Here is a 144,179-nt window from a genome sequence, read left to right on the forward strand (position 1 = left end):
AGTACAAATACCCCCAAATAACCCCTTTTTGGAAAGTAGACATCCTAAGCTATCTGCTGAGAGCCATATTGAGTCCATGGAAGATTTATTTTTTTCCACAAGTTTTTGGAAAATGACAAAAACATTTTTTTTTTTACACAAAGTTGTCATTTAAATGATATATTTCTCACACAAGCCATGGGTATATGTGGAATTACACCCAAAAATACATTCTGCTACTTCTACCGAGTATGGGGATACCACATGTGTGAGACTGTTTGGGAGCCTAGCCACATACAGGAGCCTCAAATCCAATGACCACTTTGAAAGCCTGACGGTGCGTAACTTTCTCTGTTCACTTCCTCAGTACCTATCACAGTTTTGGAGGTCCTGAAATGCCAGGATAGCACCAAACCTCCCCAAATGACTCCCTTTTGGAAAGTAGACACCCCAAGGAATTTTAAAAAGAGGCATGGTGAGTATTTAGCAGATCTAATTTTTCCTCACATTGTTTTGAAATATAAAAAAAGAAAAGAAAAATATGTTTTTTGTTTTTTTTTTTCTTCATTTTCCAAAAACCTGTGGCAACAAATGAGATCAGCAAAATACTCACCATGCTTCTTATCAAATTCCTTGTGGTGTTTACTTTCCAAAAAGGGGTCATTTGGGGGGGGTTTGGTGCTATCCTGGCATTTTAGGGCCTCCAAAACTGTGATAGTGTCAGGGCAGGGGCCGAGGAACGGACAGGCAGGCCTAACAATGTAACGCACTGGCTGACGACAACCACTACCCACAGACCGAAGTCCCTCAGGGCGCGGAGTCTAAGTCCCAGGCTGCCCTTCACCAGGGCCCCTGATGGTGGGGATGGACTTGACGCAGCCAGGAACCAGGTCGCGGCCCCCGAGACACCTCAGCTGCGGTAATGGCCGCCGCCAATAGCGTGTAGCTGGTGGAAGAGACAAAAGAGTAGTCAGACAAGCCGGGTCAACAACAACAGGACAAAACAGTACAGGACAGCAGACGAGAATCACAGGTCACGAGCCGGGTTCAGCAACAGAGGGTCAGATCAAGGGAGAATACAAAGAATAGTCAAGTCACAAGCCGAATCAGATACCAGGAGAGTCCCGAGAGTCAGAACAGAGTAATAGCAACACAAAGACACAAGGCACAAGTGCAAAGAGCATGTGCGGGCCACAGGCTTATATGTCATCAGCCACACCCCTCTGGGGGATGGACCACAGAGACCTGAAGGCATAAAAGGATTCCCATCATGCACAGCAGAATCCAAGATGGATGCCAGCACATGGAGTAACATAACCTCAGGGAAAAGGTAGGACCTTGACAGATAGGTAGCCAGGAAGTGTAATGAAGAAATAAAGCCCTTTAAAAGCCTGAAGGTGCTTTTTGGATTTTGGGGTCCTGTAGTTGGCTAGGCTGCCAAAAAGTCTCTCACATGTGGTACCCCCATACTCGGGAGAAGTAGCAAAATCTATTTTGGGGAGTAATTCCACATATACCCATGGCATGTGTGAGCAATAAATCATTTAAGTGACAATTTTGTGTAAAAGAAAAAAAAAAAAAATTTTTTTTTGTCATTTTCCAAAAACTTGTCATAAAAAAAATAAATTCTTCTATTGACTCAACATGCCTCTCAGCAAATAGTTTGGGGGTGTCTACTTTCCAAAAAGGGGTCGTTTTGGGGGGTTTGGGGCATACACCACTCTCTCTTCTAACCACCTGAAGACCAAGCCTTTTCTGACACTTTTTGTTCAAATGAAAAAAATCTGTATTTTTTGCTAGGAAATTACTTTGAACCCGCAAACATTATATGTATATTTAAATTGGACACCCTAGTGCAGTGATGGCGAACCCGTGGCACGCGTGCCACAGCCGGCACGCCGAGCCTTATCTGTGGGCACGCCAGGAGAATCCAGCGGCGCGCAGTCTTCCCGGCTGTAGTGTGCGTGACAGTCGGGTCCCAAGTGCGCATGCACAAGAAGCAGTGCTCTTTGTGAATGGTAAGGCGGTACCTGGGACACATGACAGATCCCAGAAGCCGCCGGACCAATCACAAAGCGCAGCGCTTCTCGCGCATGTGCACTGGGCATCCGGCTGTCCGACGAGCGCCCACACTACAGAAGCCGGGAAGACAGCGCGCGGCTGGATAAAGGAACAGGTAAGATAAAAAAAAAACTCTGCGGAAGTAAGAGCGGGTACCTGTCAAATTCAGGTACCCGCTCCCCCTCCCTCCCCAAAGGTCAGCAGTCATCTCTGTGCTGTCCGCAGTCTCTGGTCATCCCTGTGCTGTCCGCAGTCTCTGGTCATCCCTGTGCTGTCCGCAGTCTCTGGTCATCCCTGTGCTGTCTGCAGTCTCTGGTCATCCCCTGTACTGTCCGCAGTCTCTGGTCATATCCTGTACTGTCCGCAGTCTCTGGTCATCCCTGTGCTGTCCGCAGTCTCTGGTCATCCCTGTACTGTGTCCGCAGTCTCTGGTCATCCCTGTGCTGTCCGCAGTCTCTGGTCATCTCCTGTACTGTGTCCGCAGTCTCTGGTCATCCCTGTACTGTGTCCGCAGTCTCTGGTCATCCCTGTACTGTCCGCAGTCTCTGGTCATCTCCTGTACTGTCCGCAGTCTCTGGTCATCTCCTGTACTGTTCGCAGTCTCTGGTCATCTCCTGTACTGTGTCCGCAGTCTCTGGTCATCTCCTGTACTGTGTCCGCAGTCTCTGGTCATCTCCTGTACTGTCCGCAGTCTCTGGTCATCTCCTGTACTGTCCGCAGTCTCTGGTCATCTCTGTACTGTGTCCGCAGTCTCTGGTCATCCCTGTACTGTCCGCAGTCTCTGGTCATCCCTGTACTGTGTCTGCAGTCTCTGGTCATCCCTGTACTGTGTCTGCAGTCTCTGGTCATCCCTGTACTGTGTCTGCAGTCTCTGGTCATCCCTGTACTGTGTCTGCAGTCTCTGGTCATCCCTGTACTGTGTCTGCAGTCTCTGGTCATCCCTGTACTGTGTCCGCAGTCTCTGGTCATCCCTGTACTGTCCGCAGTCTCTGGTCATCTCCTGTACTGTTCGCAGTCTCTGGTCATCTCCTGTACTGTGTCCGCAGTCTCTGGTCATCTCCTGTACTGTGTCCGCAGTCTCTGGTCATCTCCTGTACTGTGTCTGCAGTCTCTGGTCATCCCTGTACTGTGTCCGCAGTCTCTGGTCATCCCTTTACTGTCCGCAGTCTCTGGTCATCCCTGTACTGTCCGCAGTCTCTGGTCATTTCCTGTACTGTGTCCGCAGTCTCTGGTCATCCCTGTACTGTGTCCGCAGTCTCTGGTCATCCCTGTACTGTGTCCGCAGTCTCTGGTCATCCCTGTACTGTGTCCGCAGTCTCTGGTCATCCCTGTACTGTCCGCAGTCTCTGGTCATCCCTGTACTGTCCGCAGTCTCTGGTCATCCCTGTACTGTGTCCGCAGTCTCTGGTCATCCCTGTACTGTGTCCGCAGTCTCTGGTCATCCCTGTACTGTGTCCGCAGTCTCTGGTCATCCCTGTACTGTTAATTAGTTTGCACTACTGTACGAGTTGTTTTTTCTAAACCAAAAGCTCGATATTCAGGTTTCATTGCAGTGTTGGCACTTTGAAAGAAATAAGTTGGTTTTGGGTTGCAGTTTGGGCACTCGGGCTCAAAAAGGTTCGCCATCACTGCCCTAGTGAATAAATTGGTGGATGCTGAAATTTTTTATGTCACATAGCAGTCGCTGAGTGATTTTTCAAACACAATTTTTTTTTTAAAATACACTTTTTTTACTTTCAATTCATAAAAACACAATATATTGACCACTTACATATAAAAGATGATGGTATGCCGAGTAAATAGATACCAAATATGACATGCTTTAAAACTGTGCATGCCCCGTGCAATGGTGACAAAATGCATACATTTTTAATGTGCATAGGCAACGCTTTAAAAGCCTTTACAAGCTACCATTTTAGATTTACAGAGGAGGTCTAGTACTAGAATTACTGTCCTTCATCTGACGTTTGCGACGATACCTCACATGCATGGTGCAACCGCTGTTCACATACTGGCACAGGGCCAATGCTCGTGCATGGGGGGGCAGGGGGGGCTTTTTTATTTATTTATTTTTTTCAAGTTATTTATTTATTTTTTTTAATTATTTTTACACTGTCCCTTTCATTTTTTTTTTTGGATCCCTGTTAACACAGGGAATGCAAATATTCCCTAACTTCAATGGGCATTGTCATATATTCTTTTTTGAGAAATCTGGGGTCTATCAGACTCTAGATATATCCTCTGCCCTTACATTATCTAACCTCACCAAGATCAGTGTGATCAGATGCTTTCCCAATTTACAAATGGTGCTGTTTGTATTCTGCGAAACTGAAGTGATTAAATTCTCATAGCTTCCGATTTCTTAGACTATAGAGATGATTGACACCATTCCGGTTTCCAATCAGCTCTATGGTCAGCTGGCAGAAACACCGGCTGCATTCTCAGGTTCCCCCGATGGCACAGAACTACCCGAGAAGGCCATGGAAGGCAGTGGGGGAGGGGGGCATTGTCTCCTGCTGCTTGTAAAAGCAATCCTGCAGCTAATTAGCCACTAGGATTGCTTTTACATGAAAGCCGATTTCCAGCTGAATAAAATGATACCAGGATGATGCCCCTGCAGCTCTAGGCATCATCCTGGTATAACTATTCAATGTCCAGTAATGTACCAGTACATCGCTGGTCCTTGTTGGGTATATATGCTAATGCTGGGCTACTGCTTTTGCTGGAGGAGAAGGGGGGGGTTAAGCGTTAGGGGCTAAACGCAGGTGCCGGGGCTGAGCCATCCCAATCAGTATGCCCAAACTGACAGGTAGGAGGGCTGCATTGTAAACAATGCAGCCCTCCTCCCTGTCGATGATCGCCGGTAATCACCAGGTGCTGGTCGGTAATCACCAGGTGCCGGCGGGTAATCACCGGCCGGGACCCGGTAATTGACACCCAGGGAAGCGATCGGCGGCGCAGATAGGGCGGTCGCACCTCGCGAGCGCCCCCTGCCCAGAAATGCAGGATCACGTGTATATATACGTGATCCTTCAAACAGGGGCCGCCCTGCAGCAGTAAATGTACTGTGGGCGGTCCCTAAGCGGTTAATATCACTTTCACCTTTTGAAAATGCAGAGCATTGCAATTTCTGATCTCAGGCTCCTGCAGACTCTCAGCAAAGCTGTCTGACCTAACGTCAAATGGGCAGGCAGTCACCTGAGAGCAGGAAGATAAGTGGACTACAAGAGTGCTCACTAGCCCCCTCATAGTTCATTGAGAACTAGAAGCCATTAGCCACAGAGATCGATGGTACTTGCAGACATTTATTCACAGGAAACTGAATGACTGATGCAGCCATGTGGTCAGAGCCCTGCACAGCTGCACTGTTTTCAAATAATGACAGTGGGTGTGGGGAGAAGATCCCCCACCTGCTGTCACAGGGAGGGGGATTCGGGGGGAGAGGCTGCAGATGTTGGAACATGTTACGCTAGAAAGAGGTGAAATATGTATATTCCAAAGGTGAACTTATCCTTTAAGATTTGATCCCATTGTCACAAATTCAGTGCCGGATGGAATTTTCTTGAGTAAATATTGCGTTTTTATGGATGGCTTGTCTATAACTGTACTGGCCTTTTGTTTGGTTTATTTCACTCATTTTCTGGGCTGTGTTCCAGGAACCAGCAGGTTTAAACTATTTCCAGGTCAGCAGTGTATGCAGCTTATGTCAAAAAACCCAACGTTTGTGTTCCACAAATTCCCTACATGCTGATTGCTAAGTTGGTATCAGGGGCATAACTAGAAATTACAGGGCCACATAGCAAAAGTTTTAATGGGCCTCCAACAGGAAAAACGCCATTGTACAACACCCTGATTACCATGACAGGTGAAAAGGATGTGGCTGTGATATTGAGTTAAGCATAGATCTGTGAAGAAGGGAGTGTGGGTCTTATTTAGCCAGAGGACTAGAGAAAAAGGGTATGTGCACATTCTACATATTAAAAGTAGAACTTTAATGACACTAATACATTAAAGAGACAGTGCAGATTAGGGTACAGCATGGCATATGGAATGAGGCAGTGCAGAATAGGGAATGTACAACATGGCATAAATAATGAGCCAGTGTGTAATAAACGGTGAATGTACAGAATGATGGAGAGTACTATATGATGTTGTGGGAGTTTTTGCTCAGTAGTACTGCTTCTCCGTAAGTTCCGTCTGTGATGATCGCGGCGTCAGACCCCAGCCATTCTCACCAAACTCGTGACTGAAGGACTAGCCAATCTAAAACCACGCTGTCACGTGTGTAACAATGCCACTCCCAGCTACACCCTGCACAAAGATTTTCCAGCTAATGGACCACAATCTGTATACTTTCAGCCAGCCCTTCACACTGCCACCACCTCCTTTTTGTACAGAGAAAGAGGAAACTCGGCAATATCAGCAATAATATTATGATATTTGCATAAGCGTCAGTATACCACTGTCCCCGCAGGCAGAGATATACCGAAGTTTAGAACACACACACAGTAGCGCTCTTCAGAGGCAGGGGTTCTTAGTTTGCATTAAAGAGCTCTAGAAACAGTTCAACACTTTCAGAAAGTAAGATTTATCACTAAAAGGTCAAAAGGGTGCAATAAAAATACAGAAAAAGATGTAGCCTATATATATATATATATATATATACAGAGAGCAACAACACAGCAAAGAGATAACAGAAAGTTAGATAGGTAAAGTACTTGCCAAAAGCCATCGTTTAAGCAGCTTTCAAGTTTCAGAGCCAAAAGGGTGCCTTATGTCCCAGAGTTAGTTCCGATGTTAAAAGGGAGAAACTTCAACTCAGCTTAGCTTAGCTTTCTGCTCCAAGCATAACAGCTTTTCTAGCAACTCAGCAGGGTGTCTCTTTGAAGCAGAGAACCAGTCCCCTCATTTGGGGAGGGAGGGGTAGGTGGAGACCCCAGATAGAACTAAAATCCCTCCTAGCTTATATCATGGCCCATAACTTACCCTTGATGCATTTAGCAGCCTTGCCACTAGGAGATTGATATGCAGACGCATCTGCTGAACGTCTAGGTATGAAATATGACATACCTGTTGTGATGGTTAAGGAGATATCATTTTCTGCTTTCCTGGAGCTGTCAGCTAGGGGGTGTAATATATCAGGCGATTTGTATTAGTGAGCCATCTGAATATGTGCTCCATGTTTGTGCAATTATTTCCTATTTGGAGATATAAAATTACATGGAATACTGGATTTTTAAATGTAAGTCTGTTTCACAGCTAGCTGGAATGTCTTTGAACTCAGTGAAGGACTTGGTTTATGGCTTTACGATCCTTCTCCGACAAGAGTCTCACAGACATAGGGGGGGCCAGGCTAATTGGGGTTTATAACCATGATGCCCTCCCAATGAGTTTGCTGCCTTTGATCTCTACATAAAACAGACCACAGGTCACTCAACAGAGAGGGAGGGGGGATGAGGGAAGCTGATTTGTGAGTATAAAATGATCGAAGATGGAGGTCTTTGCCAAAATGGATGTTTGCATCCATCTCTGTGTGCACGATTGCTACACCATCCACTCCAGGAATGCGGTTTAAGGGCTTGCTGGCCCACTTTTATTAACAAAACAGAAAAAGTTCAGGCAGAAAATCAGATGCCTTCACAGGGGTTTCCATCACTAACATGAGCTTAAATGAGGTTCAGCCTCTTGACTTCCTCTCGCAGTGCTGCTGCTCAGGCCTTTTGCCTTGGTCCTCCAGGCCATCTAACTCAGCACCTCAATGCTCCTGCACAAACTCTGTATTTCAGCTTTTTTCCAGCTCCTTGCTGCTCTGTCACCAACTGTATCTGCTCTGTGCAGAAATACACACTCTGGCTTCCCCGTGCAGCCTCTCTGACTCCTGGTGAAGGATTGGAGTCCTTCTGACCCCTATGCAGAGACCACCTGTCTTTCCAGTGAATTCCTTAACTACAGTCAGGTCCTACATTAAAAGGGCTGTGAAAACCTGCCTAGTCAGCCCACTGTTTTCTGGCAAAATTCGGGCACTGGGTTGGAAACTCCTTCAGTCCCAAATCGCTTTATAATCTCCAAGCTACAAACCCTGATCCAGAAATTACAAAACTTGTAGAAAGATGAAAAACCACCTTTATCCACTCAGAACTGACATTCTGGAGCCCCTTGAGAACCCTGTGTTATTTTCTATGTTTTCACAGTGACAGGGCCTTGCACTGTCACAACTAACAGAGTGTTTTTGGTACGTTAATGGCCCATTCATACCATTGCATTGTGGTAACATGCATTGGTATGATGAGGTGCCTTGTATCCTGAATGGCACCCCAACACACCTTGCCTACGAACGTACTTTTCAGTGTATGACAATGCATTGTACCACAGTACTGCGCATTGTAGTACACTGCATTACAGAAAAAGGCATATGCCTCTTGTGGAGCATTAGGCATCTCATTCAATTTAATGGGCTGCTCGACTGCAGCGCACATTAACGGGCAGCATAATGTGCATTAACAACCTTGCACTAACGCAGCACAACAGTGTGAATGGACCCTAATAGAAATAACTTGAAGCTGCTTAGGATCATGTTTACCCTGTTCTGACTACCTTTTCAAATGAATGAGATGCAACAACATCCAGTGGGTACCTCTGTGCCCAATTTGGATCTTTGTCTACCTGGTCCTGCAGATGCGTGACAGTTCAGCTGATTGCTTTCATCACTTGTAAACAAAGAGATGACAGAGCAAGGATTCCACTACTCACTTCCTCTGACATCATCTAATGCAGAGCCCAGCAGAGGAAGCCTTCCACTGCAGGCTGTGTTGCAATTGGCTGGGCTGTCACTGCATCTCTGGGTTCAAACTGATGGATATTTTAATGAGGAATTACTTAACTGCAGAGGTGCCCTCCAATCCTCATCTTTGGGGGTCCCAATCTCAACTCCCCAGGTCTGTGGCCCATAGCAACTGAGTGGGCTGCTATGGCCGTAGTTGAGTTAATGGTTGGTTTTAGCATTTGAAGATACACATAATTTAGGCCTTTTGCTCTCTAGCCAAACTTATTTTGTTTTTTTGATAAAGTGGAGAAGGGGTAGAACCTCTGTAAGTATTTATTGCTGTGCTCTGGAGTTTGTGTGATGTTATCGAGCAGTCAGTCTGTGTGCTGTCACTGTGTACTGTTTGTGCAGTGTCATTAAGGACCTTTCACATGGGCTTACCGATCAGGTCTCCCTGTCAGTTTATCAGGCGGGTCTGATTGTAAGCTCCATGCAGCTCTATGGGCAGGCTGATTGAAATGCCCATTTACACCCTCCTACCTCTGTCCAGGTCCAGGTCCGGAACAAAATACAGAAAAAGACTGTTATTTTCCATTTTTCCAGATCTAAATGAGATGGATCAGAGATAGTCTGATGTAAATGGGCACAGGTCCATTTACATCGAGCCACCAATAGAACTATCACGGGTCTGTCTGCTGAACACAATCTGAATTGGAACAGATGTAAAAAAAAAACTGGTACATGGCCTGTTCAGCTCATGGATCCCCTGCTGAATGATGTGGAGCAACTGCATGTGAAAGAGCCCTAAGTGTAGAGATGGGAAGGCCTGGAAAAATTGGCAAAAACATTTTTTTTTCCAGAAAAATTAAAAATATAAAAAGGTGTGGACTATGTTCTTTAACCATGTTAAATAATGTATCTATGACATGGTATTCAAACTATATAGCATGAAGACCTTTAAAGAGAAGTATGGCTTTAAAAAAAAACTATCGTACTCACCTAGATGGCGGCAGCACCGATTCCTGCTGCAGCTGTCCCCATTGATCACTCAGTTTTTGATCTTCAGCCTCCACAGAGCCGGTGACTGACAGTCAGAGCTGTCAGTCCAGAGCACTGGGCTGTGGAGGGGTGGGAACGGCTGGCTCAGGCTCACAGTGGCTCACCAAGAAGACTGAGCTAGCTTTTGGTTCAGGCATTTGGGTGGATCCAAATTTTAAAGTTGGGATCTTTCCTGAGCCTGGACCAGCTGAGTGATTTCAGCCAACAGTGGGCTTCAGCCCGCTGTCTACTGAAAATGGGTTGCAGGAGTGTAGAATGAACTTGCTCTCCTGTGATCCATAGGAGAAGCAAAGCCAGAATAGCTTTCACTGTACTTCTCCTTTAATGAAAGATTTCTGAGACTTTATGAAAAGTCTTAATTTATTGCAAGTTCTCTCAGCTGAAGACAAGCAAATCCTGGAATACAATTCAAGTAACACTGTACTTCTTAATGCAGTTCTCAAACAAGAGAAATGTGCATTTCGTCCACTTGCAGGCACTGCAGGGGAGAGGCTCCAGTTTAGTTTGCTTGTTGACTCCCTCTTGTACCTCCTACAGCTGCATGATAGTTTCTGTCTTCCTCTCTTTAATTGACAAGTAAGAGGGTACATTTTTCTGACAAATTAGTTTATCTTAATAACCTTTAAATGATTCCTATTAAAATTATCCACTATCATAACATAATGTTTACCTATAGTCTGGTCAGTAAATTGTTTTTTCTTTCCCTCCTCTCAGCAAAATGGTAAGACCATCCTCTAGGGTTTGGAAACATTTCCACAGTGCAATTTCTGCTGAGAGCAAAGCTGCAATTTGCAAATATTGTGAGAAGAAATAATCTTTTCTAGGTGCTACGGGGATGACAAAACATATCCCTGCATGCCAGAGGTGCCCTACAGACATTAAAAAATAATTTTTGGAATTAAACGATGAGAACCATAATGAAAGTGCAAGTAGCTTTTCCCTTCATTTTCTGCTACTTCTGGATCATCACACATTTTAAAAAACTAGATTAGTTTATTTACTGAATAAGCTGTACTTTTCTTTCAAGCATAATACTTTATATACACTGCATTTTATGTTCCCAGTGTAACAAAATTACTTTCAATTTCTAAAACTACTCCAAACTGAATTTTTCCATTTTTTTTTTTTAAATGTCCATTTTTTCCGAAAGGAAAAAAATGTTTTTTCCCATGGCTTCAAATTTTTTCGGAAATTTTACATCTCTACCTAAGTGTGCAATCTTTCGGAGTGCAGTGATTATGTGTACAGCCTGGCTGCATTTTGTGATTGTGTACAGCCTGCCTGCAAGTGTGTTCTATGTATTGGACTGAATGTGCAGTCTGTCTGCATTCAGCTCTTTTTCTGCAGTCAGAATTTTGGTTTAATACCATGTTAAGTCGAAGGAGGTATATGCTACCACATAGACTTTTGTATTTTGTTTACTATTTGCATTTTTACTGAGCACAAGCAGTAAAGCTATTGCTATACTACCAGAGCTCCCATGCTGGAGCTTTGGGTTTCTGATACAGCAGCTGCAGGATTGTTTGCAGCTGCTCTGGCTGACCCTCTTCTCCTCTCGCCCAGTCACAGATGGCATTGCATCATGTGAACCTATTCTGTGGGTGGGCAGTAGGGAGGGGTGAGCAGAGCAGTTGCTGTGTAGTAGAGGGCATCTCTTCTGTTACAGCATCGGGAGTATAGTAATAGTAGTACTTATGGCACTCATTAAAGGTGTAAATCATAAATAAAAGCTTTAAGTCCACAAGATGGCATATACCTCATTGGACCTAAACCCTTATAAACCAGAAAAAGTTCCAAAATTCTTGGAAATCATCTTCAATGGGTGTTTAAGTAAAAATGCCATGTTTTGTTTGTTTAAAAAAATAACCAAATCCCTCCCTAATTCCAGAGGATATATTTTGTGGTTTAAAATGCCAGAACAGCTGGTAGTTTAAAGCATGCAGCAGCAGTTAAGTAATTAATCTACCTCTTTGAAATGCTGAACCACCAAAATAAAGCATCCATCACTGTGTGATTTTATGGAATAAAAAATAACCCTTCATATGCTTATTAATTCCTTTTCAACCTTACTATGTTTGTAGAGGGTTTTGGAAGTAAGGGTAGAGTTGTACCACCATACGCACTATGTTTGATTATGAGTTTTGTATACAACCATAGATTCACTTTGCAGACTATGCTGGGGATGGCAATTAAATGTGGTCCATTTGTTCACCATTGAGTACTTGTAAAAAATATATTGAACTATTCACAAGTTCTAGTAATGATCAAAAAAGCAGTTGTGATATACCATACCTTGACAGAGTTTGCAAAATCCCATGAGTAGTTACATTCATATTGTTAACAGAATCAATTTCTTTGTGGCTGAGACCAGTCTTCAAGGGCCGAGTGTGGTTACTTGGGGGGGGGGGGGGGGGTGCCTAGTAATATGGAAATACTGACTTATAGAAAGACGGTATGTACTTGGGCTTTTCTAAGTGTTGCAAGGGCAGTAACAGAGTGGTGCCCTTAAACAAGAATTCACATGGTGGGTGCTAGCAAGCTGTACTGTTAGCTTATTAACTGTATTGGCAATACAGTTGCTTTAATAAGATACACATTACAAAGTAGCCAATTTGTTTTGATTTATAAAAAACATAGTATGACATGGAATATGTTTTCAAAGGTATTCTTCTTATTAGAGCAACCTGTTTTAATTACATTTCCCAGTCTTTTAATCTGATGAATTGACCATTATGTATAACTGTAACAGAATCCACTTAGAAAATAGTATTCGGTTACTGCACTTAGTTTGCTGCAGTTTTATGTTATGAAGTATCTAAAGAGACTTGTGTTATTTCCATTGTCTTGGTTTGTCAAATTCATTCCTTATAGTTAATTTCTGGATTGAACCTCTGTTTTACACAGCTTTGAGTTTTTCTTTCAGTGTAATATACTGTAAATAAGCTGTACACATACATATGTGAATTCTTTGGGTGAGCAAGATGTGTTTTGCATTCACAATGTTCCTTTCGTTACAGCCACACAGGCATTGGATATTTCCTGCATGATATTACCTAAGCAATTTATTTTTCTATGTGCCTCACTAAAATCATTCAATGTCATCCACAGCACCTCCTTATTCATCAAAGCTGTATTTCCAGGAAATGCAAATAATTATGCTTGTGCCTTGAAAATTTCTCACCTGCATCTGCCAGAGGAAATGGCAAAACCATAAATGAGATACAGCCTTCATTTCCCATGTATGGCTTCTGAATGTATTTATTTATTATTATTTTTCTATGTGTCTCACTAAAATCATTCAATGCCATCCAGAGCACCGCCTTATTCATCAAAGCTGTATTTCCAGGAAATACAAATAAATGTGCTCGTGCCTTGCAAATTTCTCACCTGCATCTGCCAGAGGGAAAAGGCAAAAACCATAAATGAGATACAGCCTTCATTTCCCTTGTATGGCTTCTGAATGTATAAGAAGTATACTAAAATAGGAGGTTTATGGACAGGAGTGAAGCTCTGTGTGCAGGGGTTTATTCTGGGCTGTACTTAAAAATCAGTGATTTTTTTTATTTCTATACGTACCCTGGCAGTCAGGTATTTGGTTAGCTCATGTGTTAGAAGCAAAGCCAAAACTAGCAAGTTTACTGTAAATGTAATAGACACCATTGTCTCTATTACTAAAATACATTATGAACAAACAATTGTTTGGATCCAATAGTATGTCCTCTGACACTTAGTCACTGAGAATTACAATTACTATAATTGTTAGTTATTATATATATTCTTGACACAAACTAACTGGGAGCGGGCCCACTTAGGTTGCCATCCAAGCGCACCGTCTTCCATTCTGCAACCTTTTTACATCTCTTGTACATGTGTGTGGCAATAATAATTTTTTTAAAATGGAAGGGGCCAGCAAGACAAGGTGAAATAATGAACGATGACATTGTGCAAGATAACATGACCAGAGTGAAGCCATCATTATAGAAACATGGCAACTGTGTTTGAGTTGTTGACCTAAAACAAGCATGCAGATGGGCATTTGTGAGTTCACTGGCTGCATGCATTTCCAGAACTGTGAAGGAAGTCAGTTCTGGTGCATTCCCCATCATTATATCACAGAAAAATTAAAGTGTTACTAAACCCACAACAGTAAAATCAGTCTGTGTATGCAGTAAAGCATGCTTGTTATACTCACTGTGGAACCTAAGGGGTTAATCCTCCGCATTGTGTAAAAAGGCTGTTTGATCCTTTCTTCTCTGTTCCTCCCCTTTTTCAAGCGACCACCACTCTCCTGACTGAACCATAGGCATGCACATGTTCAGGTTGGTGTATATTGCTAGAGAGGTTTTTTTTTCTTGGGAGAGTGCATGTGATCAGCACACAGCCAATCATCACTGTCCAGACAGGGGTTCTGCATCCTCCTAGAGCAGAAAGAAAACTCCTCTTACAAGCTTTAGCTAGTGCTGGGCTGGATTCAGATAGAAGCCACAAGACTGCTCTAACTGCTAATGAGAAAAGGTATTTAGCAGTTTATATTTACTAAAATAATTGCACTTCCATGTTGTGTGTACTGTGGGAGACCAGATATAGTGGATGCAGGGTCCTGGGTTTAGTAACACTTTAACAAAAAAAATAGGCAAATATCTGACAGGGGAAAATGTGGGTACATGAACAAAATGCTGGCAATTCGTTTATATGTTTAATTCTGTCTTTGTTTAATCAGTTGTGAATTTATTGGCTTAATTGTTATTTGATGATCTACTACTAATTCTAATCAATATGCCTTATACCACAGATTAGTGTAGTCGCACAATCTCCAGCCATTAGCTTGTCGTTGATCCTAGTTCTAATGATAACCGTATTATTACTGAAAACCTAACTTTATAACTCTTTCTCATCTTCTTATTTGTAATTTTATTATGAGCTGAAGAATATCCAAAGCCCTAACGTTTATTGCCCTCTATGTCCCAATGACTTCCTGTCCCAGAGACACGAAAGAAAGTTAGAGGAAATATTTCCAAATAGATGAAAATCTGCAGTTCACTTTGAAAGGTATTCCTTCTATTCCTGTTCTGGCAATGACTCAAATATCAGGATTTGAAAAGAAAAGTAAGGAATTTAATTTTTTCCCAAATCATACTTACCTAGGTGGATTCAGCATTGGTACAATGCTGCATCTGTCTCCCGCCTGCTCTAAGTGTGAGAACAGCGATCACATGACTGCTGATTACTGGAGCACTGGGCTGTGGAGGAGGAGGTAGCAGCTGGCTCAGGTTCTCAAGTGGCTTTCTGAGGTGCTGAGCCAGGTGCCGCTTCAGACTTTGGGGTGGATCCTGACTTCAAAGTTGAGATCTTTCCCCAGCCTGGACCGACTGTATTTCAATGTTTTTATTAATTTATAAATAGTTTAAGAAAGTAGCAACAAAACATGCCCACGCAGGGGCTATCAATTGCACATAAAAAAAAATAAACAAACAGAGCAAAAGGTGCGCCCATGTAGGGGCTATCAATGGCACATAAATTACAAAAACATTAGTATAACACCGACAGTAACTCAAACTAAAGGCAGCTATCCACTGCCACACCAAAAACAAACAGAAAAAGAAAAGGAAAGGGGAGTACAAAAGGAAAAAGATAACTAGACCAAGAGCAGGGGTCCGAGAACGCCAATACCAAGCAACATCACATCCCCTGAAGAGGGACAAACTTGCTCTTCCAGGCCTGAGCAATTGTTCTAGTGCCCAACAAAAACAAATACTTCTGCTGGTGAGCCAAGAGGCCGGGTATGGGACAATGAAGCAAAGCATACCCAGCATCCCGGCTAGAGATGAGCGAATCGAACATGACGAAGTGGAATTTGTTTCGAAGATTAGGAAATATTCGATTCGCGCCGAATCCGAAAATTAGCAAACTTCGGATGCACGAATCGAATTTTCCCAAAAATGGCGGCGACATGTGTGGCGACGGATCTCTAGGAAGGCGCGCAGACAAGGCGCGCTGACCCATAATGCATTCATTCATGACATGTGATCGCATTAGCCAATCAGCAGCCATCCAGCCAGCACTGTGTAATGGTGGAGCTATAAATCGCGGCCATCTTAGAATTCTCCATTAGCCTCCGGTCATTCAAGAGAGACAGACCTCTGTGTATTAGGGACAGAGTTAGGGCCAGAGAGAATTTAGGGCCACAGAATCGTTACTTAGGGACACAGAATCGTTACTCAGGGACACAGAATCGTTACTCAGGGACACAGAATCGTTACTCAGGGACACAGAATTGTTACTCAGGGACACAGAATTGTTACTCAGGGACACAGAATCGTTACTGAGGGACACAGAATCGTTACTCAGGGACACAGAATTGTTACTCAGGGACAGACACAGAATTGTTACTCAGGAACACAGAATTGTTACTCAGGGACACAGAATCGTTACTGAGGGACACAGAATCGTTACTCAGGGACACAGAATCGTTACTCAGGGACACAGAATCGTTACTCAGGGACACAGAATCGTTACTGAGGGACACAGAATCGTTACTGAGGGACACAGAATCGTTACTCAGGGACACAGAATCGTTACTCAGGGACACAGAATCGTTACTCAGGGACACAGAATTGTTACTGAGGGACACAGAATCGTTACTCAGGGACACAGAATCGTTACTCAGGGACACAGAATCGTTACTCAGGGACACAGAATCGTTACTGAGGGACACAGAATCGTTACTGAGGGACACAGAATCGTTACTGAGTGACACAGAATTGTTACTGAGGGACACAGAATTGTTACTGAGGGACACAGAATTGTTACTGAGGGACACAGAATCGTTACTCAGGGACACAGAATCGTTGAATTAAAGAGTATGTCAGACAACACGCAGAGGAGTGGCAGAGGAGGCAATGTTTCAGGAGCGAGCAGAAGTGGCAGCAGAGGAAGGGGTCGAGGCAGCACTAGTCGCAGCCAGAGGCCAGTGCTCCCGGTGTCATCCAGTGGTCGTGTCTCCACCGACAACCCTGCCGTCATCGATTGGTTGGCTCGGTCGTCTTCCTCTTCCCAGGTCACCTCTGACACCTACAGCCAACGGTCGGTGGGTACGTCAGACACAACCGTTAGTTGGCATGGCCCGGGAGCAAGCCCACTGAAATCACGTGTCCTCTACCTGCCCCTGTCCTTTGGTGTTCCCTCACCAAGCGAAGTATCGCATGCTGTGGGCTCAGCCCCACTGTACAGTGAGGAAGAGCTAACAGAGGGCGGTCATGAACGGGGGGAGACATCCGCCTCTTCAGCAGCCAGGCAAAGAAGTACTGGCGAGGAGAGTGGCTCGGTAGCCGGTCTAGAGACAGGTCTGTCTCCTGACCCACACGCAGCCGAGGGGGCTAGTAGTGAGGCGGAGACCCTAATTGATGATGATGAGGCTGATCGCACTTGGCAGCCTCGTCGTCATCAGGCTATTGCTTCCGCATCATCAGGAGAAGAGGGTGCCAGCTTGGCAGCGAGCAAAACAGTCGGTGGGTTGCCCAGGAGGCAGCAGGGTCGCAGCAGTGTCAGTGGAGGCAAACGGCCACGGAGTAGAGCACCAGCTCCACTGCAGCCTACCACCACGGCCAGTAGTGGTGCCGGTGTGCACGGAGGAAGTAGCAGTCAGCCAGTGAGGAGTAGCGGGGGCAAAGTTTCCTACTCGGCGGTGTGGCAATTTTTCGTCAAGCCGCCCGAGGAAGTAAACGTAGCCGTATGTCGACTATGTGGCCAGAAAGTCAAGCGTGGCCAGGGGGCCCATGTTGGGACTACAGCGTTGCGTCAGCATATGCAGCGTCGCCATTCGGTGGCCTGGGAAAACCGTGATAAAGATACGGCGGTTCTGCCTGCCCCAGCCCCCGCTCCATCACCCGCTCCGTTACTTGCTCCGTCACCCGACGTCAATCGCCCTCTATCAGCCAGTCAAGGCTCCAACACCTCTGCTGAGGGGAGTTGTCGCTCGTTGGCATCTTCTGCTCGTTCAGATGCTCCTTCTCCTGCTACTCCCCTTCACGGATTCCGTCAGCAGTCTTTCTTGGAATCCGACCGGCATATCACATGTGCAGGGCGCAACGGTGTCACGCTGTGCTGCACCTGGTATGCCTTGGCGAACGTAGTCACACAGGGGAGGAACTTCTGAGTGTAATGAACAGAGAAATCGACAGATGGCTGTCTCCGCGCAAACTGAAAATCGGAACCATGTTGACCGACAACGGAAAGAACATGGTGTCTGCTCTGCGTCAAGGAAGGTTGTGCCATGCGCTCACGTGTTCAATCTGGTTGTCAAGCGGTTCCTAAAATCCACCATCCCACTGCAAGACATCCTTAAAATGTCACGTAAACTTTGCATGCATTTCAGCCATTCCTACACCGCAAAGCACACCCTCCTTGAGCTGCAGCGGCACAACGGAATTGCACAGCATCGCCTGATCTGCGACGTTGCAACAAGGTGGAATTCAACCCTACATACAGTCATGGCCGAAATTGTTGGCACCCTTGATATTTTTCCTGAAAATCAAGTATTTCACACAAAAAAGGTATTGCATTAACACATGTTTTGCTATACACATGTTTATTCCCTTTGTATGTATTGGAACAAATATAAAACAGAGGCAGAAAAGCAAATATGACATAATGTCACACAAAACCCCAAAAATGGGCTGGACAAAAGTATTGGCACCCTTAACTTAATATTTGGTTGCACACCCTTTGGAAAACATAACTGAAATCAGTCGCTTCCTATAACCATCAATAAGCTTCTGACACCTCTCACCCGGAATTTTGGACCACTCTTCCTTTGCAAACAGCTCCAGGTCTCTCTTATTGGAAGGACACCTTTTCCCAACAGCAATTTTAAGATCTCTCCACAGGTGTTCAATGGGATTTAGATCTGGGCTCATTGCTGGCCACTTCAGAACTCTCCAGCGCTTCTTTGCCATCCATTTCTGAGTGCTTTTTGACGTATGTTTGGGGTCATTGTCCTGCTGGAAGACCCAGGATCTTGGACGCAAACCCAGCTTTCTGACACTGGGCCCTACAGTGCGACCCAAAATCCTTTGGTAATCCTCAGATTTCATGATGCCTTGCACACAGTCAAGGCACCCAGTGCCAGAGGCAGCAAAACAACCCCAAAACATCATTGAACCTCCACCATATTTTACCGTAGGTACTGTGTTTTGTTCTTTGTAGGCCTCATTCCGTTTTCGGTAAACAGTAGAATGATGTGCTTTACCGAAAAGCTCTATCTTGGTCTCATCTGTCCACAAGACGTTTTCCCAGAAGGCTTTTGGCTTACTCAAGTACATTTTGGCAAACTGTAGTCTTGCTTTTTTATGTCTCTGTGTCAGCAGTGGGGTCCTCCTGGGTCTCCTGCCATAGCGTTTCATTTCATTTAAATGTCGACGGATAGTTCGCGCTGACACTGATGCTCCCTGAGCCTGCAGGACAGCTTGAATGTCTTTGGAACATGTTTGGGGCTGCTTATCCACCATCCGGACTATTCTGCGTTGCAATCTTTCATCAATTTTCCTCATCCGTCCACGACCAGGGAGATTAGCTACAGTGCCATGGGTTGCAAACTTCTTGATAATGTTGCGCACTGTGGACAAAGGCAAATCTAGTTCTCTGGAGATGGACTTGTAACCTTGAGATTGTTGATATTTTGCCACAATTTTGGTTCTCAGGTCCTCAGACAGTTCTCGTCTCCTCTTTCTGTTGTCCATGCTTAGTGTGGCACAGACAGACACACAATGCAAAGGTTAAGTGAACGTCTCTCCTTTTTATCTGCTTTCAGGTGTGATTTCTATATTGCCCACACCTGTTACTTGCCCCAGGTGAGTTTACAGGAGCATCACATGCTTGTAACATTCTTATTTATCCGCAGTTGTGAAAGGGTGCCAATACTTTTGTCCAGCCCATTTTTGGAGGTTTGTGTGACATTATGTCGAATTTGCTTTCTTTCCTCCCTTTTTTTGTTTTGTCCCAATACACACAAAGGGAATAAACATGTGTATAGCAAAACATGTGTTAATGCAATACGTTTCGTGAGAAATACATGATTTCCTGGAGAAATATCAAGGGTGCCAACAATTTCGGCCATGACTGTATGTTAGACCGCCTTTACGAACAGTGAAAGGCCATCACCGATTTCCTGATGTTACAAGCGGATAAAGGTACTCCCCTGTGTAACTTAGATGTCAGCCATTGGCAGCTCATGCGTGACACCTGCCGCTTGCTCAGGCCCTTTGAGGAGGCCACGCTATTCGTGAGTCGGCAGGACTATGGGATGAACGACGTCATTCCTCTGTTGCACGTCCTGGAACAAATGCTGTTAACAATGGCTGGTCAGGGTGCGGTAGATGTGGCGCACAGATCTCAACGCCACATGACCCCTGTGGGGGCAGGACAGGAAGAAGAGGAGGAGGTAGAGGAGGACATTGGTGCTCAGGAATTATTGAGTGAAATGGGTGGTTTTTCCACTCAGCGGACAGGAGTGGAGGAGCAGGAGCATCTGGTAGAGGAGGAGGAGACAGAGGACCCAGACGCACCGTGGCAGTATGCTGTGGAGATGGAGGCAGGGAGTCCCTCGCATTCCTTGGCACAAATGGCCCATAGCATGCTCGGTTGCTTGCGTAGCGACAGCCGAATAATAACCATCAGACAGAGGGATGACTTTTGGCTGTCCACCTTGTTGGACCCTCGCTACCGTTCAAAAATGGTGGCCTTTTTCACACCTGCTGAGAGGGAGTCCAAAATAACGTACTATAAAAACCACCTATGTAGTCAGTTGGTCTCTGCCTTTCTGCGCCAACGTCCATCCTCAGACACTGTGGGCCCTGTGCGCTCGCGTTCCGCTGCCATGGCAGCAGGGGAGGGGTGGGGTGGTAGGAGCAGTGGCAGCTCCACCAGCAGCGGCTGCCTCAGTCTGCAGTCGATGATGAGTAGCTTTCTTCACCAGCGCAGTGAGGAAACTACTAACCAGCCGCAGCAGCATCAGGTGGACCTGGAGCAGGACCTCAAACAACAGGCTTGGGCCTACTTGGACAGCACCCTGCCAACCGAGGTAGACAATCCCCTTGACTACTGGGCAACGAAACTTGACCTTTGGCCCCAACTAGCTGAATTTGCCCTTGAAAGGCTGTCATGCCCGGCCAGTAGCGTGGCATCGGAGCGCGTGTTTAGTGCGGCAGGAGGTATTGTAACTCCGCGGAGGACACGACTGTCCACCCAAAGTGTGGAGAGACTCACGTTTGTGAAAATGAATCAGGCGTGGATTAGTCTGGATTTCAAACCACCAGTTCCTGACACAACTGACTAAATCCGCCATGAATCATGCCCCAAACATGTTATTATTTTTAACATAGGCCTCTGTATGGCCTTCAATTTAAGCTGCTTACGCTTCGCCACTCTGCCATGGGCCCCTGTACCGCCTCCTCTTGCTGCTGCCAGGTCCAGAGTGTGTCATGGGTCCCTGTACGGCCTCCCATTGCTGCTGTCTCCATCGCCACACTCTGCCATGTGCCACTTTCAGGTCTCCTCACACTGCTGGTGGGTTCCATTTTGTCATAGGGTGCTGGCAGATTACGGGCCTCCCATTGCTGCTGCCAGGCCCGTAATCTGCCATGGGCCCCCGTACCGACTCCTCATGCTGCTGCCAGGCCCGTAATCTGTCATGGGCCCCTGTACCGCCTCCTCATGCTGCTGCCAGGTCCAGAGTGTGTCATGGGTCCCTGTACGGCCTCCCATTGCTGCTGTCTCCATCGCCACACTCTGCCATGTGCCACTTTCAGGTCTCCTCACACTGCTGGTGGGTTCCATTTTGTCATAGGGTGCTGGCAGATTAGCTGGGCTCTGAGTAGCGCCTCCTGGCGAAAGAAGGTGTAAAGATTCCAGGAGAGAGTGGGCCTCCTCTGGTGTGGCAACAGAGTGGCTTTGGCCCTGGTGGTTGAAGGTGAGGTGAAATGGAAAGCCCCAGGCTTATTTAATTCTGCAGTTCACCAGGATCGAAGTGAAGGGCTTCAACTGGCGGTGCTTCTGAAGAGTGGTCTGTGAGAGGTCCATGAAGAGCTGGTAGCGATGCCCCTGGAGTCTGAGGTCTGGGTTGTTTCTGGCTGCCAAGAGGATAGTTTCCTTAGTGCGATAGTAAGTGAACTTGATGATCATGTCCCTCGGGGGCCCATCTGGTCGTCTAGGGACCAATGCATGGTGTATGCGTTCAAATTCGAGCCGGTCAATGGGAATGGCAGAAGTCAGCTCCTGAAACAGAGCGGTAGCAGTTAAGGAGAGATCTGTGACAGTTTCTGGGATACCCCTTAATCGCAAATTGCCACGGCGGGAATGATTTTCGAAACCCTCAAGCCGGAGCAGCATGTCCGGCAATACTTTCTTGAGGTCACACAGATCCTGTTCGTGACTTTCAATGACTGACCATTTTATCTTCAAGATCTATGTAAATATGAAATACGGTATCTCCTAAATCTAACTCAACAGTTAACTAAAATAGAAAAAACTTTCACCCTTGAAAGTGCCAATAGTCATATAACAATTCCATTATGAATCAAGATTACCTTCAATCATGATTATCTTCAAGATCGTTCGTCCGATCGCCCAACTCCCGAATTTCTCGCAAAAGACGGTCGGCCAGCTTGGAAGTAGCGGAGGATAATTCTGACTGCAGCATGGACTTGAAGCGGCGCAGGAGCTCAGCATCCCTCAGAGCTGGAGTGGGGGACTGCAGGGATGCCTCTGATGCCTGGTCATCATCACCGCTGGGATCTGGCCCACCCATGGGTAGCGGCGGTGGCGGACCCGAAATTGAGGCCGGGGCTTCAGTTGCAGCCTCCGGCGGGAGACCCGAACTCGAGGCCGGGGCTTCAGATGCCTCCTCCTCCAGACCCGAAATTGAGGCCACGGCTTCAGATGTGGCCTCCGGTGGGTAGGCCGCAAATTACGGCGCGGCCTTCCGGGCGCTGGAGGCGCGGGCGGTCGCTGATTTCTTGCCCATCTGGGTAGCAGGGGACAGGTGGCTAGGAGGGGCTGGAGGGAAGACCAGTAACCTCCCCTGAGGGCTGAAAAATCGTCCGATGTGTCTGGTGGCCGAGGAGCAGGCCTACAATGCGGCCATTCAATCTGCTGCTCATGAGCGCCCCCGTACTTCTCCTTTAATTAAGTTTCAGTCCCAGTGACAGTGGTCAACAGGAGAAATAGGCAGAGCGAATCTCCCCAGTCAGGACACAGACAGCTATTAAAAAACCTACAGTAGTACTAAACCCCTGGCTATTAAGAAATAGTGGTGCTGTGCCCTAGTGTCCATTCAATGGTTTACTTGTCAGCTTCTCATCCATACAGGGGTCTTTAAGGTAATCTTTGAAGGAATCTCTGAAGACAAGAAATGACAGAAACGCAAACCCACTAGCCGTTGTCTAGAATGGTCCCTATTAGATGTAGAAGTCAACAAAGGAAAGCCAACCCATTTGGAGGGCTACAAAAGTACAAAAAGAGTTCTATTCTTCGTAAAAGCCAGAAATTGACTGCTATTTCTAATAAAGACCATTGTAGACACTGACTAGTGGTTTGGTGCTTCCATCATTTCTTATGTTTGACTTGCCAGGCGACTTGCAAATCCTATGCCAAGTCGCACCCTATTGTCTGCTATTAGAGCGGTCATATCGCTGCGGTTCCGTCTTGATCGGAGCTGCACTGATTTCTAAAGTAGTGCATGCACTACTTTTGTTGCGATTTGCATAGACATCTGTGTCAGATGTCTTGCAAATCGCAAGGAAATCGTCAGGTCACCCAATTTTGAAATCATGCGACTTCACTGTAAGTTGTACGATTTCAAAATCGGGTTTGATGTGACTGGGGTATAAGACCTGACAATGCCTAACCTTTCTCAACTCTATCCTAAACTAAAAAAGAAAATGTGTACATTGTACACTTTATCTGTAAACCATAGAAAGCAAATATGGTGATAATGATCACTGTGTCCCAGCACCAGCGGTGGTAGGTTCTTGATGCATTTAGATGATATATGCATTTGTTTCTGTACTTGCTCAAGGATCCATCATCTTTTTATATTACCGTACAATTTGTTTATTGAAAATTTACAGTGAGCAGGTGGAGAAAAATAGGAAAGAATTTGCAGATTGGTACTAATTGACAGTGCAATGCTGACAGGGATCAGAGCTTCACCATATCTGTAAAATTTGTATTTCTGTATACAGTATCAAGCATCACAAAATATTTGAAATTAGTGAGATAAAGAAGTAAAGGCATAAAACTAAAAGGTACACATATTACATGTCAACATAAGTATTATGCATTGTTTGGTTCTGCATCTTTTTATAGATGATTCTTTTATACATGTGTGAAGATGTATTGCTTTCTGTACTTGTTCAAAGAGTCTGTATATTTTTATGCATAATTGATTTATACATGTTCAATAAAAAATTTTGAATTGTTCTTTCCTCGCTACAGATTTCCCTCTGTGTAACTTGACATTCAGCTAAACCCTTCTATTCTGTAATAAACCAGACTGAATGTAATCTTGAAGCTTTTTTAACAAAAAAAAGGTTGAGTGAAAAATTAGGAAAACAGATGAGAAATACATACAATTAATGTATGAAACATAAAATACACATTGAAAAAATAAGGCTGCAAATAGCAATAACTCCAATATCCAAATATTCAATTTTACACCTAATGTCAAGGTCCTACCTTTCCTCAGACCTTGTGATGCTCCATGTACTGGCATCCATCTTAGGTGTCTGCAAAGCATTGTGGGATCCTTTATGCTTTCAGCCCTCTGCGGCTCCTCCCCCAGGAGGTGGCGGCTTATCACATATAAGTCTGCTGTTTGTGGCTGTCCATTGCATTCGTGTCCTGTCTGTTGCACAACAGCAAGCTCCTGTTTAGCTACTCATTGCTTTCCTGGATACCGACTCGGCTTTGGCTAAGACTCCTCCTGGCTTCTGACCCCAGCTCTGGCGACCATTCTTCCTGGCTCCTGATCCCGGCTCTGGCGACGATTCTTCCTGGCTCTTGACCCCGGCTTTGGCTACGATTTCTGCTGTTGGACTTGCATAGACTCTTGTCTTATTTTTATATTAATAAACCTACCTTTAATTGCACCTCCTTGTGTGTCTGGCTCCAGGCTCCCTGACACCTAAAAAGTCCTGTATAAATTCATTTGTTTATAAGTAAATCTTGTTTAGCATTATCTAGACTTAAAAGGTATTGACTTTGTAATACAACTCTGCAGCAGCAGAACATATAACAGTTGTGTTGTTTGCATACCTTATATTTATTTTCCTCCCAAACCCATTTATATTGTGTACTTGTCTTTCTCCAAAGCTTTGAGTGTCATTTCTCTCTGCTGCTGAGTCTTCTGTTATCAGCATGACTCACTTCCCAAAAGCAGGAGAAAAAAGGCAAGGGGGAAGAGAGCTCCAGTACACAGCCTGTGATTGATAGTGTGAGGAGGGTACTTTGATTTTTTTTTTTGTAATTAAAATCTAAGTACCTTTTCATAATCGATATACAGCTGTCATGTTACCCAGATCTTTCCCAGACCATCTGCAGGGAAACATCAGCAGCAGGAGCTTCTAGTCCCCAGAAACTAGTCACGTGTTAAAAAAAATAATCAGCCTTTGGAAAAATACATAATATCAAATAAACATTTTAAATCATCATACAAATATGTATTTGTACAATTTTTATTATTTTTGTACAAAAACATGTTGTGGGCTATCTAAGGGAAAGTTATTTCAATGACAACCTGTTTCATGCTCCTCTAGCCTGTGTCTACTGTTTGTATATGCTTAGAATTAAAGGGAGATGAAGTCTCCATAAATCAACATGTAATATCCCACCCCCATTTTGTTTAGCTGTTTAATGGGCATGGAAGAGGAAGGAGGGAGTGGGCTGTTATTTACCACTGTGTAAACTCCCACATGTGTGACTCATGTCATGTGTACTGCACAGCTAAGAAACGGGAGGAAATGAGCAGCTTAGAAGGAAACTGAAACTGGAGCATGCTCAGTAGATGTGGCAGTGGCTGGTCTACACAATCTAAGGCTGCAGTGGGGGCACAAAAAAGGAGGGAGGGATAGAGAACAGCAGGATCATCTGGGTTGTTTGCAGAATATAGAAAATGAATCCCATTGTGACTGAGTGAGCATGAATAGCATGTAACACAGCATGAACTGACAGTTTGTAATGATGTAGGTTTAATGTCATCTTATGCCTCACCAAACAAGGAAGTGGAAAAAACATTAATTGTAAGTAAAAGCAAAAAATTTTTGTTGAACCAATGAATGTAAGATGATTTCATATCAGCATGCAGAACTGCATACTAATGTAATTTTTCTTGTTGGTTAAAGTTTACATTATTTTGCATGTAAAAGCATATTCTGTTTGCAATTTCAAATGTAGAGAAATATGTTACTAAATCTGTATATATCTGTAAAACATCATGACTACTCTGGGAATGTGGTTTTTCAGAGATCATATTTATGTACACTGCATGGCTTAATTATTAGGGAAAATATTATAAGTCCTTGTCTACACTTACAATTAAGGGGTGGTAAAACCCCATGATTGAGCTGCACTTTTACTGCCCAACCACTACCCATGTTGCTACTGAGCCAACAGCCAGGGGTGTACATATGCCGTGGCTGCAGCGGGATATATACTCCCTGTTGTGCTCACAATCAAGTGAATGAAGGCACGCTGTAACCACACACCACAGCTATGCACAACAGGCACGGCTGCGCGCAGAGCAGTCTGGTAATTAGGGGGTTAAAACAAGTGGTGAGGAGGTGATACAGTGCCTCCTCATCGCCTGTCTATTGCTGCCTGAAGCTCGATCCAAAATAGGATTGTGCTTCAGATAGCAAAGAAGTCTAAATGAGGCCTTAACCAGAGCAACCAGTGAGCAGTTAGCCTTATTAGACTGGGATATCTTAGCTGGTGGAAGGTGAACTTTGATTGGTGGGTACAAGTTACTGTACAGCTCATATAATCACTCTTTGCACTTTTAAATAAGCCTGACTGGCTTGCATGTAATGAAAGTATCGACATTCTTAAGTTCATTCATTGTGAATCTGTCTAATTCCTTCCATGGCATGTGATTTCAAAATACAGCTGATCAATGGCTCCCTGAGGTGCTGTTTCTCAAGGCAGATGCTTTTCTTCTCCTTCCCTTTGGTTGAGAATGGCAGCTTTCCTAAAATGACTCTGCTTAAAATGATGCATTATTTAATATGTATGGCGTGTATCCCGCACTGCAGTTCATGGAATCTTGTTACTTGTAAACGTCTTGTGCTGTAAAACTGCACTGCACGCAAAAAGAAGAGTTGATTCTCCTTCTTTTATGTTCTGACACAAAGAAGATTAGTGCACACTGAGTATGAGCCCAAGCAAAGACAAGATTTTTAAAATAGTGTGTATATTTACTGCAGATCTTTATTTGAAATGCTGTAAAGCAAAATCACAGTGTATTGACATTATTACATTGTCTACATCAAATTATTTTCTGTGTGCTTTTCACATTTACACGTTTTCTGTTCCATATTTTTGATATTGTATTAAAATATAGAATTTTAGATTGGCCACCAGAGGGAGCTCTTAGTAGTCCAGTGCATTTACACTGACCTTCCTCTTTAACCCTTTGACTGTCAATGATGTGTCCAACCGGCATTGTATTTAACTAGTTGCCGACCGCAGATAGCTGAATGATGGCTGCACTGTGGCTGGCCAGTTCTGGGAGGGTGTCATATGACATCCTCCCAGAACGTTCTCTCCTGCACGCCCTCGGAGGTGCACACCCGGCGATCTCTGTGATTGCTGTGTCCTACAGACACAGCTGATCAAGTGATGTGGTAAAAGGCCAATCACAGCGGCCTTTTACTACGTGATCAGCCCTGTCCAATGACACAATGATCAGCGGGAAATGCAATTGTCGGTTCTCGGCTGCACTTTCCTCACGCTGTCAGAGCGTGAGGAAAGTACTGCCGAGAACCGGCAGTTGTCAGAGCAGGGATTGGCACAGATCATCAGGGCACTGATGATCAGTGCTCTGATGATCGGTGTCCAGCAGTGTCACCCACCAGTTCCGCTCACAAGTACCCAGCAGTTGCACCAGTCAGTGCCCAGCAGTTCTGCCAGTCAGTGCCGCCTATCAGTGCCGCCTATCTGTGCCACCTCAGTGCTGCCTATCAGTGCCACTTATCAGTGCCCATCACTGCTGCCTATCAGTACAGCCTCATCATTGCACATCAGTGAAGGAGAAAAATTACCTGTTTGCAAAATTTTATTATAGAAACAAAGAAATTTTTTTTTTTCAAATGTTTTGCTTTTTTTTTTTGCAAAAGTAAAACACCCAGCGGCAAGTAAATACCACCAAAAGAAAGCTCTATTTGTAAGAAAAAAATTATAAAAATGTAATATGGGTATAATGTTGCATGACCGCGCAATTCTCATTCAAAGTGCGACAGCGCGGAAAGCTGAACATTGGCCTGGTAAGGAAGGGGTTTAAGTGCCCGGTAGGCAAGTGGTTAAAGAGCTGACACAGGCTCATGGCTGTCACCCTGTTTTGGTTTATTTTGTAGGCTTTGGGTTTTCTAGTAACAGTGATTTGAGCAGCTGTGTAGCTGCATGAACACTTTTGTTTGGCTTGGTTGGCTTTGTTTGGCTTTTGTTTGGCTTGGCTAGGATGTGCCCCATCCTTTTGTCTCCACATGGTTCCAGGACTCTGCTGCTCCTTCCAAGACAACAGACGTTTTTTGCTCTTGGCTTGATTGGAGAGAAGGCATTAATGCCTCCATAAATAGCGCCTGTCACTTCATATATGCTATCAAATAGGGGCCTTAATAACCCCCTTTAATAGCAATATATAGAAAATGTTTTAAAAACTTGAAATGCAATAATATAAACTTGCAATTCCACCCGCATACACACATACAAGTGCAAACTTGCACGTAGGGCTTGTACGCATCACATAAGCCAATTCATTTGAATGAGCTTTGGCTGTACTTCTCCTTTAAGGAGCTAATTACTGTTACATTGTAGTGTTCGGGTCCCAGATTTCATTTATAATATGATCATTGCCCTATGTTTCTGTGTTTGGTTTCCCAGAGACATAAGATATGTGTCTAAAGAAATCAATTTTTGAAGCTGTAATTTTCAGATTACCATACCTTTCCATCTTAAAAAAAGGTGGTGGGCAAGATCAAGATTCCACCTGCTAAGGAAGTATACATAATTACTATTAGAATTGGTTCTGGCTCACACAGGTGGCATAGGGGTAGTAAAAATAGACAGTTGATCTGAGTGGGTATTTTGTTGCAGGGAGTCTATTGTTGCTAGCTGCAGGGCATCTCGTTTACTGTTTTTCTTGCTATCATTAACAAATTCCATACAAATTACTTAGTACCACAAAATGATACTTTGTTCTGTATTTTTTTAAAAGAGGTGGTACTGGGAGGTGGATAGGGGTTGGTACAAAGGGACATGCTCAGAGGTGGTAGGGGGTGTAGACAAGGGTCACTCAGAAGGGCGGAGTACCTGCACCTATTTTCTGAGAAAAAAAGCCCTGGTAATAGTATTGTTGTCACTGTGTCCATCAGGGATACTGAGATTTTAACTTGTAACGGAAATCTGCCTGAATGAGATACTGAGAGCAATAAAAACATTACAGAAGTTTTGTCTGTCCACACACCCAGCATGGAACTTAATCCTTCGCCTGCAGAGCAGGCAATGGAGATCACCCGAACTCCAGTATATAGAAAAACAGAAAAAAGTCCAATCTGCAGCAACTTGTAAATTTATTAAGAGAGTTAAAAATTAATAAATATCAAAATAACGACGTATCGGACCTGTTAAGATCTTTCATCAGGCATAACAATTTTGAAAATCACATAGCATTCATTATATAGTATAGAATAGTATACTGCAGATTGGACTTTTTTCTGTTTGTGTGTGTGTGTATATATATATATATATATCTATAAATATATATATAGTTGTTTTCAAAATTATAGCAGTGTGTTGAAAAAATTGAATAAAGCTAAAAATCCTTCTAATAGCTTTTATTTCCATACACACAAATGCATTGGGAACACTACACATTCTATTCCAAATCAAAACATGAAGAAAAATATATCAAGTTTGTGTTGTTCCTCTAAAAAAATTTAAGAAAAGTGAATATTAGACTATAGCAGACTATATTTAGACTATATTTAGACTACTAAATAAATAGCAGTGTTTGTATTCTTGTTTACAAACTCAAACATTCACTATATAAACTGAAAAATGTTTGAAGATTTTGCTTTCCTTTGAATCACTTAATTAATATTTAGTTGTATAAGCACTGTTTCTGAGAACTGCTGTACATCTGTGTTGCATGGAGTCAACCAACTTCTGGCACCTGTGAACAGGTATTCCAGCCCAGGATGATTGGACTACATTCCACAGTTCTGCTCTATTTCTTGGTTTTTCCTCAGAAACTGCATTTTTGATGTCACCCCACAAGTTTTCTATTGGATTAAGATCCGGGGATTGGGCTGGCCACTCCATAACATCAATCTTGTTGGTCTGGAACCAAGATGTTGCACGTTTACTGGTGTGTTTGGGGTTGTTGTCTTGTTGGAACACCCATTTCAAGGGCATTTCCTCTTCAGCATAAGACAGCATGACCTCTTCAAGTATTCTGATGTATTCAAACTGATCCATGATCCCTGGTATGCGATAAATAGGCCCAACACCGTAGTATGAGAAACATCCCCATATCATATCAACATCCCCATATCAACCATGCTTCACTGTCTTCACAGCGTACTGTGGCTTGAATTCAGTGTTTGGGGGTCGTCTGACAAACTGTCTCCGGCCACTAGACCCAAAAAGAACAATCTTACTTTCATCAGTCCACAAAATGTTGCGCCATTTCTCTTTAGGCCAGTCAATGTGCTCTTTGGCAAATTGTAACCTCTTCAGCACGTCTTTTTTTCAACAGTGGGACTTTGCGGGGGCTTCTTGCAGATAGCTTGGCTTCACATAGGTGTCTTCTAATTGTAACAGTACTCACAGGGAACTTTAGACCTTCTTTGATCTTCCTGGAGCTGATTGTTGGCTGAGTCCTTGCCATTTTGGCTATTCTTCTATCCATTCGAATGGTAGTTTTTAGCTTTCTTCCATGTCTTTCAGGTTTTGGTTGCCATTTTAAAGCATTTGCGATCATTTTAGCTGAGCAGCCTATCATTTTCTGCACTTCTTTATATGTTTTCCCTTCTCCAATCAACTTTTTATTCAAGGTACACTGTTCTTCAGAACAATGTCTAGAATGACCCATTTTCCTCAGAATTTCATAGAGAAATGCACTGTAACCAGCATGTACAACATTTGCTGCCTTCCTTCCTTAAATAAGGGCAATAATTGCCACCTGTTTTTCAAAGAATGGATGACCTCACTAATAGAACTCCACACTGCTATTATTTTGAACATGCCCCTTTCAATTAGTGATTCAATTACACAGAATCAGCAGCATGCATGTTATGACTGTTGGATATCTATTACTCTACTACACCTGCTAGTAAATTATTTGCCATGTAGAAATATCATTTCTACCAAAAACAGTGATTGATCAGGTTAGTGATGTCTGACTGCTATTATTTTGAACACAACTGTGTATATATATATATATATATATATATGTATATTTATTTATGTACACTCACAAGCCACTTTATTAGGTACACCTTGCTAGTACCGGGTTGGATCCCATTTTGCCTTCAAAACTGCCTTCTTCGTGGCATAGATTCAACAAGGTGTCAACAAGGTGTTGAAAACATTCCTCAGAGATTTTGGTCCATACTGACATGATAGAATCATGCAGTTGCTGCAGATTTGTTGCGTGCACATCCATGATGTGAATCTCCTGTTCCACCACATCCCAAAGGTGCTCTATTGGATTGAGATCTGGTGACTGTAGAGGCCATTGGAGTACAGTGAACTCATTGTTATGTTCAAGATACAAGTTTGAGACGACTTGAGCTTATTGACATGATGCATTATCCTGCTGTAAGTAGCCATCAGAAGATGGGTACACTGGCACCCGGTGTGGTCTTCTGCTGCTGTAGCCCATCTGCTTCAAGGTTTGACGTGTTATGCATTCAGAGATGGTATTCTGCATACCTTGGTTGTAACTAGTGGTTATTTGAGTTACTGTTGCCTTTCTGTCATCTTGAACCAGTCTGCTCATTCTTCTCTGACATCAACAAGGCATTTTCTTCCACACAACTGCCGCTCACTGGATATATTCTCTTTTTCTCTGTAAACCTTAGAGATGGTTGTGCGTGAAAATCCTAGTAGATCAGCAGTTTTTTAAATACTCAGACCAGCCCATCTGGCACCAACAATCATGCCACATTCAAAGTCACTTAAATCCTTTTTCTTCCCCATTCTGATACTCAGTTTGAACTTCAGCGAAGTTGTCCTCACCATGTCTAGATGCCTAAATGCATTGAGTTGCTGCCATGTGATTGGCTAATTAGCAATTTCTGTTACCAGGCAATTGAACAAGTGTTCCTAATAAAGTGGCATGTCAGTGTGTGTATATGCGTAGAAATATATATATAACAACTTGAATCCTTCTTTAAAGCCTCTGGGTGTGGTAAAAACTCACCCCCACCACCCACCAAAAGGAGAACATTCAGCCACTCAGGGCTGTGCACATGTCATGACCATGATCCTTTGCTTCACAGTCGTGTCACAAATTATTTACCTGCTCATGTTCAGTGGGCAGTACCTCTGCCAAACGTAACCCATTCAAGTGAATGGGTCACTGCTGCAACTGCTCTGCAATCGTGTGCGGCACAATGAGTCAAGCTTTTCAGGGCTTAGTTAGGCAGTGAGCAGGCAACATATTCCCTCCGAGCTGCCTGTCATCTACCCTCTGAAAGGTAATTCAGTGTGGATTTCTTTTCAGAGGAATGGCAAGGGCTGCTGTCCATGTGAGCGAGCCATTAATACAGGAATTCAATTACCGGTAATACATTTTTTAGACTTTTTTTTTCATTTGCTTTATGGTAAGCTTCAATGAACCTGCCTGCCTGCCAGACAGTCTGTAAATTTCTGGATGGTTGGTAACCTCAAACCCATTCAAATATTGTGCAGCACAGTGAATAAATCGTTAGCACTTCCACCTGGCAGTACTAGGGTCGTTGGTTTAAATCCCAACCATGGCACCACTTGCCTGGAATTTGCATGTTCTCCCTGTGCCTGCGTGGGTTTCCTCCTGGTACTCCGATTTCCTCCCACACTCCAAAGGCATGCTGGTAGGTTAATTGGATCCTGTCTAAATTGGCTCTAGTGTGTGTATGCATGAATGTAAGTTAGGGACCTTAGATTGTACGCTCCTTGAGTGTTAGGAACTGATGTGAATGCATGATATATACATGTAAAAGTGCTACGTAAATTGACAGCACTATATAAGTACCTGAAATAAATAAATGAATATTTGTGTTTATACCAGAGCCAGTTGTCATAGTTGTCTGAGGATTGTGCCTGCACAATTGACATTTTTCCTATGTCTATAGGCACCTTTAGGCTAATGATTGTTTTATTGTAGCTTGTAATTGTTTATAATTGGTTTTATGGAAATAAAACCTGCATATTTTGTGCATTTTTTAAACCATAGGTACCCCTGTCTATGCTGTACAGGTCTTTAATGTCCACCTGATTCTAATTGTTTAAGAAATTCAAATAAATCAGTCTAAGTACAGTGACAGCCTTTGTAAGGAGGTTAAGTGTTTGATTGATTCCCAGCATCACAAATTACATTGCGGCTAATTGAATCTTGTGTTTTGTACTCGCCTCTGTTCATTAAAGATGCGTGACTGCCTTGTCCTGGTGTTTGACCCTTGCTCGTAAAGCTGAGATTTGCAGGGGCAAACTGATTGATTTACTGTGTCTGCTGGTCCACTTCTGTGTGCTGACATTGAACTGCTGATGATAGTTAATGCTGAGGAGGGCTTTCTGTCTACATTGTCTAATTTTAGATTTGTGTAGAACAAAGCCCAACTTTTACTACAGTTTTCTTAGCTCTAGTTTCAATAAATCGGTCCTGATATGACCACATCTTAGTCTCGCTAGCACCCCCAGCAACATGAAGCATTAGACCCCGACCGCTACAACCCTGGCAGACTGACCATACCAAAAATCTCAAACAACGCAGTCGTGTGCTGGGGCGACTATGGCGCAAAATCAGATCCCAACAAGTGTTCACCCGATATAAATCTGCCTTCCTAACCTACACTTCCTCCATTCATACTGTGAAGCAAGCCTACTTTGTTACCCTCATTAATACCTTCTCCTCCAGTCCTCGCCGGCTCTTCTCTACTTTTAACTCTTTACTCTCTCCGCCCTCACCTCCACCCAGTACCTCACTCGCCGCCCACGAGATTTCCAACCACTTCAAAAACAAGATCGACGCAATTCGTAGGTACTTCGCCACTGCTCAGACTTCCACCCCACCTAGCATCCCTCACACTAAAACCCCCTCAACACTCCACTCCTTCGACCTCGCCCCTGCTCAGACTTCCAGCCCACCTAGCATTCCTCACACTAAAACCCCCTCAACACTTTACTTCTTCGACCTCGCTACTACTGAAGAGGTCACTAAGGTCTTCTCAGAAGCCCGCCTCATCACCTGCCCCCTTGACCCTGTCCCCTCACAACTCCTACGATCACCCTCTTCCTCCATCCTACGCTCCCTCACTCACCTCACATCTTTAATCTTTCCCTCTCTACTGGCACATTCCCCTCCCCTCTAAAGCATGCGCACATCACTCCCATACTTAAAAAACCCTTCCTGGATCCCACCGACCTAAACAACCTTAGACCCATCTCCCTGCTGCCATTTACATCCAAACTCCTAAATCGCTTAGTCTATAATCGCCTGAGTTCCCACCTCACCGACAACAACCTCCTTGATCCCCTACATTCTAGCTTCTGCCCCCTACACTCCACCGAAACTGCCCTACTCAAACTCACCAACGACCTGCTAACCGACAAAACTAATGGCCACTATTCAGTGCTCCTACTCTTCGACCTCTCTGCGGCTTTTGACACAGTTGAACACCCCCTCCTCAAAAAAAAACTACACTCTCTTGGCCTCAGAGACTCCGCTCTCTCCTGGCTCTCTTTCTATCTATCACAGCGCTCCTTCAGTGTTACCTATAACGCTGCCGCCTCCTCTTCACTCCCCGTCTCTGTCGGGGTCCCTCAAGGTTCTGTCCTCGGGCCCCTTCTCTTCTCCATCTACACCTCCTCCCTTGGCCAATTGATACATTCTGATGGCTTCAACTACCATCTCTATGCCGATGACACGCAAATCTATCTCTCTACCTCTCACCTCACCCCTTCAGTCTCCGCCCGTATCACAAGCCTACTGAGCGACCTATCGGATTGGATGTCACTCCACTTCCTCAAACTTAATCTTTCCAAAACTGAACTCCTAGTTCCCCCCCCCCCCCCCCCCGCACCCCCCCCCCCCCGACTTCTCCATCAAGACCAACAACACCACCATCAGTCCCACCCCTCAAGTCAGAGTACTAGGTGTCCTCCTAGACTCCAATCTGTCCTTCCAGCCCCAGGTCCAATTTCTGACAAACTCATGTAGACCTCCGCAACATCTCCAAAATATGTCCGTTCCTAACCCCGGAAACCACTAAGCAGGTAATCCACTCCCTTATTATATCACGACTTGACTACTGTAACTCCCTCCTCATCGGCTTATCTCACCACAGACTATCCCTGCTTCAGTCTTGAATGCTGCAGCCAGACCCATCCACCTTACTAACCGCTCCGTATCTGCCACCCCCCTCTGCCAATCCCTCCACTGGCTTCCGATTGCCCAACGGATAAAATTCTAAATGCTAACATTGATGTATAAAGCTGTTTATAATACTGCCAAAAACTACATCACCGATATGGTATCCAAATACTACCCAAAACGTACTCTCCACTCCTCACAAGACCTCCTGCTCTCTAGTTCCCTGCTCTCCTCCTCCCATGCCTGTCTCCAGGACTTCTCCAGGGCTTCCCCCATCCTCTGGAACTCCCTACCCCAATCCATCAGACTTTCACCTACTCTGCTCACCTTTAGGCGCACTCTGAAAACCTATCTCTTCAGGGAAGCCTACCCCGCCCTCAGCTAATTACTAGCTAATTACTGAACTCCTCCACTCTTCCTACCACTCCATCCCCCACAGTTATTTCCTCCTGTACCACTATCCCCTCCCTCCTAGATTGTAAGCTTCAAGGAGCAGGGCCCTCGAACCCCTTGTGTATTGAATTGTATTGTTACTGTACTGTCTCATGTACTGTCTCCCATTATAATGTACAGCGCTGAGCAAACTGTTGGCGCTATATAAATCCTGTATAATAATAATCTTAATTGTTGCATGCTACCTGATTTAAAGTAGCTTGGTTCAATTTTTATTTCTCCTGTGTGCATTGGGAATATTCCCTTTTTACTTTTTTTGTCACTGGCTCAGAAAGTGAGGGGAATTTCTCCCACTGAGTCACAGACATGAATATAAACCCTTTTTTGTAGATGGGGGTTAGAAGAACCCCTGCTGGAATTTTAGATCAGTCGTTTTTATTAATTTAGGCAGAAGAAAACCCTGTCAGATTTTTATGGTTTGTACCTCTGTTGATATTTCCTCACTTCCTGCTGTGTTACCAGAACAAGAAGCATTTGGATATCTCCCCAGTGGTGACAAATTGGGGTTACCTTGGATCTCAGAGAATCTGGTGTGATCTCTAAAGGCATTTGAAATTTTAATAATGAAAGAAAACCTTTAGATGGCACCTCAGGCAAAAGTATGCATTGTGGAAAAAAAAGAGTGCCATGCTAACTCTTTGTGTCTTTTTATATAGAATTTATATAAGTTTTGCTGGACACTTCTCTGTCTGTATTTTACTGAATGAGCCCATCATTTCCAATCCATCCAACAATAAGCAAGATATGTTCATTCGACCATCATATCTAAAATGGAGGGCACATCATTTTCAAAGTTTGATCTTATGTTTAATGCGGCTGTTGATGGGAAAATCTTGATTTTGAATTTCTTTATTATGTAGTGTGCAGTTAAAAGAAGTTTGGGGTTTTAAAAAAACAAACAAGCATGCTGACCTAGATGGCTGCATCACCGATCCCAGCTGCAGCTGTCTCCCACCACCTATAAGACCAAGAACCAAACGAGCAAAGACCGCTGATCGTTCAGTTCTCGGTCTTCACTGAGCAGAGAGATGGCAACTGTCAGTCACCGCCTCTCTGCTCTACCCCTCTAGGGCTCACTGGAGCGCCGGGCTGTAGAGGGGGGTGAAAGCAGCTGGCTCAGGATCTTAATTGACTTGCTGAGAGCTCAGCTAGCTGCTAGTCCAGGCATCTGGGTGGATCCTGCATTTAAAGTTTGGATCTCTCCAAAGCCTAGACTGATCCTATGAAATCAGCGAATTGTAGGCTTTAGCCTGCTGTCAGCTGAAAATGGGCCACAGGAGTGCAGAATGCAGTGCACTCCTGTGACCTACAGGAGAAGTAGGGCCAATAGAGCTTTGGCCCTGCTAATTCTTTCAATTATATTAATTGTGATGGTTGAATATCAATGGGACAGCCCATGGCATGCAGAATGTTTTTGCAAAAAGAAATAAGCTAATTATATAAAGTAAATATGGGTTGGATAGTTCTGTTCTTTTTTTTTTTGGTTTTTTTTAGACTTTAATGTTGGTTAAAGTGCAACATAGATTTTACTCATTGATACCTGAGTTGTAAATTAGTTGGTACACCCCTGCAGTATACATGTACATTGCAAGATATGCTGTATAAATACACAGTATTTTACAGGGTTTAGCTGTTTTCTGTAACAATTATAAGGCCTTATGCTTATCATAGTCCCTTTGCACACAGGTATTACAATATAGCAAACAGCAAGCATTCCTGGTACCATTGCTAAGGCCACCATTGTACCCAGAATAAAGGGTAAAGTAAGCTTAAAGAGACCCTGTCACCAGACCATTCATTTCAAAACAACTCTACTTATAGGATTGCATGTGCATTTAACTTATCTTATATATGTGATTTACAGTAAAAGCCTCCTATGTGTAGACAGTCAAAAGCCCAAAGGCTGCTTTTGAGCAGCACGAATTTGGATGTGATGTCAGCAACCCCAACAGACCTGAATCTGTCACCTCATAGTATTAGCCTTCCCGTCTCTCCTAACAGTCGCACTAAAGGCTATATATGGAGTTAATGGAAAGTATTTAACATTTTTTAATTTTCTTTGCTTTTTTACATGCAGTTTTTTTAAGTTGGTGACAAGGTCTCATTAATGGCTAACTAAACACAAACAATTGGCTGCCTTATTTTGCCCTGCAATGTTACAATGCATGCAAATTGCAGCATCTAGCCATTGTTGATTCCACAATCCTAGTGAACTCCAAGATTTTAGAATGGAAGCTAGGTGTGCTGCTTTGTGTCCAGGACCCTGTAATGGTAACAATAGGAGCTGATTTGAGAAGAAAGACTGAGCACTGCATGAATAGTCAGGATTTTCACTGTTTGATTCAGAAGATGTTAACTGACATGGCTTTATCTTTCTAGCCCCTATTTGCCTCTGATGCAGCCGGCGTTATGACAAAATCGGTCAGGCGGCTAACTGTTGACCCGGTTTTCCTTTGTTGCCTTGCACTATTCCATATATTGCCTTCTATGTGGTACATGATGGACTGATATGTATATTCATTACTACCTGTGACATTGCGAGCAGAATGGATGGCTGGATTAAGCTATGCAATGTTATTCATTTGAAGCTGCAACATACTGTTTCACACCTTTTGACAGTCATTACTGTGTCTGGAACAGTTTTTTTTCACAGCTGGAATGTGGATTGCTGACAACCTTGCTGCACTATAAATTACAACAGAGTGACTGTGTTGGCTGAAATTGTGATGTATACATTTGTTATGATAGTGCCTTTCTTTGAAATCCTATACACAGCATAGCAGTTGGTCATCGCACCCATGGTGATTATATAAGAGCTTTGCAAGTCACATTACATGTAGAATAGTGGAATTTTCCATGTATTGACCACAGGAGAGGAGGTGGATGCACATGACATACACTAATCCATTGAAGAAAGGTGGTCATATGATCCACATATGTTGACTGGTTACTGCATGCGGTAGTCATTTTTTGTCACCTGTGAGGGTGACCTGGAACTGGTATATACTATTACTATCTGTCATCATTTGCAACAAATTGGAGTGCATTACATAATATGCACCTCTATTATTAGTATCCTGTGGAAATATAATCCACACTGATGGATGTTGAAGGATTTATTTATTCTTTTGTGGTTATGGAAATAGGCATTCATTGTTTGAAGGAGGGTGCTGGTCTAGATACCTACTTACAGATAGCTAAAAAGATCAATGTGTCAGTGGAAACTTATCTGAGAGGCAGACGTTGCTCATTGCTCAAGAAACCCCTAACAACCTCTGGAGGAAATCTAGGGTTCCATGGAACCCTGGTTGAGAAACCCTAGATTATGGGATGTCTTTCTATAATGTTATTGCTGAAAAACTTGGATGGGGTGTAGGGTGATATGGGATACTCCAGATTTACTGAATATTTAAGGAGGACACTCCACTCCGCTAAGCCTCCATGAAACAGTCTGTATGCAGGAGCAAGTTTGGATGGCAAAACTGATAACCTTGATAACAGCTATCCCAGACAGATCTGCCAATGGCTCTTCCACCCGAAGGAAAACAGCACACAGTCACTAAAACTCTGATCTCAGTTCAGTATTTACAATGTCACAGGATCTTCGGATGCCTCCTACCATCTTCCACCAAACACTCTTCAGTGAGCTCTCCAAACCCAGTCCTTAGATGAATTCCCTTGAATAGCAACAGGAAGGATTTTATAAATAGGCCCCCCAGCCCTGCCACAGCTGAGATCTTGATAAATATGCAGCAACTCCAGTAGTCTGCCCAGAGAGGCAGAACCCCTTGGGCGGGGGAATCCTCCTATTTATGTGCTCTTCAGCCACCTAGTGAGCATGCCTCCCCAGGATTGGCCGAAGTCCCATAAATATTCAGACAGCTTATTTGAGTTTTCTGCCCTCTATGGTCCTAGAATCCTCTAGAATACAGGGGAAAACAATCAAACCTGCAGCCTGTGAAACACAGAACAGCCCAAAGCCATCAACAATTGTCCCACTGATTACAGAGGAGCCAAAAATTACTAAATTTTACCTATCATCCTAGCCACTTAACTAGGTGGGTGCTACATGATGATTGATTGGATGATTATAAAGGCTATACACAAGAACACTGCCTGGAGTATTTTAATAGACTTTCCAACTCATCAGCAGCAGTGGTAACGTGGTACCAGCTGTATCCATCTAATGGTTTCAGTCTGTCTCCTGTGACTTGCTTAAAATTTCTGCTTACTTAATTGTCAAATTATTGTAAGAAAGAAAATTGGGGTACGCAAGTGGCAATGTTTTATTTCAAAACAGTGCATGGAGACCATTCTGATTGATGGTTTATTAGGCTTGTTCCTTTTTTACATTACTGTCCAATTCTGAGCACACAACAAACTATATGACTTATTAAAATATATAGCATTTATGCATTCACAAATCGAAATGGTCCAGCACTTGTTATGCACAGTTGTCTTGCAGAGAAATTTATAGTAGCTGGGTAGGTCACATCCCTTCTCCTGCTGCTTTGTACAGTTCTTAAATCACTGTGCGTCTTGTGGGATTATAAATTTTAAACAAATCTGAAATGAAACACAGGATCTATGAAGTGAAGATAAGGAAACCATAGAACAAATTATAAAAAAATAGTTTAAAGTTGCTAAAGCAGTCCAATGTGTTTTTGACAAAAATCTACACAAGTCCTGCTATGATGCTGATGATAAGAAGTTTTTCCGTTCCTGTGAAATGTTGACTGTGCTATCTGATGAGGGATCCAATTTGCATATTCTCAATTTAGACCAAAGTAGGTGCTAATTGATTACTGTTGAATGACTGCACGCTCTGATTATCTGCTTAGGATGCTCAGGGGGAAGCGAGGGAAAAACCTGAGCGGCATGAGGATGTGCTTTTATTCATAGAGAGGAAATTAAAAATAAATGACTGGGGCTGAGGGGCGCTGGAGTGATTACTAGCATAAATCTGATCAGGAAGAATAAATGCAGGTTTCGTCTCATTTTTCTTCTGTACCAGTTAGATGTAAAAGAAAAGAAGGCTTGCATAAAGGGTGGTTCACGTTAAGCGATGGGAGAATGAAGCACATTTATAAAGGGAAATAACAAAAAGTATATAAATGTTATGCCTTCTATTGTAAGCCATGCGAAAAGGGCATTTTATCTTTGTCTCTAAAGGGGCTTTGATCTCTAAAATGCCTGTAATTTTATTGTTTTTAATTAGGTAGAAATGACATTCTTAGAGGATATTAATATTTTGTATACTTTATTTTGTTGGCTGTGTGTCGTTTACAGAACTTTTGGAAATAAATCCAGACAATTATGTATAATTACAGGATGAAGAACAACATAGATGAACTATGAGGAAAACGTATCTTTTTCTTAGAGAAATGTCTGTGCTCTTTACAAGGTGGCAAGCATTTTTAGGAGGTAGGGAGTGTAAACAGCTCATAAATAGTAAAGGATCTAAAAATGTTGGAAACCAGGTCTAGTTATTTAGTTACAAAAAACTGGTCACCGACCCAGGTCTATAACTGGCTTTTTCAACAGTGAACATGGACGGGCATCGCATATGAAATATAAATAGGGCTACCCTGTTCAACTTACCAGCCAACCCGTCTAATAATGGCTTTTTTCAGCAAGGAACATGGATAGGTATCGCTTATCAAAAAGGGGGATAAGTAAGCCAGTTCAATCTGCCAGCCAGTTAGCCAACTATCAAAAACCAAATTAACCTGTCTAAGAACATGCGTTTTTTTAAAAACAGGGGTTTCGTTTGCACACATTTGCAAATACATACGTAAGCCACAGAGCCGCATCACGGCACCCTGAGTATCTGTGGTCATAACTCTATAAATCTTGAGTGTCCTCATAGTTGTTGCATTCTCAATTCAGCTTTGATGCAAAGGTAAAAATATAAACTCATATATGTGGAACATTTACCGTATATGACACTCACCTAATCAGATAACAAAATCATCCACCAGCTTCTTATAACATTTGGGGTTGTCAATGGAAAGATCTTCACTTGTGATACTGGTTTTTCTGTCTCTGTTAGACAGAGCCTTCTTGTTAGGGCTCATTCACACTTGGCTGTTTTACCAACGCTTGCCAAACGCCCCTATAGTGTTTGGCAAGCGTTGGTCCGGCGTTTGCGGAGCATTTTTAACGCTCGGCAAACTCCGCATGTGCGGTTTAGCGGCGGTTGCTAGGTGTTTGCCGAGCATTAAAAACACCTATAATGAAGTTTGAATGGTGTTACTGCTCCGCAAACGCCCCGCAACCGCGGAGCGGCACCATAGGCTAGAATAGGAGGCTTCAACGCCTCCTGACTTGACCAGAGGCGTCCGTTTTCCCGCGCCGCGCCGCTCCCGTTAGAACAGCACCATATGCTGCAATGTGCAGAATTGGTAGAGGCATTTGAGAAGCGGTAAAAACACTTCCCAAACGCCTCTCTGCCGCCTGCACACAACGCTAATGGGATCGTAGCCCTACAGTGTCAAAACCTTCCATTAGCATTCTCTATCATGTATTATCATCATGTGGCTCCATTATTTCAATTAACATTGCTTGCATGGCCTCGCTAAGCAATAGTAAGGTAGAGAATATTTGATTTGCATAACAGACCTGCCCAGGTTTTGGGCCTGTCTGGCACACATCTATCCCTTTTAGGAAAAATGATCCTTGATGTCTAGGGGCACGATGATGGGACACGTTCACATCTCCACGTTTTCACCCTATGCGTTTTCTGGAAAGGGTCAGGGACTTTTTGAACGCAATGTAATAATAATAATAATGACAAAGATCGGGATGGAAAATTAAAACTAATATATGTAATGGCTTTAAAAAACAAAACAAAAACATTTTGCAAACACAAAAAACAAAACAACAAACAAAGCAAAAAGTTGAAGAACAAAACTAATATTTAAAAATCAACGGTTTATTACTACTTTAAAAAATGCACAAAGATCCCCTTTTTTTATTGTGTAAGTTACTAGTGCCATTATTACACCATGTATTTTAAATGAACAAAGGTGGGTAAATTTAAAGTCCAGCCTGTATAAAAACCATGGCTGCCCCCATAGATACAGTGGAGAAACAAATCATAGACATGAAGGGACAAGAAGTGTTTTTACGCAGGATTTCCAGGTTAAAAAAAAGGTAAAGAAGAGCCTGAAAAAAGAAAACTAATGCAACTAGTACAATTAGTGACTGGTAAGCTGCAGTATATGAAATATATGGTTTAAGACCTCGGTCACACTGTATGCCAATTGGCATGCAATTTGCATGCCATACGCCGTGCAAATCACAACCTATTGTCCGCAATTAGAGCGGTCATATTGGTGCACCGATTTCTAAAGTAGTACAGGCACTACTTTTGGTGCAATTTGCATAGACATCTGTATCAGATGTCTTGAAAATCGCACCTGAAATCAGCATGTCATCCAACTTTAAAATTGTGCGACTTCCCTGAAGGTTGCACGATTTCAAAGTAGGGTTTGATGTGACTGGGGTGTAAGTTTAGATATACATTGAAGTATTTACATATAACAAGCAGGAAAAATAGCTTTACCCTAGGTTCACACCTAAGTGTTTTCTGCAGCATTTTGTGTTTTGCAAAAACGCAGTACATTCCATTTAACGTGATTTCCTACAGGACATGTTCACACCTGTGCGTTTTTACTCTGTGCATTTTTTGGAAAGGGTCAGGAACTTTTTTGAACGCAAAAAGTTGCTTTTTTTGTTCTATAGACTTAAATGGAAATGCTGCAGAAAAATATTTATTGTATTTTTGCCACGTTTTTGATGCGTTTTGTGTTTTAAATCTGCCTAGCAATAAGAAAAATAAATGGAAAAAAAACCTTGCAAAACGTATCAAAAACACAAGTGCAAAAATGCAACACAAAACGTAATGCAGAAATGGCTCAAATACAACCTGCATAGGTGTGAACCTAGACTTAAAGTAGAACTATGGGCTTCCAATTTAAAAATATATATATACTGCAGCACTTACTATAAGTTACAGTTTTCTCTCAGTTCCCCTGCAAAGTCCCACCAAAACCAGCTGATCCTGCCAGTAAAGTCCACCTAATGCAGCTGTTTTTGATGGTGTGGCCAGCGCTCCTAAATTCAGACCAAGAATTGCCACTCTCATGTAAGCTGTGCTTGCTTGCGCTATGGGATGAAGAAAATGTTGTAGGAAGTGTAGCTATGAAAGCTACGGTCTAAAGCTTGTCTTTCAGCGCCTGTCCATACTTATTGTTCCCCACTGCTCTCTGGATTGATAGCACTGCCTCTCTTACTGAATCCCTGTCACTATGAGCTGCAGTGTCTGGGAGGAGAAGCATGTAAAACATAAATGAAGGAGGATTTAATCCCTGTCACTATGAGCTGCAGTGTCTGGGAGGAGAAGCATGTAAAACATAAATGAAGGAGGATTTGACTCATTAAACATCACATAGTATTTGTTTGGACGTTCAGGCATGAGCCCTTAGATGTAGTGTAAAGCAAGCCATCCCTGACCTCTCTAGCTGCATGTACTGTAAAGTATTTAATCTATAAAGATCTTCGATTCTCACAGCAAAAACTGGAAAGTGGGTGGTTTTCTGCTTTGATAGAAAGAAGTTTATATTTCAGTGCCTCTGTTCTGAATTTTGAAGATTAATTTTCTTCACAGTGTGTATAGCTAATTAGATAAATAAGGGATTCTTTTAAAGTGCTTTACTGCATATTCAGTATATGTAATTTGCCTGCTTAAAGCATATTTAAACCAGCATAAATGGTATGCAGGTCACCAGACAATGGATATAGTGGTTTCACTAGTTTTCTTTTTTCCTTTATTTTAACCTAGTGACGCTGCCAATAACATACTGTCAGGGAATGCCTGAACGATTAATTTAGTCAGCTAAATTGATCGAATCACAGTGCCTCCAATAGCCATTATAACTTATAAAATAATTTAACTTAATTATTTTGAGTTCATTTTGCCAAGCAAAATTCTTTGGAACACAAACAAGTTCAGTGTAAGTCCAGACTGCAGATTATCAAAAATAAATGAATATGTATTACAATAAGTCAATTACAAACACCAATAATAGTTTAATTACTATGCAAACACAGACACTACAGTTTTGCAACGAGGTTTGAACATTAACTGTTTACCATAAAATAATACTGATGAGACAACAATGATTTTCCCCTTCTGTAGGTATCCTAACCAACTGGATAAAATTTGGCAGATAACCTGCATTGGACAAACTTGACCCATGATCTCACTGCAGTCGAATCACCGGGTGAAGTTTGTCTATCGTTATGTCAAATAAGGTAATTAAAATTATCAAATTTTCGGGTGTTATGATATTGGGTGGGATAGTAGATCAACTAGCATAAATACTTGCATACAAACAAAATCAAAAATAAAATGTGAAAAATACAGTTACTCTTTCAACCACTTGACTACTGGTCACTTTTATCCCCTTCATGCCCAGGCCAATTTTTAGCTTTCAGCTCTCCCACACTTTGAATGACAATTGCACGGTCATGCAACATTATACCCATATGAAATTTTTATAATTTTTTTCACACAAATAGAGCTTTCTTTTGGTGATATTTAATCGCCACGTGGTGTTTTATTTTTTGCACTATAAACAAAAAAAGAGCAAAAAATTTAAAAAGAAAGTTTTTCTTTGCTTCTATTATAAAATTTTGCAAACAGGTAATTTTTCTCTTTCACTGATGTGCGTTGATGAGACTGCACTAATAGGTAGCACTGATGGGCACTGATAGGGTGAACTGATGAGGTGGCACTGGTGGGCATTGATGATGAGGCACTGATATGCAGCAATGATGGGCACTGATAGTTGGCACTGATGGGCAACGCTGACTGGAGGCACTGACTGATATCACTGACTAGTGGCACTACTGGACACTGGTGGGTGGCACTGCTAGGCACTGGCGGGCGCAACTACTGGGCGGCACTGATGAGTGCCACTGATGGGCACTGGTGGGTGGCACTGTTGGGCAGCACTGCTGGGCACTGATCATCAGGGCAGTGATCATCAGTGCCAATCTTCTCTGTGACAATTGCCGGTTATCAGCAGTACTTTCCTCATGCTGTCACAGCGTGAGGAAAGTGCTGCCAATAACCGGCAACTGTATTTACTCAGTGATCTGCTCTATCATTGGACACAGCTGATCATGTGGTAAAAGGTCTCTGTGATTGGCCTTTTACCTCATCACGTGATCAGCTCTGTCCGTAGGACACAGCGATCATGGAGATTGGCAGGTGCGCGCTGCTGGAGGCGCGCAGGAGGGCGCGTTCTGGGAGGACGTCATATGACGCCCTCCCAGAAGTGAACAACCACGCTGTAGCCATCATTTGGGTATAGCACAGTTGGCAAGTAGTTAAAATGGCTATTTTCTTTAAAATGGTCGGTGCCAGACTCTCCTAAGATGGCTGCAGATTACTGATTGTATATTGCCTTCCCAAAATAGCATCTAGCTATGTTGGAGCTGTGGGCCCGATGATGTGATAACGTGTCAGATCTAGATGAGGTTATCCTTCAGATGTTGTGTGTGTCATCCAGATGAGGTGATTCAGATGATGTGTTGATGATCCCTTAAGTGTACCTGACTTCTATTTTTGTATTGTAACAGCAGTATAGTAATAAAACATGTCAGGGGGTGGCCCAGAAGGTGTAACCTTATTCCTAGTGGTGGATTTATCTATCAAACCCATGTTTACTCAAGCATTATCTTCCTTGGCCACTGGGTGGCATCCTCAGATAAGAAAGGACTATTCTGTGTTTAATTGGAAACTCCATGATATAAAAAATTTGTACACAGCTATAATTATGTTAGTTTCTCTGAAATATGTGGAATGCCTGGGAGAGTCTGGGCAGCAGCAATTAAATGGGAAATTTGAAGATAGAATTTCATATGTAGCAAATAAAATAATAGTTATACACATACAGAGCAATGAAGAAAGGACATAATTTGTATACTGAACTACTTATTGATTATACATGCTACTTATTGATTATAGATAGATACTAGAAAAGCTACAATTTCTGTGGAAATTGTGTGTAGTGTTCTTGCCTCCACTAGTAGTCTACAACTGGAGTGGGCGGAGTAACTGGGTGGAGTGGCTTGAGTAACTGTTGTGTGGATGGAGTGGCTGGCGTAACTGTGAAAAGGTCAATAGGCAGTGTGAGTTGCAAACAAATGGTCATATTGTGAAAACTATCAGGACTATGGCTTAGCCGTGGACATTTTTAGTGGCAGCAGGGATAGCTGAACGTTTTGATATAAGATTTGTGTAGGTGGGCTTGAAAATGAGGGAGTGGTGGCAGCTTAGAAATCATGTCCTGATTTTTCAGCTCATACTCTAGCTTTTGTCACTCTGCTGCCTGCTCACACACCTGGGTTCCTATGGCAACTCACTCTACAGCAAGGGCAGAGGAGTGGTTAAAAACAAACTGCTCCAACTTGCTCACTTCACTGGCGGTTGCCATCTTCAAACGGTGGTAGTTTAAAAATTATAAATCCTACACTGAAGAGCTTTATATTGTGAGAATCACAAGACCCAGAACTACATTTTGATGCATAGTATGTCTCTAAAATATTAAAAATGAAGGCACAGTAGCAGTTTAGAAATTGCCCTTCAAATTTGAGGTGGCTAGAGTGCAGTTTCAATGAATGTCAATGGGCGGCGTGAGTTGCAAACAAATGGTTATATTGTGAAAACTATCAGGACTATGGCTTAGCCATGGACATTTTTACATTTTGATATAATATTTGTGTAGGTGGGCTTGAAAATGAGGGAGTGATGGCAGTTTAGAAATCATGTCCTGATTTTTCAGCTACCACTCTAGCTTTTGTCAGCTCCCACTCTAGTTTTGAACATTCCGCCATTCATTCCTATGGGACCAATTTCACCACAAAAACGCTGATATTTCGTGAACCATTCTGCGAAACGTTCCACAAAGTAATAGCACACCAATCGGGAACAATCCGCACATTTCGGTATATTACTGTCTATGTAGTGTAAAAACTGTGGGAGGAGTTATGGTGGTAAATTTGGCTATAATAATAAGAATATATATGTGAGATAACAGTAAGTGGTCTTGCCATGCAAGAACACTTAATAATACACATACACTATATTGCCAAAAGTATTGGGACACCTGCCTTTACATGCACATGAACTTTAATGACATCCCAGTCTTAGTCTGTAGGGTTCAATATTGAGTTGACCCACCCTTTGTAGCTATAACAGCTTCTACTCTTCTGGGAAGGTTGTCCACAAAGTTTAGGAATGTGTCTGTGGGAATGTTTGACCATTCTTCCAGAAGTGCATTTGTGCGGTCAGGCACTGATCTTGGGCGAGAAGGCCTGGCTCGCAGTCTCTGCTCTAATTCAAACCAAAGGTGTTCTACCGGGTTGAGGTCAGGACTCAGTCAAGTTTCTCCACTCCAAACTCACTCATCCATGTCTTTATGGACCTTGCTTTGTGCACTGGTGCGCAGTTGTGTTGGAACAGGAAGGGGCCATCCCCAAACTATTCCCACAAAGTTGGGAGCATGAAATTGTCCAAAAGGTCTTGGTATGATGACGCCTTAAGAGTTCCCTTCACTGGAACTAAGGGGCCAAAAAACAACCCCACACCATAATCCCCCACCACCAAACTTTACACTTGGCACAATGCAGTCAGTCAAGTATCCTTCTCCTGGCAACCACCTAACCCAGACACGCCCATCAGATTGCCAGACAGAGAAGCATGATTCGTCACTCCAGAGAACACATCTCCACTGCTCTAGAGTCCAATGTGCTTGACACCACTGTATCTGAAACATTGCATTGCACTTGGTGATGTAAGGTTTGGATGCAGCTGCTAAGCCATTGAAACCCATTCCATGAAGCTCTCTACGCACTGTTGTGCTAATCTGAAGGCCACACAAAGTTTGGAGGTCTTTAGCTATTAACTCTGCAGACAGTTGGTGAATTCTGTGCACTGTACGCTTCAGCATGAGCTGACCCCGCTCTGTCATTTTACATGGCCTACCACTTTGTGGCTGAATTGCTGTTGTTCCTAGTTGCTTCCACTTTATTATAATACCACTAACAGTTGACCGTAGAGTATTTTGTAGTAAGGACATTTCATGGATGGACTTATTGCACAGGTGGCAACCTATCACGATACCACGTTTGAATTCACTGAGCTGAGAGCGACCCATTCTTTCACAAATGTTTTTAGAAGCAGTCTGTATGCATAGGTGCTTGATTTTATACATCTGTGGCCATGGAGGTTTTTGGAACACCTGAATCCAATGATTTGGAGGGGTGTCCCAATACTTTTGGCAATAGAGTGTATGCTTCTAACAATGGGGTTTACACGTGAACAACCCATTTTAAAGTGGTAGTAAAGCCATTTTGTAAATTTTTACCTACAGGTAAGCTTATAATAAAGCTTACCTGTAGGTAAAATTAATATCTCCTAAATGTGCACCATATAGGAAATATTCGGCATGCACTCTGAAGAAACTGCATACCTTTACCGTTCCTTCAGAGCACTGTGCAGTGTCCCGAGACTCCTGTGTGCATGCGCAGGAGTAACATCATCGCAGGTCAGCCAGTCAGATGGCCGGAGCTCGCAAACCCAGATGGAAGACCAGGTGAAGGTAGAACGTGACAACGTGCCGCTGGAGGGCATCGTTTTATGGTAAGTTTTACAGAATGTGCTACAATGTGATGCATACTAGCACATTATGCCTTTACCTTGCAGGGGATTTTTTTTTTTTGTATACAGTTTACTACTGCTTTAATATTCAGAAATCCTTTTTCCGGCAATGGGATATTGTGTCAGGATAAAATCTTTTTATGTCCAATCAACATGGATACCTTGCAACATTGTGTTATTTAAAACATGTACATATATTCAGTGTGTATGTATATATATATACTACACAGTGTCATAAAGGCTTTACCTTATGACTTGCAATGTAGATTCAATGAACTGACTTGCATTATATAAATGCTTTGAGCTACTGAGATGGTTACAAACAGTTCATTTCTGTGAGAGGTGTCTTGTCCTGTGTTTGTCTTTCTCAAAGCTGAGACAGTGGTGAGTCACTGAATAACCAGTCTGTTAATTGGCTGTGTTCTCAAATCTACCTGGTCACACATTTGAGGTGTTTTCACATTTCACATTTATGGAACCTGGAAATCCTTGTAAATATTGGTCAGTTTGTCTTTGGTTCCAGATGTTGTTGTGGGTATACCAGAAACCAGTTGTTCATTGTCCTTTGACTTGTTTGTAATCTGGTTAACTGTTAATAGTACAATGTGTTTGGCCTGGTAAGTAAACTAGTCCAAAAATTAGAAATGATAAAATATGTATATTTCTTTCCATAACAATAATGAAAAGACTTCCTGTCCTAGAGTGACACTCACCCTATTTTATCTACTGGGTGGTGGAGTAGCACTGTTACAGTATAACAGGAAGTGTTTTAGAACTGCAAAACAACCCCAATCTCTCTTCTTCTCCATATTATTGAGGGAGGCTTTCTGTAGTTCACAGCGAGTCCTGGGTACAATATAACTGATTAGAATGCAGCACATACAGAGAGTATATGAACCTATAAGCTCACAAGATTTCTGGCAGAATCAACAAGTTTAAAGTTTGTGTGTATTAGATCTGAATTATATGAGCACATTCAAAAGATGACAAAAAATAAGAATTCACTAATATAAAATTAAAATGTTATGTTTATGTTGGGTGAACAGAAAATGCAACAGCCAGCATGTTGATGAAGTAACTAGCATTCAGCAGAGGGTATAAACTTTTTCATTGCAGAGCTATAGGTCTGATTCAACAGAGGGCATATTGTACCTCTGTAGAAAAGCCACTGCTTACATGTAGGGAGCATGGGTCCTTCTGCAAAGCCCTAGGATTTTGCACACCTTTTCCTTTAATGCATCTGAATGTCAGATTGAAAAATTATTTAGGTATGACTGTAGAATGTTTTAAAAAAAAAATAATGCTTTTCAGGGAAAAGTTTGTGACAGCAAAATTCAAAACACCTTCAGATAAATGTTGTCAACATTTATGCCAAGTTGTTTTTGCTCCATTGTTTTAAGCATATAATTGGTACTACAGTACCTCACAGAAGCCACTTTTGCTTTGTAAAAATTAATCTTGAAAATTGAAATTGAGAATGAGAAATTAAAGTTTGTTTGGGGCTCTTGACAAAAATAAATATTTGTCATGATAAAGTAAACAATATAGCAAAAGTCATCCATAAAGAGGACGTTTAAACTTTAATATGTAGTCCCTATAGCAATGAATAAAGTGCAAAGCAGATATGCAGCAACAAGTTAAAGTGCACAATTCTCCATAAAAAATGCAACAATATGAGTCACCAAACAGGCTGTTTTTTTGGCATGGAGTTCAGCCTGTGGAACACTCGCCAGCTCAGGTAGTAACAGCGGCGGAGCTTGATGGTTCACATCTATGCTATGCGGTTATTCCCGTACCTGAAGCAGAACTTTTAAGTGTGAGTGTATTTCCACTTGTATCCTTTGCACTTTTAATAAAATATACTGCACCATGGGAGAAATCTCTTTTTTATGAGTGTGTGTATTGTCATACTACATGGTCCAAAAAAAAGAAGACCCTGGTGATGTCCACCTCCTTAATTTTTTTTGTTTACATGATATGTATGCTGTTACACAGTTAATATTTATGTTAATGTACATGAGAATTCATATAATTTATTCTTTGTACCATTTCCTATGGATGTTTCTATAGTTAGTTATATGCTGCCATCCAGTGGCCTTATTTGTTTTTCATGTTGCCTCCCTGTGATCTATGACACAGTTCCTTTGTATATGAAGCTCCTCCCTTCTTCTTGAGTTCAGCACTTCCTGTGTCAAGGAGGCAGCTAACAGACCACATGTAACAGGGACACATGTATTCTGCATAGTACGCTACAGAAAGTATCATCTTTTGACCGCATAATACTGGAAACCATTCATTCTGCTGTATCCTGTTTCACATGTACAGAATAAAGCAACTTCTGGATGAACACAGTATTGGTGAGTTCAAGCTATCTGATAAGGATTGTCCACAGTGATTATATCTGCTTATACAGGCTAGGCAGAGAGGTCTCACAAGGGATAAATCGCTATCACAACAATCTGAGTCAGAATAATATGCATGAATAGATGGAAATGGTAAGCCTTTAATCTTACCGCATGTGGTGGTGAATTGGCATCGTGTGATTTTTACATAGGTGTTGGGTACACAGCTGAGTGTAGGTCCACGGTAAACTATTAAATGGACTATAACTGTTTGAACACTATGAAATATATGATTTATGTTGATTTAATTTTTAAAGGCAATCAATATGCTGTATGTTTATACACATACATTTTATTTGAATTGTATTGAGCACTATTATTTTAACACAAGTGGGAACAGCTCCTTTTTTATTTGAGGGATCCTTGTTTTGCATACCTACATTCACTTGTTCCAATGTTGGCTGCATGTCATTGCTCTGGACCATCTTCTGGATTAAGAAAGCCTACGTAATTGTGTCAACACAGCTGCATGTATTCTCAAGCAGGAATGCATATAGCAGGTTGACAGCACAATTGGGAGACAGTTGTCACCTCATTATAGGAAGTGCCAGAACAAGTGCCTTCATGGGAAGATCACCAGTTATTCTTTTAAAGAAAGCTGCAGATTTAAAACAAACGTGAGCAACTTTTGAAGTGAAATTAGCATATTATTATTAACAAGTGTATATAAAATTGTAGTAATTGCAATTAGATCTACTTTGTCTTTTTTCGCATTTGTGTTATTTCATCTTCATGTAAATTTGCCTTTTTCAGAATAGATGAATGTGATCTATCACCCTACACCTTCCCCACCCCCTGATGTGTACTTACCTCTGTGGGTGATCTGCTGTCAGTGCCCATGCAGCTGAAGTCCCTACTCTTTGCCCACATACTTCTGCAGGGCTTCTGGTACAGATCAGAGCGATTCTCATTGGTCAGCTCTGGTACACCTTTATTTCCCTGTTTTACTTTAACCACTTCCAGTGCAGCTTACATATATACACCCAGTTCCAAATTATTATGCAAATTCTATTTAAGTGTCACAAAGATTAAATAGTTTGTTTTTCAGTTTAACTCATGGATGGCATTGTGTCTCAGGGCTCTTTTGATCACTGAAAACAATCTCGGACACCTGTGATAATTAGGCAGGTGAGCCCAATTTAAGGAAAAACTACTAAAGGAGGGTGTTCCACATTATTAAGCAGAGCACCATTTTCAAGCAATATGGGGAAGAAAAAGGATCTCTCTGCTGCTGAAAAGAGTGAAATAGTTCAATGCCTTGGACGAGGTATGAAAAAATTAGATATTTCACAAAAACTTAAGTGTGATCATTGCACTATTAAGAGATTTGTGGCTGATTCAGAGCACAGACGGGTTCGTGCGGATAAAGGCACATCAAGGAAGATTTCTGCCAGATCCATGCATCGGATCAAGAGAGAAGCTGCTAAAATACCATTACATAGCAGCAAACAGATATTTGAAGCTGCTGGTGCCTCTGGAGTCCACGAACATCAAGGTGTAGAGTCCTCCAGAGTCTTGCAACTGTGCATAAACCTTCTATTCGGCCACCACTAACTAATGCTCACAAGCAGAAATGGCTGCATTGGGCAGAAAAATACATGAAGAAGACTAATTTTCAAACAGTCCTGTTCACTGATGAGTGCCGTGCAACCCTGGATGGTCCAGATGGATGGAATAGTGGAGGTTGGTGGATGGCCACCCTGTTCCAACAAGGCTGCGACGGAGTCATGTTTTGGGCCGGAATCATGGGAACAGAGCTGGTCGGCCCCTTTAGGGTCCCCGAAGGTGTAATGATGACCTCTGCAAAGTATGTAGAGTTTATGACTGACCACTTTCTTCCCTGGTACAGAAGGACGAACTGTGCATTTCGTAATAAAATCATCTTCATGCATGACAATGCACCATCTCATGCTGCAAAAAATACCTCTGCATCAATGGCTGCTATGGGGATAAAAGGAGAGAAAGTCATGGTGTGGCCTCCATCCTCCCCTGACCTCAATCATATTGAGAACCTTTGGAGCATCCTCAAGCAAAAGATCTATGAGGGTGGGAGGCAGTTTACATCCAAACAGCAGCTCTGGGAGGCTATTCTGACATCTTGCAAACAAATTCAAGCAGAAACTGTCCAAAAACTCACAAGTTCAATGGATGCAAGACTTGTGAAGCTGCTATCAAATAAGGGGTCCTATGTTAAAATGTAACGTGACCTGTTAAAATGTTTAAAAAGTTAAAATGTTGTTAAAAGTTTGATTGAAATGGCTTTTGATTTCAGTAAATATGCTGCAAACACAACAAATGACAATTTTCAGTTCTTTACAACCAATAAAGTGTTTTGAAACTTACTGTGCGTAATAATTTGGAACAGTGCATTGTAAGTTTATGTTTAAAAAAAATACTGTTATCATTAGGAGGTTTGTTCAATAAAATTTGAATTGTACTCTTAATAGTTGATAACATGAGAATTATGCTGACTGTTATTTACATCAATTATTTAGGTAAATGAGAAAAATATCATTTGCATAATAATTTGGAACAGGGTGTAAACATCCTGGATGTGAACCAGCTTTTAGGTAAAAGTGATCTGAGCATCTCTACAGCCACCCAATCACTTTTACATGGCTCTGAAGGGGTACCACTTTCCCACCGCCACCCGCCCGCTGCTGTTCCCCAGCTCTTCTGTTCCACCAGAGAGTTCAGGACAGCTGAAAGTGGTTGGGCCACCTGTCCACAGAGAAGATGGAGGTTAATCTGTTCCCCGTGACAAATGAAACCAGAAATGATGAAGATTTTGTCATTGCCAGTTTCAATTCTCTATGTCCCTGCCAGGGAAGCAGTTGATCAAGCCGATCTGTGTTTGACTGGCTGCCTTGGAGGGCAGAGGCGGGATTGGAAGTCTAATAAACCCAGATCTATCCATAAAGAGGTCCTTTCACTTCCCAAGCTATAACAAGGTATATTGTTCATCCCTTGTGATAGCAATAAGGTTGAATTAAAAGAAAAGCACAAATACAAACATGCATAAAGGTCCCATAAGTATTTGTAAACAGTGATTACTTCCATTAGCTTCTATTGATTTTAACTCTAAACTGGTAACCCATGAAGGCTTTTAAAGAATCTCCTATAGATAATATTAGGTGCCAGGTGCTATAGTTTGTCACCATTTCACAGACACGTGCAATTTTAAATGTTTTTTTTAATTTACTTGTCACAACATCATCTTTTACCAAAAATTGTGTATTATATTTGTGTGCTCTAAAATGCATTTTTGTGTATTGTTTCCCCAACAACCAACATTTTATTCTCTAGGGTCTCTGTTTTCAGGAAAAAAAAAATTATATAGATATATAGATAGATAGATAGATAGTGTTTAGGGGTTCTAAGCAATTTTCTAGCAAAAAAATGCTGATTTTAACATGTATGTGAAAAAAAGTCAAAATTGTCTCGGGCGGCAAGTGGTTAAAGGGCTGCTTTAACCTCTTGCCGACCGCGCATAGCCGAATGACGGCTTCACCGCGGCCGGCCAGTTCTGAGTGGACGTCATATGACGTCCTCCCAGAACGCGCTCTCCTGCGCGCCCCAGGGGGCGCGCACCCGGCGATCTCCGTGATCGCTCTGTCCTACGGACACAGCTGATCACGTGATGTGGTGAAAGGTCGATCCCACCGGCCTTTTACCACGTGATCAGCGGTGTCCAATGACACGCTGATCACAGGGAAATGCAAGTGCCGGTTCTCAGCTGCACTTTCCTCACTCTGTCAGATCGTGAGGAAAGTACTGCCGAGAACCGGCAGTTGTCAGAGCGGGGATCGGCACCGATCATCAGGGCACTGATGATCAGTGCCCTGATGATCGGTGCCCAGCAGTGACACCCGCAAGTTCCGCCCAGCAGTGCGCCCACTAGCCCCGCCCACCCATTCCCAGCAGTGCCCCCACCTGTGCCCAGCAGTGCCCCCACCTGTGCCCAGCAGTGCACCCACCTGTGCCACTCTGCAGTGCCACCTACCTGTGCCCAGAAGTGCCACCTACATGTGCCCAGCAGTGCCACCCACCTGTGCCCACCCACCTGTGCCCACCAGTGCCACCCACCTGTGCCCACCAGTGCCACCCACCTGTGCCCACCCACCAGTGCTGCCCACCAGTGCCACCCACCAGTGCAGCCCAGCAGTGCTGCCAGTCAGTGCCACCAGTCAGTGCCCAGGGGTTGTGCCAGTCAGTGCCGCCAGTCAGTGCCCAGAAGTGATGCCAGTCAGTGCCGTTTATCAGTACCCATCATCAGTGTCACCTATCAGTGCCGCCTATCAGTGCTGCATATCAGTGCCGCCTATCCGTGACCCCTAATTAGTGCTATCTATCAGTGCCGCCTATCTGTGCCCATCAGTGCCGCCTATCAGTGCCCATCAGTGCCGCCTCATCAACGCAAATCAGTGAAGGAGAAAAAATACCTGTTTGAAAAATTTTATAAAAGAAACAAATAAACTTTTTTTTTTTTCAAATTTTTTGCACTTTTTTTAATTTATAGCGCAAAAAGTAAAGCGCCCAGTGGCGATTAAATACCACCAAAAGAAAGCTCTATTTGTGAGAAAAAAATGATCAAAATTTCATATGGGTACAATGTTGCATGACCGCGCAATTGTCAATCAAAGTGCGGCAGCGCTGAAAGCTGAAAATTGGCCTGGTAAGGAAGGGGGTATAAGTGCCTGGTAGGTACAGTAAGTGGTTAACAGTTAGTTTTAGATGTTAGATTCATTTATTCTAGTTTTTATTTTAGTGTGTGTGATAAATGTGCAACAAACTAACAAATGTACTGTGTCCATTCAAAAACATATTGATGAAGATGTCCAAGTTATTGATGATGAACTCCTCTACCAAAAACTTCTGTCTGCCAGCTTTAAAAAGATGGAAACAAAGTACTGGCTTTTAATTCCATTTAGAAGTTCATATAACTAAGCAGATTTGACAGTACAGTACATGCGATAAACAAGTTGCTTGTTTATTTATGTATTTATACAGTACCTCCTTGAGGCTGAGGCTGAACATTTTTCGATCCTTGCATACTTTGGATAATGTGTAGAACAGAACTTGAAACAAAGCAGCCAGGGCAAAAATGTAAAAATGTTGCTGTCTTATCCTGAGAGTATCTAGAACAAGCTACAGGAGAGCAGGCACCCAGCACAGCATTCAGACAGCCTGGGGTAGCACAAACTCGTTATTCAGTGATCAATCTCAGTCATCCAGGCAATAACAGTTTGTGTAAACATTGGGAATGCAGTGCCAGGAGCTTAGGATGTTGTTGACAGAGAGAAGGTGCTTTAGGTGATAACTGCGTTCTTTCCTAAGTGATAAGCGGAGGAAGAAGTGTTCATAAAAATAAAAGGCCTTTACAGAATATAAATGATAATCATTACTCATTGTGTGCTCAAGACACTAAACACCACAATCTGTCAGTTTTTTTTTTATCCCAGCTCTATCTATTTTTTTTAAAGAATAATTCTGCTCTAATGCAAAAATCAGGATATCATTTTCAAATGAGGAGCTACCGAATTAATCCAACACATTTTATATGCAGGACCTGTCACCTTGAAAACTTTAAGACCACCACACACTAGGAAATTTTCTATTGCTTCATGGGAGTTGAGAGGTTTTTTTTCGGACTCAGCTCAGTATGCATGTTGTGGCACAGTTTTTAACTTTTATACATAATCTACATGTACCTGATTTACCCTAAAACCTCGAATTGCATTGGGAACATACGGTGACTATATTAAATGCAACTGGGCAGAATGAAAAAAAAAAAACTAGTGTGTGCTCGGCATTAGAATCCATGCACATAGTTGTACACAACCATAACCACAAAGCGTGCAGAACTTGTGCAGTCACTTTCCTGGGACCCAAAGGCTGATAACACTGTTCAACAGGTAAAAAGTTTTGGGCATAAAATTAGCTAATCTTACATAATTTTGGGGTGCTGAAAACGAAAATGACCCTAAAAAATGTTGATTGGCTCTAGTTTCCATGATATATTCACCCATCTAATGACGTAAGCCATTCAAAATTATGATGCAACTTCAGCTGCATATTGTGCAATTGATACTGGTGACCAATAGAAAATTGCATGTATACTGAGATGATGCAATATTAGCCTTTAATTGCATCACTTCACTGCATAAAAGCTGCAGTATCTGTAGCTGATTGTAGTTCGACAGCGTCTTTACATTTCGTTTTATGCTTATATAGGCTACTCAGTAATGCCTCGAACTTGTGTGAATAAAGCAGATAATTTCTGCTATATCTGCGGTGAAATAACTTTTATCTCACATAAAAGGAGGATAACAGGAATGATTAAGAAAGCCTACAACTTGTATTTTGGCTGCAAGATAGGAGACCAGGACAAGAGCTGGGCACCACATATATGCTGCAATTCTTGTGGGACGGCACTGGAGCAATGGTTGAATGGAAAAAAGGCATCTATGCCTTTCGCTGTGCCAATGATTTGGAGAGAGCCAACAGATCATGTTAGTAATTGTTACTTTTGTATGGTGCCTCCAATTGTAAAAGGGCTAAATAAGAAGAAAAAGTTATCTGTGCACTATCCAAATATTCCATCGGCAATACGTCCAGTTGCTCATGGAGAGGGGCTACCAATTCCTAAAGCACCAGAATCCTTTGTGGTTGAGTCAAGTGAGGAAGAACCTGAAGCGTGTAGTCACGTGCAGTTGTAAGAGATAGCCCTTTCCTCGAATACAAGAGAAAAGCCAAGAGAAGCAAAACCGACACAAACTGAAGACAAAACTAGTGAGAATCCTAAGTATTAAAATGATTCAACTTAGCTTATGGCTATAATTTTTCTTGGTAATCCTATGCAATATATTATGCCATTTAGGCTTTGTTATGTAGTCAATATCACTTGCTTTATATTTGTGGAAAGACATCTATCTATATAATTATTGTGCAGTATGTAGTCATTACGCCTATAGTAGAAAACTTTCCGTTTACAGAAAAACTAGAGCCAATTGACAAATTCCATTGTTATATTTGAACTCAGAATGTGAAATTCATTAAGAAATGGATCCTTTTGTTTCCAAAACTGGCAAAAAATAAAAATTTGTTGAACAGTGATAATTACAGATGCGCATTGATATGAATTGGAGGAGATGTGGCTGTATGTATTATGTGCCAGCGGTTGTGTAAAGCACCTGCACGCACACAGACTTACTCTCCCAATGCAGATAGTTTGTGTTTGTACATATTTTCTGTATTAATGTCATGACTAAAAAAAGTACATGAATATAAAAAACTATTTCCCCCTTTTTTTTTATAGTAGAATAATATGTAATATTGCATATTAAAGCTGAACTCTGGAAAAAAGCAGATTTTGTCTAATTTCAAAAGGCATCTTACCAAAGATTTTTGTGTTTATGTATTTTTCCAAGATCTGTGCATTAATCCAATATGAATCTTTGCCTCTGTGCAGGAGCTTCTGTAATAAAGACTGTAGCACTCTCTCCTTGTGCAGAGTGACTGGCCTTGTATCTGCCCCTTCCTGTATTTTTCTACAGGCAGTCTGTAGTGGATGGGCCTGTCTGCCTTCCATAGCTCTGTTCTCTGTCTATGTGCAGCACTGTGATGATGTCACTATTTTTCACACAGTGAAAACTAGGTTTGAAAAGGCATTTGGTGCAAAGAAAGTGGATTTATAGCCTTGTGGCTTTTAAATACAATATCTAAATTACGTTTTTGTATTCAGCCAGCAGAATAGGCTTCAGTCTTGTTTCACCTATTCAACTTCTTTAGCTTTTATCTTAGTTGAATGAAGATGGTTATTTACAGAACTTATGCACTTTGATTGGACAAATGAAACTGCACAGAAAACGTTTTGTTTTGATTTTTATTTAGCTAGCTTATAGTGCTTTGGGAATCCATTGTAATGTTTTAAATGTTAATTTGCTCAACAAAAATTCTATATGTAATGACATAGATATAAATGATTTGTTTTAAGACCTTTAAAATAGATAAAAACTAAAAGGAAGCTGACGTCAAACAATTTTAAATTACACTCAAAGAGTGATGGGCACGAAAGCATTTTCAACATTTTTATTTTATTTGAAGGGTTTTTTCATTTACCACCTATTATGTAGTTTTAACATTTCATTGATTATATAATTTTTTTATTGTGTAAAGTTAGATATTCTATTGGATATGAATCTATAGACAGTGCAACATCTAGTTTTGTGAAAAGTAAGGGCTTGCGTTTTTGTATTATTGCTTCCAACACATTGAGCAGTTTGGAAAGATTTGGAATGTAGACTACTGACTTGAAGCTTTGTTCTCTTTTGTTTAATTCTACATTTGCTTTGTGTTGCTTTACTTTTTGGTGCAGTGCAGTGTCTCCTATTCTTTAAACTACTCATCCCCATACAAGGCAGTCTGAATGCAAGCAAGTCAGAGGCAACTCAGACACAAGCTTGTTTTCCACAAAGCATCTAAAAGCCTGCTGCAATGACTTGTAGTAGTGCCTGATGTCTGAACACAGTCACAGTCACTAGTTCGAGTAGCTTTTTGGTAACACCAGCAAATTTTAGAAATTCTATTGATCCTTTAGGAGTATTACAAAGGGAAAAGTTGACACTATTGGACTGATTTATAAAGGAATAATATTTATCCTAGTCTACATTTACTTCATTTGCTCCCTTTTGTGCCAGTTAATTTTATTGCCCTCAGTATGATTGGGATTTGCAGTGAACACTAATTTAGACTCCATTCACACTTGTGTGATTTCAAAATCGTGCAATTTTCATTGTGACTTTACAGCGCGACTTGATGCGACTTTGGATGAGTATGACTTTGGTGTGACTTTGTCTTTGAGGATGATTGTTTGTGTTACAAAGTCGCACACAAGTTGCAAGTATATCATTCAGGTGTGACTCTTATAAGACTTTGAAGGGTTTACATTGACATGTATGGCCCTCAAGTCGCATGAAAGTAGTGCAGGAACTATTTTTAAGTCACTGGGAAATATGGGGTGTGACTTGTCATGCAACTTTGGACCCCATGACAAGTTGCACAAGTGTGAATGGAGCCTTAATGTACAGGCTTTTCAAATTGGGATATTTGTAAGAATTGTAATCCAGCAAAATATATATTTCTTGTTATTTTAGGGTAAACCTTCCATGCACTAACAGAGCTCCATCAAGACCCTGTTCACACCTTTGCATTTCATTGCGTGCATATTTCAATGGTATTCAATGAGACAGATCTCTGTAATGCGTTGCATTATGGGTATGTCTGTTTTTCTGTAAATTTTCATGCAGTGTGATACCTAATTGAATGATTAAAGTGCATGTAAACGCTCTACAATGCAGGTTAAAAATGCACTAAAACACAGATAAAAGTAGACATGGATAGATGTGAACCTTGCCTTTTTTGTTGCCATGGACAATAGTAGAGACAACTCATTAAGAATAACTGTTAGTAAGACATCTGATCATTGTCATCATCTTGAAGCCAGCAGTACTTGCCGTGATCCTTTTTCCAGCTCGGCCAGATGGTGAGTGCAGTGCATAGGTGGTTAAATAGGCTTTTCTTTTTCTTTGAGATGTTAAAACATGTCTTTATGGGATGGCATGTCTTGGGAAAACTTGCTTTCTCTTAGAGAATGCCTACAAAGCTTGATGATCGCCGGATTATTACAAGCCATGCCCAAATCAGGTACCTTGCTCAGACAGACTTGGCCTTGTATAACACAGGCAAGGACTGAGGAGAATAGGTTTAATTACTGGTAATTACTCCCAAAGTCAGAGGTCCTTGACATACGGCTAATGTCAGCCATCACTAAGCACTTAATTATCCTTGGACAGGTTTATTAAATGATAATTTGTTAACAGCTTTAACCCACAGAAATCTGTGTATCATAATATGGCATTGCAGGTCAGTAGGCAGTTAGTGTACTTTTGTTTTATATTTGGAGTGTCATGGATAGTACTGGCTTGTATTTTTCCTACAGTGTTTTCCCTTTTTCATGCGAAGTAGAGATAATAACACGCAGCTGATATTTTTATGCAAGTTATGATAGAAATAATGATGCAAAGCATACAGCAAGCAACAATTAAAGTGGTTATAAACCTTTACATATACCCAGTAAAGTGACTAGTCTCAGGTGATACACAGAGATTAAACAAATGCTCCTACATAAGTTTTACCTGTTTATCTACAGCCATCTTCCCCTACATCCATTTAAAGTGCAGAATTTACACAGGATATCTCAGTTTTGAAAAGCAGGGGCTAGGGAGCTGAAATTACATCAATGAGGAGAGAACAGAGCTGAGACTGTCTATCACAGGCTGTGCCCTCTCCGTCACCATTTTTCTCTTGGTGTCAGGGAAACTCGGCAGAAGTGACTTATAGCAGAGAAATGAGGCAGCAGACAGAAAAAACACTTAGTACTCTGTATTGAGACAAGTACACACTATAGAGGGTTATGCCTTGTTCATATTTCATGTCTAAGGTTTACAACCACTTTAAGCTTTGAAAATACAACACTATAAAGATCAGTGATAAACTGAGGCAACATTCTAATGGCAGTTTAAATAAAAAAAAAGAAAAGTCAACTAGGGCTGACTGTGAACCCACCTATGAAACAAGGGTAGCGTTTCTCATCTCTGTTATATTATGTACACTTTTTATAATTGCAAATATTTAACAGATATTTGCTGGTGCGTATCTGTTTATCTTAGCTCTCCTATAAAATGTATACATTTATTGCCAGAGACTAAACTGTTTTCTAAAGTAGGCCCCTGGCAGTGATCAATATTGCAGGCTTACACCACTTTTGGCAAACCAGATTTTGATATTTATATCACAAAGCAACATAGTGAGGTAGTATAACTTATTCAGGAAGCATCACAACTCTGTGGGGACTCATAAAATGTTAACACCGGTTTAAGCTCGCAAGCAGGACTGGATTGGTAGTGTTGAATGCTATGTTAAATGTGTTTTTTTTTAAATTCTACAAATGATACTTCAGATTATGCAGTGTACTGTATAACTACAAAACAGGCAAAGCTCCTCTTTCTTGATTTTGAGTCAATTTTAACTTTGTCTTTCTTTTAAGTTAATGTTTTTACATCTAAAAGTTTTAATTGGACAAAGGTAACTGCAGCGTATATGTGTGTGTTCCTCTGCAAGCATTTGAGGGTATGTACGACACAGTAAGTGAATATGTATACTGTATTAATCCTTAAAAAATGGTACCCTTGCTTTTTTGCTTTAGATTGGGAGAGGTGTTTGGCTTGATACCTTGATTAAGAGTTTTTTTACCTTTACTGCTGAGTAGCTTTGAATCTGCTAGGACTAGTCAGTACACTTTACCTTCAGGCATTGCATCGTGGGTTCTCAACCTGTGGCCCTCCAGCTGTTGTGGAACTATAAGCCACATCACGCCTCTGCCTTTGGGAGTCATGCTTGCAACTCTCAGCTTTGCAGTGCCTCATAGGACTTTTAGTTCTGCAACAACTGTAGGGCCACAGGTTTAGTACTCATGCGTAACATCATACTTTTCCTGAACCCAATGGTTTCTAAGCAAAGCCATGTCACTCCAGTATGGTCTTGCAAATTAATTGAAAAGCAATGTATTTCTGAAGTTAGCTAAAGAGAACTGAGCAGCACTGAGCTGCTGCTGCCGATGGGCAGGAAATCTTTCCAGGTGCCCGTGTTGATCAATAGCAGGGGACAAGTATGATGGTTTCATTTTTTTCTCTGTAAGTGGATAACCTTTAAGTTATGTGACTCACTGGTCACATCTGCACATACACATTTCTAGGTCAGAAAAAGTAAAACCTTTTTTTCTAAAGCTCTGTGTAGGTGCAGCAGTGTTATGTTTTTGTGCGAGTTCATGTGTCACGTTTCAGACAGTCTAGTCATTTCAATGCCCTACAAGCGAAAAAAAAATCTCACAAAAGTGCAGAACACTTTTTTTTTGTAATTGCGCTGCACCAAAACACATGGTACTTTTGTTACTATGCATTTAGGCACATGAGAAAACACACTTGTTAACCAGGTGCGATGAAGTGCCATTAAGAATTGATAGCACCGCCCTTACCTGCAAAAGGGGAGGCTCATTTTGTGCATTGCAGGAATGCATGTGATTTTTCATGCATTCCTGCAACACACAAATGTAAACCTAGGCTAAAGGAAATATTTCTAGCAATGCTTCATGTAATTTATAATTAACACAACAGAAACATGATTGAATCCTATTTCTAAAATGGCACACAGGGGCCGACTGACAACTTATGGGGCCCTCGGGCAGTAGGGGATCATGGGGCCCTTGTGTCCTTGCCCACACTCAAAGCACACCCAAAAAAGCCTATAAAAGGTACCAGGGGCATTTCATGCGCCCCCCTACTGACCCCGGGCCCTCGGGTAGTGCCTGAGTGCTCGAATGGTCAGTCCACCCCTGATGGTACAAAAGTATTTCTAGCTAGCAAAAATCTAAATAAAGCTAAATTCTCATATCAAGTATGTATTTGTAATTCCTTACTAGCAACAAGGTATTCTGTGTTTACATAATTTTTCCCAGTACAAACCACATTTTGTGCTTTTTGGCCTACTAAATCCTTTCTTACTTGGAATGTCACAGATTTGTATTAACACGTTGCTGTTATTATTATTATTGCAAAATCAATTTTCAATACCTTAACCACTTGCTGTCCGCCTACTGTTTTTAAACGGCAGGACGGTGTCACTCTAGGGGCGGGTTGCCGTTCATAAACGGCACCCGCATTTTCTAGTTGTGCGCGCTCCCTCGGAGTGCTCAGCACCGTGATCCAGTGCCCGCTGTGTCCTCCGGACACAGTGGAACACCGATCGTCGAATGGGACTTCTGTGTGAGTTCCCGATCATGTGATCACTGATTGGCCAATCAGTGATCATATGCAGAGTAGTAAGCAAGATGTCACAAGCGATCAGCGGCGGGCATTCTGACACTGGGGGGAAATGACTTGGTGTCACTGACATCCCCAGTGACACCATAACAGTGATCAGTGCTAATAAAAAGCACTGACACTGCACTAATGGCACTGGGCAGGAAGGGGTTAACATGTGAGGCGATCAAAAGGTTAACTGTGGGCTGTTTCACATTATGTTCTGTGTGTGCTTTCAAATGTAAGCACACTGCTTTGTATAGCTCTGCTATGCAGAGCCATACAAATTAGTGTGCAGGAGCTGACAGGGGAGAGAACTGTATTGTTTACATACAGTTCCCTCCCCCATCGGTAATACTCGGCGATCACCGGCCGGGACCCGGTGATTGACAGCCGAGGCCTCGAATGGCGCTGCACACCCATGGAGTGTATTTATAAAAAGAAATGCATAGCAGTTTACCCAGTGAAAGTGCAGGCACATTAACCACATGCCCACCGCCCTATAGCAGATATACTGCTACAGGGCGGCAGGGGTGCGCAAAATCACGTATTATTATGTGATTTTGCATTTCCAGGTAGGGGGTGCCCTACCCGCGCCACCATTCGCGGCCACGGCTGTCAATCACCAGGTCCCGGAAGGTGATTACCTGCCGGCGCCCAGTGCTTACTGAGGATCTCCCAACAGGGTGTAGGGCTACTTTGTTTAGTAACAGTCCTCCTCCCTGTTGGCTCCAGTAAAGCCCACACACACCGCCCCCAGTAAAACACTCCCAGCGCACAGTTAACCCTTTGATTGTTCTTCATGTTAACCCCTTTCTGCCTAGTACCATTAGTACAGTATCAGTGCTTTTTTTTTTTTTTTTTTAGCACTGATCACTGTATTGACGTCACTGGGGATATCAGTGACACCAAGTCAGTTCTACCCAGTGTCAGAATTCCCGCCGCAGTCCCACTGTAAGTCGCTGATAACCGCCATTATTAGTAAAAAAAAAATTCCAGTATCTATACCGCCATTTGTAATGCTATAACATTCATGTAAACCAATTAATTTACACTTACTGGGATTTTTTTCTAGCAAAGACATGTAGCAGAATATATTTTGGCCTAAATTTATGACAAAATTAGATTTTTAACATTTTTTTATTGGACATGTTTAATTGCAAAAACTCAAAAATATAAAAAAAATTTCAAAATTGTCGTTTTTTTTTGTTTTTATTTTTTAAAATTAAAAAAGCGCAGGCGATCAAATACCATTAAAAGAAAGCTCAATTTGTGGGGGAAAAAAGTACGTAAATTTCATTTGGGTGCAGCGTTGCATGACCACGCAATTGTCAGTTAAAATAACACAGCGCCCTAACACAAAAAAGGGCCTGGTAAAGAAGGGGGGGGGGGTAAATCCTCAAGAGAGCAAGTGGTTAATTCTGTGCAAATGGGACAAAACATTTTTTTTGTTCATTTAAAATGGTAAAATAGAATTTGGCCTCAAGAAAACTCCATGTAACATAGTAAAGTATATTGGGTCTGCCCCAGGAGAAAGAGGAAGTGTACTTAATATACTGGTAGGTATAGCTGTGTGGACTATCTGTGGCAGTACACCATTTAGTTTTAGGGAACATACCTTGTCACAGGGAAGCTAGTCTGCAGTCTGTGCAATATTAATATTTTAAATGGTTCAATGAGCATATAGGTCAGATATATTTTGTAGAAGATACATATTATATATTAGCTCTTACACACTCATCAAAATGTGTGTCTTCTTGCATGGTGTAATGTCTGTTCATTTTGGAGGACACTTTTGCTTCGTGCCTGGGATGTTGAGGATATGCCCAAGGAGCATCTGATTTGCTCTTGAAAGGGAGACTTTCCTTTGGTCTCCCTGTCTGCTTTGGCAATGTCATTCCTAATCTCTCAGAACACAGACTGTGGATATTGAGCTGCTAATTCAGTAGTACCTCGAGGATGACCACAGTCTACCTCTCACAGTTTTTCATCTGCTCAGCTCTCTGCATGAGGATACACTCCCACTATGGCAATTGGGGCGCTGTTTGTTCATCCTGCTGCATCTCTTAGTGATATACTGTAGTGCAGTTTGGATGCTTCAGTGTTCACTTTAAAGGTTATGTTCACCTTTTATCAAAAAATAAATGCACATTTTTTTGCAGGTAAAAAAATGTGTTTATTATTTTTATTTCTGGAGCCTCTAAAGCAGGGGTGTTAAACTCCATTTCATCGTGGACCGTATCAACATTATGGTTGCCCTCAAAGGGCTGGTTGTATCTGTACAACAGAGCACTCCACACCCCTTTACATCAGATGTCAAGAATTCCACACCCTCCTTAACATCACGGTGCACCCCCTTTGGGGAACGAGCCTGAAAGCAGAAAGTGCAGGGTCTGGAGGAGAACCAGAGGAGGAGTGGAGTCAGTTACCAGGATTTGGCAGAGGAGTTCTATTCTTTCTGCTGCCGACTGCTGAGACAAGGTGGGGGTGGAGACTAGGGGGTACTTGCAGAAGAGGTGCAGGGGCCACATGAAATGGCCTGGAGGACCGGATTTGGCCAGCAGGCCTTGTGTTTGACACCTGTGCTCTAAAGCAATGCACCAGCATTCAGCAGATCGCTGATGCCATGCAGGTCTCCTGCAGACCTGTCAGTGAATCTGTGTACCCATACATCCTGTACAGGCAAGCAGATACTTCCTGACAAGAAGACTCAATGAACTACAACGGCACTCCACAGCACCGTGGTAGTTAATTGAGAACTACAAGCCACCAGCCACAAAGGCTGGCGGAACTTGGAGTGTTTTCATTCACAGAATACTGTGAATGAGTGCCGTGGCCGAGCACTCCATGATGTTTTTTTAAAAATTGTGACAGCTAGCGGGGTGGTGGGAGAAGATCCCCAGCTAGCTGTCCAAACGGGGATGGGGGGGGGGGGCGCTCTGTTAGTAACATGTTACACCCTAAATATGGATGTAACATGTTACAAATGGTAAACTTATCCTTTATGCTTTCAACTCTTAAAACAGTTTTATTTTTTAGCTGCCCTCCAGGTATTACCTTTTTATTTACTTTATTATCTTTTATGGTGTGTTTTGGATTCCCTGTACAATGAAATATCTAATTCCTATTCTGGTAAGAATTTATCATTGGGAATGGTATCCCATTTGAGTCCACACTTCGGAGTCCATTTTTGTATCGTGGTTGGTTTGACCACTTGCAGTGTTTGACTCTCTTCAACCCTCTCCCTCTCTAAGGGATTTTATTACTTACAAGATCAACAGGGATCAGTTTCTACCACTCATATACCTTGTCAGACCCCGACTCTTCTGTGTACTCCGGTAGTTTTGGACCCTGCCCATGGCACTGATTCTTATGTCGACCCTAGTGCCTTTTCCTAGCATCCCCATTGTGGAATGATCAGAAGACTTTCAAAACGTATCTGTGTCCTAGATCCTTGCAGCTTGTGTTAAACTGAGAAGCCAATTTTCTACACTCCCTAAGTATGGAAGGTATTTTCCGTTCACCTCTTAAGGGCTTGTGGGATTGTTTGGTATCTCCTTTTGTCATTTTTCCCCCTTCTCATGCTGTTCTTCAGTCTTTTATCTTAATTCTCTTTTTGGGCAATGCACCTTGTATGTACTCCAGATCAAGAGGTCCCACTAAGTATTTGATTCATTTTCTCCTTTTGAGATAGCTTGTTGCTCGTTCTGTTTTTTGTTTTTGTTATGGTGGATGATTGCTAATGAGGCCCATCATTCTACAGATGGCAGATATCTACCAGTCCAGGTCTGGAACTCTAGGTTGACCACCTACCCTTTGGTTGTGACAGCTACATTTTTGCTTTGTTCTTCATGCAGGTACTGATCCTTACAAAGGCTGGTTTACTGTTTTATGTTTTTTTTTTGTTTGCTTTTTTTTTGCTAGTACCCCAACCTCCAGAAGGCAGCAGTATAACCCAAATTTTAAAAAAGACAGCTAATGTCCCTCAAAAGACATCAAGAAAAAGATTTTATGGTTAGTACAAAAATTGTATTTTATTCCTTAAGAATATTTTATTTTATAGGGCTGAAAATCAGCATTGATTTACATTGGCACAAGGATTTGTTTGACAGAGGAAATATTTATTTGTCACTATGGTGATGATGACGACAACATCAGTGATAACATGTGTTTTGTTTTGTATAGCCGTGGCCTAAAGTTTTGAGAATGACAAAAATATTAAATTTCACTTATGCTCAGTTTTTATGATGGCAATTTTCATATACTCCAGAATGTTATGAAGAATGATAAGATGAATTGCAATTACCATGAAAATTAACTTGATCTCAAAAAAAATTTCCACTGCATTTCAGCCCTGCCACAAAAGGACCAACTGACATCATGTCAGTGATTCTTTCGTTAACACAGGTGTCCGGGTTGACAAGAGCAAGGCTGGAAATCACTCCATCATGCTGATTGAGTTAGAATAACAGACTGGAAGCTTTAAACAGAGAGTGGTACTTGAAATCTTTCTTCTTCCTATGTTAGCCATGTTTACCTGCAAGGAATCACGTGCAGTCATCATAGCTTTGGACAAAAAGGGATTCACGGACAAGGATATTGCTGCTACTAAGATTGGACCTAAATCAACCATTTATCAGATCATCAAGAACTTAAAGAAGCTAGGTTCAATTGTTGTGAAGAAGGCTTTAGGGTGGCCAAGAAAATCCAGCAAGTGCCAGGACCGGCTCCTAAAGTTGATTCAGTTGTGGGATCAGGGCACCAAAAGTGCAGGGCTTGCTCAGCAATAGCAGTAGGTAGGTGTGAGTGCATCTGCATGCACAGCAAGGCGAAGACTTTTGGAGCATGGCCTTGTGTTAAGAAGGGCCGTAAAGAAGCCTCTTCTCTCCACGAAAAACATCAGGGACAGACTGATATCCTGCAAAAGGTACAGGGATTGGACTGCTGAGGACTGGGGTAAAGTAATTTTCGCTAATGTATCCCCTTTCAATTGTATGGGGCATCTGGAAAAACCTTGTCCAGAGAAGAAAAGGTGAGCACCACCATCATTCCTCTGTTTTGCCAGCAGTAAAGCATGAGACCATTCATGTGTTGGGTTGCTTCTCAGCCAAGGCAGTGGGCTCACTCACAATTTTGCCTAAGAACACGGCCATGAATAAAGAATGGTACAAAAACATCCTCCGAGAGCAAATTCTCCCAACCATCCAAGAACAGTTTGGTGACAAACAATGCCTTTTCCAGCATGATGGAGCACCTTCCCATGAGGTAAGAGTGATAACTAAGTGGCTTGGGGAACAAAGCATTGAAATTTTGGGTCCATGGCCAGGAAACTTTCCAGACATTAATCCCATTGAAAACTTTTGGTCAGTCCTCTAGAGGCGGATGAACAAAAAACCCCCTACAAGTTCTGACAAACTCCAATCAATAAAGATGTGGCCCAGAAGTTGATTGACAGCATGCCAGGGCAAATTGCAGAGGTCTTGAAAAGAAGGGTCAACACTGCAAATATTGACTCTTTGCATAAACTTAATGTAATTGTCATAAAAACCTTTCACACTTATGAAATGCTTGTAATTATACTTCAGTATACCATAGTAAAATCTGACAAAATGCCAAAAAATGCTGAGCTACTGTATGATGGACAAATGAAGTTCAGTAAAAGCTGTTGAAAAATCGCTCCTAGATTGTAAGCTCGAAAGAGCAGGGCCCTTGACCCCCTCGTGTTTTGTTTTGTTACTGTATTGTCTCATGTTCTGTCCCCCACTATAATGTACAGCGCTGAGCAAACCTTTTAGCGCTATATAAATACTGTATAATAATAATATTTTTAACCAAATCTGGCAGCTCTTACAAATGCAAGTGTTGTGTTTGAAAGTGTGCAGCTTTCCTGTCTAGACTGTAGGAAATATACCTTCATCTTGGAAGGAAAGGTGTCGTGCTGTATATTGTTCTTATCTTGGTAAAATAATTGTGCTTTCTACTTTTAAATATCATATATTAAATAGTTCTTTAGAACAGCTCCTACATAATAAATAATAAATCATGTTCTTGAGAATATTTAAAGAGAAACAATCAGGACAGAAGAATGACTTGTTTTTTAGGGTGCAGTTGCAGGGGTTGTCAACCTCATCCTGCACAGTTTTCAAGTCACTTATCAACTAGTGAGGCAAAGGAAAGGTTGACAGCCCCAGAGCATGCTCCGCTGAAACAAATCAGTAATAGCAGCTCCTCTATTTCTATCTTGACAGGTACCAAAGATAAAAAGGTCAGTGCGAATTCTAGACCAGTAAAACTCATTGTTTTGCAAGAATGAAGATTCCCATTCATTTTTGGCAGTCAAACAAATGGTCACTAAGACAGCCAACAGAGATCCTTTTTTTTCATTCAGCTTGTGAGTTGAAGGAAAAAAAACTAACCCGATTTCCTCATTAATACATTCTAGGTGGATGAGGGAATCCTCCCTGCTGCAGTATTGTATTCTGACAGTGGGGAGACTTCCCTGCCATCAGGATACATTGATTGAAGGCTATAGCCTGCAGTGCTGATCGAGCAGGGAAAATCCTACTGGTTGGTGTATAGAAGTCAATTGGTAGATCAACTTCTGTACAACCTTAGTTCCCATATTCAATGCATGTATAGTTGACTTTCGGCTTGGAGGACAAAGGAGATTTGATACAGTAAAGTACCGGATATATTGCTTTATTAATATTAAGAAACTATCCAGGATTCTAAATTATGTACAACACAAATGTCTTAAAAATAGATGCCCTGGTTAGAATATGCCAGACAATAAATGTATGAAACTTATCAAAATATTGAAGTGGTTCTTCAGTAAGTTCTGCAAAATGTAAAAGTCAGCATCTACAAAAACTGTAGCTGCTGACATTCAATAAATAAACACATTTCCAAGGATCCAGTGCAGTCCTCATCCAGGCCAGTTTCTCTAACGGTCTGAAGTTCCTCGGTGCTGGCATGTTAACTGTGGGCAGCTAGCTGTTAACTCCTTGCTGTTTCACTGCCAGATGCCCATTCTGCAGTCACAAGCTGTGCTGCGTTTTGTGAATGGTCCTGCAGTCTTCTTGGACTTGTGACATATCACAGAAGGTTGCAGGCGGAGGGCGGGAGGTGAACTTCCGCTCAATTGATCTAAGCGATTTGAGTGGAAGTGCGAGCAGGCACCTTCCAAACTTTGGTACCCGCTCCACCCCTCCAAATGTTTCAAATTTGGCAGAGGAGTGGGGGGGGGGGGAGAAGGAAGAGCAGAACTTCCCCTTTTGGGTGAAGCTTTGCTTTAATTTGTCAATTAACCAGTCTGCACCATTAAAACCCAAATACTTTACTACAGCTCTTTATTTCTAACTCTGTTATACCATAAACTGTATTTTGACCATGTTGCCTGATTTATTTTCTCACTTGCCTTGATTCTAGGGGGTGGACATGCAGCCTTGGCATAATTTTATTCCACATCATTTGTACTTTTTTCAACAAACCTTTCTTGTACAAATATCTTACATTTCAATCTTTAGTGGACATGATTAAAGTGGAAAATGTGCAGTCCAATACCAGCAGGATCTGTTTTCTTAAAGTGTATGTAAACCCAAAATCTATTTTTCAGTATGTTTACCATTATTTTCCCTGTATACAGTTAAGCAAATAATTTTCAAGCAAATCTTTTTTTTTTTTTTTTTGTGAATCTGTTTTCTTATTTAGAAATCCTGCCAGTAAAAGGATTTCTCATTTCAGTCACTGCCTCACAATTACCAGCAACTTTGTCAGCCTGCCTTGTGTGGTCCTTCAGTTCAAGATTGGGCTGCCTATCAGGTCTATCAGGTAGGCACCCCAACCTCCAAGTGAAGGCATGGACATGACAGGATGTCTATTTTGCTTTCAATTGCAAGGCAAAGGCTAAGTTTTGTCAGCCAGAAGCAGGAAGTGCTGTTACTGACAACTTTGCAACTAATTCACAAAAATTGATTTGCTAAAGAAAACTGTATACAGCATTCCCATAAACAACCTCTACATTGATCAGGAAGCCACAGCCCTGATAAAAAAAAAAAATAGAAATAAAGACTGGCTGCATAGTCTCACCATGTATACCTGTATGCAAAACATATAGTATAATGGAAATAGCAGAGCTAGAGGAGGATGAAAGAGGTTTCAAGATTGGTGGAAAAAACATCAAGATCCTTAAAAGAAAGTTAAAGAACAGAGTGAAAAGATGGGACTGTTAAATATCTCAAAAACTAAGGTCAGAACAACAGTAAAGATAACTTACCTGCAACCAAATATTTGGATCAATTATTCCCAACAAAGTATCCAGCAGTCAAGAAATACGAAACAGAATGTCCTGCCCTTGGAAGACCAAGGATAAAAGACCTGTAAAGGGTTCTTAAAGTGTTACATTTACAGAAAATCCAAAAAAATGTAAGGTGAGCTAACACTGGACTCCCTACCTTTCCCACCTGGTCCCGTTGTACTGCAGTCCTGGGACTCTGCTGCTTCACTGGTTCCAGGATTTGAAATCCCTTTTGGGTTTCTCTCCTTTCTTTAAAGCACTGGCAGGACAGGCTAGACGGATTCTGATTTGTCAGCGTCATTTATGGGATGGTGCTGACCAATTAAAATCCCTCTGGTCCACTGGTCCATACAGGCCAAGTACTCCAGTATAGTGGGACCGAGGGGGGGGATAGAGAGGGGGGTTCAGTGTTAGATCACATTACAGACACTTTAAATGTGTCTATGAGTACAAAGATCAGAATTTTCCAGGTTATGATATTTTGTTCCACTCTACATGGATGTAAAAGCTGGACAATGAAGAAGCAACACAGGAAAAGTATTGTTGCTTTTAAAGTTTGGTGTTAGCAAAGAGTTCTAAGAATATCATAGACAGTATGAATAGCAAAAAAACTAGCCAAACGTTTTACTGAAAGCCAAGATGACTAGGCTGAAGCCCATTTTTCGCATATTATGAAAAGAACCAGCTCACTAAAAAAAAAACAACTGATTGAAAAAGAGAATGACTAGCATTAAAGTGTAAGTCACAGAAATTCTGAACATGCTGTTGAAAAGACTAAAGGGGAACAACATTTTGAAATACTAATCCTGCAGCAATGTCATATCTGTGGGCTCCCTGGCCAGCATTCACATCTTTTGCCTTGCCTTCTTCCAAGATTGGCATCTTTGGCCATCTTGATTGGCAGGCCTGAAATTATGTAACTTCAGCAAAGTGCATGGGAGTTACCGTAATTCATACCAACACTGAGGCATGGTGAGTTTATGCAGAGACATTTTATTGCAGAAGTGACATAGTAAAGTTAAAGACCTTCCTGCATGCAATTTTTTCATACGTTTAAGTTCCGCTTAAACCAAATCATTTTGGGAAAACATTATCCATGTGGTTGTCAGCAGCCAACACCACCTTAATGGAGCTTAATAGTAATACAGTAAGAAGTTATTCCAAATATATTGGATAACAGGCACTCTGCCAGAGTTACCACTCTAGGCTTGCTTATTATACAGGAACCAGCTTTCAAAGGAATTGTCCCACATCCAAGAACAGCAAGAAAATGTTGAACAAAAACTAAGCTTCACTATTGCTAAATTCCAAAGATTTATAGAACGAATAGGTTTATCTCCTGATAAATGTGGGCTGTGCTGTAACATATTTTTCCCTTAACAGGGCTTAATCATAGAGATACTTTGTGGTGTATATTAACATCTTCCCCATATACAGTGGGTATAGAAATTAAACCCCCCCCCCCCACACACACCGTTAAAATAATCACATTTCTTGTTTTTCAGCCTAAAATGAACACAGACACAGTTTTTGTTTTATCCAGCTGTATTTACCAATTACAGCTGTATTTACTTATTGTGCAACGTAAACCTTTCAATTGAAAGATATAACACCAACATGTCATAAATTTTTTTTTAAAATTTAAAAACAGAATTACTGAGAATCACCCCTTTGTGTCAGTATTTTGTTGAACTACCTTTTCCTTTAATTACAGCCTTTATTCTGTTGAGATATGTCTCTGCTAACTTTGCACATCTAGACTTTGCAGTATTTGCCCACTCTTCTTTGCAGAACTGCTCAAGTTCAGTTCAATTTGATGGCGACCATTTGTGGACTGCAGTCTTCATCATTCCACAGATTTTCAATGGGGTTTAAGTCTGGGCTCTTACTTGGCTGAAAAAGGGCATTCACCTTTCTCTCCTCCAACCACTGTGTGGTCATTTTTGCTTTGTGCTTTGGGTCATTGCCATGTTGGAAGGTAAACCTGCTTCCCATTGACCTCTTTCTGGCAAAGGGCAACAGATTTTCCTCAGGAATTTGACGGTATTTTGCCCCATCCATTTTTCCTTCTGTCCTGACAAGTGTTCCTGTCCCTGCTGCAGAGAAACACCCCCATAACAGGATATTACCATCTCCATGTTTTACTCTAGCAATGGTGTTATTTGGATGGTGAGCTGTATTGGATTTCTGTCACACATATCGTTTAGTGTTGAGGCCAAATCAATCAGTTTTAGTCTCATCTGACCATAACACTTATTTCCATGTAGCCTCAGAATCTTCAAGGTGTATTTTGGCAAAGTTCAGTTCAGTTACTGCATGTGGCCTTTCTTGAGGAGTGGCTTTTTTTGCAACCCTCCCGTACAAGCCACGTATGTGGAGAATTTGTGATATTGATGTCACATGCACACAATGACCACTCTGTAATAAATTCCTGCAACTGCTTTAGAGTTTCTTTAGGCCTCTTGGTAGCCTCTCTGACCAGTTTCCTCCTGTCTCTTTCAAGCAGTTTGGAGCAACTTCCTGAACCAGGGAGGGCCTGTGTTGTACCAAATACCTTCCACTTCTTAATAATAGACTTCTAGGCATTGATAAAGCCTTTGAAATATGTTTGTATCCATCGTCTGACTTGTGCTTGTCCACAATTTTATCCCGGAAATCTTTTGACAGTGCCTTGACACCCATAGTTGATTGTTTGCTTCAGTTGCACTATCAGGGACTGAAAGTCAAATGGCTTTATGTGCCAATGAGAAGGTGATTAGCTACACCTGATTGAGTTCATGTAATTTTTAGGAGGGGGGGTGATCCCCTTTCCAACTTTAAATCTGTTTTTGATTTTTTTTTCTGACATATTGGTGTTATATCTTTCATTTGGATGTTATAAGTTGCACTGAATAAATACAGCTGGAGAAAACAAAAACTGTGTCTGTCTTCATTTCAGGCTGCAAAGCAACAACATGTGCTATTTTAAAGGTGGGGGAATTTGTTTCTATACCAACTGTATATGCTTCTCCAACCCCCACTAAAATATCTTTAATTACTTGTCTACTGGGCACTTTTACCCCCTTCCTGCCCAGGCCAATTTTCAGCTTTCAGTGCTGTCGCACTTTGAATGACAATTGTGCAGTCATGCAGCACTGTACCCAAACAAAATTTTTATCATTTTTTAGAGCTTTCTTTTGGTTGTTTTTAATCACCACTGGGGTATTTATTTTTTGCTAAACAAACAAAAAAAGACCACAAATTTTGAAAAAAAAAGTTTTTCTGTTCAAACATTTTGTAAATAATTGATTTTTCTCGTTCACTGATGAGGCTGCACTGATGGGCACTGATAGGCTGCAAAGATGAGGAGGCACTGATGAGGCTGCACTGATAGGCGGGAGTGATGGGCACTGATAGGTGGCACTGATGGGCATTGATAGGCAGCACTGATAGGTATCACTAAGGAGGCACTGATAGCCAGCACAGATGGGCACTGAAAGCCAGCAAAGATGGTAATTATTGGCCACACTGAAGGGGCTACACTGATCATCAGAGCACTGATGATCAGTGTAGATGTCTCCCTGAGAAATGCCACTTACCCGCTCTCTTACGCTCCTCAGTGTAAGGAAAGGACGGCCAATAACCAACATATCCTGTTTATATGTGATCAGTTGTGATTGGACACAGCTGGTGACATGTAAAAGGCAGCTCTGTTTAGCAACTTTACAAAAATGGCCACTGCCCCAGTCTATAACTGGCCTTCACAGCAAGGAGCACATGGAAGGGGGACGCATGTCAAACAACAAAAAAGAAAAATCCCGAGCTGTAACTTGCCAGCCAGCCTGCAAACAAACTGAATTAACCTGTTTTAACAGTATGCATTAAAAACAGGTGTTTAGTTAGTACACATTTGCAAATACATGCGTAAGCTACAGAGCCTCATCACGGTACCCCAGTATTCTGTAGTTTCTAACTCTTCAATTTTAAGAGCCCCCATAGTAGAGGCACATGTATTTAATGGATTGACAAAGGGCAGATGGACCTGAGAGAGCCCACCCCTCCTTAAAGGTACAGGAGTGCACTGGACACCCAGCATGTAGCACAATGGCAGCTAAGGTGTCCAGTGCGCCACCTCGACCAACAATTCAACAGTACAAAAAATGGCCACTCCCCCAATCTATAACTGACCTTTTACAGCAAGGAGCATATGGAAGGGCTACGCATGTCAAACAACAAAAAAGAAAAATTCCGAGCTCTAACTTGCCAGCCAGCCTGCAAACAAACTAACCTGTCTAACAGTATGCGTCACAGATGCCGTGATGAGGCTCTGTAGATTACGCATGTATTTGCAAATGTGTGCTAACTAAACCCCTGTTTTTAATGCATACTGTTAGACAGGTTAATTCGGTTTGTTTGCAGGCTGGCTGGCTAGTTAGAGCTCGGAATTTTTATTTTTTTTTGTTTGATCTGTTTGTCAACTTACCTGGACATGAGATCAGCTGTGTCCAAAGGACACCGTGATCACAGATCACCCAGGGCGAGCCTCGGGATGCATGGGGGTGTGGATCTGGGAGGATATCCATGGATGCCCTCGCAGAACTAGCCGACCACACTGTAGCCGTCTTTTGGCTATAGCGCAGTCGGAAAGTGGTTAATGAACAAATTCAAAATTATTACAATAAAACCTAAATATACATATATACTGTGTGGACTTTTTAAAGGCACGGTAACAGGTCTTTGAGAGCCAGAATTCTTGCTGTTTCATAGGTGTTCAAATACTTATGTTCAGCAGTGCAAGAAAAATACATTCTTTAAAAATCATACAATGTGATTTCCTGATTTATTTTTTTAATTCAGTCTCTCAGAGTGGGAATGCACCTACAATATGAATTTCAGACCCCTCCATGATTTCTAAGTGGGAGAACTTGCAAAATCGCAGGATGTTCAAATACTTCTGTTCCTCGCTGTATATGTGTGTGTGTGTGTATATATATATATTTCTCATTTTGCTTTTCCAGCTATTTTTGTTCCTCTTGTGTAGTCTAGTTTATCCTTTAGAGTCACAAGGCACACAAGATACAGCATAATAATCTGAGTTTACCAATTGCTTGAACAGTTTTTTGCTTTTCGGTATCCTAATGTACTGTACGTGAGCTAAGTCATGGCATGCTTAAAATAAAAATATGATTTTATTTAATCCTCTGGGGTCTAGTTAATTGTTAACATTTTTAAATGCGCATACTGTATAGAAGTAAATCTGCAATAAAGAGACTCCTTAAGTTTGCACATTCATTCTCTTTTAAAGCCCACCACTGTCTCACTTCTAATCACCTTCCATTCATGTGAGATGGTGTTGGAGTTGAGTTGATGATATCGTAATGCTCCTCACATGACAGTATTTGGACCTGGTGATTGGCAGCTACGTCCAGACTCTGCTTCATGGGAGGAGGTCACATGCTGCCCTATACCCATGTATTTTCTGGGGCTTACTGAATCACATGCAGGGAGGTATTGTACTGCCTTTAGTCCATCTTGGACCAATATAAGTATTCATACTGTATTGCAAACCTGTGGGACCACTGTGGAAGCAGAGAATCACTGTAGTATTCAGTACTACTACAGTGATTTCTGTGGTCTTCTGGTTTCTGTGCCAGGTGATTACTCTTCTGCACAGGAATTTGCATGCTGGGCACAGCTGACATTCTCAGGACACCTTATATTTTTTCATTGAATACAAGGCATTCTTTGATAGGATGAGGTGGAGATCACCAACCTTCTTATCACCCTGTATTCATTGAAAAAAAAGGTGTTCTGTGGATGATGGCAGTGCCAAGCAAGCTACTACCTTTAGATTGTAAGCTCCACGAGCAGGGCCCTCACATTCCTTCTGTACTGAAATGTATTGTTATATTACTGTCTCCCTTATATTGTAAAGCGCTGCGCATACTGTTGGCGCTATATAAATCCTGTATAATAATAATTACCAAGGAAACTATAGCAATCAATGTAAAAGTGCAGATTTCTTTAGTGATTCTCTGCTTCTACAGCAGTCCCACAGGTATAGAATATATATGCTTACATTTGTCCAAGCTGAACCAAAGTAACTATTCAATAAAAAACATACCTTGAGTTCAGCTTTAAGCATACTTTTATATTGAAATTATATTTAAAAAAATAAACAAAATCAATAACTAAACATGAAGCTTCTTAGTGTCCTTAACCCCAAAGAAAATGATGTTCAGGACCACAGAACACTAGGTTGGTCACAGGAACATATATGGCAACAATGGCTGCTTCAAAATAACAGTTGGCTTAGTTTGTGATACCGCACATAAACAGGCTTTGCCAGGCCTCTACTTTCTGCAGGTAATTAAGCAATGAGGACATTTGCCTCATTTATCAGATTATTACTTCACTGCAGGTTTTGGGCTGTGCAGGACAGTGCTCCATACTGGAAAGGAGGCACATCTGATGCTTAATGTAACCCATTGGGGGGAAGCTCTGCTGACTTCCATCATCCAATTATGTGCAAGCAAGAATACTTTTTAAAATGTATTTATTTTGATTGGGTATTCTTTGCAAAGTAAATTTCTACTGCATTTACTAAGCTAAAGGGAAAATTCACTTGCATAGTGAACAGCCTATAATTACTCAACTCTAATTCTAATTCTCAGTTTCTGCAATATGTATGGAGCGCTGCAATAATATATATTTCAGCTCATTTGTGAACTGTGCATGATCATTCATACTAACTGTCCTGGATTTGCTGGCAGAGTTCCATTTTTTTAGAAAGTTGTCCTGTGTTGACTGTGTTCTGGACTTTCATTTGCCATGCCACTTCATTTTACCGAGTCAAATACATGTCATGAAGTCTAATCAGAGTGAAGGACATACACAGCACTGAGAAAGAAGTGCCTCCAGCCAATCACCACATGGCTTTCATGGTTTAAGATGATTACTATTCTCCAGCGCCCCAACTAGTAGAAAAAGGGATGGAACCTCTGCCTTCTTTTGGCTTATCCAATTCTGCTGCTGCCTGTCAATTTTGTCTACCATATTTAACTCATTCAGACTCGACATTGAGACTCTTGTGCTCCTCCCAGTTGACTCGGTTAGAGAATTAGATCAAAAGACAGCACAGGAGTAGAGGAGGTGGCAAGGAAGTAAGCTGCTGATTGACCGCTACAGATTTCTGCACACTCTCCACACTGACAAGCTGCCTGCCCAGTCAGCAGCAGGACACCTCACACAGACCACAAGTCCACACATGTAAAAGTAGGTGCTTGGTAGTTTCTAACTCATACTGAACAGCTTAGTACACATTACTGCATTCAGCTTGTCAAGAGTCACATTGCATCATTGTAGACAATTTTCAGACTGCACCTGACTGCAATTGCCTCTTCAATCACCCATCACACCCAAAGAAAAGCATTTATGGCACAAGCTTAAAGTGTTACTAAACACAGGACCCTACATTCACTATATCTGGTCTCCCACAGTACACAAAACAAGGAAGTGCTATTATTTTAGTAAATATAAGCTGCTAAATGCCTTTTCTCATCAGCAGTTAGAGCAGTCTTGTGACTTCTGTCAGTGTTCATTAGAGCACTGGTTAAAGCTTGTAGGAGGAGTTTTCTTTATGCTCTAGGAGGATGCAGAACCCCTGACCCCTGTCTGGACAGTGCTGGTTGGCCCTGTGCTGATCACATGCACTTTCCCAAGAAACAAAAACTCTCTAGCAATACACAACAAACTGAGCATGTGCAGAATGACTAGATGTTCAGTCTGTCTTATCAGGTGGACATGTGAACAAGAGGAGAGGCAGAGAAAACAGGACCAAACAGCCTTTTTACACAATGCAAATGATTAACCCCTTAGGTTCTACAGTGAGTGGAACACCTACTTTAACACCTACTCAATAACATGGTTGCTGGATACTTTTATGCACCCAGTGCCCCTTTGTACAAAAGCGTAGGGCATGTTCACACCATATGCATTGGGCAAGGTTGTGTCAATGCCTGGATAAGGCAATTTGCCTTATATCATATTGTTTCAGTTCACACCAACTTGTTGCAGTGATGGACAATTAAATAAATAGGATATGTTGTACTTTTTTTTTCTAGAGCAGTATGTTGCACAGCAGTACACCTTATCACTACCCACTGCATTGAATAAACATGAATTAAATTCCCTATTATGACGTTTCAATAAAGTTGAAAAAAGTAAGTGTAAAGCGTTATTTACAACACCACCATCAAAACCACTGTCTTCACAGTGCACATGCACATCATCTGCTGCGGTATAACATGGTTGCTGGTGTTAACCAGGCCTTAGGAAAATATATGGAAACTTCTTTATTTTGTTGGCACCCTAGAGATGTCTGAACATACCTGCAGCAGCTTTAAAAAAAAGACTCCAGAAAGGGCTGAATGCTTGGCTGTTGTCACAGGCAAAACTTCAGTACTTCCTCATATTTAATAAACAGGGTCGTGAAATCAACAGTGCAAATAGTATACATTTCTTCTAGGCCTGTACATATTCTTGAATTTGGTATATATTTTAGGAAATGTTGAAATTTTGGTCTTGGTCCTGGAGAGAATTGTAGACACCATGTACATCCAGCAGCTATGCATATTCGGTAGCATTGCACCATGTATAAACAGAGCACAGGCACATGTTTTGTTAGTCATGTGCCCTGGCTCCCTCATAATGATCACACAGTCCTGTCTGGGCTTGAAAAGTTATGTGCGGGTCAGGAATTCTTGTCATATTATTGCTCCCAGCCTGCTTTCTTGTAAGTGACCCTGACCACGTGACACAAATATCTACTTATTTAATCAGGGCTTCCGTCACAATGGGAAAAATATGGCATACTCATGTAATAATTAAAAAAAAAAAAAACAACCCTCCCCCCCCCCCCAAAAAAAAAAAAAAAAACTTGTGGAAATAAAGTTAGTAAATACTGTATACTCACCTTACCTCCAGCTTCTGTTTGTGGTGCTTGTCCAGGAAAGGGCGATGTCACAATCCTCCGACGAGATCCCGGGAACAACAAGTATTCCAAATTCAATCCTAAATTTTGTTCCCCATCATTCCAAGGATTTCATTAAAATGGTTGTGATGTCACACATACTCCAGGGGTAAGGCGAATTAGTTTTTTCTAGCTTTTTTTTCCCCACAGTTTGTTTTTACACTTTTGTGCAGCTTCTTGTCATGGTGTTAAAGCCCCTTGTTATATAAGCAAACCTTGCTTTTTTGGAAAAGGTCAACTTTAAATTCTGAAAGCTGGGCTAAATAAAATAATCAGAAAGGGCAAATACTTCCTAAAGGCTGGCAAACAGTAAAAAGTGATTCCAAAGCCCCGGGTGCTGGCTGTGCTTCTGCATACCAGGCGTCTGAGACATTGCAGTTGCTCTTTACTTTGCCAGCCTTTAAAACTTTGTTTCTATGTTTTTTAGATTTCAGCTTTAAGAAGTTTAGAAGCGTTTAGGCCTACAGGGAGGGAGACTTGCTGCATCACTTTCACTTTTTAAAGGTGACGATGCCCTTATGAGAAAAACAGAATTAATTCACAGCAGACCTTTCTACAAAATCTCATTAACGGCCTGCATTAAGTTGTAAAAAACAACTTTTGAAGAGACTTCACTTCAAGCTGCTTAGTGTGTTATATTCTACTGACCTCTGAACTCTGTTTCATACCCCTGACCCTTAAGAACAAGTGTGCTGCACCCCGGTGGTCTTTGATCTTTGCCTTTCCAGGGTTGTCTACCCCTGGCTCTACGTCTAAGCCTTCTGCATGTACATTTCACCTGCACATCCATGTATAGTGTTTCTCTCCAAATGTCAAAGTGGCACATTTGGAAAGAAGCATCATAAGCACTCATGCAGGGTAAACACCAATGCAGAAAACATTAGTGTTTACCAAAGCATGGCCATGTGTAGCTATTCACTTTTATTGGAAACTGCAGAAAACACTCAGGATTTTATGCCTCAGCACACAGGATCTGCTAAGCAACCGTGTGCATGAGACCTTTTGATAAATCTTACTGTACAATAATTTAAAATTGTACAATAGATTAACAATATGCCTCTCGTAGAACCACTGGGCCAAGGGGTGGACAGGAGGGGCAGCCACCCTCGGTGCAGTGGGGGCACCTCTTCACTTCATGCTCTAAATCAGTGGATGGCAACAAGCGGACTGCGGCTTCATGTCTGCTCTGACATCTACTGCTGTCACACTGTGCACCAACATGGCCACACTCCATTTCAAGTCATCGAGATTTGACATGAAAAACACAATATGAATGTGCAGCTACCTTCTAGCTGCTAGAAAAGCATGCAGTTGGCTATGCATGTGCAGTGTACACTCCATGCCAACCATGAGCAGCCAAAGCAAAGGGGCAGAGAATGGTAACACTATGGTACAATATTCTACATCATGTGTTTGCAATCGAATGAGAAGAAGGTGCAGTTCTCCTTCCTTGGGCTCTGAATGAACCTGTTGCTAGTGCAGATCATGCCCATTTATTGTGAATGGTGTCCCTGATTTTTCTTTTTTTCATTTTGGCAACTATGCATGATGCATGGATTGCTTGCTGTGGTGAACAACATAATGTACATGTTTTCATGATCAATACAAACATTGTTTTCAATGTGGAAAGTGGACATCATTTGCAAATACTGATCTGTTCTGCATGTAGTCTTTTTTTCCCATCCAGCCATGTAATATCTGACTATTAATAATCCTATATTAGTCAGGTACAGGATTCCTATCTAACCAATAATGAGACAATATTTAGCAGGTTAGACCTATACAGGCGCATCTCAATAAATTAGAATACCATCAAAAAGTTAATTTATTTCAGTAATTCAATTCAAAAAGTTAAACTATTATATTATATAGATTCATTACACACAGAGTATTATGTTTCAAGGATTTATTTCTTTTAATTTTGATGATTATGGCTTACAGCTAGTGAAAACTCAAAATTCAGTATCTCAGAAAATTAGAATATTACATAAGACCAATTACAAAAAAAAAGAAATGCAGAAATGTTGGCTTACTGAAAAGTATGTTCATGTGTAGTATAGCATACACTCAATACTTGGTTGGGACTCCTTTTGTATGAATTACTGCATCAATGCGGAGTGGCATGGAGGCCCTCAGCCTGTGGCACTGGAGAAGTGTTATGGAAATCCAGGTTGCTTTGATAGTGGCCTTCAGTTCTTCTGCATTGTTGGGTCTGGTTTCTCTCATCTTCCTCTTGACAATACCTTATAGATTCCCTGTGGGGTTTATCTCAGGCGAGTTTGCTGGCCAATCAAGCACAGTGATATCATGATCATTAAACCAGGTATTGGTACTTTTGGCAGTGTGGGCAGGTGCCAAGTCCTGCTGGAAAATTAAATCAGCATCTCCATACAGCTGGTCAGCAGAGAGAAGCATGAAGTGCTCTAGAATTTCCTAGTAGAGGGCTGCGCTGACTTTGGACTGGATAAAGCACAAGTGGACCAACACCAGCAGATGTGGAAACTTCACACTGGACCTCATGCAACTTGGATTCTGTGCCTCTCCACTCTTCCTCCAGACTCTGGAACCTTGATTTTACTTTCATCCGAAAAGAGGACTTTGGACCACTGAGCAACAGTCCAGTTTTGTTATCCTCAGCCCAGGTAAGATGCTTCTGACGTTTTCTCTGGTTCAGGAGTGGCTTGACACAAGAAATGCAACAGTTGTAGCCCATGTCCTGGATACATCTGTGTATGGTGGCTCTTAAAGCACTGATACGAGCCGCAGTCCACTCCTTGTGAATCTCACCCAAATTCTTGAATGGTCTTTGCTTCCAAATCCTCTCAAAGCTGCAGTTATCCCTGTTGCTTGTACACCTTTTTCTACCACACAGCCAGCTTCTTTAGCAATGCCCTTTTTTGATTTACCCTCCCTGTGGAGGATGTCAATGACTGTCTTCTGGACAACTGTCAAGTCAGCAGTCTTCTCCATGATTGTGTAACATACTGAGCCTGACTGAGAGACCATTTAAAGGCTCAGGAAAACTTTACATGTGTTTTGAGTTAATTAGCTGATTAAAGTGTGACACCATGGGGTTTATTTACTAAAGCTGGAGAGTGCAAAATCAGACTCACTTCTGCATAGAAACCAATCAGCTTCCAGGTTTCATTGCCAAAGCTTCATTGAACAATCTGAGGTTAGAAGCTGATTGGTTTCTATGCAGAAGGGAGTCTGATTTTGCACTCTCCAGCTTTAGTAAATAAACCCCCATGAGTCTACAATATTGAACTTTTTTAAAATATTCTAATTTTCTGAGATACTGAATTTGGGGTTTTCACTAGCTGTAAGCCATAATCAGAAATGCTTGAAATATATCACTCTGTGTGTAATGAATCTATATAATATATGAGTTTCACTTTTTGAATTGAATTACTGAAATAAATTAACTTTTCGATGATATTCTAATTTATTGAGATGCACCTGTATATGCGCAATCTGTTGTTGGACCATGTTATGTTTGGGCAAAAAAAGTTAGTCATTAGTGATGGAAAAGACATGCATGCCCAGGGTTATAAATGGGCATATCATGTATCAGTAATGACAATACCTACCACTTTAACTCCATGTGGTAACATTTACATTCTTGATAAATCATAGCTCCCTGTTCTTTAAAGAAAAGGGAATGACCGTTTAGTGATTAGTAAACTATTGTTAAATTCAAGTCTACTATCTTGTTTCCTGTTATGTTCTGTATTGTTAACAATTTATGCATGTTTCCTATATTCCTTCTTGCCAACCTTTAGGGAATATAGTATCATTATGTGCATAAATGATGTTAGTAATAATAACATGCTGAAAATTTGTTTGTAATGTTCACACAAACCTGGATAACCAGTAATTATATTGCTCTTGGGGCATGTAAATATCATTGTTATTTATTGTCGCCCTAAACTTCTGTGCTGCCATTTATGGATGCTGCCCCAGACACGGTTAACATTGCAAGTTCTAAAATTATTTTGTCAATGGACTTGTGCAGCTGTTAAAGGTAGCAATTCAACTGGTCTGATTTGTCCCTAATTCATTGTTTCATTTTATTTGATACAGTGAAATACAGCAGCTTGGGTGGTTGGAAGTAAATATTTGATTCTAAGCATTCTACTAGTTCTCCAGCCTTCAAGCACTTTTTGTTCAGCGTTCATCAAAATGAAAGCTCTCGTCCTTCTTATTGGCTTAATGTGGGATTTTGCTCAATCATTGTTAAAGTCTGAAATCCATCTCCCTTTGCGTATATTCAGAGTTAAAGCACACAGTGTAATTACCATTTTATTTTGATGGATATTGTATAAAGTGCTGTGTATGTACAGAGTTCTCTATAATATTAAAATGACAAACGCATGCATAAACAACTTTTAAACTGCATCTAACAAAATAATTAACCACAAGCTAAGAATGCATAATCCATGTAAATGTGTACTTTTTCTGTGTTTTTTCTTTTTTTTTTTCTTTTTGTTATAATGCTTAAAGTGGTTGTAAACCCTTACATATACCCAGTGAAATGACTGACCTCAAGTGATACTCAGCGATTAAATGAATCCTCCTGCATAAGTTGTACCTGTTTATCTGCATTTTTACCTTCTCTAAAAGGGGAAGCTAAAATTTCACTCTGCAGAGCTCAGTGAGGGGAGCTCCAAGAGCTGATTGCAGGGAAGGGACACAAGCCCCCTCCACACAGCTCACAGTAACAGAGCTGAGGCTGTCAATCTGTTGAAGCTCCTTACTCTGTCACTATTTTCCTTTTGGTGCCAGGAAAACTTGTCAGAAGTGATTCATGCTAATAGCAGAGTATGAGGCAGCAGACAGAAATGACAAGCACACACTATAGAGCAGGGTTTCTCAACCTGGGTTCCTCCAGAGGTTGCTAGGGGTTCCTTGATCAATGAGCATTTTCTGCCTCTCTGATTACCTCTCAGAAGTTCCTGCTAACACCATTGATCATTTTAGCTATCTGTAAGGGGGAATTCTTCCCAATGACCACAATTAATGAGTTGTAAATATAGTTTTTTTTTTATCAGGGGCTCCCTGAGACTGGAAAGTTATTTCAAGGGTTTATGTTGAAAAGGTTGAGCAAGGCTGATTTAAGAGGGATATGCTTTGTTTATATTTTATGTCTTAGGTTTACTACCACTTTAAGTGCTAAATTTGGCATGGTGTAGCGGGCTCAAATCAAGCTGGTTTGTGCCTTCCCTCTGATGAAGATCCTCCCTCCCCAAATAGAATAACATGGTACGCAGACATACTCAGACTTCTGGTGGATAAGCCTTGGCATCGTCAAACCAAACCAAACATACTGGCCACTATCCCATCCTGATTTTTAGTTGCTGGGTTTAAGGGATGGCTGTTGAAACTCCGTTCCTAAAGGATAGGGATATTTCTGATTCTATTTTTTCCACCTTACCCAGAGCAAGAAAATCCAACTCCCATAAGAGCATCACATATGGAAGGCTTACTTCGCCTGGTGATAGCACAGGAAGTTAATTACCAGAGATTACTCTATCACTTGTATTTTGGCCTTCTTGTTTCCTGTTCTTGACCATCGCCTGGTCCTGAGTACCTTCCAGACAAATGTTTCTATTTTCTCCATTTTATTCCAGAAACATCTTGCCTCACAGCCTTTCATCAAGACTTTTCTTCAGGTAGTTGCTCATATAAATTCCCCAATTTGATCTCCTGTGTTCCCTTGGGTTCTCAGCCTGGTGCTCCCTGTGCTTCACAGACCTCCCTTTGAATCAATTAGGGATATTCTGTTGAAAGACCTCACTTGTAAGGTTGCCTCCCTGGTAGCCATTACATCTGTTAAGCCCCTTCATGTTTTACAGAAGGACAGAGTGGTTTTGAAACTTCTTTGAAACCACTTTACTATCTAAGGTGGTCTCTTCTTTCCACCTTAATGAGGATATTGTTCTTCCTATATCCTGCCTCAAAATATGACAGTGACATCTCCCAACCTAGCCTAGATGTGGTCAGGACCTGAAAGCCACAACCTCTATCCGCAAGAGTCCATTTGTCCTGCCTGTGGACCCGTGTAAAGGTCATCATGCTTCCCATTCCATCATTGCTCGGTGGATTGGGCAACTCATTTCCACGGCATGTACCCTTAAGGACAGAGTTCTTTCTTTCCCTAGCAGAGCACATTTCTCCAGGGCCGTTGGTGTCTCTTGGGCTTTTCAGTATCAAGCATTTGCTTCCCACTTTTGCAACACCATCACTTGGTCCTCTGTTCACACATTCTCCAAGTTCTACCAGGTTGGTGTTCAAGCCTCTGCTTGCTATGATGTTGCTGCCTCTCAGTTTATTGCTTGGATACTTACCATGGTCTTATAATACAAGTCATGTTTCCTGTACTGTATGATTAAGAAACTAGAAATTTTGACTGACCTGTAAATTCCTTATCTTTGAGTACAGGCCCCTCCCCTCTGTGTCTTGATAATTTCTGTTTGTTTGCAAAAAAACTGGAGTCTTATGGAGTGGGTGGGGTTATATACATTGCTCTGAGGAGGACTTGCCCTAGCAAGTTTTTTTTTTTTTCAGTGATCAATCATTAGGTAGCTGCATTTAAACCACGGCCTAGGAATACAAGTCCCATTTCCTGTTCTGTACTCTATGATAAAGGAAATTAATATTCTATTTAGGAAGGAGCCACTAGAGGACGTGGTGCTGCTAGAACACAACCAACCACTATCATTACAGATATAATTGCTCTGAAATCTGTCAGTCCCCTACTTGCTTGAACAGTTATGGCCCTAAATGATAGAAACAAAGGTCATTTCTATTTTCAATTCTAAAGATTTTGCTGAGCCCGCAAAAAACAACGTATTTGATTATTTATTTTCATGGTGAGGCTGGCCATACATTTTTTTCCTTCATTTAAAACCTAAAAAGTCTCATGATCACCTTATATGCACATACACTGTTGGATTAATATTAGGCAAACTCTCTAATACTTTGTATTAGTCAGTATTGCGAGGTGCCATGTTATATATACATAGTTGCCAAAATTTCAAAATAATTTCCAGGACTACCTATTTTTTGCTATGCATCCAGCAAGTTATTTTAGGCATGCAGTGTACTTTACAGGGAATACAATTAAATGAGCATGGTTCTACAAGAGGCATATCAATAACCTATTATATATATTAGGCACAGAAACACAACCAAGAAGGTATTGCTTATTAGTAAAATAATTTATGTATTTGTTTAGCTAGCTATGTATGCTGTAAAGGGAGTGGTCCTGATACATCATAAAAGATGCATCACATGGTTTACTTTTTTTTTCAACTTTATTGAAATATCACAAAGTGACATTTCATTTGTCTTTATTGACCACAGCTAGTTGCAGTGTGATGTAATATGTTAAATATTATTTTATGTCAAAGGTGTTTGCACTGCTTTTGTGTGAACTAAACTCATTGGGCTCAAGGCAGATTGCCTTGTATATGCATTGAGACTACACTGGGAAGGGCTGCTCAGCGCAGCCCAAGACACAATGGCCCTGATTCACTAAGATGTGAGTCTATCAGCAGAGTCTGACCATTCAGGCAGACTCCGGTCAATCAATCAGTCGTCTGACCAGCGTCTAGCAAGCTCATTAACGAGCGTCTACTGACTACTTTGCAATTACTAAATGTGGTATCCCGTCTGGCACATGTTTAGGTGCAATCCAGGATATGTTTGCTAGATGGCGCACAAGCGCGGGCTTTATTAATATTGGCGTTTTTATGATGGCAAAAGAGAATTCTTAGAATGTAATAAATAGTACACCTGTATTAGAATTTTCTATTTTCTTCTATTTCTTTTTTTTGCTGTGTCTCCAAAATGATCAGGAAACTAATGCATTTACTAATGAATGTCATACATTCTATATTCAAATGTTAAACATTTTCACACTTATATCTCAAATAATTTATATACTTCTAATTTCCCAATATAATTATATATCTTCATTCTCTTTAATCACGTAACTATTCTATGGTAAAGACAAGTGCAGCGCTATAAATGCATGTGATCAATAATGAACGCATGTAAAAACCAAAAAGTGCAAAGAATTGCAACAATGATGTAATATTGTAAATGGTGCTAAAATAAGTTCATAGAATCATTCCTGAATAATGGAATGTCCTTCGTGTGAGAGTACCAACTCTCACACGAGAGTGCCTATGAATGGCACGTGTGGTCTCTCCGTGACGGACAGTAGTGCATGAACTCGTGAAAGGTAAACCACCCTTGGGACTGGTTTACACTCACCAGAACAAAAGTATTAATGTGCATGGGTTATACACATCGCACATCTGGGGGTGCAGCGGTATGCTGGCAGCTATGGGTTAGTCATCCAGCTCAATCCATCCATCAGGGTGGGTGCCCAAATGGTCCTGGGGAGGAATTAGCTCAGCCACAGGAGCCAGAAAGGTGCTTAATAGTGTAGTACACTGTCACAGGGGTGGATGACCTTTCACGAGTTCATGCACTACTGTTCGTGGTTATATTTATCTTGTGTAATACCATTTTAACAGCTCAAACTGTCTCCCACAGTGGTTTAGTGGTTAGAGCTCAGAACTTACAGCACTTGGGTCATGGGTTCTAATCCCAGTCATGGCTACATCCTAAAAAATGGAGATCAATTTTCTGGGTTGTGTCAGTGCCAGGAATATTGATCAATCAATTATGATTTTGCCTAATGACTAGAAAGTGGATGAATGTTACCTATGTACTGTTCTTCTGCCAGTTAGGAAATGTGCAAGTTTCATGCCGTGTATATTTCATTGTAACATTTTTCTCTTTTAAATCTGTCTCCTTATACAATTTGACCCCCTTCCCCACCCCGTCATCACCTGTCCCATATGCAAATCTATGGATCACCGCCCCACTCTTTAACTATCTATTTACTGATCAAGTGAATGTGTCTCATTTTCTATCAGCTACAGCTCAGATCTCACATTATTATACAATTGCTGATTGTATTTCACCACTAGTCTGATTGAATTCACAATTCCTGGTCAGTCCCGTTCCCTGACCTCTAATAACCTTTAGGGCCAGTTCACACTACATTGTTTCAGTTGCTTTTTCGGCATCACAAACGCACAGAAAGAAGGTTATGTGGTTGTCAATGTCATAGTTCACATCAGCGCTTGCATTTTCAGTGCATTGCAGGTGCTGTAAACAAAGCTGACCACGCTGCATTGTTTCTGCACAGAACTGTACTGGAACACATTGAAACGTCCTTGAATGTACTAAAACGTACATGTCCCTAACTACATTGAATACAAAGAAAATAGAAAAAAATAAGTGGAAGGGATACAAAAATGCAATGTAAACATGTCCAAAACGCATCCAAAATGTACTGGAACACACTAAACATGCATGCCAAAAGGGCATGAAAAAAACCCATCAGGAACACATCTAGACTGTTTCTATAGTGTGAACCGGCCCTTAGGACTTGTTCACACCATTGGTGGTGCAGAAACGCATGCAAGAACACACATTTTCCAGCACAGCAAAGAAATGCAATGCCCTATGTAGATGTGCGTGGGTACCATGATGAAAACGTTGTTGCACCTACACACGTCTATTAAAAACAGCCCCATTCACAGCCACAAATACGCATGGCACCACACTACTGTGCGGTTAGGTGCGACACACTTGGAAAATAACATAAAAATAAGCCAACATGGCTAAAACATGTCTTGAAAATATGGGGACTCTGATATCCGGCGACAATCCGTTCACGAACGAGAAGCAATTCTGCACCCCTAAAACCAACATAGAGGAAAGGGATGGTCAAATTGCTGTGCTGCTTCCAAACCACCTCTGGCATGCCAGGGTCATTATGCAGGTCCTCGATGCCAGTTCTTGCCTGCGGCCACAAAATATCCACTGGCCACAAGTGAAGGTGAGTGGAGGACGTGAAGATGGATTTCTACCAGCTTCAACCGCAAGCAGTACCACGCCTGAAAAATGAGAGCAAATAATCATTGACACGTCATCATGACAGTCAATTCTCAGTGCAGGCTATCTAGAGTGTCTTTCCTTTTTAACCATTTCAAGAGTTCAAGGAAACATTCTTGGAGCATCTACTGTGTTTGGAAAGGCCAAAGGTCCCCCCCTCCCCCAGGCACACTAATGCTTATGCAGGCCATAGACGGGGAGAAAAATGGCCGATTTTTCTTTTAAAAAATGAAAAATCGGTTGTTCAAGCGGCCGACGTTACCAGCAATGGTAAAAAAAAATCTGCCAATTTTCATCCCATCTACAGCTGGCAAAAAGTGTCCCTGCAGAGAGCTCCGCTATTTCTTTGACAGTTCTTTGACATTTATAGCGGTTGCAACAATGTATTTGTATCCATTTAGGATACAGATGTTTTTATTCGGAAACAAATAGGTACAATGTTGCAACCGCTGTAAATGTCAAGGAACTGTCAAAGAAATAGCGGAGCTCTCTGCAGGGACACTTTTTGCCATACTGGAATTCCTGTCATTTTTCATCCTTCTTCTTCCTCTTTTTCTTCATCATCATCCTCTTCATCATCATCATCATCCTCTTCTTCTTCTTCTTCATCATCATCACCCTCCTCTTCTTCATCATCATCATCCTCTTCTTCTTCATCATCTTCATCATCATCATCATCATCCTCTTCTTCATCATCTTCTTCTTCATCATCATCCGCTTCATCATCATCCTCTTCTTCATCATCTTCTTCATCATCATCATCCTCTATCATCATCCTCTTCTTCTTCATCATCATCATCCTCTTCTTCTTCTTCTTCATCCTCATCTTCTTCTTCTTCACCATCATCCTCTTCTTCTTCTTCTTCATCATCATCCTCTTCTTCATCATCATCCTCTTCTTCATCATCATCATCCTCTTCTTCATCATCATCATCATCCTCTTCTTCTTTTTCTTCTTTTTGTCTTCCTCTTGCAGGTCACTGCTCATGTGCAGATTTTTTATCAGTAAAAAATCGGCCGATTTGCCCATCATTGCCGCGAAAATCGGCCGATCGGCAAATTCGGCTGTTTTTTTTCCAACTTTACCGAAAAAAAAAATCTGCCAAAATACCGAAAAACGGCCGAACAAATAGCCCACTAACGATCTGAAAATCGGCCGATTTTATTTTCGACCGAAAAATCGGCCGATTTTCGACCCATCTATGGCCTGCATAAGATATGGTGTGGCCCTAGGGTCAATGTGTGTTTAGAATACTTCCAAAATGCACATACAAAAACACTACATCCAAATGCATGTTCCATTTCTATAGCATGTTAAACAGAAGAAAAATGCACTTACATAATGTTAACATGCGCAAGTAAAAATAGACAAAATCCACATCCTTTTATTCTGGCTTCACATACATGCATTGTGGTCTAACACCGCACTCCTGGGCAAATCACATGCAATTTGTGTGCGTTGCAATTAGAGACAAACATTTTGCACACCTCAAATTGCACCGCATCCGGGCCAAAAATGTGCAGGACCCTTTTTCAGGGTATGCACATGGGTGTGAATAGGCATGCCATCCAATTTGGCAAATCGCAATACGCTTTGTGTACCAATATTGGTGTGTTGGTAACTTCACCTAGAAAGCCGCAGCAGGTGGCATGAAGGGGTTGCGGTTGTGATGCGGTGCAGCGCTTGCACAGAAAACACTGCAAATTTCACATCGCATCTGTGTGACACCAGAATGTGCCAATATGTGGCTTGACAAAGCACAGTGGTCAGTGCAGATTATTTTCAATCCATGTTTTTTTACACTTTTCATTCACTGGTTTAACTCAGGTGATCGTTAATCACAATTATCTCCGGAGATCACATGCAGCCCCTCAACCATCTACACATACTGTATCTCTGGAAATCTATACAGATCTCCTTGAAAAAATGTCTCCTCTCCTCTTCGGAAAACAATTGTCCTCCACCTCATAAACAGGGGGACAGAGAAGACTTCTCCTTGATAACTAAAATCAGATAAATTATCTGTGCTTAATAAACATACACCAATACTGCAAATGCATTGTACTGTCCAAGGCATTGCACACTAACGCATTGCACACTAGAAATGTCAAATGCGTTAGTGTGTACAGTGCATGAGTGTAAAATGCTTTAGTGCACACTGCAGTGTACAACGCATTGCACACTGTAATACACTGTACAATGTAATACCATGTACACCCACACATTGTAGACTGTAATGCACTGTACTCTGTCATGCAGGATGGAGCAACGCATTGCACACTGTGATACCGTGTACACCCACACATTGTAGACTGTAATGCACTGTACACTGTCATGCAGGCTGGAGCTACGCATTGCACACTGTGATACGCTGTCCACTGTCATGCAGAATCCAGCAACGCATTGCACACTGTAATACCATGTACACCAACACATTGTAGAATGTAATGCATTATACGCAGTATACATGTCCATATATTCAAAGATTAGCCATGAAGGCCTAGCTGGTTACCTATTTGGCGACCGCAGATAGCCGAATAACGCTACACTGCATCCAGGCAGCTCTGGGAGGGTGTCATATGACATCCTGGCAGAACGCGCTCTCCGTGATTGCTGTGTCCTAAGGACACAGCTGATCACATGATGTGGTAAAGGCCAATCACAGAGGCTTTTTACCATGTGATCAGCCATGTCCAATGACACGCTGATCACCGGGAAATGCATTTGCCGGGTCTTGGCTGCACTTTCATCACGCTGTCAGAATGTGTGGAAAGTACTGCCGAGAACCAGCAGTTATCAAAGCAGGGGTCGGCCCCGATGATCAGTGCCCACCAGTGCCACCCACCAGTGCTGCCTCATCAACGCACATCAGTGTTGCTAAATTACCAGTTTACCAAATGTTATAATATAAACAGACTTTTATTCATTATGAGCTATTTTGTGGTTTATCGAGCAAAAAGTAAAACACACAGCAGCAAGTCAATACCACCCAAAGAAAGCTCTATTTGTCTGAAAAAACTGATACAAATTTAAGATGGGTACAATGTGGCATGACCGCACAATTGTCATTCAAAGAGTAACAGTGCAGAAAGATGAAAATTCGCCAGGACAGGAAGGGGGTATGAGTACCCAGTAGGCAAGTGGTTAATATCATTGACCCATCAATACCCAGGAGCTAATGTACAGATAAGTAGCATGTGCACCAAGTGAGATTCTGCTAGGCCCCACCCACAAAATTGCAATTACCTGTCCCTCACATGTTATAAACATATTTGCAATGGCCACACTTACTGTACATATAAGGATCATCTCCTCAGTTGATAACTGTGCTCTCGCCATGTCCAAATGCCAATAAAGTTATCAAAATTTTCAACCAACACAAAACTTCCAACCACTTCTCATCCACTTACACTCCCCACAACCACTTCCGGGTGCGCGCGCACGTGATGACGGACTTCCAGGATAGCCATTCATGCGCCATGCGGACACCTGTTTGGTGCTTATTTGTTTGCAATCGCGCATTTCTATGCACGGCTATGATAGCTTTCGCAAATGTGTGTTTCTTATTGATTTGTTTTTTTTAACCTTGGCTAATATTTGTTGCCAAAGGCCAAAAATCAACAAAGTGTGGACTATTTTATTACTGATATTACTATTATTAATCGAATTGTAGAAAACCTGTAGCTGGCTGCACAGTGAATGTGACATTCATTAGTACATAACAATATTGTGGTGCAAGTGGGTTTTTTTTTTTTTTGGTTTTGAAAAAGCCAGTTTGCACACACTTGCATATTCACGCTCTTACAAGCTACATTTGAGCAGATTATATAAGTATACAAAGTAACTATTGAGGTTGTTCATATATTGAACATAAAATAAACACAAAAACATCGGTCAAACATTTATTGATCAAATATATCTTCATTTATTTCAGTGGTTCTCAACCTTTCTAATGCCGCGACCCCTTAATACAGTTCCTCATGTTGTGGTGACCCCCAACCATAAAATTATTTTCATTGCTACTTCATAACTGTAATTTTGCAGTGGGAGGAGTAGTGCCATGTCATTGGTGTCAGTGGAAGGAGTAGTGCCCCATCACTGATGTCAGTGGGATGAATAGTGCCCCATTGTTGGTATCAGTGGGAGGAATAGTGCCCCATCGTTGGTATCAGTGGGAGGAATAGTGCCCCATCATTGGTATCAGTGGGAGGAATAGTGCCCCATCATTGGTGTCAGTGGGAGGAATAGTGCCCCATCATTGGTATCAGTGGGAGGAATAGTGCCCCATCGTTGGTATCAGTGGGAGGAATAGTGCCCCATCACTGATGTCAGTGGGATGAATAGTGCCCCATCACTGGTGTCAGTGGGAGGAATAGTGCCCCATCACTGGTGTCAGTGGGAGGAATAGTGCCCCATCACTGGTGTCAGTGGGAGGAATAGTGCCCCATCGTTGGTGTCAGTGGGAGGAATAGTGCCCCATCGTTGGTGTCAGTGGGAGGAATAGTGCCCCATCGTTGGTGTCAGTGGGAGGAATAGTGCCCCATCGTTGGTGTCAGTGGGAGGAATAGTGCCCCATCGTTGGTGTCAGTGGGAGGAGTAGTGCCCCATCATTGGTGTCAGTGGAAGGAGTAGTGCCCCATCATTGGTGTCAGTGGGAGGAGTAGTGCCCCATCATTGGTGTCAGTGGGAGGAGTAGTGCCCCATCATTGGTGTCAGTGGGGGGAGTAGTGCCCCATCATTGGTGTCAGTGGGGGGAGTAGTGCCCCATCATTGGTGTCAGTGGGAGGAATAGTGCCCCATCACTGGTGTCAGTGGGGGGAGTAGTGCCCCATCACTGGTGTCAGTGGGAGGAATAGTGCCACATCATTGGTGTCAGTGGGAGGAATAGTGCCCCATCATTGGTGTCAGTGGGAGGAATAGTGCCCCATCATTGATGTCAGTGTGGTGGAGGGGAGAATAGTGCCCCATCATTGGGGTCAGGGGGGGGGGGAATAGTGCCCCATCGTTGGTGTCAGTGGGGGGAGGAATAGTGCCCCATCGTTGGTGTCAGTGGGGGGAGGAATAGTGCCCCATCGTTGGTGTCAGTGGGGAGAGGAATAGTGCCCCATCGTTGGTGTCAGTGGGGGGAGGAATAGTGCCCCATCGTTGGTGTCAGTGGGGGGAGGAATAGTGCCCCATCGTTGGTGTCAGTGGGGGGAGGAATAGTGCCCCATCGTTGGTGTCAGTGGGGGGAGGAATAGTGCCCCATCGTTGGTATTAGTGACACAAATGATGGGGCACTATTCCTCCCACTGACACCAATGATACTTACTTTGCTGACCCCTGCTCCAGCCTGGGCTCGCTCTCTCACTTACCTGTCAGCTGTCTTCCTTCTCTGGCCGCTCTCCTCTTCACTCGCTCCGGCAGCTCCCTTGGTCTTCTTTGATGTACGCGCGCTGCCGCTCGGCTCCTCCTCTCCAAGCTCCACCTCCTCGCCGGTGATTGGCCGCCTGTGTGCCTCTCCTGAGCTACAGTTCCGGTGGCCAATCAGCGGCGAGGAGGCGGAGCTGCTGAGCGATCCCGGAGGTGTGGCCAGGTGACAGCAGCGTATCATCCCGCCCACACATCGCCGGAGACTGCAGCGGTGTCTCGGTTCCTAAGACCATCGGAAATATGTGTTTTCCGATGGTCTTAGGCGACCCCTGGGAAATGGTCGTTCGACCCCCAAAGGGGTCGCGACCCCCAGGTTGAGAACCGCTGATTTATTTGGTCAGCAGGAACAAGTAGGTACAGTCAATATCTTGGCGAGTCACAAAAATAGGATTGATGTGGCAAAAATAAAACACTCCTGCTCATAAGAGCTTACAATCTAAAGATACTTCTAATGAACTGTGTGTGCTCAGGTTATAGCAGGAAACAAAGGGGAAGATGAATCAAGTAACATTTTCGTGCACATAGGATTTACTTACACAATCACATAGTATAAAGATCCATTCACAAAAAAAAGTCTACAGATCAAAATATCAAGAAAACAAAGCATGTGAAAAAAAACCCCTCCCACTTCTACAAATCCCCTACACATACATTTGTCAGCAGGTTTGTCAGAAAAATGCATTGGAGTCTAAATAAGCAAGCAAAATTAAAACAAGAGCAGATTTTAAACAAAACGATTGACATGTGTGAGGCTTTCAATGCAAAGAGAAAAAACACAATCATTGTGCAATAACACACAAACACTTTACAAGGCCAAAAATATGCAAACATTTCCAGCCCACCTCCAAACACAGCCTGAGTGGTGTCTGGGGCAATTCAGCACAAAATCTCTTCTTCCCCCAAACCACACCATGCAAGGACTTAGTCACAAACCACACGGCCCAGTAACAGGCCAAATTACTCACTACTGCACATCTTTATATAAGCTAGGTTGTATTTGGAGCGCGCCAAACAAGGCCCCACACCCAATGAAGCCACACCCACCACTGACCTTAATTTGGTCAGTGAAAGTGTTTTCACCTGATGAATCCGCTTCCTACCTGCATTAACCCTTGGTATACAGGCCCCACAAATCAGAAAGAAATATACAGTGAAATGTACGTGTGCAGCATACAACAGGACATTGAGCAGGGATGTGAAAGGGAACCCCAATTGGAACCTTTATTGCTACTATGGTCACAATTCCCTCCAGATTCTCGCATGAGTTAAGACAGTCACATGACCACATCTTGTATGCAATACTGAAAATGACAAATCGATTTGACTAGTATGGTGAATTTCCCATCAATTGGCAAAACACTCCAGAAATCAAACATCACCAAACATTACACTCTGGGCAAAGCTGATTTACAAATCCTGCGACTTACAGTAAAGTTGACCATTTCAATGCAATTTTCAAGACATCTGACACAGATCTCTATGCAAATTGCCACTAAAGTAGTACATGTACTACTATAGAAATCAGTGTTTGAAACGCACCCATATGGTCGCTCTAATAGCAGACAAATTGCACTTGAAATCACCATGTACCCTAACTTTGAAATCATGCAACTTCTGTGCAAGTCACATGATGTGACTGTGGTGTCAATAACACCACTTAGAAATCTGCTTTAATGTGACCGGGTAGCCCCCAGTAACATTGTTTGCGATTGCCATGCAATTGGCATGGCAGGCGACTTGCAAATCGTAGACCAAGTCGCACCCTATTGGCCACTGTAGGCTCTGTTCACATCCAATTGGATTGTGAACTCGTGCAACTTCACTCTAAGTTGGGCAATTGCCGCATCAGATTAGATGTGACAGTGGTGTTAGCCCCCAGTAACATTGTGTGCAATTTGCCATGCAAAGGGCAAGCTGCTGGCCATGCCAATCGCATGACAAGTCGCATCCAGGGTGTGCAATTTCAGGTGCGATTTGTGAATTGATATCGTACCTGATATTGGATATAATGAATGTGAATGTGAGTGTATTAACATACGCCATTTGTTGCAGTGAGAGTTCAAAGGTATTTGAGAATTGTGGCCATTTATTAGCAATTTAACATCTAGACTCAAATAGAAATCGCAATGCTACACACAATTGAAAACACAACTAGTTAGTAATTCTCTAGAAAACACAGTAAAATTGGCAACTTAAACAGTAATTTTCAATTGCATATAGTGTGAGCGAAGCAGGAAAATCAACAAAGGAAATAAATCTTTGAAGGCGTGCGGTACCTGCCTGCTGGGATAAGGGTCTGCTTTGTATTTGGTGGAAAAATCCATACCAGTATTTGTGACAAGTTTGATGTGTGGATTCACCAACCAAGTCTTTTCTCTCTCGCTCACTCTTCTTTGTCTCACTGGCTCGCTCTTCTCTCTCGCTCACTCTTCTGAATGTTTCTCTTTATCACTCTTCAGTATGTATCTCTCGCTCACTCTTCTTCGTCTCACTGGCTCGCTCTTCTCTCTCTCTGTCAGCTCTTTGCTTGCCAAATCCTTCACAAAAGTGGATGGAGTGTAAACCATCATTATCAAATCTATTAGTGATTCAGGCCCTTATCTTACCCCATTGTATGACATTCACATAAGGTGCAGCTTTGAAGGTGTTTCAACAGACAAGGCCTCATTCTAATTCACATTTTAGGGAACATTTAGACAGAAAGCAAAGATGTTTCCAGAACATCTATTTGAAGACAGCCACACACGGAGATCATACTACTTCCTTGCCGTGGTTGGGATTCAAACCGACAACCCTAGAGTTGTGAGGCAGTAGTGCTAACCACTAATCCACGGAGCTACATTGCTAACCCAGCCTGTATTTCTGTGCTGTGAATCAATCTTAGGTCCCTGGGCAAGGTCAGTGTAACTAGCCAGATATCTCCAATGTGACACAAATGTTGTGCTATGTTGCCAATTCAGATGTATGTTGGTTCTATGTATCCCAATACAAAGGATTGCAATACTAATACAGGCGTACCTCGGTTTACCAACGCCTCAGGGAACGTCATATTTGGGGTACAAATGCCAAACCATTTCAGTTAATTGGTCTGTTTACAAATGTTTGAATAATTTGGTATGGGCATGTGGCCTGGTATGGTTCAGGAGGGGGGGAGGCGCTCGCTTGTCCCCCCCCCCTTTCCTGACCTGCTGGGCTGCATGCTCAGATAAGTATCTGTTATGGATTTTGGGGGGTACCCCATGCTGTTTTTTATTTAATTTCAGCGTGGAGTTACCCCTTAGCATCCATACGAGACCCAAAGGGCTTAGTATGGATGGGAGGGGGGACCCCACACCGGGTTTTTTACAAATTGTTTATAATTCCCTGCAATACTTTTACATCAACTATCAGTGGGGAACTCCGCCGACAGCTGAAACATGAGCGCTGCATTGGTTTTCACTACTAAAATGCTGCATGAGTTGTTAACATAACTCATGCGGGATTGTAGGAGCGACAGCCATGTGTTAATGTTTCAACTGTCAGCGGGGTTCCCCACTGACAGCTGAATGTAAAAAAAAAAAAAAGCGTGGGGTCCCCCCCCACATCCGTACCAAGCCCTTCGGATCTGGTATGGATATTAAGGGGGAACTCCACGCTGAAATAAAAAAAAAACAGCTTGGGGATCCCCCCAAAATCCATACCAGACCCTTATCCGAGCATGCAGCCCGGCAGGTCAGGAAAGGGGGGGGGCGAGCGAGCGCCCCCCCTCCTGAACTATACCAGGCCACATGCCCTCAACATGGGGGGGTGCTTTGGGGAAGGGGGGCTCCCCCCCAAAGCACCTTGTCCCCATGTTAATGGGGACAAGGGCCTCTTCCGTTATTGGGATAATTGGTCGGCCATTTTTTGGGATTTTAGCATATTTTGTTTACCAGTAAAGTTGAAAATTTTTTGTTCCAAATTTACTGATAAAAAAAATGTGCCAAAATCCCGAAAAACAGCTGACCAATTAACCCACTAACGGCCCGAAAATCGTTCGATTTTTTTTTCGGCAGAAAAATCGGCCGATTTTAGACCCATCTATGGCCTGCTTTACATGGGTCTAAAATCGTCCGCAAAAAAAATCGGCTGATTTTCGGCCCGTTAGTGGGTTAATTGGTCAGCCATTTTTGGGGATTTTGCAACTTTTTTTAATTGGTAAATTTGGATAAAAATTGGCCGATTTTGCAGATCGGCCGATTTTAGCTGCAATGATCGGCAAATTGGCTGATCTTTTAACAGATAAAAAATCTGCACATGAGCCAAGACCTGCAAGAAAAAGAAGAATAAAAAAAAAGAATAAGAAAAAGAAAAATGCAGGCCATAGATGGGGCGAAAACTGACCGTTTAAAAAAAAAAAAAATCGGTTGTTCAATGGGCCGAAGTTACCACCAATGGTAAAAAAATTGTTCGATTTTCGCCCCGTCTACGGCCTGCAAATATAATAGCAAAGTAATTACTTCTGTCCCTGCAGAGAGCTGCGCTATTATATTTGACATTAAAAAGTATAAAGGTTGCAACATTGTATCTATTTGTATCCGAATAAAAACATCTATATCCGGAATGGATACAAATAGATACAATGTTGCAGTCTCTATACTTTTTAATGTCAAATATAATAGCGGAGCTCTCTGCAGGGACAGAAGGAATGTTTCAGCTGTCATCTGGGTTTCCCACTGACAGCTGAATTTTAAATTATTTCCGTGAATTAAATAAATAATAAAAAAAACAGCGTGGGTCCCCCCTCTCATCCTTACCAAGCCCTTCAGGTCTGGTATGGATGTTAAGGGGGAACTCCACACTGAAATAAAAAAAAAAAACAGCGTGGGTCCCCCTCAATATCCATACCAGACCCTTATCTGAGCATGCAGCCCGGCAGGTCAGGAAAGGGGGGGGGACGAGCGAGCGCCCCCCCCCTCCTGAACCATACCAGGCCACATGCCCTCAACATTGGGGGGTGCTTTGGGGCAGGGGGGGCTCCCCCCCCAAAGCACCTTGTCCCCATGTTGATGAGGACAAGGGCCTCTTCCCCACAACCCTGGCCGGTGGTTGTGGGGGTCTGCGGGCGGGGGGCTTATCAGAATCTGGAAGCCCCCTTTAACAAGGGGGCCCCCAGATCCCGGCCCCCCCTACGTGAACGAGTCTGCGTACATGGTCCCGCAGACTTATTCACAAAAAAACTAAGTGTGGTGTAAAAAAAAACAGTACAGGGTCTTTGACAAGTCCTTTAATAAAACAATGTCCCCCGAAGTAGATCCAACGTCAATCACGGCGGCGGCGGCGGCGGCAGGGACCCGAAAAAAGAAAAAAAAAAAAAGGTTCTGCTCCCGTCGGAGGCTTCCAGCCTTGTGAAGAAGAGGCTAGCTGACATTTCTTATATAGGTATGGGGCGGGGCCAGCCAGGCACATCATCCCCGCCCCTTACCTATTTGAGAAATGTCACCCTGTCTCTCCACTGAGGCTAACTAGCTGAATGCAGGAGACAGCCTGACATTTCTTATATAGCTATGGGGCGGGGCCAGCCGGGAACAGCAAGCATGTGACATGGGGCGGGTCACTCGGATGATGTCCCCCGGCTGGCCCCGCCCCATACCTATATAAGAAATGTCAGCTAGCCTCTTCTTCACAAGGCTGGAAGCCTCGGACGGGAGCGGAACTTTTTTTTTTTTTTTTTTCGGGTCCCTGCCGCCGCCGCAATTGACGTTGGATCTACTTCGGGGGACATTGTTTTAATAAAGGACTTGTCAAAGACCTTGTACTGTGTTTTTTTTACACCACACTTGGTAAGGATGAGAGGGGGGACCCACACTGTTTTGTTTTGTTTTTTTTTATTGCGGACCTTTATTATTACATTCAGCTGTCAAAATAAATATTATCTAGACCTTTGAAATAAGTAAAATCATTACAGAAATAATTATAAAGGATAAGAAACAAAAATAGAATCACTAGAACTAAGGAAATCTAGTTAGATTACATGAAGATATGCCGAGTGGTGTTTATTAAACACAATAGTCACGACCGCGTGCCGGCTGTCAGAGGAATCCACAGTAAGATTCAATATTAGGCAGTGGCTAAAAAGCAAACGCCCATGGCAGAGGTCTAAAATGTGTTCTGCACATGCTCAGTTGTATCTGCCAAAGACACTGCACGGGCGTCTAGATTTTTACTGTGTCGATTTCCTTCAAAAAAACGATTTTTAACACATTCTTAATTTTTTTGGAAATAGCAGATATTGTTTAAAGTGAAGTCCTGATATTTGGCAAAGCAAATTTCTAAGTGAACATGTCTCTGCAGTGATTTTTCATGGTGTTAAGACGTGCTTCTTAGCAAGTCTGCTTTGTGAGTCTGATTCCGGGCGTGTGTCTTTTTGTGAATTAGATTGGGCATCTGCTTATGGGCTCTGCTCAATAGTGAATTAGGTTGCAGTGTAAAAAATAGACAGACGCCCATGAAATTTGGGCTTAAGTCCATGAATATGCGCCCACGCCCAATAGTGAATCAGGGCCAATGAGTCTTTATTTACTAAAACTGGAGTGTGTAAAGTCTGGTGCCATTCTATATGGAAACCAATCAGCTTCCAGGTTTTATTGCCAAAGTTTAAAGTGTTGCTAAACCCACAACAGCAAAATCAGTCTGTATATGCAGTAAAGCATACCCATTATACTCACTGTGAAGCCTAAGGGTTTAATCCCCTGCATTGTGTAAAAAGGCTGTTTGATCCTGACTTCTCTTATACTCCCCTGCTTGCAGTGTCCCCCTCTTATCTCCTGATAAGACATATCGTGTGGAGACACTCTGCACATGCTCAGTTTGGTGTGTAATCCTAGATAGGTTTTTCTTTTTTGGGGGGGGAGTGCATGTGATTAGCACAGGGCCAATCAGCAATGTCCAGACAGAGTTCAGGGGTTCTACATCCTCCTACTGCAGAAAGTAAATTCCTCCTACAAGCTTTAACCAGCACTCTGCTGAACACTGATAAAGGTCACAAGACAGCTCTAACTGCTGATGAGAAAAGGTATTTAGCAGTTTACATTTACTAAAATAACTGTGTTTCCGTGTACTGTGGTAGACCAGATATAGTGAACGAAGGGTCCTGGGTTTAGTAACACTTTATTTGAACAATACTGAAGTTAGAAGCTGATTGGTTACGATGCATGGCTGCACCAGATTCTAAGTGCTCCAATTCTAGTAAATCTACCCCATTGCATAAATGAGCCTTAAAGTGTGGCATCCCAATACAGTGATAAACAACAACTGTTTATATTATACTGTAAACACATTTTGCGTAAGATATTTAAAAGCAGCATTTGACACTGACCTTTCTGCCGAGTACTTCAACATCTGTTGTGGATTTTGACTGGATGAGGGTTTTTGTAGGTGGATCCTGTGTAGTAAAACTAGTTATAACTCATTTTCGTGGCTCCACCCTATGTGTTTCGACATTAGTTGCCATCAGGATTACTTCTGATGATGACAGACATCGAAACATGTATGGAGGAGCCACACTTGGAGTCACATCAAGTGACCTGTCCTGTTTGCTGTCAGTGATTGCAGCTGGAGCCAGCAGTGCTGTAAAAGTATATATGCACATTCCTTAGTATCGGGAATGACACTGGAACATTTAGGTGCAATTGCTGTATTTCCTAAATAAAGATTTATGACGGTTTTAAGCTATGTGAAGATTTCCTGTATCCTTTATGGGGTGTAGTGGTATGATTCTGTGGACCAGAGAGATTTAACCCTCACATGCATGGAAGATAGAGTGATTGATGCTACCCTGGTCGTTTAACAGATTGAACTGTGTATATGGTGGCCTTTTAGCAGCAGTTTTTTTGTGCATTACTTTGGGGGTGAGTAAGTTGACCCTTGAAGGTGAAGGACACTGGCTGCTTTTTTACACAGAAAGATATAATTTTTGTCATTTAATTCAAAAATTAAATCTTTGTGGAGTTTTTACACACAAGTTTTTGCACGTGAAGTCTTTTGCAGATTAATATTTTTTTGTAAGTAGTTTTGTGATTGATTTGTTTGGTACACTTAGTTTTACTTATATATTTTATTGATTAATTATCACGTGCATATTTAATAATTGATGTGAATATTTTTTGTTGCATAATATCTAGCTTGGTCACCTTTCTTGCACACAATTTACCACAATTCAGGGGTTAGAGAAAAAAATTGAAACACTACAGGATTTGCAAGTGTGAAAGTGACCACCTGTTTCTCCTTGAAAGCGGAAGTGATGTAACATTCTTTTGCTTCCGCTGTGTGATGAGACACCTAGCTAACAGGTGGGAAGCCTAATTTTCGTCATTCACTATGTGCTCTGCTAGTAATACAGAGTTGTGTCAGAGCTTGCTGAGCTTCAATGAGGGCGCATTGTTGGTGCCTGCTTAGCTGGTGCCTCTGTGACTGAAGTTGCCAATTTATTTGCCGTGTTGCAAGGTACAGTATTAAAGGTTATGATGGCATGTACAGTTTCCGTGAAAACATCGTCTGATATGCATAAGCTCGGAAGTCATGGTCAACTGACCGAAACAGACAAAAGAACATTGTGCAGGATTGTGACCCAGAATAAGAAAACAAGTACAGCAAAAGTGACTGCAGAGCTCAATCACAGTCTTCACAGGAACCCCGTATATGTTGGCTTTGTCATTTAAGATAAACAGAAATCCAGAGAAGATTTTATTCACAGGTTAAATAAGTATCAAAAGCCAGGAAAACAAAGTAATATATTTCAGCTTATCTGTTGCCAGCAGTCTGTAAATGTGGTGGCTGAAGTAGCAGTCTTTTTAGCCTAAATTTTTTCCTGGTGATCCTGTCAGTAACACACTTCCTGTGAAAACATGCTCACTGCACTGAATCTGTGGAGCACAAACCTTGTAACCCTAGGGAAAGGCTACAATAACCTCCGCCTCCTCTTATTGGGTAAGTGATCTGTAGTGCACAGGGAAGGCTGTGAACACTACTAACTGTTAACAGTCAACATTGGCAGAGGGCAGAAGATGTTATTGACTCTCTGGATTTCTGGCATGATGCAAAGGTATTTTTTGTACTGATAAGCCAGGTATAACAATGGTTTATTTGACAGATAATAAGGGGCCATGGGCTGAAAGTGCACACTCTCAGGTTTAATTTGAGGGTATGTACATCCATATTAGAGGAAGGGTTTAAGAATTACAGCTCTTAAGAGTAGCCATCCCCTCTTTTTTGAGGGACCAAAAGTAATTGGACAGTTGAATCAAAAGCTGTTTCATGGCCACCAGGTGTGGGCTACTCCTTCGTTATTTCTTCATCAATTAAGCAGGTAAATGGTCTGGAGTTGATTCTAAGTGTCGTATTTGCATATGGAATCTATTACTATGAATTTACATCATGCATTCAAAGGAGCTGTCCATGCAAGTGAAACCGGTCATTGTAAAGCTTCAAAAACTAAACAAATCCATCAGAGAAATAGCAACAACATTAGGAGTGGCCAAATCAACAGTTTGGTACATTCTGAGGAAAGAAGAACGCGCTGGTGAGCTCAGCAACATAAAAAGGCATGGACGTCATCGGAAGACAACAGTGGTTGATGATCACAGGATCCTCTCTATGGTAAAGAAAAACCCATTCACAACATCCAGACAAGGGGAGCACACTCTCCAGGAGGTGGGAATATCATTGTCAAAAGTCTACAATCAAGAGAAGACTTCACGAGAGCAAATACAGAAGGTTCACCACAAGATGCAAACAATTCATAAGCCTGGAGAATAGAAAAACCAGATTAGACTTTGTCAAAAAAAATCTAAAAAAGCCAGACTAGTTCTGGAAAAGCATTCTTTGGACTGATGAAACTAAGATTAATCTGTACCAGAATGACGGGAAGAAAAACGCGTGGAGAAGTCTTGGAACAGCTCATGATCCAAAGCACACATCATCTGTAAAACATGGTGGATGACATGGGCATGCATGGTCTCAGTGGCACTGGGTCACTGGTGTTTATTTATGATGTGACAGAAGACAGAAGCAGCCGGGTGAATTCTGCAGTGTTTAGAGATATACTGTCAGCCCAGATTCAGCCAAATGCAGCAAAGTTGATTGGATGGCGCTTCACAGTACAGATGGACAATGATCCAAAACACACTGCAAAAGCAACACAGAAGCTTTTGAAGGAAAAGAAGTGGAGTCAATCACCTGATCTCAACCCAATTGAGCATGCATTTCACTTGCTGAAGGCAAAACTAAAGGCAGAAAGACCCACAAACAAAGAACAACTGAAGACAGCTGCAGTTATAGCCTGGCAAAGCATCAGAAAGGAGGAAACCCAGTCTTTGGTAATGTCCATGGGTTCCAGACTTCAGGCAGTCATTGCCAGTAAAGGATTCTCAACAAAATATAAAAAAATGAACATTTTATTTATGATTCTATTCATTTGTCCAATTATATTTGAACCCCTGAAAATTGAGGGACTGCGTATAAAAATGGTTGCAGTTCCTAAAATTTGTACTTGGTATTTATGTTCAACCCCTTGAATTAAAGGTGAAAGTCGGTACTTCAAATTCATTTGGATTGTTTCATTTTAATTTATTCTGGTGGCATACAGAGCAAAAAGTGAAAATTGTGCCTGTGTCCAAATATATATGGACCTAACTGTATATCTAAACCCAAATTTGTAATATTATTGCACATGTTCCTGTCATGGAAACAAATGTAATCTTTTTTAGTTATATGTCCTGCTTTCATTTAAATCCTACCAATAAACGTAGATCCCAAATATTTCCTTTCCTAGGGCAACAATGACAGTGTGGTCAGCCTTTCCTCTTTACTTCCGATTTATTGGCACATTCTGCTGTTATTGCAGCTACCGTTCTTGCTGGAGTGGGCACATGTCCACAGGAAGTTCATGCAAAGAGGTTGATTTACTAAAGGTTAATAGACTGTGTACTTTGCAAGTGCAATTGCACTCTGCAAGACCATTTGCTCAAGAGGTTAGTAAATGAGGCGAAGCTTTACTTTTCAAAGAATACTCAATCATATGCAAGCAAAATAAAAAAAAACAGCATTTTTGGTTGCACATGATTGGATAATGGAAGTCAGTGGCGCTTCCCGTCATTTACTAAGCTCTGGTGCACAATCTATTCTTCTGTAGAAATCAACCCAAAGAGTCTAAAGAATATGTAATTGGAAGCCTCAAAATGTGCCAAATCTGGAAAATTATGCAGTAAGAGAGTAACCAGGAACTAACAGGGAGAATAAAAATAAACAGGTAATGCAGAAAATATGACTTGCAGCTATTAGGCAATAATTTATCTAAAGTGAAAACTATTTTTGTGTACAGTAAGCTTAAAATCCTCGTTTTTTGTTATAATATAGTATGTAATAAACATTTATTGAACAAAAGAAAAAAAATTAACTACTGTCCGCGTAGCTTTTGTTGTTTCGAAGTGAATGGCAAGGTAATATCAGGTCAATGTACAATAATCACTCTTGTGTTGACTGGTGTGTGCCCAGAGACTAAGTATCGTAATTCACAGCAGGGAAATGGGATTTCATATTATCTTATATTTCACAGATTGGATGTGTGATTAATCATGATACATGTTTATTGCTAGAGATGAATAAAATAAAATCTGCTCATCTGGCATTTTGCCAGCCTGTTTATGTGATCTAGGTTTGTCAGGTTGGATCCACAAATCTGCAGTTTTCTTTTTAAGATTTACAGCGCCCGCCCCCCCCCCCCAGAGATACCACCCCTTTAAATCAGGCACTCATATCCCTATGAAAAGAACACTGTGAGCATGAAGGCCCCCAGCTATGTTAATAACAGCAATTAGCCATTCAGCATTAGGCTGTTGCTGCTAAAGGAACATGAAGAAAAAAGCCTTGTTCCAGTGAATATTAGGTTCTGCCACAATAGCTATTACTCTGAAAAGTCTCAGGCTGTTCTTCACCACAATTACCCAGCTAAGAGTTTATGTGCCAGCCTTGAGTGTGTTGTCCCCTGAGATAAACTACAAAAGATATCCCCCCACCTGGCTGCCCACGTACAGTTGCAAGAAAAAGTATGTGAACCCCTTGGGATTACGTGGAGTTTTGCATGAATTGGGCATAAAATGTGCTCTGAACGTCATCTAAGTCAGAACAATAGAAGAACACAGTCTGCTGAACATAATACTACACAAACATTAGATGTTGCCATGGTTTAATTGCACATAACATGTAAACATTCACAGTGCAGGGAGGAAAAAGTATGTGAACCTTTGGACTTAATAACTGGTTGACCCTCCTTTGGCAGCAATAACCTCAACCAAACGTTTCCTGTAGTTGCAGATCAGACCTGCACAACGATCTGGAGTCATTTTGGACCACTCCTCTTCACAAAACTGTTTCAGTGTAGCAATATTCTTGGGATGTCTGGTATGAATCGCTCTCTTAAGGTCATGCCACAGCATTTCAATCGAGTTGAGGTCAGGACTCTGACTGGGCCACTCCAGAAGGCATATTCTGTGCTGTTGCAGCCACTGTTTTGTTGAATTACTTGTATGCTTTGGGTCATTGTCCTGTTGCATCACCCATCCTCTGCGGAGCTTCAGTTGGCGGACAGATGGTCGTACGTTTTCCTGCAAAATGTCTTGATAAACTCTGGAATTCATTTTCCCACCAATGACAACAATCCGTCCAGGCCCTGAGGCAGCAAAGCAGCCCCAAACCATGATGCTCCCTCCGCCATGTTTTACAGTGGGGATGAGGTTTTGATGTTGGTGTGCTGTGCCTTTTTTCTCCACACATAGTGTTGTGTGTTCTTCCCAAACAACTCAATCTTGGTTTCATCTGTCCACAGTATATTTTGCCAGTAGTGCTGTGGAACATCCAGGTGCTCTTTTGCAAACTATAAACGTGCTGCAATATTCTTTTTGGACAGCAATGGCTTCCTCCATGTTGTCCTCCCATGTACTCCATTCTTGTTTAATGTTTTCCTTATTGTAGATGTGTCAACAAAAATGTTAGCATGTGCCAGAAATTTCTGTAGGTCTTTAGCTGACACTCTGGGATTCTTCTTTACCTCATGCAGCATTCTGCGCTGTGCTCTTGCAGTCATTTTTACAGGACGACCACGCCTAGGGAGAGTAGCAACAGTGCTAAACTTTCTCCATTTGTAGACAGTCTGTCTTACCGTGGACACATGAACATCACGGCTTTTGGAGATACTTTTGTAACCCTTTCCAGCTTCATGCAAGTCAACAATTTTTGATCGTAGGTCTTCTGAGAGCTCTTTTCTGCGAGGCATGGTTCCCATCAGACAGTGTTTCTTGAAACCAGTAAACCCAAAACAGGTGTGTGTTTTTTAAGGGCAGGACAGCTGTCAGCAACACATCCAATATCATCACACTGATTGGAGTCAAGGTTGGCTCACTCCTGGCTCCAATTAGCTCTGGGAGAAGTCATTAAGCTAGGGCCTCACATACTTTTTCCTCCCTGCACTGTGAATGTTTACATGTTATGTGCAATTAAACCATGGCAACATCTAATGTTTGTGTAGTATTATGTTCAGCAGACTGTGTTCTTCTATTGTTGTGATTTAGATTACATTCAGAGCACATTTTATGCCCAATTCATGCAAAACTCCACGTAATCCCAAGGGGTTCACATACTTTTTCTTGCAACTGTACCTTAGTAGGACAGCCAAAATGCTGTGGGATGCACACTGGGCCCCATAGACCTGTACAGGACCATTGTGCATAATTGATGGTGCTATACAAGTGCATGAGTGCTTCTGGCTGGAAGACTAGGGTGGGTGTTTTTTTTTTACTTTTCTTGAATTTACACTAAGGCCTCTTTCACACAAAGGGTCCAATCAGGTCTGCCTGTCAGTTCTTCAGGTGGACCTGATCGGACCCTCCATTCAGCCCTATGTACCACCGATTCGGTTCGCTAAAAAAAGGGACGGGAATTCTCCTTCCCCCGTCTAGGCAGATTGGATCAGAGGGCAGTCAGGTGTAAATGAACAGGAGAGTCCGTTTACATCCAACCGCCTATAGAGCAGAGCGGACTCCATGTGTGTCCGCATGCTCTGGTCTAAGCATCAGGATTAGTGGACAGATCCCCATATGGAAGGGACCCTGGCTTCAAAGTAGAACACTATCCAAATATTTTGTACAGGGTAAGAGTAAAATCCCTGTAATGTTTTCAGTGCATTTTTATAAAACAGTGAATATGACATTCACTAAACAATCTACTGGTCACATACAGTGATAGGATGAAAATGAATGGGTTAATGTGCAGGTAAAGGTTGGTAAAAGCATTAATATACAGGTCAGAGACAGGATCAAGATCAGATAGACCAATCCCTTGAAGCTTCCTCTGTTCTGTTGATAATGAACAGTTCTTAGGCCTCATGCATACTGAGCGTGTTAAAAGCGCCGGTAGTGTTAGGTGTATAAAGTTGCGTTAAAAACGTAAATTTTTCAGTGTTTAGCGTTTTTTCATTAGCGTTTAGCCACATTTTTCTGCTCTAGCTTTTTTAGTGCTTTTTTAGCACAAAATTGTTTTTTTTTTATTTTGACTCAAAAATGCTGCATGTTACCGCATTTACCAGTGTTAGAATGTTTTTACAGCTAAAAAACTCCTCTTGAAACCTGCTAATTCCAGCCAGAAAATGCCCCTGCCAAAAACCACTGATTAAAGCCTATGGCTCCATGCACACTGGGCTTAAAAAACACCAGTTCCCTTGGCAGGAAAAAACGCAGATATAGAGCGTTTTGTACACAGTTTAGGTGAGTTCAGGAGAATTTAGTGTTTTTTCTGCCAGAAAGCTCCAATCAAAAATGCAAACCAGAAGGGTTTTTTTTCCTGCCCCTAAACGTTGAGCTTAAAAATGCCTCTAATCACCCTGATATGCATGGACACATAGGATAACACTGAGCTGCTTCTATGGGCAAAACAGAAAACTCATGTGGAAGCAGCAATTTTTAAGCCAGTCTGCATGGAGTCTGTGTGCATGGACACATAGGATGATATGCTGGGAAGATTACTGGCTGTAGATAAAAACTTCAGAAGCCAAAAACAGCAGCTGTAAAAATCCCCATTGCTCATGAGGCCTTACTCTTCTTCCTTGTGAAAGGAGGGAGTGGACTCTTAAATTTAAAGTATATGTAAACCCTCACCTTGTAAAACAATTTATTCAGTTTAAAAAAGAAATGAAAAGCAAAATATTTCTGTATACATATATATACAAATGTTTTCCATTTTTGTAAGTGATCACATACCTTCTGTTTTCAGCTTTATAAGGAGTTCAGGGAGGAGAAACAGCTGCACATTGTTCTTTCCAGCGCATGGCGGAAGGGTGTGTTAGCAGAAGTCTCATCATTGGGGGAAAGCAGACTGAGTTCCAGTATAGCCAGAAAAATGATCATGCTGTGCTTTCATGCCGAGTGTGGTCAGTTTTTAATAAGAACGCAGAAGGACTGGCAGGAACACTGGGGAAGGAGGCAATACAAAGAGAACAGGATACTTTTTCATACAATTACATGGTACAGCAGGCACATATTGGGAATATGAAATGGTGGGTTTACATATTCTTTAACCACTTGACCTCCGGAAAGGTTTTACCGTCTTCATGATCATGGCATTTTTTTGCTATTCAGCACTGCACTACTTTAACTGGCCATTGCAATACCGTACCCAAATGAAATTTATAGTTTTTTTTCACACAAATAGAGCTTTCTTTTGGTGGTATTTAATCATCACTGTTTTTTATTTTTTTTTCATTTTTATTTTCGTATATATAAACACACAAACACTGAAAATGTAAGGGAAAATCATCCAATGGGAACACTAGTTTTGGTGACTCTGATGGCAATCAGGGATTCCCTCACTTTGGAGGGATTTCTTTTTATTTCCTTTTGTGGCTGTGGGACAGGAAGTAAAGAAAAATCTCCCCAATGGGACACAGTTGGCAAAACAAATCCTTATAAGCCTTCCTTACTCTATCCAAAATGAAAAAAAAAATTTGATTTTAGTTCTACTTGAAGTAAATAATGTTAGCAGCATATGATTTGAAGTGTAGAAATCTCCCACACCATATTAATATTAAATACTATAATATGCTGTACATTCATTATGGATAACCCTGGAGAGCTCCATTAGCTTTATCCTTACTATTTAATGACCTGGTTATTTAATGAAGAGGAGACCCGGAACAGGACTAGTTACCTTTCAGATTTCTTTTTAACCCTTTTTACAAGTAATTGGTGAAGGTGGATTTTTGTTTTCCTTAGATATGAGATCCAGGCATGTGGCTCCCAGATGATTAATTGACCCAGCCTGTTCAGTAATATAAGGCCATTAACACACTATTCAAAGTTATATGTAAATGTATGTGGTTTAGCTGTGGTCAGCAGGTCCACCATTTATGACAAAGGTTGCATTTGTGACAATGAAAGTTTTAACTCCTTGCCGCTCAGCCGTCATCATACCCTATTATCCTAGGAGGGCTTCCTATGATGTCCTCCCAGTATCGGGCTGCACTTGGGCACGATTTGTCGCCGGCTGTGACCATGAGACGTGGCCAATGACAGATTGGCCACTATGTCCAATCACAGCTGATCACAACAAAAAAGGAGTAATTTTAATTCAGTAAATGCTTGCTTATACCAATGTAATTTGTGAGTATAAGTAACCATAATGTGTAAAAAAAAAAAAAAAAATGATCACTTGCCCAGAGTAGTACAATGTTACTATGGAAACACTGTATTTCTCTGGTCACAGGAGTAGAAAAATAAAATAGTAAAAAAAAAGATTAATTAAAAAATAAAATTATACACTGGTGTGTGTGCGTGTATATATGTATGTATATATATATATATATATATATATATATGTGTGTGTATATATGTATATATATATATATATACAGTCATGGCCGAAATTGTTGGCCCCCTTGATATTTTTCCTGAAAATCAAGTATTTCACACAAAAAAGGTATTGCATTAACACATGTTTTGCTATACACATGTTTATTCCCTTTGTATGTATTGGAACAAATATAAAACAGAGGCAGAAAAGCAAATATGACATAATGTCACACAAAACCCCAAAAATGGGCTGGACAAAAGTATTGGCACCCTTAACTTAATATTTGGTTGCACACCCTTTGGAAAACATAACTGAAATCAGTCGCTTCCTATAACCATCAATAAGCTTCTGACACCTCTCACCCGGAATTTTGGACCACTCTTCCTTTGCAAACAGCTCCAGGTCTCTCTTATTGGAAGGACACCTTTTCCCAACAGCAATTTTAAGATCTCTCCACAGGTGTTCAATGGGATTTAGATCTGGGCTCATTGCTGGCCACTTCAGAACTCTCCAGCGCTTCTTTGCCATCCATTTCTGAGTGCTTTTTGACGTATGTTTGGGGTCATTGTCCTGCTGGAAGACCCAGGATCTTGGACGCAAACCCAGCTTTCTGACACTGGGCCCTACAGTGCGACCCAAAATCCTTTGGTAATCCTCAGATTTCATGATGCCTTGCACACAGTCAAGGCACCCAGTGCCAGAGGCAGCAAAACAACCCCAAAACATCATTGAACCTCCACCATATTTTACCGTAGGTACTGTGTTTTGTTCTTTGTAGGCCTCATTCCGTTTTCGGTAAACAGTAGAATGATGTGCTTTACCGAAAAGCTCTATCTTGGTCTCATCTGTCCACAAGACGTTTTCCCAGAAGGCTTTTGGCTTACTCAAGTACATTTTGGCAAACTGTAGTCTTGCTTTTTTATGTCTCTGTGTCAGCAGTGGGGTCCTCCTGGGTCTCCTGCCATAGCGTTTCATTTCATTTAAATGTCGACGGATAGTTCGCGCTGACACTGATGCTCCCTGAGCCTGCAGGACAGCTTGAATGTCTTTGGAACATGTTTGGGGCTGCTTATCCACCATCCGGACTATTCTGCGTTGCAATCTTTCATCAATTTTCCTCATCCGTCCACGACCAGGGAGATTAGCTACAGTGCCATGGGTTGCAAACTTCTTGATAATGTTGCGCACTGTGGACAAAGGCAAATCTAGTTCTCTGGAGATGGACTTGTAACCTTGAGATTGTTGATATTTTGCCACAATTTTGGTTCTCAGGTCCTCAGACAGTTCTCGTCTCCTCTTTCTGTTGTCCATGCTTAGTGTGGCACAGACAGACACACAATGCAAAGGTTAAGTGAACGTCTCTCCTTTTTATCTGCTTTCAGGTGTGATTTCTATATTGCCCACACCTGTTACTTGCCCCAGGTGAGTTTACAGGAGCATCACATGCTTGTAACATTCTTATTTATCCGCAGTTGTGAAAGGGTGCCAATACTTTTGTCCAGCCCATTTTTGGAGGTTTGTGTGACATTATGTCGAATTTGCTTTCTTTCCTCCCTTTTTTTGTTTTGTCCCAATACACACAAAGGGAATAAACATGTGTATAGCAAAACATGTGTTAATGCAATACGTTTCGTGAGAAATACATGATTTCCTGGAGAAATATCAAGGGTGCCAACAATTTCGGCCATGACTGTATATATATATATTTTTTTTTTTTTTTTTTTTTTTTTTTTTTTACATACTGTCACCAGTCAGTGTACCTGATCACTGCCATGCCAGTTATATGATGACACTGTACTGTTTTGCTGTTTTGTTCATTTTCCACAAAAAAAATTACAACTTCAAAAAACTCACCATGCCTCTCACTATAAACCTCAGATTGTCTTCTTTCTGAAAAGTGGTCATTTTTGGGGTATTTATACTGTCCTGTCATTTGGGCCTCAAGAAATGAGATCAGCCATCAGTGCATCAGGTTTTATACATTTTTAGATATATACCATAAAAGAGAAGAACAGGAGGCGCCAGTCTAAGTGCAATAATTCCGTGCTGTATTTAATTATATATGATTAAAAACACTCACAAGAGGCAAGAAAATAACAAGCTCATCTGTGTAGAGGGATGTGACCACTCTTCTACATGCTGCAGATACCACCAGTCATACATCTAGGGTGCCATGGATGTAAGCTGGGACAGTGTGGAGCCATGTATGCTGGTTGGGAGATCACCCGGATGTCATGGGGTGCAGCAGAGCCAGTCCAACACTGTCTGGACCAGGAAGAGTCCACGCTGACCAGTGTGGATCCTACCGGCAGAGGTGACGTCAATGGAAGATCCCGAGGGCCGGATGTGGAACACTAATGTTGCCACATTCTGTTTTGATCTTTATCTGGCAGTTATTTTCCTTTCTTGTGGATGAAAGTAGACCCTCCCAATCAAGAATTAGTTTGAGAATGGACATGGTGAAACAAACAGGATTTTTTTCAGAACAGAGAAAGGAAAGTAACTGGCTGATGAAGATCAAAACAGAATGTGGCAACAGTAGAAACTAAGAGCAAAAAACCTGTGTCCTATGCCTGTATTCCTGGTATCTTCTGTGTTCTACATCTGTCCCTCGGCCTCTTCTGGTGATGTCACTTCTGCTGGTGCGTTCCACTCTGGTCAGCATGGACTCTTCCTGTTCCAGACGGCGTTGGACTGGCTCTGCTGCACCCCATGACATCCGGGTGATCACCCAACCAACATACATGGCTCCACACTGTCCCAACTTACATCCATGGCACCCTAGATGTATGACCGGCATTATCTGCAGGATGGAGAGGAGTGGCCAGATCCCCCTACACAGATTCGTAACATGAGTTATTTTATCAAGTCATGCGGTATATTAGTAGTGACAACCATGTGTTAATGTTTCAGCTGTCAGCGGGGCTCCCCACTGACAGCTGAATGTAAAAGAAATACCGACAATTTAAAAAATTGTTAAAAAAATGGGTGTGGGGTCCCCCCTCCCATCCATTCCAAGCCCTTGGGTCTGGTATGGATTTTGAGGGGAACTCCAGCTCCAAAATTTAAAAGAAAATGGCATGGGGTCCCCCCCCAAAATCCATAACAGACCCTTATCTGAGCATGCAGCCTGGCAGGTCGGGAAAGGGGGGGGGGCGATCGAGTGTCCCCTCCTGAACCATACAAGGCCACATGCCCTCAACATGGGGGGTGCTTTGGGGCAGGGAGGCTCCCCCACAAAGCACCTTGTCCCCATGCTGATGGGGACAAGGGCCTGTTCCCCACAACCCTGGTTGGTGGTTGTGGGGGTCTGCGTGCAGGGGGCTTATCAGAATCTGGAAGCCCACTTTAACAAGGGGGCCCCCAGATCCCACTCCCCCCTAAGTGTATGAGTATGGGGTACATGGTACCGCTACCCATTCACAAAAAAACTAAAAGTGTAGTGTGAAAAAAGACAAGACATGGTCTTTGACAAGTCCTTTATTAAAAGAAAAAACTAAAAGAATGTCCCCGCAGTAGATCCAACGTCAATCATGATGCCCGCTGCTGACCTGAAAAAAAGAAAAAAAAAAGGTTCTGTTCCCAACGATGGGATGGGATGGGAGATCCCATGTCAGGATAGAAGTTACTGGAAACACGTGAAGGAAGGAAGCTGGAGATACACTGAGACTGAGCAAGGAGGGGGAACCCAGTGATCTGAAAACCTTTGATGTGAGCTGGCTGTATTTTACTAAATCATCCCTGAGGGGGATCCTGCTGCTTCTTCCATTAACCTATGAAGGGGATATCACTGCTGCGGATAAATATTGTCCTTCAAGGGGGGACCAAACCGTGGACAGGTCACTCTTGTTTTCTAACAGGCGTTTCGGCCCTTTTGGGTCGCTTCAAGGAGGTGAGGGAGCAATTCAGCCGTTTATGGATTATTTCCTATTGGTTGTCATGCATGCTCACTTTACCACCTGCACTTTCTGAAGTCATTGGATTATTTGGTGTTTTACACACCTTTGAACTTTTCTGTGGACTAATTTTATGCGACACTTTAAAAGAGTTTTTTTTTTATATCATTTTTTGTAATATCACTTTAATAATGTTTATTCCTTATTATAATTTGTCTTTTAATCACTGCACTTGTCACTTTTGTGTGATATTTAATCCCACATTTAGGGATTCATTTTTCACCAATTTTCTTCACTTATTTTCAATTTATAGCCCCTGTGGTCACCATTATTGTCAGCATGATAATTGTTGCCAACATTTATAGATTCACAATTTTTTATTATTAATATCATTCACAATATTGCAGTCCTATTAGGACTTTTTTTTACTTATTATTTCTTTCACTGGCGTTTCTTTATGTTTATAGTATTTACTTTCTCGTCCCACTATGGATCCCTTAGTGGATCAGTTCACTTCATGATCTGTGAGTAATTGGTTTATTATTCACTGAATACACTGGGGGGGGGGCAATTAATAGTCACATATAAGTTTGATATGAACTATTTTGGTTGATTTTAACCATTTTGTGCAATTTATTCTATTCTATTTTTATTTATCACATTGGATAATTTGGGATAAGCTAGTGTGGGATTACGGTATTATTTTGGGTAGCTCTGCACCATATTATTCTATAATTTGCACAATATCTATTTGGTATATGGTTGGGTGTTAGCAGCCCCCTCCTCTTAATTGTCATTTGTTTATTTAGTAGCGCAGGAGGTCCTTATTGCGTTCCCGATGATGGCTTCCAGCCCTCTGCCTCTTAGCTGGCTTGACAGTTTTTAAATATGTAAGGGGCCACCCAGAGACATCACCCGAGTGACCATGCCCCATGTGACATCATTGATGGGGTGGGGTCACATGTGTGATGTCTCGGGTGGCCCCGCCCCTTACATATTTACGAACTGTCAAGCCAGCTCAGAGGCAGAGGGCTGGAAGCCATCCTCGGGGACACAACCTTTTTTTTTTTCTTTCAAAGACTGTGTCCTGTCATTTTTCGCACTACTCTTTTTGTTTTTTTGTGAATGGGTAGCGGTACCATGTACTTCATACTCATTCACATAGGGGGGAGGCCGGGTTTTGGATTCTCCCTTGTTAAAGGGGGTTTCCAAATTCCGATAAGCCCCCTGCCTGCAGACCCCTACAACCACCGGCCAGGGTTGTGGGGAAGAGGCCCTTGTGCCCATCAGCATGGGGACAAGGTGCTTTGGGGGGGAGCCCCCCTGCCCCAAAGCACTCCCCCATGTTGAGGGCATGTGGCCTGGTATGGCGCTCACTTGTCCCCCCTTCTTTCTTGACCTGCCAGGCTGCACACTCGGATAAGGGTCTGGTATGGATTTTGGGGGGGGAACCCCACACCATTTTTTTTTTAATTTTTGGTATGGGAGTTCCCCTCAAAATCCATACCAGACTCGAAGGGCTTGATATGTATGGGAGGAGGGCCCCCACGCCTTTTTTTTATTTGTTATGGTGCTGGTTTTTAAATGTAATAACCGCTTCTTCTTTTTTTTTCTTCACTGTAGAAATTTAGAAACTTAGAAATTCAGCTGTCACTTTCTCCCCAGCTAAAAGAGAAAAAGTTTTTTCTTTTAGTTTATTTCCCCAAGTTAAAAGAAACATTGTTTCCTTTTAGTTTCTTAAAAGAAACAAAGTTTCCTTTAACTCCTTTAACTCGCTATAGTGAAGAAAAAAAAAAGCCGGCAATTGCATTTAAAAATCAGCACCGACATACACTTTGTATTGCGATTCGTAAACCGAGGCATTATTTTCAATGGATTTTCATTCGTAAACCGAAAATGACATTAACCGAGGCATTCGTAAACCGAGGTACCACTGTATTATTAAATACAGCATTGAATTACTGCACTTAGACTGTTGCCTCCTGTTCTTCTCTTTTTTGTCTTTGCATGTAGAGTTGGCTTTGGTCTATAGGATAGTTGCCGCTATCTGGCACTCAGTATCCCAGAGGCTTTTTAAAGACTTGATTATATCTGTGGACATTATATGATTTTTTTTTTCCCGTGTTAACTCATTTAACCCATGCCTGTCTCCAGCATGGAGTTATACGTTTAAAAGATACATATACAGTCAGGTCCATAAATATTAGGACATCGACACAATTCTAACATTTTTGGCTCTATATACCACCACAATGGATTTGAAATGAAACAAACAAGCTGTGCTTTAACTGCAGACTGTCAGCTTTAATTTGAGGGTATTTACATCCAAATCAGGTGAACGGTGTAGGAATTACAACAGTTTGCATATGTGCCTCCAACTTTTTAAGGGACCAAAAGTAATGGGACAATTGGCTTCTCAGCTGTTCCATGGCCAGGTGTGTGTTATTCCCTCATTATCTGAATTACAATGAACAGATAAAAGGTCCAGAGTTCATTTCAAGTGTTCCATTTGCATTTGGAATCTGTTGCTGTCAACTCTCAAGATGAGATCCAAAGAGCTGTCACTATCAGTGAAGCAAGCCATCATTAGGCTGAAAAAACAAAACAAACCCATCAGAGAGATAGCAAAAACATTAGGCATGGCCAAAACAACTGTTTGGAACATTCTTAAAAAGAAGGAATGCACCGGTGAGCTCAGCAACACCAAAAGACCCGGAAGAACAAAAACAACTGTGGTGGATGACCAAAGAATTCTTTCCCTGGTGAAGAGAACACCAGTTCACAACAGTTGGCCAGATCAAGAACACTCTCCAGGAGGTAGGTGTATGTGTGTCAAAGTCAACAATCAAGAGAAGATTTCACCAGAGTGAATACAGAGGGTTCACCACAAGATGTAAACCATTGGTGAGCCTCAAAAACAGGAAGGCCAGATTAGAGTTTGCCAAATGACATCTAAAAAAGCCTTCAAAGTTCTGGAACAACATCCTATGGACAGATGAGACCAAGATCAACTTGTACCAGAGTGATGGGAAGAGAAGAGTATGGAGAAGGAAAAGAACTGCTCATGATCCTAAGCATACCACCTCATCAGTGAAGCATGGTGGTGGTAGTGTCATGGCGTGGGTATGTATGGCTGCCAATGGAACTGGTTCTCTTGTATTTATTGATGATGTGACTGCTGACAAAAGCAGCAGGATGAATTCTGAAGTGTTTTCGGGTAATATTATCTGCTCATATTCAGCTAAATGCTTCAGAACTCATTGGACGCCGCTTCAAAGTGCAGATGGACAATGACCCAAAGCATACTGCAAAACCAACCAAAGAGTTTTTTAAGGGAAAGAAGTGGAATGTTATGCAATGGCCAAGTCAATCACTTGACCTGAATCCGATTGAGCATGCATTTCACTTGCTGAAGACAAAACTGAAGGGAAAATGCCCCAAGAACAAGCAGGAACTGAAGACAGTTGCAGTAGAGGCCTGGCAGAGCATCACCAGGGATGAAACCCAGCGTCTGGTGATGTCTATGCGTTCCAGACTTCAGGCTGTAATTGACTGCAAAGGATTTGCAACCAAGTATTAAAAAGTGAAAGTTTGATTTATGATTATTATTCTGTCCCATTACTTTTGGTCCCTTAACAAGTGGGAGGCACATATGCAAACTGTTGTAATTCCTACACCGTTCACCTGATTTGGATGTAAATACCCTCAAATTAAAGCTGACAGTCTGCAGTTAAAGCACATCTTGTTTGTTTCATTTCAAATCCATTGTGGTGGTGTATAGAGCCAAAAATGTTAGAATTGTGTCAATGTCCCAATATTTATGGACCTGACTGTACAGACAGTTGTGTTCAAAATAATAGCAGTGTGTTGAAAAAAGTGAATAAAGCTCAAAATCCTTCTAATAGCTTTTATTTCCATACACACAAATGCATTGGGAACACTACACATTCTATTCCAAATCAAAACATGAACAAAAATATATCAAATTTGTGTTGTTCCTCTAAAAAATTGAAGAAAAGTGAATATTAGACTGTTCAAAAAAAATTGCTGTGTTTGTATTCTTCTTTACAAACTCAAACATTCACTATATAAACTGAAAAATGTTTGAAGATTTTGCTTTCCTTTGAATCAATTAATATTTAGTTGTATAAGCACTGTTTCTGAGAACTGCTGTACATCTGTGTTGCATGGAGTCAACCAACTTCTGGCACCTGTGAACAGGTATTCCAGCCCAGAATGATTGGACTACATTCCACAGTTCTTCTCTATTTCTTGGTTTTGCCTCAGAAACTGCATTTTTGATGTCACCCCACAAGTTTTCTATTGGATTAAGATCCGGGGATTGGGCTGGCCACTCCATAACGTCAATCTTGTTGGTCTGGAACCAAGATGTTGCACCTTTACTGGTGTGTTTGGGGTCATTGTCTTGTTGGAACACCGATTTCAAGGGCATTTCCTCTTCAGCATATGGCAGCATGACCTCTTCAAGTATTCTGATGTATTCAAACTGATCCATGATCCCTGGTATGCGATAAATAGGCCCAACACCGTAGTATGAGAAACATCCCCATATCATGATGCTTGCGCAACCATGCTTCACTGTCTTCACAGTGTACTGTGGCTTGAATTCAGTGTTTGGGGGTCGTCTGACAAACTGTCTCCGGCCACTAGACCCAAAAAGAACAATCTTACTTTCATCAGTCCACAAAATGGTGCGCCATTTCTCTTTAGGCCAGTCAATGTGCTCTTTGGCAAATTGTAACCTCTTCAGCACGTCTTTTTTTCAACAGTGGGACTTTGCGGGGGCTTCTTGCAGATAGCTTGGCTTCACATAGGCGTCTTCTAATTGTAACAGTACTCACAGGGAACTTTACACCTTCTTTGATCTTCCTGGAGCTGATTGTTGGCTGAGTCCTTGCCATTTTGGCTATTCTTCTATCCATTCGAATCATAGTTTTTTTTCGCTTTCTTCCACGTCTTTCAGGTTTTGGTTTCCATTTTAAAGCATTTGCAATCATTTTAGCTGAGCAGCCTATCATTTTCTGCACTTCTTTATATATTTTCCCCACTCCAATCAACTTTTTAATCAAGGTAGACTGTTCTTCTGAACAATGTCTGGAACGACCCATTTTCCTCAGAATTTCAGAGAGAAATGCACTGTAACCAGCATGTACAACATTTGCTGCCTTCCTTCCTTAAATAAGGGCAGTAATTGCCACCTGTTTTTCAAAGAATGAATGACCTCACTAATAGAACTCCACACTGCTATTATTTTGAACATGCCCCTTTCAATTAGTGATTCAATTACACAGAATCAGCAGCATGCATGTTATGACTGTTGGGTCTGTTGAATTTCTATTACTCTACTACACCTGCTAGTAAATCATTTGCCATGTAGAAATATCATTTCTACCAAAAACAGTGATTGATCAGGTTAGTGATGTCTGACTGCTATTATATTGAACAGAACTGTATGTCATTTGCCTTGCAGGCATCTGACATTTTGTCCATAATCCATACTGTATTATTTTGGAATAACCTCAGCTCTGTGCACCAGAATTTCTCCTTTATTGTAGATATATACCATAGTTTGTAGAGTCTATAACATTCCTATCAATGAAACAATAAACATTGATTTGGGCTATTTTCACCAAAGACATGTAGCAGAATACATTTTGGCCTAAATGTGTGTAGAAAGATAATTTATTTGCAAAATATTTCAACAGAAACAAAGAAAAATGCATTCTCACTCTTTTTTCGTTTAAAGCGCAAATAATAAAAACCCAGTGGTGATTAAATACCGCCAAAAGAAATTATATTTGTGTGAACAAAATGCTAAAAATGTCTCATGGGCACAGTGTTGCACTCTAGCGCAATTCTCATTTAAAGTGCAACAGCGCTGAAAGGTGAAAATTGGCCTGGGCAGGAAGGGGGTAAAAGTGTCCGGTAGGCAAGGCTGCCATTGCTGGTTGACTTCTGTAAGCGTTAGCTGCCTGGGTGTTCCCCTAACTCAGTGACTTTAATTCTTAATGTCACTGATTTAGAACAAACTACTTCTCCTATAGATCACAGGAGTGCAGTTTGTTCTGCTCTCCTGTGAACCCCTTTTCAGTTGACAGCGGGCAAAAGCCTGCTGTCGACTGATGTCAGTCAGCAGGTCTAGGCTCAGGAAAGATCTCGACTTTACAGTGACTGCTTTCTGCTCAGTGCGGGTGGGAGATCTAAACGATCAGCAGTGTTGTATTGATCAGTTCTCGGTGCAGAGCTGGCAGAGGATAGATGCAGTGTCGGACCGATGTAGCATCCACTGTTTATAAATGGGAGGGGAGGGGGTTCAAACTTTTTTTTATACTTCTCACGGGCTGTAGAAATATTGTATCCTTTTAGTCAACCTGACAGCCAGAAATTAATTATTTTGTAACAATTGTTACTGGATTACCTGCATAAGAGTGCCAATTCTATAGCTAATCCATAAGCCTCCATTCACACTTTGCGATTTTGAATCACATGGCACTAACAGCACAACACGCGGTGCATTTGTTTGGGTGCCAATAACCTTCAATGGCACCCCAAGCATGATGCATTTCTGGTGGAATTGTCGCGTGATAGGTTCAGCCTGGGTATCAGACAAGTCCTGTCTGGAGAGCTGAAAGATAAATAAAACTGCTGCAACCCTTTTCAGATACGTGCCACACAGTCCCTGTTTTGTTTTGTTTTTTTTGGGGATCACACTGAGGAGCAAAATTGATGAATCCAGCAGTCAAGTCCCACAAAATAAAATATGGACTGCTGTTCACAAAACATTCCATCATAATTGCTGTTGGCTAAGCAGTCCCTGACTATTTTCTTAAAGTTCTTCAAGTTTAAGAATCTACATCTTCTGGCTGCATGAGAATTGGCTGATCCTAATTTTACTACTCTGGAGAGGGTTCCTGCTGTGCCGGTATCCACCAGTGAGGGGGATTGATCCATCGCTGTACCTGATACCTTTTGAAGTGGGTCCTGGTTCCTGGTTGATGCGATATTGCATGTGAAAGGCTTTTTGGCCCTGCAGGGTCACTCCATGGAGGTGAGGGGGCATTTTGCCTAGTGTCGGATCTCCTCATATAGTGTATACACCTTTAAAACACCAGCACTATCTAAGAACTATAAAACACCTTCACTGTTTAAGGTGTATTGGACGTTTTGGCTGGAATATATGGAGTTCATGTGATTTATATGTTGGGACATTTATCTATATTTTTAGGACTAATTTGGTCCATATAGTTCATGTCACTTATTTAATTATTTATTCACTTATCCCCGATTTAGGGGTCACTATTCTGTGGTTTTCATGTGTATTCTATTCATCACTATTTTCACTTTATCCGTAAGTTTTGGCTGACTATTTTCTTCAGCAACAAATTTGTGTACACAGTTTTAACAGTTTTTTTGTTTTTTCACTTTCACCCATTTTTAATTATGTTCACTGTGAATATGTATATCTTGGGATTATTTCTTATAGCAACAATTTAGTTGCTTTATAGAAGTCTTGTGGTTTTATTTTTTAGCACTGTTCTTTTGGGATCCTATTTAAGGATCATATAACTGTTTTTGTGGGCACAATTTATGAAAGAAGCAGTATATATCTTTCACCCATAGTCACCTATTTATTTCCAGTGGTATACCTAGGTTACACCTTTTTATGTTTGGGTGTTATTCACTGTTATCCATAAGTTTGGATGCTTCATGTGTATTCTATATTTGATTTTGTATATATTATAGCATTGTCACTATTATTAATATTTAGTGTGGTATATTTATAATAGGAGTATATTTCTCACTTAGAATAAGTGCAGCACCAATTAGCTCTATATTTGTCATTTTCTATCTGGTATATCGTAAGGTGTTAGCAGCTTTTTTGTTATACTGATTAGGGGGCCTAGAGTGTGGGAGGACCATATAGATTTATTTAGGATTGCGCAGCAAACCGCACCTTTTAAAAATCACAGTTCAAACGACAACCACGCATAGGGCAGCCCATTCAAGTGAAAGAGCTGCCCTATGCAACACACAGAATCGCATGCAAACCACGCTGTCAAAATAAAGAATAATTGATTAACAGGGCTTAAGAGACACAAAGGAATGTCTCTGTGCATTCTGTGTAACTAGACCTGGGATAAATACTATAAAGAAGGATCATTGGGGGAGGCATTTCAGCCTAATGATACCAGCTTTGGTTGTAAGGCAAATGCAGCCAATGACTATATCAATAAAATAGTTTGTATATAAATACTTCAGAATATCCAACTAAAACAAGCCAAACCAAACTTATTGAGTTAATTCTGTGCTTAGTAATTTAGCTAAAGCGTGACAAGTAAGTTTTAATGGGAGCTTTGAAAGCATATACTGACAAGACCCTTTGTTTTCTTCTGAGGAGCACAATTAGTAAAATAATAGAGGATTGAATGTTTTCATTGACTTGCTAACTATTCTGCACTAGTAGATGACAGGGAAAACAGATGGAATAATGTGACACACTGAGAACATTTGTGCACAGCAAACTATGGTGGTAACTGAACCTGGGGAGCTAAAAATATTCCGTAAACAAACATCAACAACCAAGGGAGATGGCTGAACTGATATGACCTTTCACAGGTTTAACCTTATATTCTTAAGCTACCCAAGCTTAAGAATATAAGGCGCACAATTTATTTGACTTTGTGTGAACTTAAAAATGAACATGATGAACATACCTGATTCAAAACATCTGAAGTTTGGTAATTAACCGTATAGAACACACCACGTATGATCTACAATCTTGGCTATCCCTTTTTAACACAAGATAGGTATTTCCCTTTGAACCACACTTGACACATACAGTAGGTGCCAAAAGAACTACAGCTTTGTCATATGTAAAAAAGGAACTCTTTATTTCATTAGCATGGTCAATATATCTATGTACTATCTTTCATATAAAAATTTTTTCTTTCTTTTTTTTTCAAAATGTAAGATTCAAATATGGCCACCAATTTTACTTGGAATCCTAAAAATAAAATTGAAAAAAAAAAAACACGATATCGATACATGAATATCGGGTTAGGTATGTAGATCTGCACTTTTATAATAAAACAAACTTCATCCCTTTGATTAGTTTAAATACTCAGTCTTTGTAGATAAACAGTATACAATTTTTTGGTCAGACCTCCAGAAACATACTAGTGGCAATTTGTAAGTCATTAAACAGAATAAAAAATACTTCTGTTTACAAAACTCTGGTACAAACATTGGGACTGTTTTTTATTGAAATAAATTGTGAAAGTGCTGGAAAATTATCTTATTAGATCAGATCACATGCAAGTTCTTATTCCTGTTTCAAAAGTTGCAGCTTAAAGTGATCCTAAAGGATAAACATTCCTTGCATTAAGGTAAAAAATTTCCCAGTAGTAGTATTGCCCTCTCACACACCTAAATACTTACCTGGGTCTCACTCGATCCAGTGCTCTGATCATCTGTAGTGGCTTTCTGCCCTCTTTCTGCTCTCACAGGCTTTGATGAAGCAGCAGGAGCTATTGGCTCCTGCTGCTGTCAATAAAATCTTGTGAGGACGGAGCGGGGTGGTGCTGATGCACACAGCCTGGCTTGAGAGCGAGCCCACAGATGTGCCACCATAGGACTTGTCTTCCTATGGGTTCACATTGAAAAGAGCAGAAGCCCAGAGTGCTGGTAGGGGACCCCAAAAGAGAAGGTTCGGGGTCACTCTATGTAAAAACCATTGTGCAGAGCAGATTAGTATATCATGTTATTTATTTAAAAAACAAAAATAAATTGAGCCTTTACAGCCTCTGTAAACTGAACCTGTGCCCAGGCTATGTACACTAAAGTAATCCTTGAGTTTCATGACAGAGGCTCTAAAATATCAATTATTGTCTATGACAGCAGAATCTTGGCAGCCCATCAGCACTCAGTTAAAACTTGTTCACAAGGGGTGATTACATCCATTTCCCATGCATGGGCCTGTTATATTGGCATGGGAATGCACATGTGCTGCATGCATCCCCATGCCAGCAGTCCCATTGTCTATTGCATGGACACAGCTGCTGCTCCCAATGTGTCATCTGTGCTGATGCACGGCCCCAAATGTTCCCACACCCACAGGATGGCATTGGGCTGTGTCCATGCAGCTGCTGTGTCCCAAGAGGCAAGAATGGGACTAACTGCATGGGGATGCATGGTATACCTGTGCATCACAATGCAGGTACACATGGCCCTGCACAAGGCATGAATATAATGTCCCCCCCCCCCCCCCCATGTGAAGGAAGTCTTACTCCACTCCTAGAGAGGTCAGTGAGGGCTTGTTTTAAAGCTCTTAACTTGTCCGTTCAGAATAGGAAAAAACTTTAAATTGCAACTGTACCTTTGTACAGTTTTATCTTTAATAAGCCCCCACCTCTGTGAGTGCGCACCCTGAAAACCCACATCTTCAGGGAAGCCTACCCCACCCTCACCTAACTGCTGCTCTCCTTCATTCCTCCTACCACTCCATCCCCCACAGCCACTTCCTCCTGTACCACTACCCCCTCCCTCCTAGATTGTAAGCTCGAAAGAGTAGGGCCCTATAACTCCTCGTGTGCTATTTGTAGTTGCTGTAATGTTTCATGTATTGTCCCCCCCTCTATTGTACAGCGCTGAGCAAACCCTTTGGCGCTATATAAACTAGATGTAATAATAATAATAGTGCGGCGTGCTAGATCAAATACAGACTCTCACCCACCTAGATAGCCTTTTTCCTGAAAATGGACACTTGGTACTATGTATTTTATTGCCTGGTTTGTCAAGAATCTTGCCAACAGAGCAATGAGGTAAATGTTAAACACATGGATTTCTGGTAGGAATTTCTTAATATACATGTCACCTTCTCGTGGTGTAGGCAGTAATTTTGTGTGCTGAACCCTCTTTTAGAGAATGTAACCTGTGAAATTGCTAGAACTAGTGACATCACAATGTCATATCACTAGTTCAAGTTGTCAGTTCAGCAGTGAGTGCATAATGCCTTGCTCTACTATCTGTGGATGATAATTATACCTTTCGTTGGAAAAAGAGCAAATTGGTTTCCATTGTAGACATTCTGCTGTTTTCCTACTGCCATGTTCCCACCTCAGGCAGGCTTCACATAATTTACATTGATATGTTATTGAGTTGTGGGGTTATGGTAAGCGTTAATATCAATGGTGCTCTATAAATTAAACAGTTAAACAGTTGATTTTTGATTCTATGAATGTATAGGCACACTTTTAATTAAATGTCTAATTTTATATAAATGTCATTAGAAAATGTAGTGGCAAAACCGTGTGGGAGTTTAAGGGGGCTTGTTTAAACTAATGAAACACATGGCATATTAGATTTAAGTTTTCTTTGGTGCAGTAGCCAATCAGATTTGCTTAAGTCAAGTCAATGAAAATGAGCTGTGATTGTTTGCTGTGGTTTACTGAAACTTGCACAGTGCTAAACCCAACTGAACAAAAGGTATTAAACTACATTTGGTTTTCATGTTTTGAAGCCGTGCATCAGAATACTAGGTATAATTTTTGCCATTATTCATTCATATTATCTTATAGTGTTTACTATAGTGTCAATTGGTCCAGATTTGCCTGGGCAGTGCATTAACAGAAGGCAGAGTATTTTGGCAGTGGGATTTTAGCTCTGATATTTGTCAAAGTAAATTATACATGAAGCAATAAAATAATGTACAAAAGATTACATTGAATGTAGATGCTAGACAAAGACAGCCTGCAAATCACTCTGTTAAGCAACAATGCCCACTTGAATTGCATTATCCTGGCTATAAGACGTTTTGGAAATGTTATTGGCCCTTTAATCAATGTACCTGTTTATAAAAGAGAAGCAAGGGTTTTATACAAGATATGGTAATATTATTTTATACTATATAAATCAAACCTTTTTTAACGTGTATATTGATGTTTTGCAGAGAAAAAGCAAAACATAACAAAACAAAAGAGAAAAGGAATGACATGTGAGTGCTACCCACACAGGGGTGCAATCAAAGTGTTACTAAACCCACAACAGTAAAACCAGTCTGTATATGCAGTAAAGCATGCCTGTTATACTCACTGTGGAACCTAAGGGGTTAATTCTCCACATTGTATAAAATAACTGTTTGATCCTGTCTTTTCTGATCCTCCCCTTCTTCTACTGTCCCCAATCCATCTGATTGTACAGAGCTCTAGGAGGCACTCTGCACATGCTCAGTCAGTGTAGTGTGTATTGCTAGAGAGTTTTTTTTTGGGGGAGAGTGCATGTGATCAGCACAGGGCCAATCAGCACTGTCCAGACAGAGGGTTTTGCAGCCTCATTGGACAGTCGGAGCACAATGAAAACTCCTCCTACAAAATTAACCAGTGCTCAGCTGGACACTGATAGAAGTCACAAGACTGCTATATACTGCTGATGAGAAAAGGTATTTAGCAGTTTATATTTACTCAAATAATTGCATTTCTATGTTGTGTGTACTATGAGATACCAGATATAGTGAATGCAGGGTCCTGGGTTTAGTAACATTTTAGAGAGTAATGACAAGAGTACTAATGTGCATACAGATAGCACTAAGAGAATAGAGTGTGTTTACCATATTAAATACAGTATATCAATAGAAAAAAAAAAAAGAGAGAAAAGGATTTGCTTTTTCTCCCTAAGGCATGTGCTAATGATGTTTTTTTCGGCTGCCTGGTCAGTTAGAAATATATAGAACAGTAGGCGTCACCATAGAAGCAATACAGCAAGTAATCAGGGTGATGCTGTGGTCGGGTCAGCTAGTCATTTGGACCACATCTCGTCATATTTTGATGAGCAGCCTCTGTTAATGTATGTATCCTTATGCAATGGAAGGCTATCGTTTACTAACCTTTTCCAAAAGGAGATGGATGGTGGGACCTGCTTCTTCCAGTGGAGCGTGATATCCTTTCTGAAATAGAAGAGGAGAAGGCTGACTTATGTCCTCGCTGCCATTGTAGGGAGCAAGGACTCTACCAGGCCCAATATACAAACCTCCATAGTTAAGGGCCCAGGGGGTTGATGAAATAATGCTAGTAATGGATAATACATTGTTCAAGAACACAGTGGTGACAGGGCAGGACCAGAAGATGAAGATGAGGGCAAAATCCACTGGGGATTGACCGCAACTCCAGCATGCTGAATGAAGAGCGTTATCCATTATTTGCAGCCAAGGGGGAGTATAATACTCCCTGTACACTATTTTCAATGGTATGAGTTTATCTCTTACTGAAACTAGGGAACGGAAGGGAACGTCCCAAATATCCTCCCAATCCTCATCATCCAGGAGTGGAATGTCTCTCAACCACTTGGTTCTAAAGCTTTCTAGCTGAGGATCGGATACTAGAAGTAGGTGTGCATACACATGGGAAGTGTTTTTTCCTCACAGCCTATTCTGAGTAGCCGTTTAAGAGCAGATTGTGTGACTGTTAGAGAAGCATGGGGTAATTGGCTAGAAAAGGCATGGGAGAGTTGTAGATGTTGGAAAAAATATGAAGGGGGAATATTTAATTCGGAGGATAGTCAGGACAGTGGCCTTAACGTATTGCCCTCTACCACATGATGAAAATATTTTATTTTGTGTTTGGCCCACACTTCTGGTTCTGGCAAAAAAAAAAAAAATCTAGTATATATATATATACTGTATATATATATATATATATATATATATATATATATCATCACTTGTAGACACTATAATTTTCATGCAAACCAATTCATATACACTTATTGAGATTTTTTTTACCAAAAGACATGTAGCAGAATACAGTTTGGCCTAAATTTATGAAGAAATTTTATCTTTTTTATGGGGTATGTTTTATAGCAAAAAAGTAAAAAATTATTTTTTTTTTAATTTTTGTTTTTGTTTTGTTTATAGCCTAAAAAACTGACTGAGGAAAGGAAAGCTGATAACTGGCTTTCCTGTGACAGGAGACAGTTACACTGATAATCAGGGTGCTGCTCTTCAGTGCCCTGATTACTAGTGCAGCACCGTCAGTGCAGCATATCAGTGACCATCAGTGCAGCATATTAGTGCCGCCTTATAAGTGCAGCCTCATTAGTGCCTCTTCATCAGTGCAGCCTCATCAGCGCACATCAGTGAAGAATAAAAATGACCTATTTGCAACATTTTATAACCGAAACGAAGAAAAGGGTTTGGTTTTTTTTCTTCAAAATGTTCGGTCTTTTTTTGTTTGTTTAGCAAAAAATAAAAAAACCCAGTAGTGATTAAATACCAACAAAAGAAAGCTCTATCTGTGTGAAAAAAATGATAAAAATTTCATTTGGGTACAGCTTTGCATGATTGTGCAATTCTCATTCAAACTGCAACAGCACTGAAAGCTGAAAATTGGCCTGGGCAGGAAGGGGGTGAAAGTACCCAGTATTGTGGTTAATAATGCCCTTGCAATAGGTGTAGGCCATGTATGTACCTCATGAATCCTGACTGAGATACTCCCAGGAAGAGAGGCCCAGCTCTTGCTGTTCACATCCACCACCACAGGAGTGAGCTCTTTCTCTTATTCTAACCCCCTCACATGCTCATTCTCTCCCCTGATACAGTAGCTCTGAGCTCAGCATTTGAGAGCTCACTCCTGTGATGGTGGAGGTGAGCAGTAATATTGTGCAATATTGTGGGGAGATTTCCCTGCCTTCAGAATACACAGATCAGCACTGTAGCATATTGCCTGTGGTGCTGATCGAGCAAAAAAATACCATCAGAAAGGTTTACAGAAGTTGGATTGGTAGATTGACTTCTGTACAACCACAGTACCCATACATGGATCAAAATTTGGCCAGTCCCCTCTAAACTGGCTGCATTTTGAGCAATGTGTAGCTGGCTCTAGGAAAATATTTATTTTTATTTTTGTGGGTTGTGGCATGGCATTACTTTTCAAACACATTAATAGTGTTTTTCAAGAAAATTCTGACTTTCTTTTTGCATCTCAAGTCTTTGCAGTGACACATTAATAATTTCTGTGACTGTATCCAGCCATCTTACACAATTATCATCTTTGTATCCATAGGGGTTGATATACTAAAACTGGAGAGTGTAAAATCTGGTACAGCTCTGCATAGAAACCAATCAGCTTCCAGGTTCTTTTGTCAAAGTTTAATTGAACAAGCTGAAATTATAAGCTGATTAGCTACCATGCACAGCTGCACCAGATTTTGCTCTCTCCAGTTTTAGTAAAACAACGCCATAGAGTCATTGGTGAACAACAGTATTTTTGAAGATAGTTTTTAAAAGCATGTACTCTATTTTATGTAAAGTGTTGTGCTTAATACTTAATTTAGATGTTCTTATTTTTGTTACAGACTGGTGTGCCCTGGCTTGGGTCTGTTGTATCACATTGAACCTGTACTTGAATGTAGTAAAGGAGATGAGAACAGAGCGATATGGACTGTAAGTATAATAGTTCTAATGGCTTATCATTGTGGCAACAATAATAACTGAAATTGAATGTGGATAGGACTTTAAATTTATAAACAGGCACCATCCTTATAAACAATAGCACATAGAATACTACCAAACATCCTTAAACAGGGGTGCTAGAGTGTTGAAAAAGGGATTTTATGTGTGCCATTAATAATGCAACCATATAACAATTTAAAAGAGAAATTAATATTTTATTACAGAACATAGTATCACAAAATCTTAAAAACATGATTTGCAAAACAACATCCAGCATGATAACAAATCATGACAGTTTGTGCTTATACAATAGACCGCTATGTCACTGTGTTTGAAAATAAGCGTGCAGGATCAACGCGTTTCGCTCATATCGCTTAATTAGGATCCATGCCAATACAGGGACATTCACAAACTTTACAAATTAAGACAAAAATGAGATATAATATGCAATATAATACAAAAACATGAATAAATACCTTCCAAGTTTAATTTTATATCCTAATAACTACCATAGAGCCAACCTAAATACATGGGATCAATGGTCAAAGATATTGAGAGAAAAAAAAAAAAACAACCTAACTGGGAGTGTATGTGTGCCCTCAGGAGAAAGTCAAGGGGGGACCTGGCAGACAGCTAGTTAAGAAAAGCAATAATACTAGCCCCATTGCTATAATGCCCTTACCTTCTATTGGATGTAATAAAACTCCCACCGTATTATCGATGGTGCCCAGGGAAAACCAGGAGGTGCCCACCCAAGAGCCAATACAACACAAAACGCCATCAGTAAAGCACCTCATTGTGGGAAGAAAAAGCTGATATAGTCGCTTCCAAACCTACCTCCAAACCAGAAAACATGGACGGGATGTTCTGCACGGTATACACCATCTCCGGTGTGACGTCATGACGCACACTTGAAGTGTCTGGACCGCCTTGTTGGGAAAAGGCGCAATAGTGCTGGGATAGAAAGGAGATGACAAAAAGAAAAAAGAAGGAAGAAAAAGGGGAAGAAACCCAAAAGCAAAAAAATAAAAATAACCGAACAGGCCAATCACTTACAACTGCCTAAAAACCATGCACATCATTACAAAATATACCCTGGCAGTTTTACAAGCAATTTATAAAAAAACAAACAAAAAAACCCCATTGTATATATACAAGAGAATTGCAATTCATAGACAAAAAGTCAAACCCCCTAGGCATTTTGTAACGGGAGGAAAAAAACGATGGACTATATCAGTCTAAAGTACAAAAAAGGGCAATACTCATTTTTTTTTCATTTAATTCAGGTCTTCTACAGGCCTCTAAAGAAAATATCCATTGGCTCTCCCTTTGTAAGATTACCTTATCAATGTGCCCACCTCTCACACGGGGATGAATTCTTTCCAAAGCCCTGAAACGTATTCCCTTCGGACTATAGTTGTGATGTTGACAACAATGTCTAGCTACTGGGCTATATAATTCCCCTCCTTTGATGTCATTCACATGATCATGTATTCGTTCCCACAATCTAAGTTTGGTCTTTCCTACATAGAAGCAGTTACAACGGCATGTGAACAGATCTACAATTCTTACTGTTTGACAGGTCACATAATGTTTCATACGAAGGACCCTTGCATCTGGTAAAATGCACTTCGGTTCTCTATCAATAAATTTACAATAATTACAATTACCACAAGGAAATGTCCCATGTGGGAGATCCTGGCATGGGCCAACACCTCCATCTGCCTTATAATGACTAGAAACAATCATGTCTTTAATTAACATATTTCTCCGAAATGTGATTTTAGGTGTGATATCTATTAACTCCCCCAAAATGTTATCGTCTGTTAGAATATGCCAATGCTTCTTAAAGATGTCTCTGATCTGCTCAGATTGCATATTGAATGTAGTGATAAATCTAGTTGTCTGTAAAGGAGCAGGTGTATCACCTTGAAAAAACTGCAAGTCTCTAGGGCTACTTTTTGCCTTTTTGATAAGTCCATTTTAAGGATTTTTTACTATAACCTCACCTAAGAAATCTATTTTTTCAATTTCAATGCTTCTGTTTCAAACACTCCTGGATCGGAACAATTCCTTCATATCCTGGTATATTGGCCTGTGGGTATCCCGTCCACTAAGTGACGAGGATGTGCGCTCTCAAAATAGAGAAGCGCATTGATAGCCATGGGTTTTTGAAAGAGTTTATTGCAAATCATATCATCATTCCCTCTGTATATCTGCAAGTCCAAGAATGATATACACCACTTATCCATGGACATTGTAAAAAAGAGGTTAAAGGTGTTACTATTCAAAAATGTATTAAATTCTAGTAAGAATTCCACTGGTTCCTTCCAGTAAAAATCAGAATGTCATCAATTTACCTCCACCATAATTCAATATGGCGGAGGTACTTAGCAGCTTTTTCATTGAAAAAAAGCCAACGCCCCCACCCCCCCAGGTACAGGTTAGTGTATGATGGGGCACACCTAATCCCCATCGCCACTCCCTGTAGCTGGAGGTAGTGGGACCCATCAAATACAAACACATTATGTGTCAAAATTAATTCTAGAAGTAGTACTATAAATTCACCATAATCATGTTGTTCAGTGCTCCGTTCGTGGAGAAATTATCTCACTATCGAGATCCCCCTATTGTGTGGTATATTGGAATAAAGAGACTCTATGCCAATCGACACCAAAATTGTATCTGCTGTAATGTAAATGCCATCCAGCAGGGAGAGTATATGCATGATATCTTTGAGTTAAGATGATAACACCTCAACATGTAGTCTGAGATAGTTGTCAACTAAAGAGCTCGCATTTTCTTTCAAACACTGAATTCTAGAAACTATCTGCCTCCCTGGAGGGTCTGTCGTACATTTGGGCACTTTAGGAAGTGCATAAAACGTAGGTGTCATTTCTTCCCTAATCTGTAAAACTTCTTTAACTCCTCAGTAATGATACCCACATGAAAAGCCCTTTCAACAAGTGATGTAAAATCACGTCTATTCTTCCTCAAAATGCAACAGTCGACTTTTCTGTACCAAGATTCATTACTCAATATACATTTACACATGCATGTATATTGTTCTTTACTCATCACAACCATGTATCCCCCCTTGTCCGCAGGTTTAACTACGATATCTTTATTTTGCTGTAAACTAAAAATGGCACAATTTAATTGGGGAGACAGATTCCATCTATTATGTATAGGGGATAGGGCTTCTGTATCCTGTGTGACCATCTTTACAAAAGGATCCACCTTACAATTAGTTTGACCTGGGAATTTTCTAGGTTTAGTTCTCAACTTTGAAAGTGTCCCCGAGGGTCCTGCCATAGTAATATGGGTGACAATATTTTCCCCAACCATGGTCTGCGTTGAACAAGTTTCAATCTCTAATTCTACAAGCATTCTCAACATTTTAAAGTCTTTTTCCCCAAAATCACACCAATCTTTCAAAATCCCTCCTAGTGGGGCTTGTCTCTGTCTAATTTTCGGTCCCTTTATAAGGTATTTGAAATTCAACTTCCCAGCAAAGAGGTTAAGATCCTTAACTACCTCAAATGTATCCAAATCCTTACTAGGACAAAAAATAAGACCAAGTTTTGGTACCATCTCTTCCTCAGTGGAAAGGGAATAATGAGATAGATTGATTATTTTGAAATCATCTTCTCCCCTTGGCTCCTGATCATGAAAGGGTCCAGTGTGGCATTTTTTTTCCTCTCAGTATTGATCTCGTATATTTAGATTGGCTCTATGGTAGTTATTAAGATATAAAATTAAACTTGGTATTTACTGTGCCTTGAAAAATTTTTCATACCCCTTGAAATGTTCCACATTTTGTCATGTTAAAACCAAAAACAAAAATGTATTTTATTAGGATTAAGTGGTTTTCAAACTTTTTTACAAATAAATATCTGAAAAGTGTGGTGTGTATTTGTATTCAGCCCCCTTTACTCTGATACCCCTAACTAAAATCTAGTGGAACCAATTGCCTTCAGAAGTCACATAATAATAATAATAATAATAATATTATTATTATACAGTATTTATATAGCGCCAAAACGTTTGCTCAGCGCTATACATTATAGTGGAGGACTGTACATGAGACAATACAGTAACAATACACTACATGAGGGGTTCGAGGGCCCTGCTCCTTGGAGCTTACAATGTAGGAGGGAGGGGATAATGGTACAGGAGGAAATGGCTGTGGGAGATGGAGTGGTAGGAGGAGTGGAGGAGATCGGCTGTTAGGTGAAGGTGGGGTAGGCTTCCCTGAAGAGATGGGTTTTCAGGGTGCGCCTAAAGGTAAGGAGGGTAGATGACAGTCTGAAGGATTGGGGTAGTGAGTTCCAGAGGATGGGGGAAGACCTGGAGAAGTCCTGGAGTCGGGCATGGGAGGAGGAGACCAGGGAACTGGATAGTAGGAGGTCTTGTGAGGAGCGAAGAGTACGTGTTGGGTGGTATTTGGATATCAGGTCGGTGAGGTAGTTTGGGGCAGTATTATGAATAGCTCTGTACGTTTGAATATTATTAGTTAGTAGTTTGAATATTATGCGTTGGGCAATTGGAAGCCAGTGGATGGAATGACAGAGGGGGGTGGCGGATACGGAGCGGTTGGTAAGGTTGATGAGTCTGGCCGCTGAGTTCAGGATAGACTGAAGCGGGGAGAGTCTGTGATGAGGTTATATTAATGGAATAAAGAATTTTATGGTTTTACACTATGGAGCTTCCTCTTCCTTTCCTCTCATATGGTTCCATATACCTACACAAGGATTGTTCAGCTAAGAAGGTTTAGGAGTCATTTACATCTCTGCAGATCTTTGCTCCCAGAGCCACTGCACACTAGCTGGTTTATAATATTACCTGCACGGAGCTCTGGTGAGTTTATTTATTTATTTTGGTAGTGGATTTGCACAGTGTGGCGGTGTTCCAGAAAACACATAAATTGAATATATACATGAAGTGAAGGACTTTTCTTTCTTCACATATTTCTATGGACTTTTAATACAGATATATTAGTTGAGAGTATACACTATTAATGATATGTGATTATTTGTATCAATTAGCACATTTTGAGATGGTTTATGATTGAAAAATATATGAGTTTATGGTAATATTGGGTGGATATACACAATATTGTAATTAACTGTTTATTTTGCACTTAGCACAATATATTTATAAGGGCTTTTAATTACCTATATCTATATTGTACCGCGCTCCAAACTATATAAGTGCTCTAAATAAATTATGAATAAATATTGTGTATCACCAATAATTCAATAATAATCTATAACCATAATGCTTAAATCCATAATTGCATAATTATATTTATAAGGGCTCATATACACTGCAACTGATAAACTCATGTGTAGGAGCTTTTCTGGGGGGTTTTCAGCAGCCCCTGAACCCTCCCTAATGCTTTCCTATGTGTCCATGTACATTATGTCGTTTACAGGCAGTTGAGTTTATATTAATTTTTTTTAACGCAATAAACTTGCGTTCAGGAGTAGATTTTATCAGCGTTTCAAATGCCACATGCTTGTAAACGCGGCTAACCGTGTTTAGAAGCGTTTGTGTTTAGAAGCGTTTTTTTAACTGTTCCATTTCCAGATGTTGTCCAGATCCTTTTTTCATCATGAAAAATGCATGGAAATTGTTTTCAAGGTACTCGGATGGACAAAACACTGAATACAGGATGTTCCTACCAAGCTAGTCACACATGGTAATGAGCAATTTACACCTCAGACCTCTCCCCCCTTGGAAACAAAAGATATGTTAATGGGCATCCACACCTCAAATTCCTCATGAAGACCCCCTGCCAGGTGGCCTTAATGACTCACTGTACCAGACACTTTTCCCACCCTTGGAAACAAAACAGACGTTAATGAGCATCTCACACCTAAGCTAATCTCAACACATACTGCTGTTTCTGCTACTACTCTCTGTATTTCTCTGAAACAATCTGAAATAGTTAATAATTTACCACTTTCCAGTGCACTCTAGGCATTTGGGAGGTTCTCTTGTGCTTATCTTTAAAAAATGCTTCTAAACACAAACACGCATAAACACAGCTAAATGAGGTATGCAAACACGACAAAACTGATGTTTTTTAACCTGCATTTACCTGCTGTCAATTTCCAGCGTTCAAATGTGAGTTTAGCAGCTGCAGTGTACATGAGCCCTAATAGGGTGTTGAGGGGCGTTGTTCTAAATAATAAATCTGCCACTTTGTATTGGTCTATCACATAAAATACATTTATGTTTTTGGTTATAACATGACAAAACGTGGAAAATTTAAAGGGCTATGTATGAATACTTTTTCAAGACACTGTATTCATGTTTTTGTATTATATTGCATATTGTATGTCCTTTTTTTGTCTTAACTTGTACGGTGTGTGAATTTCCCTGCGTAAAGTGATATAAGTAAAACATGTTAATCCTGCACGCTTATTTTCAAACACATAGCGGTCTATTGTATAAGAACAAACTGTCATGATTTGTTATCATGTTGGATGTTGTTTTGCAAATCATGTTTTTAAGATTTGTGATACTATGTTCTGTAATAAAATATTAATTTCTCTTTTAAATTGTTATATGGTTGCATTATAAATGGCACACACAAAATCCCTTTTTCCACACTCCAGCCCTGCTGTTTAACCCCTTCACGCCGGCCGCACGCAAATGTGCGGCCTCCCGGTGCCTGGGCCTAGACGCCGAGCGGCCGCACATTTGCGTTCATGTAGCAAAAAACATATGTGCTGAGAGCGTGCGCCCTGCGTGCTACCAGCACACATGTGAGGTGCACACGGAAAGGTCCTGGGCCGCTCTTTTGATCGGGACCTTTACCGATCATGTGACCAGCCGTGATGTGACGTCCCAGCGGCCACATGACACTAAGCCACGCCCCATCTCGCCCACCTCCCGGTGCAGGAACTCCTGTTTACGCCGGGACAATCCGGCGTGAAGGGGTTAAGGAGGTTTGGTAGTATTCAATGTAGCAATGATAAGTGTTTACCATCATCAGTAGAAATACAGAAGCACTAAATCTAGCCAAAGATGTTAAATTGAATGTTAATAGTTGATTACTTTTCAACCAGGTTGTGAGCAGCAAGGTAACCCTTTTTTTTACAGATGCTTTTCTTTTTATTTTCTGTCTAAGACCAGCTAGGGATAAATAGATTTTATACTCGGAGGAATGGAACAAATGCTCTTGTTTAACAGACTGAAAAGAAAAAATCTGCGCAGAGTTGTGTGAAAATATTCCAAATCTCTAAGTACAATGTCAAGTGATTATGGTTGTCAGATACTTACATTTTTGCAGTAGATAAACCCCCTTAACCTCCACATGCTCTGGTAATCACTGGATTGCTGCAGGAAACGTTGAATATATGTTGTTTGTTGAATAGGAAATTAACACGTGGTTATCTGCTCAGCACAGCCACCATTTAGAAAAAGTCTTGTATTTTTTTTCAATGAATACAAGGTGTTCTGTAATTGGACAAGATAGAGAGGTAGGGCAGTGATGTCTTGCGCGTCCCTTTACATCTGGCTGCCCATACACTTTACATGGTTCTGTTAGGCTCCACAAACAAAATGTGGATGTTCTGTTCCGATTCAGCAGGGAATCTGTTCAGAAATCTACTGCTGATCGGATCGGACATGGATTGTGTGAAAGGGGCCTAAGTGTCACTTATGCAAGGTTTATATTTGTACACATATACTGTGTGTGTATTTAGCTGTTTGCCTGGAGTCTTGGTTTAATTTGCCTAGGCTGCAAAACATGGAGGAAACTGGAAACAGAGTACACACTTGTTCATATATCAGACTTGGGTCCTATTTACACCTGAATGCTTTATATGCTGTTTGAATTCCTTTTTATCTCCAAACTATTTCTTATTATTGTTAAACTATCAGTTCATATGTGCATGTCAAAATATACAAAACATGCATAAATGCACCTGAAACTTTTTTGTGCTTTTGAATGTGAAGTTATGAAACACACTAGAAATACAGGGGTTTGTAATTCTGTCTGTATTGAGCAAACATATAAAACATTCAAGAATAATAAAATAACAAAATCAGAATAAATGGTGTCTCTTCTGAGGGGGTTCAGTCACCCAGCAGATATATACAGTGAGGAACAGAAGTATTTGAACACCCTGCGATTTTGCAAGTTCTCCCACTTAGAAATCATGGAGATGTCTGAAATTCACAGTATAGGTGCATTCCCACTCTGAGAGACAGAATTAAAAAAAAAAAAAGCAGGAAATCACATTGTATGATTTTTAAAGAATTTATTTGTCTTGCACTGCTGAACATAAGTATTTGATCATCTGAGAAAATCAGTGTTAATATTTGGTACAGAAGCCTTTGTTTGCAATTACAGAGGTCAAACGTTTCCTGTAGTTCTTGACCAGGTTTGCACACACTGCAACAGGGATTTTGGCCCACTCCTCCACACAGATCTCCTCTAGATCTATCAGGTTTCGGGGCTGTCGCTGAGCAACACGGAGTTTCAGCTCCCTCCAAACATGTTCTATTGGATTTAGGTCTGGAGACTGGCTAGGCCACTCCAGAACCTTGATATGCTTCTTACGGAGCCACTCCTTGGTTATCCTGGCTGTGTGCTTTGGGTCGTTGTCATGTTGGAAGACCCAGCCACGACCCATCTTCAATGCTCTGACTGAGGGAAGGAGGTTGTTGCTCAAAATCTCACAATAAATGGCCCCATTCATCCTCTCCTTAATACAGTGCAGTCGTCTTGTCCCCTTCGCAGAAAAGCACTCCCAAAGCATGATGTTACCACCCCCATGCTTCACAGTAGGGATGGTGTTCTTGGGATGCAACTCATCCTTATTTTTCCTCCAAACACGATGAGTGAAGTTTAGACCAAAAAGTTCTACTTTGGTCTCATCTGACCACATGACTTTCTCCCATGCCTCCTCTGGATCATCCAGATGGTCATTGGCAAACTTCAGACGGGCCTGGACATGTGATGACTTGAGCAGGGGAACCTTCCATGCAATGCATGATTTGAAACCATGACGGCGTAGTGTTCTACCGACAGTGACCTTTGAAACTGTGGTCCCAGCTCTCTTCATGTCATTGACCAGCTCCTCCCTTGTAGTTCTGGGCTGATTCCTCACCTTTCTTATCAGTGATACCCCACGAGGTGAGATCTTGCATGGAGCCCCAGTCCGAGGGAGACTGACAGTCGTCTTTAGCCTCTTCCATTTTCTAACAATTGCTCCAACAGTTGATCTATTTTCACATAGCTGCTTGGCAATTGCCCCGTAGCCCTTTCCAGCCTTGTGCAGGTCCACAATTTTGTCTCTGGTGTCTTTTGACAGCTCTTTAGTCTTGCCCATGGTAGTAGTTGGCGTCTGACTGACTGTGGGGTGGACAGGTGTCTTTAACTTCTTGCCGACCGCGCATAGCCGAATGACGGCTTCACCGCGGCCGGCCAGTTCTGAGTGGACGTCATATGACGTCCTCCCAGAACGCGCTCTCCTGCGCGCCCCAGGGGGCGCGCATCCGGCGATCTCCGTGATCGCTGTGTCCTACGGACACAGCTGATCACGTGATGTGGTGAAAGGCCGATCCCACCGGCCTTTTACCACGTGATCAGCGGTGTCCAATGACACGCTGATCACAGGGAAATGCAAGTGCCGGTTCTCGGCTGCACTTTCCTCACGCTGTCAGATCGTGAGGAAAGTACTGCCGAAAACCGGCAGTTGTCAGAGCGGGGATCGGCACCGATCATCAGGGCACTGATGATCAGTGCCCTGATGATCGGTGCCCAGCAGTGACACCCGCAAGTTCCGCCCAGCAGTGCGCCCACTAGCCCCGCCCACCCGTTCCCAGCAGTGCCCCCACCTGTGCCCAGCGGTGCCCCCACCTGTGCCCAGCAGTGCCCCCACCTGTGCCACTCTGCAGTGCCACCTACCTGTGCCCAGAAGTGCCACCTACATGTGCCCAGCAGTGCCACCCACCTGTGCCCACCCACCAGTGCCACCCACCTGTGCCCACCAGTGCCACCCACCTGTGCCCACCCACCAGTGCTGCCCACCAGTGCCAC

The sequence above is a fragment of the Staurois parvus genome, unplaced genomic scaffold (genome assembly GCF_062004578.1).
Source record: "Staurois parvus isolate SC_StPar_1 unplaced genomic scaffold, SC_StPar_1.0 ptg000145l, whole genome shotgun sequence".
NCBI classification, from domain to species: domain Eukaryota; kingdom Metazoa; phylum Chordata; class Amphibia; order Anura; family Ranidae; genus Staurois; species Staurois parvus.